A 127,749-nucleotide genomic window follows, 5' to 3' on the forward strand; every position below is an offset into this window, starting at 1 on the left:
AATATTTATAGGTAATAATAATATAGATAATAGTTAGGATTTTAGCTCACAAACAACACTGTATAAATAAATTGAACATTTTATCATCATGTCTATACAAATAGGTTTAAGTAAAAATTTGGTGAATATTTTAAGTCTCTATGGTTTTATTTATTTTTGAATTGGTCACAAGACGTTCAACAAAAAAACAAAACTAGTTTCGAGTAAATATTGTCGTTTTTAGTATAGGTATTATTTTATTTTTTTCGTTTCCTGATTAATTTGAAAAATACTGGGAAATTAATTTTTTTCCACTCACCTAGACAGTACCAGCTAAGTACAAACTAGATGTCAACATCTGTATAATTTGCTATCAGAAACCTCTCTCAATGGAGGATTTTTCTTGGCGGCTGTAAAAATGTCATCAGTTTTTAAACGCACATCATTTAAAATGATAACACCACATAATATTATTATAAATTCACTTTACTTGTATACACAAATAAATGTTCTTTTCCTTCTTGTACGTTCAATAAATAACAATCTCTTTAAATACTAAATATTTGTTGTACTTAATTTCGTTCGCGTAACACTGCAACCTCCACATTATCATTGATAACAATATAATATTATCACAGATTTGAGATTTTATAAAATTAATAATCTTGTGTTATTGTTATGAGATATGTCGAGTATTTTTTATAGTCGACAGACCACAATTATTCACGAAGGCGCTTAATAATTATTTTAAGTGTGAAATGAATTGTTTTGAATAAATAGTTCTTTATTCTTAAAGTAAGAAGCTCAGCCCATAGGTTACCACATCAATCATTACCGACTGTTATACATATTATTTTTTTCGCAGAATAATCTTTAGTTGGATATGTTTTTGTTAAGATAAATACCCTTTGACATAATTTGTGTCACTGGTTTCGGTTGAAGTAAACCACCTACAATACATAATAGGTAGGTAAGATAGAACATAATATTCTATATTGAATTCAATAATATTTTATCAACACAACTACTTAGCGTTTTATTGTATTGGAGAAATGAAAATAGAAATAATATTGGTACCACACCATCTCTAAATAGTACCTATCATAATTCATTACCGATGCAAAAAAAAATTCAATATCGATATTATGGTTTTAATGCCGAAACATGGCTAACCACCTTTTGGTGCATACATTAGAGTATATGAATACCAAAATTTAAATAAATAAGCATACTATTATAATCTAATATTTAATGCTCGTGTCACAGTCTTTGTGGTTGTAATTTTTTACAAGTAACAAAGTGCGTACTGATATAAAATCAATAAAAATAATTTTAAATCTTAATATTTTAAATATAAATCATAAGAACTCAATATAATGATTTTCTCTAAATAAATATAACATATGTAGTATTGTAAAAACATGATTTTGATCAAATTTTAACGTTAAATTTGATGAAAATAATTTTTGTGAATTACTGCTGGAACTAAACACAAAAATTGTTTATATTGTTAAGTAGCTTTCAATATGTATAATATATTGAATATTTGGTAAAACCACGTATATTTAATTATCATTTTCACAATTTTCAACATATTATTTAAAAATGTTTAATTTCTATTACAGAAATGGATGAAAATGATTTACAACATTTGCCGTGTGAAGGTGAACAAACAAGTGTTCTGAAATTTAAAAGATGTGAACCAAAAAAGTTTAAAAATAGCTCTCAAACGACAGAAGTATTTGGGGTCTTGCAATCATTAAGGATGTATATAATGACTGAATTTAGTAGCTAGAAAAATAAAAAGTTAACAAATGTTTGTTTTTAGAGATGAAGTGTTTTGCGATATTAAGTTGGAAACAGATGATGGTACAGTAATTTTTGGACATTAAGTTGTTTTAGTATCAGCTAGTCCATATTTCAGGGCCCTGTTCACTAGCTTTGAAGAAAGAAATAAAGATTGTATTATTATAAAAGAATTAAACCCAACCATTTTGCAACTCTTGATAAATTATATTTATACTGGAGAAATAATTTTAAATGACTAGCATGTAAAGGTATTATATATTTATAAGACTTATTCTAAAATGATTTCAATTTGTTATTGTTTATTTCTTAAGGATTTGTTAGCGGCTGCAGATCTCATGCAGTTAGACTATATAAAAGTCTCATGTGAAGAGTTTTTACAAACACAGCTAAATCCTTCAAATTGTCTTGGAATCAGAGCACTTGCTGACTTACATTACTGTACAGGATTGATGTCAAGTTCTGATGCCTATATTAAAAAACAGTTTTTGTATGATAAACATAACTTAATTTTCTTGTTCAGTAAGTAAATTCTATACATTACGATTATTATTTTCAGAGAAGTGGTAAAATATGATGAATTTCTATCTTTATCTCCTGAAGAAGTGATTCAACTTATCTCCACTTCTGACCTTGCTGTTCCATTTGAAGAAAATGTAAGCAAACCAAAATTATTGTTATTTTATTATTATGGGTTGAAACTTGAAGATGGCTCAATTTGCTTACCTATACTCTGTTGCATAGTCATGCAGCGACGATCAGTTCGTCAGGCCATAGTCTGGTAGCAACCGTTTGTCCCTCCACCCAGTAAATTATCTGTATACCCACAGTATAGTATTGCCAATCCTTTGCACTCAAGTCGGGACTACGTTTCTTAAGAGTATACATGCAAATATATGAATAACAGTTTAAGTATAATATATCTTATATATTGGCCGCTTGTTAGAAGAATATTTGAATTACGTTTTACAGAATAGAAATTATTATTTTGGTGGTTGTCCCATGTATAGATAGCTGATAGAACCAAATACCTATTTTAATACAATATATTATGCAGTACCTATTACACCTCTATACTTGTAATACATTTAAATGTTTAATGTTTCTTACAGTAAACTTGGTCTGTAGCTATTAAATGACAAATAATAAAACTATATATACCTATCTAATTCATCTCTTAACAATATTTATATTTCAAATATACTATTATAGTAAATAATTCATGGCTTGCAATAAAAAAAAGAAATCTAATAGCTGTTTAAGAGATCCCAAGAGGTAACCCAGAAGTATTTGTTATTAGAACTAGCTTCGCAAAATATTCTTTAACTTATGCAAATCAATTAAATTTGTTTGTGCTGATGGTATAACAAAAAAAGATATTGGCGACGATATTATATATTTACATTTTGTTATTTTATATTAATTAAATTGTGTTTATATATTATAGGTATTTGAAAGTGTTCTGAATTGGGTAAGACATGAATTATGTTGTAGAAAACAATTTTTGCCAGATTTGATGGAACATGTAAGATTGCCATTAACTTCAAAACAGTATCTAATAAAAAATGTATCTGAAGAGCCTCTCCTTAAAAATAATCCTAAATGTATGCCTTCCCATAAATTATAATTTTATTGTAATTTTTGTAGTATATAATTATAATATTTTTAGGTAAAGATTATGTATTAGAAGTGATACAATTTCATTTACTCAAGTCACAAAAAATAATGACTATACCAAAAACTATTTGGTGTAAACCTAGACAATCTGGTGGTTTACAAAAAGTATGTTTCTCTTTTGATAAATTTACCTTTGTAGTTATTTTATAAATTTATTTCTTCCAGGTTATCCTTACGTTAAGTTACTCTCCGCTTATGGATAAGAATTTTATAAGCTGGTATGACCCAGCAAATAACCTATGCCACATTGCACAAGAAATGAATGAGGATTGCCATCCAACTCATCTTGCCTTAATAGCAGACCAATTTCTGATTGCTGTTGGTCGTATTCAAAATCCATCAATGTTCTGTAGATTTGAACAGTTTATTCAAATGCTTGATTTATTTTCACAAAAATCCAGTTGGGTACCAATGGTCAACATGTTAGATGATCGAGATCGTTTAGGCGTTGGTGTATTAAATAATAGTATATATGCTGTAAGTTACCCTTTATATAACTCATTTGTTTTTTCAGTGATTGCTAAAATTATTTGTATTTATAAGCATTTTTCAAGCAGATAGGTAGCAATACTAAAAACCTTGTCAATAAGCCACTATTATGACTATCAAATACAAGTTCATACTTTTGAACATATTCTTTTTATGGATATTTACTGTCATAAAAATCATTAGAATCCAATGAAAAACGTGAAAGGAGTTGAGTCATTGGAGGGAGCCACACATTTGTGACATTTTCTATTTATGGAAACTTCAATTCAGAAAAATTACATACAATTTAATATGCCCAAAAAAAGGTAGATAAAAGGTTATTGGTCCTCAAAATATATTTTGATTATTATCTAATATCTACCAAATACCACCTGAGTAGTGGAAACTACAAATAGTTATAGAATTTTTTGTTTTCTTTACTTAAACTACCAATATGGAACCATACAGCCTACATTAATTTATAGTTTTATAGTGTGGGATAGCTATTATATAATTTATATAACATGATATAATATTAAAATCTAGGTTGGTGGAGAAAATGGTTCTATTTGTTTAAATAGTGTCGAAGTTTTCGATGTCAATTTTGAAGAATGGCGAATGGTTTCTTGTATGGCTAACAAGAGATGCGATGTTGGTGTTGGAATTCTAAACAATCTTTTATATGCGGTAAAAAATATTTTTTAGTAAAATTAAATTTTATTCAATTGTATTATTTGTATAGGTAGGAGGTTATGATAATTCTACAAATGAACATTTAAATTCAGTTGAATGTTATGATCCTAGTCTTGACACATGGAAACTAGTAGCACCAATGTCCAAACGTTGCTCTCATGTTGGTATTGGAGTCTTTAGACGGTGTTATGTATGCTGTCCTTGGTACACACGGTTCAGGATATTTTAAATCTGTTGAGGCCTATAGACCAAGTGTCGGAGTATGGACTCCAGTGGCTGACATGTTCTTTGACAACCATTCTAGTAACTATAGTATTTATATTTTCGAAGATTATATTTGTAAAAATGTATTATAAATTACATTTTTTGATATAGGTGTAGTAGTTGTTTTAGATGGTTTATTGTATGTTGTGGGTAATACACATTCTACTAATATGTTGACTATCCAAATATACAACTCCAACACCAATACATGGAAATTAATGGAAACCTGTATAAATGATGCTGGATTTATTTATGCTGCAGTAGCCATTGATAGACCCCCGCATTTTAACACCGATTAGCATAAATGCTCTCATGGTTGGTAGTTATAATACAATCATATTATGTGTAATTTTGAAACTATGTTAATGAGGGATATACCACATAATAATTCGGTGGATATACTTTTCCGTCTTATCTTCTGATAAGCTGTAATTGAAAAAGTATTTTATAGTATACAACTATTTTAACTTTTAAGTAATAAATAAAAATGTGTTTTTTTTCAATAACTGTTTTATGTTCTGCGCATAGGAAACTATTGCAAACTATACTTGGCCTTGTTATAACTTTGAGTTTGATATGTCTGTACTGGACATTAAAAATGTTCAATACATTTACTCTGTTAATTGTGCTATATAAGATTTTTGACTTTTGTTCAATTTTTGTTTATGAGTGTAAATGAGAAAAATGTAGCACAGGTTTTTCATAATTTCATGTAATAAGGTCAGTCCGAAATTAATGGGTATCGATAATACAGTCATAATTTTTATTTTACTAGTGTTAGAGAGTTGAGTTAAAATGTTTAGAAATTCATCAAAATCACAAAAATGTATCAATTATTATTATGCAGTTCAAAATCATTAACATTTTTACTTTTAACACCAATATACCTTGAAAAATATACAAGATTCCTTATAAGTTTATTTTATTGGAATTTGATGTATCAAGTAGCGTAAATGAGTGTGTGCTACATACTCATTTGAAGTTAAAATTTTTACCACATTAGAGAATATCTAATTTTTAAATTATTACAATTTCTCCATAAATGATTTTGATAAATTGTAAGAATTCAAAAATGTTTAACGTAGATATAAATACTTAAAACATTCCACTATTGGGTACTGTTTATGATATTAACCAGTAACCACAACTGAATTTGTCTTCGATCTTTATTTTGTATAACCCTGTAGTATAGGCAACCTAATGTACGGTCGTTGGACGAACCACAGAGTTTTTGGCAAAATCGATTTTAGTTCTCGGTGTAACTCTAAAACAAATAACCATAGATACATGCAATTTTTACTGGTTTTTTATATTAGCATTTTCTATACACGATACAATTTTCAAAATATTTTGATATGTTTTGAACTGTTTAGGGACATTTTCAGTTTCCAATTTTATTAGTTTTTTTTTTCTTTGAATGTTTATAATACATTAATTGTTGGGTAAAAAAGCTTGAAAATTTAATACAAAACCTCCTACTATATTGTTACAATGACGTTTGAAAAATATTAAAAATCCTTAGTCACAGTTTTTTTTATAAACATTTAAATTAGCAATCTAATTTTGAGGCAAATTATCTATATTATAGGGTAAATGGATATTTCCCGCCCGACTGTTTTCGGTCTATTAGGACCCCCCATTTTTTTAGTTAATATTATTATTAATAATATTAGTCTCCACGTCGCAAGCCAAAAGTCCTTTTTCATATATACCCCCCTATAACACTGTTAGCTGTCATGGCACAAACCGTGAGCCGCTGTTAAAAAATCCCCTTTTCACAGTATGTTTATGTCATAAGACGCGAGCCGTTCAGCCTTGACCATTAAAAGATGCTTAAGCGCACACGCGGTAACCCTGTGGCTGACGGTTGCGAGTTATGCAACACGCCGAACCCCGTGGGCCGTAAAAAATAATGTCTTGCGACGAAATTCAAATTATTATTTATTATTCATACAAAAAAAAACGTCTTACGATAAACTGTCTTCAGTAAAACGTTGACGGTTTGGGCTGAAGATATTTATGTAAGTACATAGAAAATGTAATCGGGGTGGACTGATGAACAATTTTGAATCTATATATACGCATTATGAACATATTTTAATCTATAGATACGTAGTATGGGTACTTTTTTAAACATTGTAGTACCAAATGACCGATAAAGTATTTAGCGATATCGGTAAATATCGCCGATAATAAAACTCATTAAAAATAATTAACTGCCGACAATGCACAGTCTTCAGAAAATCTTATCGATCTGTACCGTTTATACTACGTATGTCGTGTATTAAATCAATTCAAAATTTAACACAATTAATGGCATTTATAAGTAAAAAAGGCAAAAAAAAAAAATACGTTCATCATCTTACATATTGAATAACACGCATTTTTATACAAAATTTACTTCTCTATTATTATTATTAAAAAAAGGCTTTTGCCTTCAAATCCAAACCTTAGTAATCATGCTACAACTGCATCATGTGCGAATGGGTGCTGTCTTATCGCTGCACTTCAGTCTTGTATATGTAGGTAGATACCTATACCGAGACGCTATTGTTTTTATATTATTCTAGCTACTGCAATACCAAGCAGCTCGTATTTTTCAAAAAAAAATTCGTAAGTATAATACTGTGGTGTCTGTGTGTTTCATTTTATGAAGATAACACGATATATACTTAAATTCGAAAGTAGATTACTGTACTGAGGTTTAATTCTTTGCACGACATTCTCGGTGGCCACCTGTAGCAGCTTATCTTTACTACGGGCATATATTGTTGTGTGCCTACTATGGACCCACTATGGACCCACTATGGACCCCATCTGTCTCAGCAATATACAGTATCTTGACCAGGATCAGAAGAGGCCCAGCTGACCACCTCTGCTCCTGGGATCTAGCTGTTCGATCACTACTCCTGGGGCGAGCGACCCCCAATCACCGTCTCCTGGTTTTCCCACACGCTTAGAAAGGTAATTTTGTTGTATTTGTGTATAGTTCTTTTTGTCTTCAGGTTGGCTTGGCCTCCACCAACGACGCTAGCCTCGAGTCTTCTGTCTATCTTCCTGAAGTGAGATCTACCAGATCTAACCTAACCTAACCGGAGGTCGATCATTTCCCCGGCGGTGAGCTTGTTCGCGTCCGCTTATTCGTCCGTCCCAGAGGCTTATTTCGTGGGCATCAGTTTATATTTGTTTTTGTCGTTGCATTTTTCGTGATGTAGGTAATTGTCTTAAAACTATTCTAAATATATCAAAAATATTTCATTGGGCTTGTACACAAAAATAAATGCACGCCGTCGCTGGTTCGATCCTCGGCTTCGGGTGGAATTTTTCTCCGGGCAGGCAACAGTCTGGAGAAAGATTCTGCCATCCCCCGACCGGGGCAACACACACGTGTAAAAACCCTGCCGTTACAAACCCTACTACCTACAATCATAAAAACCCCACAGTCAGCTAATGGCCATAGGCGCCGGGCTTAAAGATCAATAAAAAATAAATAAATAATAAGAATTATATACTTATTGACAAAAAGACTCATGTCCAAACGTATAATGTTTTATGTAATACTGACATCATACCTAGTAACCTACCTACTTATTAAAGTCTAAAGATGGTTTTTTTGTTTGAGTGTCTAATTCAGTAAAAATTTTAACTTAATAGAAGCTTATACTTTTAGGTGCATGAAAAGAATTACTGCGTATTTTCAATATTTTTTATCTGTTGCGTAAACAAATCATTAGAACCTTGTAAGTATTGAGTTTTCAAACTGTTTTACTTACAAATAAAATGTTATTATATTATATAAATAGAAAAAAACTAAAAGAAGTCAAATTTTTAGAGCATGTGGTTAAAACAATGTGGTCTTATAGGTTTAAATTGTTTATCATAGAAATACCTACAGTTAATTGTATAATAAGACTGAATTTATAATAAAGTGCCTAGGACCTAAGTAATGGAGGGGTCTTTTTTTCTAGTTACACTTTATAAATAGGGCCCGGTTGTTAATGACTTTTGAATCTTTTTTTGGAACAATATAGACGATGCTTTCCAAGCTTAAAATGTGTTTCAGTGACGTACGATTCTACAGAGTACAACAGGAAGACTTGTCAAATAAAATAACTTGTTCTGATCAATATCTTTAATTTTAATTTTTTTTTATATAATTTACAGACGCTTGCGTTACACGTAAGTATAACATTTTTCATATTATATTAATGTTGAAATTAAAAATTTAAATCTGATGTAAATTTTTGTTGAAAATTCATAATAGCCAATTTGTAAATCTGTTTTTTTTTAGAATAATTTTAATTGTAAAAAAATGTATTTGAGTAATGTAGTTTTTTTCAAATATAATTATTTTTGATGAGTTAAGTATTTGGGTACCTACGGCGGGGTACGATGTGGTTTGGTTTGTGAGCCTACACATACTATCGGGGAATGATATTTTGACGAGCTAAAATGTAATCATTAAGGATAATATTGAAAACTGCAGTTATGTACCTATTTTGCATATACAATACGCCGGCACAACACTTTATGCTTGCACAAAATGCAGGTACTTATATACAATAATATAATATTATAATATTTTATAAATTATTTATTTATTTAAATCCTAATACTACAATATTGACTATGATATTAATAATACAAATAATAAACAATAATAATAATAATACAATTACATTAAAAACATAAAAATCTATTAACATAATTATTAAAAGATTCCAAGGAAGTAAAATTAAAAAAATCAATGTTGATATCGTTTGCTAATGACATAATTCTGTTGATAGGTGAAGATAAAGAATAATTTGTTCTTTGAGAACCTATTTAAAAAATATTAGTAGAGGAACGTTAAAATTGAGAAACCTTAATAGTTCTGGACAGTCAGTGTATCCATTTACAAGTTTAAATAAAAATTTTAAATCTATTTTACCACAAAATAAACCAGGAAGGTTATAATCACCTAATATAAGAATTTAAGAATTACAATAATAAGATAATAAGTTATTTAACAATATATTTATTGTATACCTACACCTTAATATTTTCAGTATTTCCAATGATAATCCTAGATTATATTTAGGTATTAAATATTTTACAATAATTATGATATATTTTATTTTATTTTTGATCATAATATAATAATAAACTTGAATCAAATAGGTTGTCAATTGTTATCAAGACTTACCTACTGTTAGATCTAGGAGGACTGTAAGAACTAAAAAGCCTAGAATGAAGATTCAAACTCCACTTCTAAAACCGTTCTCTATTCTGGACATTTTCAAAAGCGGATTATGATTAAACAACAATAGGTATTGCACATCAGTTGTTAAATCATCCCGCGTAGGTATAATATATTATTAAAGGATATGTTAATCTATACTATCACATTATATATAAGTATATATTTATATGAATAAATGTAAAACAAATGTAAACATTGCCTGCTTTATAAATGGCGGCCGGCTTCAACATTGGTCACAACTGTGGTATAAAGACGGTTATCTAGTTGTTGTATATATCTATGATAATAATATTTACCTACTGGGAATTAGATAATTTTTACTTTTTATTTTTTTCTGTGGTGATAAACAAAGCATTACTTTAAATCAGTTAGAAAATAATAACATGTGTACAAAATTTATGTTAAAATGGTTATGTATTTTCGATATTTTTTATCTGGTATAAAAACAAATTAAGGACCATGTATTTAATTTTTCAAGCTTTTTACTTACAAATAAAATGTAACTTCCTATATATAGATAAATGGAAAAAAACTAAAATAAGTAAACAATTAAAAGTATATTTTATAAATAAACCTAGTTCAAATAAGACCCAAAATATTGTAAAAATTGTATTTTGTCGTGAAAAATCAATAACAAGTATTAGGAAAAAAATTCTAGTCTGTACAATAAATAATTATTATTCGTTTTTAATTTAATTTCATGTATAAACTAATAAATATATTAAAAAAACACACATCATTTTAAAAATAATACATATTTAATCTCTCCACGGATGAGAATATAATATATTATTGATTTTTAACGATGGTAGGTACTAGCAGGTGCTATGTGATTGTGAGTTATTACCGGCGATCGTAAGTTTTCCAAAAGCACATTCATGATATCAGTATCTAGTTGTATTCGTCATTCCACATATTATAATACTACTGCTTCTTGTTACAGTTTTTTTAAATTTAAATTAATTTTAACTGGGTTAAAAATTAAAACTGTATTTTATAAAAAAAAATAAACACATCATTGCACTATTATTTATAACTGTTATAAAGTGACATAAAGTTATGTGTAATGTGATTTATAAATGCGTATAGGCAAGGTAAGCATGTGGATATGTCTAGGACTTTTTTTTTGGAACATTATAAACAATATAAACGATGCTTTCCAGGCTTAAAATCTGTTTCAATACCTAACATACGATTTTACAGATTGTTGTAGAAGAAGACTTGATAAATTAAATAACTTGTTCTAATCAATATTTTTTAATTTTAATTTTTTTATATATTGTTTACAGACGCTTGCGCTACATGTAATACAATTTTCATGTATTAATGCAGAAATTAAAAATTTAAATTTGATAAAATTATTTTTGACAAATTCAAAATAGCCAATTTTTAAATGTGTTTTTTAGAAAAAATTAAATTGTGAAAACATTTATTTAAGTATAAATGTAGTTAATTTTTTAAAATATTATTATCTTTGATAAGTAAAGTCTTCGGGTATCTACGGCGGGGTACGATGCGGACATGCGGTTTGGTTTGTGAACAAACAATTTCTATCAGCGAACGAAATTTTGACGAAGTGTAATGATTATGGATAATATTGAAAACTACCGTAATGTACCCATTTTGCCTACACAATACGCCGGTGCAAGATTTTATGTTTGCACAAAATGGAGGTAGGTACCTAATATTATACAATATACCTAATATTATAATATTATTTATATTTATATTTTGTATACCTTAGGGTAGTTCTTAAAAATAAAGATCAACATTTTAACAGCACCAACTTCGAATTTAAAACTAAACTATAAATAATAATATCTGTGTAATTTGATAACGATAGTATAACCCTAAGACGTGCTTCAAAAGGGTTGACATTTCTTTTAAGAGGGTTGTAACGTCACAGAATTTTCAACATTATTATAATAATACGATGATCCCCGAGCATACCTTTTCTAAGTTATTATCATGAGTATCAATATTATTATATAACAGTATAAATAAGTTATTACGCGTTTAATACAAAACCACCACAGCGTTATGCAATCCATACTCCCCGACCCCCACATCACACAGTGTTCGGCGTTGATGGGTCGCGGCTATTCGCCACCCGTTGCTGTAGGCGCTTTTGTCGCGTCCGCCGGCACGGACTGCAGGACAACATGTCTCCGAAAATTAATTAATTGTAAAATAACGATAAAAACGCCGACACTGACCTGCCCTACTTCCACAACAAACACGATGCTCCGTCACCGATTCAAAAACACTTTTCTCGCAACCACTGGTGACGCTACTTTTCCCACACCTGCCATGTGCCAAATTATTATATTATATTATTCAAATCAAACTTTATTATTCACATGTGTGAATGCCAAATTATTATTATTTATGATTGCCAATATTATTATAACTGTTATTTACTCTATATAAAATATAAAAACCTCATGATTACCTTAAACTTTACCCTTATTAGTTCACTTTTCTCAACTAATACAACTAATACTTTTTCCCCTTTATTATATAAATCTCTGGCATTCATTTGCCACTGCATGTTTAAGACCTACGAGTTCCACCAACTTGGCCTTAGATCCTACACGCGGTGCGGCTTGTAGGTCACGAGAGAGGTGTTCCCCCTCGCTCGTGGGTAGTTTCTGTGAGGACAAAAACTCCAGATCCTCACAGGGTGTATTTACATTTTTTCATATACCTAAAAAATTATTGTAATTAATAAAAAAGTGTACAATACATTATTTGTAGACAATGAATTTATTTAAAAAATACATATATTGGAGAAAAAGATCTCAGATCTTAAGTGGTATATTATTTAAATTAGAACTTATAATCTAAAATTTTAAACTGTATTCAACTATCAAATTTGTTTTGAAAGTGTACGTCGCGTCGGTTCGCATTAGTATACTTAGGCTGATAGTCATAAACTATTTGCATCAAAAATTGTTTTTGTTCCTCGTCTTTAGTAATTTTGTCATTGAAATCACCTATTAATTCACTCCCCTCTCAGCTGCATCATTTACAACTTTAACAAGACTAAGTAATGATATTCCTCTTTGATGGTTGACATTTTTGTACTATTCTTCTGGATTTTGATTAAGGAAATCTATAGCAATGTTAAACCTATCAAAAAATTTCATCGATGAACTGTTGATGAAATCAGAAATTTGTGAACTTTTTAGCAATGTTAAATATATAGTGTATAACGTTTAATAATATTTTAAACTGCAATTATGTACCTGTTTTTCCTATACAATACGGCCGGTGTAACACTTTAAGCTTGCATAAAAATGCAGGTTTGGTGGTAAAGGTACAGGTAATGTAGGTACCTATGTACGATAATATAATATTATAATATTATTTATATTTATATTTTGTATACCTACAACTCAATATTTTCAGTATTTACAACGATTTTCAGCGTAAAATATACACCTAGATTATATTTAGGTATTAAATATTTTACAATACCTAATTATGATATAATTTATTTTATTTTTGATTATAATTTAATAATAATTTGAATTAAATAGGTTGTCAATTGTTATTAAGACTCACTTACTGTTAGATTCAAGAGGTCCGTAATAATTAAAAAGTCTAGAACGAAGATTCAAACTCCACTTCTGAAAACGTACTCAATTCTGGACTTTTTCAAAAGCGGATAATAATAGATATTCCACATCAGTTGTTACATCATCTTGCGTAGGTATAATATATGATTAAAGAATATGTTCAACTATGCATCATTATAAATTGTACAGTTTATAATAAGCATTCATACATATGCATAGATAAATACATAGGTACTATGTGTTAACGGAAACAGGGATCATGTCTTTATCACTCTGTACCCTAAACATATTTTTGAATTTTGTTTATGGGACAATTAAGAAGAATATTGGGTCATAATTTCCTTTGACTTACAATTTTAATAACTCAAATATTTTGAACATGCGTAACACAACTTATCTTTTTTTAACGGGAATCCTTATTTTAAATAATATGTATCACGTAACGTAAAGTTTTTATTTATAGCTTAAAATTCTATGTAATAAATTGTATTGCCACTATTCATTATTTGGGTTAAGGTTTTAAATTTTAGACATTTTGGTTTAATATTTTGTTATTACTACTATGGCAGTATCACAAATATTTTTTTACTGCGGTCAAGTCTAACAATTTACATTCTAAAAATGTCTATATTTACTACTTTAGGTTGGTATATAAGTTAATCATACAATTTAATTATGTAAGTATATTATATATCTCAACCAACTACTATTATACATCATATATACACACATGAAACAAAGCCATATCAGTAGCATAGACATGATTTCTGAAGGGGGGATTAAAAAAAAACGACATAGCTAAATGGTAGGTGAAATCCCCCACTTTTTCAAACCTTTTTACTAAGGTAATAAAAAGCCAATGAGGGGATCTGACCCCCCCCCCCTCCCCCAATTGTCTACACCACTGAACCACATAGGTATACATTCATGCTACTGCCAAATTATTGAAGGGGAGAGGACGAATAATCTACTGATCCTGGGACCTTGTGCCACTGTATGGTAAGTAGGTACTTAAGTGGAACCATGACAAAGTATATTTTGCTCATTGGAACCAATTTTTTCATAAGCCAAATCACACATTATACCATACAGTAGAAGTGTTTCAATTTATCAACATTTTAACAGTAAGTAGGTATTATACTAATTAATTTTTTTTTTATTATTTTAAACTAAGACATTCCTAGCCTAAGGCTATCTATATCTAGGGATATTTGACAATATACTTATTACTTTTAACAGGTATTAACATGATAATTAAAAAAATTTTTAAGTACCTACTAAGGATAATTTACAATTGGTAATTTAAGATATACAGAAGTAACAATGTGATTACAATAATATTCTAATATTTACATATTTACAATAATTTAATAACTATAAGTAATCGAGAGGTCGTAGAGAGATCTAGAAGAAGCGCATGTGTAGAGTGAAGATTTGGGTTTTGAGTAGTGGCTTAGTGTACGAGTTCGTAGGGACGACCTCATTTTAATCGAAAATGAGTTGGATGAGTGAGAAGGTTATAGTGAATTGCATCTGATGAGTTTGGAAGAGAGCAGTGGACATTTTTTGCTAATGTTTTTATATGATCTTCGATTTCTTGGATTTGAAAGTCTTTGTGGAGATTTGCGTTTCTGACAAACCATGGGGCATTTGCAATTATTCTGAGGATTTTGTTTTGGACAATTTGCATTTTTTTGATGTGCGAGGATGCACAATTACCCTATATCGGGCAAGCGTAGGTAAGAATTGGGCGTATAATTTGTTTAAAAATTAGGAGAGAGCATTTTTTTTTATAGTTGAATTTTTGTTGAGGATGGGATAAATAAATTAATAATATGTTGTAATCAATAATAGTCAATAGATACCTATGTTACTATGAATGTGCGCAATTGGTGAGTGCTGACAATCACCTAGTGAATGTCGACATACACCTTCAAAATTCACCTTGTGAATGCTGAAAAATTTAAATAATATAAACATGTACTAGTCGATGTTGACATATACATTATATGTATTTTTAATATTTTTCAACTGCTATTAGAACGATATATCAGGAGCCTTATATTAAATTTTCACGCTTTTTTACCCAACAAATACAATTTTATTGATATTTATAGAAAAAAAAACCAAACAAATTTAAAACTGATAATTTGTATAAATAGCTCAAAAGAGTCAAATTATTTTCAAAATTTTATCGTGTATAGAAAATGCTAACACAAAAATTCAGTGAAATTTTCAAGTATCTACAGTCATACGTTTTTAGTTACAACAAAATAAGGAAATCGTTACATGAGATATCGAGTGAATATCAAATGTTGTAAAAATATGAATTTCAAACGCTCATAAAAATTTAATTTGACTTTCTTGTAGAAATTTTTTTTTTGATAAAGGTAGACTAACTTATAGATAATCTTGTATTATATTTTCAAATCTTAGATTTAAAAAGAAAAATTTTAATGAATTCTCAACTCAAAATAATTTGCTAATTTTCGTGATATTTCCGTATTTTGTCAAAATTTGAACTTTAAATGCTTATAAATAAAAATTGCGACTAAGGATTTTTAATTTTTTTCATTTGCCTTTGAAACAATAACCTAGGAGCCTTCTATTAAATTTTCAAGCTTTTTTACTCAACAGATAAAATTTTATTGATATTTATAGAAAAAAAACTAAAAAAAATGGAAATTGACAATGTCCGTAAACAACTCAAAATAAGTCAAAATATTTAGAAAATGTTATGGTGTATAGGAAATGCAATTATAAACATTCAGTAAAAATGTCATGTCCCTATAAGGTCATTTGTTTTAGAGTTACACCAAAAACCAAAATCGATTTTTTCAAAAACAGATTTTGCGTAAAAATTCCCGTTTTTTCCTTAATTTTTCTTTTGTTTTTCACGTCGATTTTTAAAACTACTGGGAAATTTTTACTTTTGACCCCCTCAAAGTACCAACTAGATTCACTTTCCTATCAGAAAAGTTACTGTTGAAGAAAATCCAAGCACTTTTACTGTCCTAAAAGGTGATGACAGACACAAAAATAAAAAAATTTTAAAAAATTTAAAAAAAAAAACACATTATTGTAAAATCAATACATTCAACGTTCCACTCAAAATCTAAAAAGACAATATTGACAAGTCAAAAAATAAAAACGTAAACCAGAAAAAATCAGGACCACTTAAAATTATACAAAAATGTGTCCCCAAAATTCACTTTTCGCAGCTTATGGTTCATAACGCAAGAATAAAATTGTATTGACATTTATATAAAAAAAAGTAGATGTGGAGATCATTACCTCAATTTTTTTTTACACTTCGTCGTGTAAACTCACAAAAACTATGTGTTGTAAACCTGTATTAATAGCATTCTTTTTTTAATAAACCACTATTTATGTAAACACTTCTTATAATATACCTACTTAAAAAAATAATTTAATCCTTTCGCGGAACCCTGAAGTGAACCCATGGAACACTGTTTAAGAAACACGCTGCAATAGAGCGTTAGGTTATAGATCCTCTGATATAATGAGAAGCTTTTAATTTATAAAACGGTATCTTTTTTTTCTATTTTTTGCCTTGACCTATTCATTCTCTAATATCTATGCACACCTACTTAATACCTTGTGTAATATCTATGACGTACACCTACCTTGAAAGTTGTTTGGACCGATATGTTGTATGTGAATATGTGATGATAATATGGATAGTCTATTTAACTCTATTAGTCCATCTTAATTTGTAGTATATCAATGTATTCATATAATCATATTGTCTTTATCCATCAGGTTCAGTTTTCATTTTCTATTTTTTTTATTTACTTAGTCGTATACTAGTATTACAGAATAGGTTATATTTTGAAAGTTAGGTATTACCTAAATTGTTAAATAAAGATTGTAGTTTGAAAAACCCAAACAGTGGCCAGCTGAGTATTGTAATTACTAACTTTGAATAATATGGAAATAAAAATAAAATATAAATAATACAAGACAATAACGAATGTAGGTATGTGTATGGAATGAACACTTCTTATAAAATGACAGAATAATGTAATAGGATATAAGGATTTCATCAAAAATATTATCTTATAACTGCTGGAAGTAGGCAAAATATTGATATAGTATGTACTAAATTAACTGATTACATAAAATAATGTACGTAATATAAAAAAATAATTTTAATATAATACAACTAATTGATGACGAATTTATTTTATATATTTTTTTTATTGTAACTCCCTCACGAAAATAAGTGCCGATGCCTCCTCGCTAACCCAAAATTATACCCAATACTAAGCATACTATCAGGCGTCAATTGCACTATAAATTTTAATTGAGTATCTATATTAACTATTATACAACATAACTACAAATATTTTAAACTGACAATAAATATTACCTATATTATGTTGTAACTTGTAGTACAAATTCAAATATACAACTCGCGCAATGAGCATTCTCTATTTTTCAAAAAACAATTTTAAACACCATATTTATCATATTATATAAAACAAATACTTATGTATCTATTTGTTAACTTTATAAATTATTTGATGAATCCATAGTATACATTTTTTCTCAAGCTTATGTCTTTAGGTTGGCCCCTGAAACAATCAGCTGATGAGCTAATGGGTCGGCAAAATATGTTTTCCAGGTCCAAAATTAGGTCCCACAGTGCCCCTTTAAATAAATAAAAACGTTCTACTTTGTAAACTGTACTACAATAAAATGATAAGAAAAACAATTAATTTATTATGATACATTATAAAAACATATTTATATAGCTGTTGTAACTACAAACAAAAAATCATCTATGTTAACAAATTTTAAAAATTAAGTGGTCTATCAATGGCTACTGCTCCCGCATGACACCGTGCTACATTCATTGGCGATCCTAGCATGGTCTAAGTATTTGTGATGTGATTGTAAAATTCAACAGAATCCAAAATAGATAATATATCACGTCCACCGACTGCATACAATAATCCTTCTAATACAACTACACCTATATTAACATTTTAATTTAAATGTAGTACATTTCAAATTCATTGTTTCATAAAATAATTATGAAATGTTATAAGAGTATTTACCTGCATATTTTCGAGGAAAATGCATGTCTGCCATTGTAGTCCAAACTCCAGTACTTGGTATGTATGCTTTTACACTTTTCAGAGTTCCTGATTCATCATCACACAATTTAACTTCGACTTTTAATGCTATTCAAGATCAGTTTTTACCTCCTAGTACTATGTCTGTATTACAACCATTAGACCAAAGCATAGTAAATAATTTTAAAATAATTACCGAAAAGAAATGGTAAAAAAAAATTATATCGGCTATAAATGATAACAATCAAATTGTAATAAACATATTGGATACTATACGGCTATGCAATAAAGCATAGCGACACGTAAAAAAAGAAACGATCGTAAACTGTTTTACAAAATCAGGTTTTATGTCAATGTCGATGTAAATTTGGAGATTTGTGGATATGGCGAAGAAGAACTTGAAGACCAACCAATACAATCCACTATTACAAATTACTACACTTGCATTAGAAACATTACGTAAATATATTGAAGACAGTGAAAGTATGGAAGATTTATTTAAACCACTAGGTATTTTAGAAAATAGAATTAAATAGACAAAAACAATAAACTTTACACCAATTCTTTAAAAATAATAACATGTAAGTAGGAATGTAAGTAATGAATGTAATGTATTTTTTTTATTTCTTTAATGTAAATTTTTTTTTAAAAATTAAAACATATTTTTTAAAAGTTTTTGATAACTCTAAATGTTTAGTAAGTTGAAAGTGCTCATTACAGATACACATAAACCCTATTAATATCTATATGTTGTGCATTGCAAAAAAAAGGCAGTTTCTGATGTAATGATTAAATCTTTTAACGCGTACCTATTTAAACAAATATTGATAATACTAGTATATTATCAAAATTGATTATTAAAGGATATTAAAGGAGCCCAAAACACAAATAATATATTTTTTTTATTAGAAAGAATAAAAATTCTAAGAATAATGGTATAAGTGTAACGTTTTTTACTCACATTGAGTTATAAGAAAATGAAAAATGACGCGTGTTGTCGTTGAGCCAGACTTGCGGTAATTGGTAATCTAATACTAAATGTGTATCAAAATAAACTGATGCGCAACACCATTGTAACTAAGTACAATATATGTACGTAACAAAAATATCTTTTAGTATTTTTAATGTTAAAAAAAAAACCAAACGTTATTATGAAGTTCTGATAGTACTATCTTCTTTAGAATAAAAAATTGCATATTTTTAAATTAAAACACAAAATGTTTACATTAGTAAATCATTTTGTAAAGTGTGTAATGTGTTACGCGGTTATTCTAGGTATTGGGATAACAATAGTAAATAATATTATTTTTTTTTAGATTAAAATTGACAAAATTGTTTTTTGTAGTTCCGACTCTAATGATTTAGCATTTAACAATAATTTGAAGACATTTTTTTATTGTGATGTGTGCTCCTTTAAAAGTTAAAAATCATAAAATATTAGTTATTATATATAATATATTTACCACATATATAACTTCATTCAGTACTCAGACTCCAAAATCAACTCTTTTAGTAGCCAGACTAGATACAATACGCCATTATTGAGTACTGAAGATAAAAACTTCTGCACTATTTAAAGTATTACCACCACAATGTCCGCTAACATTGAATTTATTACATAATTTATACTTAATATGTATCTGATTTATAAAAGAAATAACTAAATAAATGTAAATTATATTTTAACATAACTTACAGCATACAGATAATTATTTAGTACGCCAAATCCTAACTGTTTTCTTGTAACTAACATGTCAAAAAATGATTTCCAACAAGCTGATTCTGATGATATATCTAGAACATCAACAGATGTAAGAGGAGATCCCAAATTAATACCACCCAATGTAAACACAAAATTATCTTTTAATACAGCTACACCAGCTGCGGCAAAGGGTGTTATCATTTTTTGTCCAAACTTCCACTGGTTGATTTTTGAATCGTACCATTCTGTACTACCTGAAGCCATATTCCCTAATCCACCAACCACTAAAATAACCTGTTAAAATAAAATCAATTAAATATTTGAAAGAGAGATAAATTATAACAGCATTATACTTTAAGTAAACCACTAGGATGTCTAGGTTTATACCGGTTGCATTTAGGATTAGTTATAACTTGACCTGACTGTTTTTTCTTAAGAAAATGAAAATGTAAAGCCTTGAATACATAATCTTGCCCTTTAAAAATTATAAAAACATTAAATATTAATTCATTCAAAATAGAAGTATATTTACAGAAAAAACTTACATTTAGGGCAATCATTAAGAATAGGTTCCTCAAGTACTTTTTGAAATATAAAATGTTCCGATGTAAACGAACATGTTCCAATAATTGGGGTAAAATACATTTTCTAGAATCTAATTCATGCTTTACCCAACGAATAACACATTCAAATACCTACAAAAATAAATAAACTTACAAATAGGGCATTGATGTAAATGACTAGTGAATGTTCTTTTGAAGAATCGTGTAAGTAGCTAAGTCAGTTTGCAATTCTAAATTTATCGAATATGTCATGCTGTTAAGTGTAATAACAAGTCCTCATGGTAAAAACTTTAGTTAAGTTTGTTTTCACGGATTCAGAATTTATGTGTTTACTTTTTGCAATGAACTCTTAAAAAAATACAGGTTTGAATATTAACATAAATAAAGATTTAATTTAACCTGGCTATAACAAACTTTTTAAATACCTTACTTACCTAACCTAATCTAACCAGTTTTAAAATTTAAAATCAAATACGAATTTTAGAAGTGTTTTGTAAGTATTTAGATCATTAAAATATAATTTTTTAAGACATCCTTTGTGTCATAACATATTTTTTAGAGAAACAATACATCTGGGTCCTAATTAAAAAAAAAATTATATTATATATAAAAGTAGTTTAATATTTCATTCCCTAATACTAAATTACAACAATAATCAATTTTAGTTTGCTTAGTTTTTCTTCAGATGGCACCATAAGCTCATCACTGAAGATCAACTTAACAAACTGTTAAGATGATAAGGATAGGAATTCGTCAGCCTCAACCACTTCTCTAAGAATAAAAATATAACAATAATATATTATACAATTTCCATAAAGTATCATTATTACAAAGAATATTTCATACGTAAAATGTTGTTGAATATACAATTCTGAACTTGTTAATAATTTTAAACAGCTGTGTAAAACAGCAAAAGCTTTTATACCAAGACAATTTTCAGGGTGCAGTTGTTTCTGTAAAAATACACAGCATGTCTCGTTTACATCGTTCAACTGCAAAAGATTAGCTGCTGGTATCAAAACCTTGAGAAATAAATAATAAAAAGTTTAAATACATTTTTTGTCTACAATTAATTCAAGGTTTGTCTATTATAGTATTATTAACTGTACATTTTTTTCGGTGACTATGATTTTTCCTGAATAAATAGTCTACTTAAAGTTGTAAGGTGGTAGAATATAATTGTTTAATAACAACAAGATCTTTATTTTTTTCTGCAAAATTTGTGAACATTGCATGGAAATAAGGACTAGCCGATGCTAAAACCACTTTATGCGCACATATTATAGTTCCGTCATCTGTTTCCAGTTTAATATCACAAAAAGCCTCATGTCTAAAAACAAACATTTGTTACTAATGTTTATCTGGCAGTTAAAATCACTTCCTACCTACTGACGCGAGGATTCTAACACTAGAAACATTTCCCCATAAGAAGATCTTGTATACTCAAATTTTGCTGGTTCACAACTAGTGGATATTGGAATTTCTTGTAGATGTTGCATTTTAAATTGTATATTTATTAAGTCCAGTGCTTGGATGTCTTAGCACTATAACAATATTCAAATATACTCTTATAAAATACTAAAAAATATTAAAATGACATAGGTAAAATAATGCAATTAACACATTCATGGGCAATCATGAAAAAGTACTACTGCAGCAGTATTTTTGTTTAGTGATGCCAGCGGACACTTTTGAACGGTTAGTCGTTGCGACGGCAAAAGGGACGCACACTCGTATGGCCGTACAGGATGAATATCGCGTCGCGATAGTCTGAAGGGAACGTACTTGCAGTACTTGCACGACGGCAAACAAGACACGAATAAACACATACGAGGCGTTATAATAACATAAGGCGTATGTATAATATATATTGTAATATAGGTACCTACCTAGTAATAAGTATAAATGTATAATGATACGATACACAATTAATAGGTAGTGGTATAATGCGTAATGTAGTACTCTCGTGCTACACTTCTACACTTTAATTATTTAATGACGTGCTTCGATGTCCTGTTGTTGACAAATTGGTAGAGTCACAAAGGTATGTTTGGAAATAGTAAATAAATTCAAGATTGTATTATACGTTAAACAGTAAGTTTAATAAAATAATGTAAAATAAAATAGTCACAAAGTAAAATACATTTGCACTTAAAATTTGTAGGCAGAGTTTACGCTCGGTACCTGAGAACTACGTGCAGTAAGCTAGTGTAGTGATCCCTCACTAACGCTTATATTTTTGAGTTGTGACGACGTTGCTGTATGTGGTAGGATTTGTATTGACAGAGGTTCAAGTCACAGGTTTCAACAATTAGTTATAATAGTTTATTTAATAAGATAAAGTAATTTGTTACAATAAATGTTATAAAAAATTGTAGACAGCACGTTAAGTTACTGCCCGAGAACTAGTTAAATCTACGTAAGATTACTGGGAATGTACTTAGTCTGGCGGCGGTGTAGAGTGCGCGGACTCTACGACCAGGTAAGTACTACATGTAGAGGTATGGGACTAATTCTAATTCTGCTATGGACGGAGACTCGTATATATACCAAGTCTCCCTTAACTATTAGGTACACGGTATCGACTTAGGAGGTGGATCGGAAGAGCACCGGCGAAGGAGTAACGAGTACCGACGCAGGTGTGAATGTTGTTGCCAAATCCTTGAGTTGGATAGGTACCGAATTATTTGTGATTCTCAGAATCTGGAGACTTGCAACAACAACCAGGCGTGGTACGAGGTTTAATTTATAGTGAAGTGACAAATAGTTGAATAATAAAAATAATAGTAAACTGTCGTCGGTTTACTACACTCCTCCCCTCGAAAATGGAAGTCCCTGGCTTCCCAAAAAAAAACTTAAGCAAAGTTAAAATTTCTTGTAATTGGATAGCTTATTGTGCTATTCCTAGGCGTCAGAGGATATTCGATTATGTCGATTGCTCTAGGTGCGGTGGCTAAGCTTTGGTTTTCTTCATTTTGGTCGATGTCGTCCGTGTTTGTTTTTTTGTAGAATTGTAATTTTTTACATTTTGATAAGTATATTATTACAATTGCCATAAAAATAATACTCGTAATTACGTAAAGTACGTAATCATTTAGTTGTTGTGTATTTTTTAGTTCGTCGATCTTGTAGTCGACCTTGCGTTGTTTTTCAAGTTGTTTCTTTGAACCTGACACTGTATGTAGGTCGTCCATGTTGTTTGTTTTAACATGGTAATCTTCCATTAAGTTGTTATTGTCGGTGTACGGCATATCCATGACTCGTTCTATGGTTGACTTTGGGTTGAAATCCATGTAATCGGATTTGTAGTCAACTTTCCCAGGTATGAGTACGTCTCTGCTGGCGTATCCTTTGCAAGTTTCGTTGTGGCGTAAAATGCCTACTCCCTTTAGTGTGTGTTTGGTTGATTCTTTGTCTTCGTCACATGTAATAAATACTACGTCGTAGTTAGTAACGTATATCCATTCGTTCTTGAATCGTTTTTTATGGAAGATGGAGGTTCCGATTTGAACGTGCATGATCTCGCAGCTTGTTGGAACTTTCATTGGTTCTTGTAGAAGTTGTACTTCACATATTGGTCTACTCGTACGTGGATGTAAAGGATTACCTTCAGGACATAAAAGGAAGTCTCTAGCGTGCTTACAATGGGTATAGTAAAATTTATCATACATGGCGTAGTGCTCGTTATTTTTACTTATAGCTAAATACTTATTACTAGGTTTTGTATAAACACAATCGTTTTCGGTGCACACTGGCACAGGTATTAAATTATATAAGATAAAATTATTTTGATAAATTAACGGTAAAGAAATTATAAACACTAAGTTGTCATTTGCATAAAATATAGTAAGGTCTGAGAGCTTTACCTTTACTCAAGGTTTTACTACTGTGCTAGTAATTAACATAGGTTGTTTGGTTTTAACATGTGATTTGTTTTTCTGACATAATTCGCAATGTTTAATATAATGTTTGAAATCTTTTTTCATGTGGCGCCAATTATAATTAAGTTTTAATCTTTTTACCGTGCGCGATACACCTGCATGTCCCCCTAACGGTGAGTTATGGTGCTCGTAAATTATTAATTTCTTTTCGTCTTCGGTTAATTGCTGACCCGTGTAAATTTTTACTACAATGTCGGTTGCTTTAAAAATATGCCGAAACATTGTTCGAATACGTAAGTAACTGGTGAGTGAGGTAGGCCCGTCTAATTTATTTGTAGAAAACGAGTTAATTTTATTTGTTATGCAAAAGGTTTTTAAATTGTTTATGGCTTGGTAAATGACCTCGGCTTCGAGTGGTGTTGTATACGTAGGCTTAAAGCCATAAATTATTAATAAATTCGGGTCTCTTTGGATAGTATAAAACTTGTTTTCATCGGAAAACTGTATTTGACCTTCGTCAATGTTTTTTATTACTTCACGCACTGCCGGGTTAGTTATGATTTTGTCTTCCGAAACTAGTATTATAACGTTCTCTGTCTCTACGGCCCTGATTATATCATTGTCGATTTCGATAATTTTTGAATTGAAGATGGGTTTGCTTTCCGCGGCTTTGAATTCATTGAACCCGTTAATTGCGTTGGCCGGACCGGTTTGTATCATTCGAATTCGTGATAAACAGTCGGCGTTCGAGTGCTCGGGACCGGCCCGGTACGTAATGTCATAATCGTAATCGGCCAGTTGTAATCGCCAGCGCATTAACTGCGATGACGCGTCTTTAATGCCGATTAAATATGTTAAAGGTCGATGGTCGGTTATAATGTTGAAATGACGACCGTATAAATATGGTCTGAAATATTTCACGGCCCAGACGATGGCTAATAATTCCTTTTGAATAACGCTATAGTTACACTCTGCTTTATTTAATGTTCTACTGGAGTACGCGATAGGTTGGTCTTTAGGGACTTCCCCCTGAGATAAAACGGCTCCTATTGCATACTGACTTGCGTCTGTCATTAAATTGAATTTTCCCGCTTCCCAGTCGGGATAGACTAGTAACGGTGGGTTCATTAAAGCTTTTTTGAGTTCTTCAAAACTATGTTCGCAATTATCGGTCCAAACGAATGGTACGTCTTTTTTAAGTAAATAAGTTAATGGCTTTGCTATTTTTGCAAAATTATCGACGAAACGTCTATAGTAATTTAGTAGTCCTAAAAATGACTTAATATCCTTTGCATTTTTCGGTTTAGGATATTCCCGAATACATTTCAATTTGTTCGGGTCCGGGGAAACTCCGGTTTCGTTTATTACGTGCCCTAAATACAATACTTCTTTCCGTAAGAAAGAACATTTATTAGGTTGTAATTTAAGTTTGTGTACGCGCAGCCTATTGAATACTTGTTCTAATTTTTTCTGGTGGTCCATTAGACTAGATCCGTGTACTACAATATCATCTAGGTATGCAGTGCACATTTCTTCAAGTCCCATGAGTACAGATTTCATTGCGCGCGTAAAAGTGGCTGGAGCTGAGCTCAGTCCGAAAGGCATGCGTAAAAATTCGTAGTGACCGGATTTTATAGAGAAAGCTGTTTTATGTGTATCGGCAGGGTCTATATGCAGCTGATGATAACCTGCCGCCAAATCCAAAGTACTGAAGTATTTGGATGATCCTAGGGATTCTAATATCTCTAGTAAGTTTGGGAGGCCATAAGCTTCATTCTCGGTTACTTCGTTAAGTTTTCTGAAATCTACGCACACTCGCAGTTTGGGTTTCCCTGTCGGATCTAAATTTTTCTTTTTCACTACCACGAGTGGAAAATTGAAAGGTGATTTAGAATCACGTATAATATTGTTATGTTTCATTTCTTTAATTTGTTTTTCGATTTCTTCTTGGTATGCCCAAGGTAAACGATACGGGCGTATGTTAATTGGTTTTGTGCAACGCGGTGTGTTTATTGTGTGAGTTACGATTTCCGTGGCGCTAAGATAGTCACCTGGTAAATAAAACAGGTCCGCGTAATTACAACAGAGTTCTAAAATGTTTTCCCGTTCTTCTTTATTCAAATCGTCGATTTTAATTTCGCGTTTGATCTGTGTTATACGATCGGTTTGTTTGTCATCTATAAAAGATGCTGTTAATACGGTTTCATTATATGGCTCCCACTCGATATGTTGTGTGGTAAGCTCGTCTATCACGAAGGGTTCTTCTGAAATATTTATTATATTACTAATAATGTTATTTTTGTTAACCGGACTGATACTGTTCGCGATTATTACGTTTTCGTTCACGTCTTGTTTTTTTATAGTTATATTCTCGTGACCTATGTTTTCGTCGTTTTTTATGAGAAGAACGCAATTGCTACGCGGTGGTAATATAATTTCTTTAAAACCAGTTTCTTCTGGTATTGTTAATAGATTTTGGCTATAGTCCATGATAACCTTGTTTTGTTTTAAGAAGTTACGACCGATGATGCCCGACTCGTTTATTGGAAAATCGCCAAAAACGACGTCGAATTTGATGAGCACATCGACGTTGTTAATTTGCATAGTGGTTACCTAAGTGCCTACGGTAAATATCGGAATTTCGTTAATGCCTTTTATCGTACGTTTTTCGGATTCGTCTATGACAACTTGTCCTTCTAGCACGGTTATTTTAATGAGATTCATCTCCGCGCCGGAGTCGACTAATAATTTAATATTATGAGGTTGGAAATTATTTGATCCACACATTATGTGTTCCTCTTCGAAATTGGCTACAACTCTTACATGATTTTGGTTGATTTCGTTTACGGTACGGCTAGTGCTAGGACTTTCGGTTTCCTTACTAGTGGTTTTTTTACTTTCATTGTAAATGCGTTTCCTACAATCCTTTATATTGTGGTTTGTTTTCTTACAGTACGCGCAGAACCTGACCTGCCCTTGATACTCGTGTTTTACTATACTGGTTTTATCGTCGCGACCGTTAATGGGATTCCTAAAATTCGCGCTGTATGAAGTACCTGTATTACTACGGCACTCGTTTGCATAGTGGCCCATCTTACTGCATTTATTGCATTTAATATTCTTTTTATTCGCGTTATTTTTCCCGTAATTTTTGTTAGTGTTAAAACGGCGATTAATGTGTTGTAAATCCTGTTCTTCTTCGGTTGCTATAGAAACGGCTTTTTCGAAAGAGGATACGTCGCGTGCTTTTAATAATGCTCTGATTTCGGGTCGCGTCCCTTTAACAAATGCGGTAAGCGCTCCCGTTTTATAAGATGCAGCTACTGCTGTGGCTGATGCTGGCTCTAGTCCTACAGTTAGTGCTCCTACTAATTCATGAAAACATTTTTCCGTACGCCCGGCGAAGCTACGTATGTCTTCGTCGGAACGTTGTTTAATATTGCTCATTTGCGATTGTAAATAACTAATGGAATGCGGTGTTCCAAAAACAGCTCGAAGGTGGGCTTTAAGTTCGGCCCAGTCTGCAAAATTTCGGTATCGGGCAGACTGGAAAGCGGTCCCCTTTAATTTAGCTACTATATTGTTAAAAACTACCGTTTTAAGATTTTCGTGAATATTGTTCATTACATAGTCACATTCGATTATGTATGAGGCTAAATCTGCCTCAGTGCCCCCGCTAAAGTTAGGTATGCCGCGCAAGGCGGAGTCAATTCCTAATGTTACGCTCATAATTGTCGTGTGTAAAGTTTGCGGGTTATATTTAACTACTGACCAACACCTATTTGGACTCTCAGACATATACTATATAATTGCTTAAATAACAACTTACAGTGCGAAATTCATTGCTCTTTTGTCTGGTCCTAAATGGTTGCGTGCTGACGGTTCTGCTGACTCGTCGCTGATGCTCTACTTGGCTAGTTGAGTGCAGGTGAAATGTTGAATGCAGTTGAACTGTTGATTGCAGTTAAAAATATTGAATGTAGTTAAACTGTTGATTGCAGTTGCAAATGTTGAATGTAGTTGAACTGTTGATTGCAGTCGAAAATGTTGAATGTAGTTGATGGCTTGGCTCGGTCCTCCTATTGTCAGCAACGTGGTTGAACTCGAGGTCCGCTGATGTACTCGATTCTAGGTTGGATACTAGAATTCTTCCTTCAGGTGACCCCACACCTGACACCAAAAGACGTGTAGTGATCCCTCACTAACGCTTATATTTTTGAGTTGTGACGACGTTGCTGTATGTGGTAGGATTTGTATTGACAGAGGTTCAAGTCACAGGTTTCAACAATTAGTTATAATAGTTTATTTAATAAGATAAAGTAATTTGTTACAATAAATGTTATAAAAAATTGTAGACAGCACGTTAAGTTACTGCCCGAGAACTAGTTAAATCTACGTAAGATTACTGGGAATGTACTTAGTCTGGCGGCGGTGTAGAGTGCGCGGACTCTACGACCAGGTAAGTACTACATGTAGAGATATGGGACTAATTCTAATTCTGCTATGGACGGAGACTCGTATATATACCAAGTCTCCCTTAACGATTAGGTACACGGTATCGACTTAGGAGGTGGATCGGAAGAGCACCGGCGAAGGAGTAACGAGTACCGACGCAGGTGTGAATGTTGTTGCCAAATCCTTGAGTTGGATAGGTACCGGATTATTTGTGATTCTCAGAATCTGGAGACTTGCAACAACAACCAGGCGTGGTACGAGGTTTAATTTATAGTGAAGTGACACATAGTTGAATAATAAAAATAATAGTAAACTGTCGTCGGTTTACTACACTAGTAAAAAGTAATTCTAAATCTATGTACTAATTTAATACCCTTATATACACATGACCTCTTATCCGTGGCGTGACCCCGACAAAGCCACCGGATAGGCTCACTAAAATACATGCATAGAAGTTGTTTACGCCGAATATTCATGAATAAGCAATAGTTACAAAAACATTTATAATTAATGTAATATTTCATATTACGTTTTTCTCAGTATCCATGAATACGCATTTCCAAATCAAAAAGGCCAAAGGACAAAATAATATGTAAAAATACCTAATACCAGGAAACGTCAAACTATACGAGTAAACATGGTTTACTACAGTAATATAAATTAACAGTAACTGTATTCGCTATTAGGCAAGAATAAAAGAATATTTTTTAACACCTTTTTTCCTTTCGAGAAAGCCTCGTCACTCAGCTATAACTTATCATTTCTATCTAATCTTCTTTCCTCTAAAATTGACAGTCCTGAATCACTATCCCGTGTCTCATTAGATATCCCCTCCCACCGTACACGATCATATATTCCATTCCATATACCTTTCTCTTCCTAAAATTACCATCTTAACTCACCGATCATCCGTCTAACGCGCATTACCAATACTGACCCTTCATTCTCACTCTAAAATTGAACATCGTTTCCATAAAGCAAAACTATTACTATTATATTCATGTTATTATAGGGTTCGTCCCGTATTGTAAAATAGCTATCGGTATAACATGGGAACATCAATAATCATTAATATATTATTATTATTTATTATGCTGTTAGCGCCGCAAACAAGGCGTAGGGTGGTTTGTGTTCAGTGTTGTTCATATTCGTGTAATCGTATCGATAACGCTACGCATCGAGCAACAGGCGGCATCAAGCTAATGCGAGAGATAGCGTTATCATAATATTGTGTTATGATTGTGTATTTGTTTCCCCTTGTTCAAAATCTCAAATTCTAATGTCAATTTTTCTGTTTTCCCATTGTGTAACTAATATGTTTAATTTTATAAGTACCGAATGTACATGTTTTTCTGTGTTTGTGTTGTGTTACGCTGGCACACTCGTAAAAGCTGACACGGCCTTCTGTCATTTTTACACAGTTTATGTTGCATACTATTTATACCAATTGCATTTTATACCTCTAACCGAACCGGTGGTCGAGTGTCATATATCTAGTCAGTAGTCACGTAGAACTTATACAAATTATTAATTCTGAAGAACATGATGACTATTTAAATGGTAATAACTGTGTTGTAAATAGTAATGCAATCTTGATTGTTTCAATTTGCCATTAAAATAATTAAATAAAAATTCATATATTATTTTTAATTTATATCAAATAGTAGTTTATAAATGTATTTTTATAATACTACTTACTGGCTTAAATATATGAATTAAATTATTGTAAAATCTTAGTTTAAACATTCAATAATCTTAATTAAGAGGACGTGATACCCGACTTACAAGTGTCAGTTATAGCAAATTTTACGCTCAGCAGAACACATGAAGCTCCGTTAATTTAAAAATGAGAGTGAATTGACGTCTTATAAAATCTAAAGTTGAAATTATTATCTAGGCAACTGCTTGGGCTTTATATTATAATTTAATTTTAAAGCGTGTTATGAGTCTTTTAAAATTGTAAATTGTTTGTACATCTTAATACTCTTAACTCGCTTTAAAATTAAAATATAATAAAAAGCCCATGAGGTTGCCTAGATAATAATCTTAAGATTAGATAATTACCTTTATATTTATTGTGAGTTAGAAAATCATAAACAATTTTATTTTTATATCTAAGATTAGAAAATATAATACAAGATTCCTCGAAAAATAACAACCAAAAAGTAAAATTAATTTTTTATGAGCGTTTCAAGTTCAAATTTTTATGACATTGGATACTCACCCGTTTTTTCATGGAACCATTTTGTTACTTGCTTATTATTCAAAAACCAATATGTAACCATTTCAAATTTTCACCAAATGTTTATTTTATCACTCATGTTAATTGTCCTACATGTTAAAATTATAAATTTATAAGAAAAATAAAGATGACATTACCGTAAATTTAGTAAACTTAACTGTTCACCTTACTAATGACCTATTATATTTTTATGTATAGGCATATTATAATATCAATACAGAATAAAATTATATTACTATATCGTAAAAACTAATTTATAAATGCAACACTACCTTGCAGTGTTGTTTTTAGAGTACAACTGTCTCTGCGATCAACATTCTATGTTAAACTGTGTATTTTATGGCAGGTTATACATCAACAAACATAGTATAAAAACAAGAACATTTTTTATATTAAAAATTGACGAACTGTAATTCAATAATTGTATTTACTTGCATAGTTATATTGAGAACATGATATAATACTGTTGTCAATAACCTACCTGAATATAGCTACCAATTTAGTAATATTAGTACGCGTGTTGGATTACGTAATGTACTTTTAATATGAAAACTATTCACTTTTCTACTGCAAATTATTTAGCCGATATCTTTTGGAAAAATATTAATGTAGGTATCTACGTCTATTATCTAATCAAAATTCATATAATTAGTTTTTGAGCTTTTTAAATCTGTGTACTTAGGGCATCATTCAAGAATACATTTTGGATGTCAGTTTATTGTAGTTACCTACATGTGTAGACTTCTGAGATATTGAAGACCAATTTATTGTATGTTTACAATAGTAAAAGTTTCAAAACATTTCTGGGCATATTATTTCGTAGTTTTGTATTAGTTTTAATATCGTTCTCACAAAATGTACATGTGTCTGTTATCATAAACAGTTGGTTCATAATTCTCTAGATAAAATAACAAGTCCTTATGGTTTGATTTCAATTTAAACAACATTTGGATTGTATTAAAAATGTACGTACGTTGCGACAACCCGGCCCATTTCGAAATATTGGAAAATTTTTGCACCAATATTTAGCATGCAATTAACATGAATTTGCATGACAAAAATTAAAATTTGCATGGTATTGGTTTAACTGCAAAACTCAAAATTTAATGGGCCGGGCTGGAGCAATGTTGCGCCAGCCCGGCCCAATAGAAAAAATATACTTATCGACTTAATATATATGCCAATATTTAGCACGCCATTAGCATGAATTCACACGACAGTCACCGGAATTCGCACGACATTTTTTAATGGCTAAAAAACCGTTTTGGCGATTTTACCGTTGCGCCAGCCCGGCCCATTAGAGAAATTTTGCGATTTTTGCAAAAGTGATACCGCCAATATTTAGCACGCCATTAGCATGAATTCGCACGACAGTGTAAACAATAGTTAATTATTATACTGATCACTGATGAATAGTATAAATTAATATTATATTATTAAAATGCAAATATTTAGCATACCGTTAAATACATATCAACATTTTTAATTTTTATACATATATTTACTACTAACTTAATTAGGTAGGTATTTAGGATAATGTAGGTAAATGTGTACATGCTACGTATTAATTAAGGGTATACCCACCGTTTGTATCATTCATAATATATAAAAAATAAATATTATTAAATATTAAACTGTTGATTATATTAAGTAAATATTTATGTAATTTAAAACAACATTTAGTATATCTAATTCAGAATGTTTTAATAGGTGTAGCAAAATAGAAACTAGTTAAAGCGATAATAATATATAAGTTAGAAATTATTGTGTGTTCTTAATAGTGTAAATAGTGTTCTTCGGAAGTAATTGGTGTATATGACGATATATAAATATATTATATAAAAATAAAAAAAATCCTTCATTATGGTCTCCGTAAATAAGATCTTATTTGAAACCTAAAGTGTATAATTTCTTATAATTCCCACAAAAAAATGTATTTATTTTTTATTATTATACCGTAGTATTAGCATATTATTATTTATAGTTATATTTATAATTATAATAATGCCATAATTGGCAGTGGTGGAAAATGTTAGCACTTTCGGCACGCGGTGCCATCGTGATCACGCGTACAAGTCACCTGCCCTGTTGAGTCGCGTTGGTAAACGATTCAAAACATGTGTAAATAGATGTTATATTATATTATTCATTTCAAATTTGTAATTTATAAATAGCTATACAATATACATATATGAAATATCCCTATGGCCTATGCATAATCTAATAGTTGCGCCACTGCTTAAAATAATATTTTGGATTTGTGTACCTAACCCTAGACCCATAAACTAATGGACAGCGCATTTCACCCAACCCTGACATCAACGCTAGGGGATTATATATGTATGTAGGTATATAACATTATAACCATATAAATGAGAAAGAAAGAAAAGAGAAACAACATAAAGTAGCGAAAGTGCCAGCATAACGAACTGTATAATATATTTTTCTACATTTTTTTCTTTTTTTACTCGCTCTATATTGTACCCCTGCCCTCTCTCGAAGCTCTGTCCATTAGTATATAGGTCTATGGTTTATTCTATTAATACGCTTATCGATATTTGGATTATGTGGGCTGGGACGCTATTTCGATTGTGTACTAAATATAGTAACAGTTATTGTGGTAATAAAATTATATTTAGATATCCTAAAATATTATTTTTATAATTGACAAGAACTTGTTCTTAATTGAAATAATTGAATGGTCATTCGTAATTTGTCGATTAGGCCGAGTACATGTGATTTTTATAGCAAAATATTGTTTTTTTATCACTGTAATTTGAAATTATCTTTGACTTTAAATTATCTTTTTTTATTTGTTTTGATAATATTAATTGTTTTTTTTTACAATATCATCATTAAACATGGTCGGACGAAAATGTGGTGTTCCACCTTCAGTTGTGGTTGATGCTATTTTATCTTTTAAAGATAATGTGGTTAGCAAAGACGAAAAAGGTGACATGAGTAAGTATGCAAGTCAATAATAAAATGTTCTTTTGTAACTATAGTAACGTCGAGACTTTAAAAATGTTAGTTGATTTATCATCAAGCTTAACTAGGACCTATCTACCGATTATTTGTCATTTGTTTATTCAATTCATCGATATTTTTATCACTCGAATTTTCAAAGTAATCAAAAAAATGAAATGTTATAATTTGTATTATTTCCAGGTATTATACAGTATAATTATTACTTATTACCAAATAGGTATATATATTTCAATATTTTAATATACTTGTTTTAATTGTGTCTTAGATTTTAGCCCAGATAATAAAATAATTAGGTAAGCACATTATTAAAATAAAGACATGGTTTTAACATTTTAATGTCAAAATAACTGTCAATACAAAAATTAACACTCCACTTAAAATGAGTGTATAGACATCCGACAGTTGTTGTAGTTTGAAACTTAATAACTAATATTGAGCGTTTTTAATTTATAATATTTTATAAATGTCCCAAAACGATGATTTAAAATTAAAAACACTGTGAACTTGCTACTTCTTAATAAAATAAAATCCATTTCATGCTACTTCCCAGCTAATTTCAATTTAATGTTAATTAAATATTATTAAAATGTATTAATTAAATATCATACAAATGCAGTGCTGTATGGTTATAATGGGGGCACCGGCACACTTGGCTATTGCCTAGGAATAGCACACTTTGGGGAGCTGCAAAATTATCTCAGATAAAATGAAAAAAAAATATAATTTTTCTTTATAACTAGTGTATTAGTCTAAACAATCGTATGTGTGTCATGAGTGTGACCCATTGACTAAATTTAAGAAATTTGAGTTGAATGTAGTAATTAGTTATTTTATTGTCACTCTACGTAAGTGTATCGTTCTATTTCTGTTATATTATTTTGTATGTGTTTGACTATTTATTGGAAGATCATAATTTATAATTCATTATAAGGTAAGTTTATTTAGTTTATTATAATATAAGGATCAGAAGTTGTTACAAATTACAATTGCTAAACCTATTAAAAGCTTTCAAAATAATTATCTTTCGAAAAAAAATGTAGTTCTTAGTTGTATTGGTATTTAACCCCAGCTTACCACTGAGATTAAGAATATATAATTCAATAGTAAAAAATTTCCAACTTCTTTGAAATATACAATTTCAACTGAGATTAAGAATTGAAAATGTTTTTGACTTTTAACTAAAAAATTATCGTTTGTTTTATTAAAAAATTGAAACTTAAATAAATTTAAAACTTGTATTTAAAAATATTTTGAAAAATATGTAATGTTATCTTGCATTACACTTTTATATCATATACTGGGTGATTCTTTTATCAAACAACACTCATTATTTCAAAAAGTATAAATGTTTTTAAAAATATTTTTTTTACACAGTTTCAATCTGTTAAAAAAAACGTTTTTATTAAAAAAATTATATTTTTAAATATTCTTTATCCTTATATTTTTTTGTTTTTTACTTTTTTAAACGACGACATAGTGTTTTAATTTTATATTCCAATGCATAATATTCTTCTAAGTATTTTACATTGTAATACATAAAAATCGAATTTAGGGCGAATAGTTTAGGAGTTAGAAGAATTTAAAGTTTAGTTTAGCGGAGTGGAGTGGTACGGGGTTACCTGTAAAATATTTGTTCACTACTCCGGTCATCAAGACTTTAAATACGTATAACTCCTAAACTATTTGCCTTAAATTCGATTTTTATATATTAAAATACGTAGAAAAATATTAAAAAAAATATTTTTTAATAAAAACGTTATTTTTTAACAGATTGAAACTGTGTAAAAAATATTTTTAAAAACATATTTTATACTTTTTGAAATAATGAGTGTTGTTTGATAAAAGAAAATCACCCAGTATAGTCAAAATGTCCAATTCAACTAGCCATCAGTTGTTTATATTACAACTTATCACCGTTAGGAATTATTTTACCGAAAGAATTTATCTTTATAAATATTATTCTAAATCAACACGTTTTGATAAACTAGGTTAAAAGAAAAATTCATTTTCTTGTAAACTTAAATTTTTGAAAAATTAATTTTCTTAGACAATATTTACCAACACATTAATTTAAATGTTTAAATATAATTTAGGTAAATAAGTAGGTACTAATATTAAAAAAAAAATTTTTTTTATTTTTTCAGTTTTAATTTTTAGGTATGAAATAATATTTTTGCATTTAATATAAGTCCTTAGGTATTACCTACTAAAAATTCACAATTTATACTTAAAATTTATTTTAAGATGCGTTTTTATATTTTTTCTTTTTTAGAAATAGCTGTTGCCACTAACCCAATATGGGCTGAAATTAGCGCTTATTTAGAAAATAACATATCTAAAAGTGCTATACATACATTAGTATTTAAAAACCGGTATGATATTAAGGAAAAACTTGGATTTCCAATTTGTTCAAAAACTTTAACATCTAATGTTATTATTGATTCACCGAATGAAAATGGTTAGTAACATTTATTATAAAAAAATTTAAACATTTTTTGGTTAAGTATTTGTGGGAGTTGGTAAAGATCTTAAAAAATTAATGCAAAGTTCCTTATGAGTTGCTTTAATAGCAATACTTGAAACTTTCACCAAATATTACAATTAGCACTTATTATACATGGTAGGATTTTCAAAATATTTTGTCTCTTTTTGAGCTAAGCCATAAGCAAATTTTGAACTCAGTAATTTTTTTTTAAATTATTGTCAATAAAAACTTCTTCACTAAGTTAAAAAGCTAGACCATTTAATAAGGGAGTCAAACTATTTATACAATTATGGTAGGATAACGAATGATACACTATCTCCGCTCAGAATCGTTTTTCGTATGCAAAGATTTATAATTTAATTAAAATATAACACATCCATTATAATCACATACTCGATACCCAATGTACAGCGAAACAGTAGTACGGCAACCGCTTAAAGAATAATTAATCTCATGTACATTATATTTCACCATCTTGAAAGAAGATCATACATTATTTTTTTTTCTATTAATCTTTTCATCATATATACCTATACAAAATCCGATAGCCCAAAAATAGATCAACATATGATTTTTCAATTACATAAATTATTTTTATATTATAATTAATTTATTTATATTTTTGTTTAATATATTGGTATTTTATCATTTTTGGAACAATTTAATATTTTATTAAATTATTTTGGCTAGTAAAATCAAAATTGCTACATATATAGATTTAATTTTTTTTTTTAGATAGTTCAGACGATAGTAGCAATTTAGATGAAGATCTCCCAAAAAAAAAGTTTGTTTTTACTTTTTCTGTTAATGAGTGGAAGTTGATGAAGCCGCATGACATTGTGTATAGACTGAATGACAAAAATCGACCAAAACAAAATTTTAAAAGTCATCAAGTATTACAACAGAATCAATGGACACCCATACTAGCCGAACACTTTTGGATCCATACTCAATTGCCATGCTGTATATCGTTCCAAAGAGCTCATGTATATCGAAATGGAAATAATTTTGTTACTGTTGTCGGACGATGCTCTGTATGTAGCTCACATTTTAAGGGTGTTATTTTAAATCAACCATCCGATAACGCAAGGTATTTTTTTTATATTTTATAATTATGCATTTATACATTATTAGCTTTGAAATACCTATTACATAACATATTACATAAACTATTTTGAATTTCAATATTAAATATTTTCAAAAATTTAATCCGTGTATTATTTTATCTTATCCAATAGAGTTTTGATGGAATGTACGTTTATTGGGAACTTTGATGTGCATCATTTAAACAAAAAAAGACGTCTAATTGGACCAGCAAAAGAAAAGGCGATATCTTCTGTGGTTTTGAAAAGTGTATCAAGCGAAACTTTTAGAGAAAAAGAAGCAAATCGTCTTATGACAAATGGTAAGAATTATAATACGTTTTACACAAATATTACACAGTTAATACCTACGTTTAATTTAATTTTAGGAGGTTTCGAACCAGCTATTATTCCAACAGGAAATTGTTTGCGTTCTCTCAAATCTAAAACACTAGCCAATAATCGGAGGCATAAAGATGTTTTAATATCCTTGATGATAATGAAAATGGAAAATGAATATCAAAATGTTATACATGATATAGGATGTGACCCGGCTGTGCCGAATCCGTCGCGTTAGACCGCTCGGCCACCTCGTACCCCCATTTTTTATATTATAAATATCAATTACTTCAAAAATTGCAAACATAGGTACACGTTCGTGAACTTAGCGGCACTCATGTAACAGAACTCAACTAAACCAATCCAACAATTTTGTTGGACGTTTGTTGGACATTGTTGGAAAGGTTTTACAATTTGTTGGACCGCCATTAAAAAGTTAGGAGCAATTTTCCAAAACCGCCGCTAAGTTCACACCAACGGCCAACATTAAATCAAACACATAAAAAACTGTACAAAACTGTTCTTCACGGTTTGTTGGACGTTGTTGGAAAGATCCCACCATTTGTTGGAACTCCATTTATTTTTTACGAATTCTTAAAAAAGTGCCAAAAGGCCAACTTTTTAAAAAGTTCCAAAAGCCAACCAAAACGGTTCTATATGGTTTGTTGGACGTTGTTGGAATAGTTTTACAATTTGTTGGACCACCATTTAAAAGTTAGGAGCAAATTTCCAAAACCACCGCTAAGTTCACACCAACGGCCAACATTAAATCAAAAACAACAAAAACTGTACAAAACTATTCTCCACGGTTTGTTGGACGTTGTTGGAAAGATCCCACCATTTGTTGGAACTCCATTTATTTTTTACGAATTTTTAAAAAAGTGCCACTCGGCCAACTTTTTTAAAAGTTCCAAAAGCCAACCAAAACGGTTCTATATGGTTTGTTGGACGTTGTTGGAAAGGTTTTACAATTTGTTGGACCGCCATTTAAAAGTTAGGAGCAAATTTCCAAAACTACCGCTAAGTTCACACCAACGGCTAACATTAAATCAAAAACATCAAAAACTGTACAAAACTGTTCTCCACGGTTTGTTGGACATTGTTGGAAAGGTCCCAACATTTGTTGGAACTCCATTTTTTTTTACGAATTTTTGAAAAAGTGCCAGGAGATAGTATTATAGTATACTATATATTTTTATGTAACAACGTATTTTTAATTTTTTTGATAATTCTCATGTTTAAAAAATTTCAACAAAATATAAATTATAATATAGTTATATATTATTCAAAAAAATAAGGTATAAATTAAAAAATTTACTTGGTGATTCCAGAAATAGTTTTTCAACTAATATATTTGTGTTAGCTTTAGCATCAAATTGAACGACATGTGCAAGTTCCACATTGCTTTTTGTATACTGTTTTACAATTGAAATGCGTTTTTTATAAAAATCCATGTTAGTGCCATTCATAACCAAGTAGTATGCTAATTTCATCATTTCGCATTCAGATGCTCTTGCAACATTTGCATATGTTACGGAATTTATTATACTTGTAGCCAAAATTTGTAAAATTGAGTCTACTGGACATGTGTTTAGTACACGGATTTTACATTTATCGACAGTAATTGGGCGTAATAATGTTCCAAAAAAAAATATAACAATTATAATTTGTATAGACCTTTTAACAATAATTATTAATAATAATAATTGTGAAATAATATGCCGGTGGTAACGCGATGATGTATAGTGCAGGACAGACGTCATCACTACGACAGTGTTATTATAGGTAGGTACTTATATTATATTCCCGCAACTGGCACTACGGAGTACGGGGTACGAATCGTACGTACGATAGCATAATATCATGAACAGTATGAATAAATGTAGGTATACTTGGAATATTTTATGTAGGTATAACTAACAACTCACAAGAGTACAAACTTAAAGATACATTTAATACGTACGGTGATTATACGTGTGTTAAACCAGCTATTCCTATTATGTATATTGTATACGTATATATCGTGTTTGCCAGTGTGTAGACATTTTATAGGATGGGTAATTTGGATTGTATTTTACGAACTTCATCGGGAAGACGCCAGGTTATGGCAATAGCGGTCTTTCGGAATTCCCGGGTGATGTCGAATAATAAATTCAGTTGAACGCTTGTATACAATTTAATAAAATAATTATATTTATAAATGCAATATAATATCTATATAAATAGTTATTATTAGCTAATAATAAAATTATCATTCAATAGTTTATACTAAATACTAATATAAATTTATAATTGGACTGAGAAAGTTTCGTCATTTTACCATCATGTCCAGTACTGAATGGTTCTGTGTATACATTTTATTGTTTGACGAAATCAAAGGAATTATATTCACTGTCATATTATTTTAAACACAACTAAGGTAAGTAAAAAATGACATTTGTTTATTAATTTGATATTATTTGTTACTATACAATATTATTTACTGTCGATTATTTACTTACTTTTATATTTTATAAGAGATCAGACCACTTAAATTTGTAAATTAATAGTTTATATTTGTAATTTTTTTTTATTTAAAATTTACAATATTTTTTGTGTCATTTTGATAAAAATAAAACACACAATGTATACCACCTATCATAATAGTTGTTGTTGTGACGTTCACTAAACTAAGTGGCTAATCTGCAATGCTGGCAGTTGTTTTCATACTGATAAGATCAACCGCAGCGCCGGCGCAAGCAACTTTTTATGTGTAGGCAAAGAATAAATAATATGACATTTATCTATTTAAGTTATAATAAAATAAGAGGCGGCAATTTTGATCTTTGCCTACATATAAAAAATTGCTTGCGCCGGCGCTGCGGTTGATCTTATCAGTATGAAAACAACTGCCAGCATTGCAGATTAGCCACTTGGTTTAGTGAACGTCACAACAACTATTATGATAGGTGGTATATGTAGGTATTATGTAGAAGCAAAAAAATTAAAAAACGTTTTACACTTGTCAATTATTATATAGTAAAAAAGAAATTACTAAATTAATATTACATAGATTGTTTGTAAGGTATTACAATAGTTATTATAAAATACAATATTTAGTTATAATTTTTAAAATGTATTTTTCTTGCTTTTGATGACGCAAAATCTTGAATTAAATCGTCAATGTCAAGATCTTCGCAATTTGATTTTCAATTGAAATTGTTGCCAATCCAACTAAACAATCCTGTGAAATTTTTGATCTTAAATAGTTCTTTACAATTTTTAATTTTGAAAAGCTTCTTTCGGCTGAAGCTGCAGTTACTGGTAATGTTAATAAAATTCTTAGTGCTACGTATACATTAGGAAATAATTCTATTAATTTGTTTTCACATATAAATTGTAAAATTGCTTTTGGATCATTTTCATTTTTCAAATGTCTTAGTAATGTATTTATTTCTTCACAAAGTTCAACAGAATTTATATCAGAATTTAAACCGTCATTTGAAGAAAGTGCTAGCTGAAGATCTTTACAGCACTTCATTAAATGTTTATAATTAATGACATTAGAAATATTATAAAGAAATGAAAATAATTTACTATGGTCTTCAAGTTGAATAAATCGGTCATTTATTGATTAGAGCATATTGTCTAATATTTGATGAATAAAATTTATTTTGAAATTCTGTTTAGGATATTATGTTATAGGAGTTTCACGAGATTCGTAATCAAAATAAGTTTTTCTACGTCGAGTTCGAAATTGATTTCACGAAAAACTATCTTGTACACCAAGTTCATTTGCTAAGTTACTTACTTGTTTAAGAAGTATTTTTTCAAAATTTTCATCACTACGATATTTTTTTAAAAATATTTTGGTATTGTTTATCTGATTGATTGATTCGATAAAATTTAATGATATAGATTGTAATAATTTACTAGTTTTTTTTATATGCCGCCTCTATAAAGTTATAAATTTTGCCGCCGTAGGCTTGTGCCTACGTCGCCTACGCCTATAACCGGCCCTGGATCAACGTATATATGTATTGTTTATCATATATGCAAATGTCCAAATATTTGGATTTGGACTTTTACAAATGCATATTTAATTCCAATTTCGTGATTTTAAGTTTTTAAAATTAACAAAATAAAAAAAATTGTTAATTTTAAAAACGCAAGTGTATATACCTCACTAATTAGTTAAAAAAGGTAGTAAAAAAAATAAAAATAAAAAACAATTGTATATTTAAGTTAATATTGATATTCATTGATAATTTTTGCATATTTTTAAAATTTCTTAAATCATTTTCTGAATTCTGATGCTCCATATAAATACAAAAAAACATTTAACACAATTTTTTGCTTTTTCCTCATGAGATGAATTAGGATTATTAAAAATTGAAACGATTGAGTTTATATTCTTCTGTTTATCTAGTATTTGTAGCATTTTTTTTCCTTTTTGGAATAAGGCTGACGTTGTATCACATCCACTTAGCGCATGATAAAACAATATTTTATTTATAATGGGATTATCGTTTTTTTGTATAAATTCAGTTCTATACATTTTTTTTCTACTTTTCCTGACCTAGGTTTTAGAAAATAAATATTATTTTCTTTAGGAGTTAAAGCAATTAGAAGTACTAATAAATCAATGTCCTCGCCAACCAAGATAATTTTAGGATGATAACTTGATACATTAATGGCAGTGTTAACAATATTTATGTGTCGGCATCATCATTTGCTATTTTAACAAGTTTTTTTTTTTATTAGTTTTTTTGTTATTTCTAGATGGCTTCTAAACGAGTTGACGTAATAATTACTAAAATATTAGATCATCCTTCTTTTTTAAATAATGCCGGTGAACTACCGCCTTGGTCTTCTAAAATTTGGAAATCAGTCACAAATAGTATTAATAGCAGTGCAGTAGATGGTCAGAAATGTATAACTTCGCAATACTTATACATATTGGTCAAAGAAAATAGATACAATATTCTAACCAGTATCCGTACAAAATTAGGTTTCAACGAAGAGCCAAATATATTTGAACAGATATCAGATGATAATGTTTTTATTTCTTCATCGACATCAGATGGTGAAACAGAATTATTGAAGTATAAAAATGTTATTAATCGAATAGATAAACATACAAAATCGTTTAAAGTCGTAATTCCTTATGAAATATTTAAAAATATTGAACCGAAAGAAAAAAAGTTTCGTACCAAGAAAGGAAAAAAACTTGTTAGACGTCTACAAAATGGTTGGACTGATGTATTTTTCGATGCACTCTGGGACCAACATAAATTACCATGCTGCTATACGATTTCTTACCATAAAGTGACACATGACTATATATCGTTTAAAGGTAAATGTACAGAATGTCTTGCTATGATGTTTGGAAATATTGATCAGTTACCTAAATCAAATTCTGATGTTATTTTAAGTATCTTAACTATTAATACGAAAGACATTCCACATACAAAAAAAAGATTTTTAAAAGGCTCTAAAAGAAATGAAGTAGGCAAAAATTTAATTAGTATTAATCCATCACAATGGCGTCGTAATGCAGCTGATCAAACAATGGATTATGGTGATGTCGAACCGTCTAACTTATATTCCAGTTCAGTTTTACGCAAGGCGAAGCAGCAAGCTACAAATCTTGAACTAGGGATATCAAATGAAAATAATCCTATATTTAGCATAGGTAATTTGAAATATTCCAACGAACATCAGGGTGCAATACAAAATATCGGATTTGACCCATTTTTTGTTCATTATTGGACACCTACCCAAGAGCATATATACAAAACGTATATTAGAACAAAATGGACGACACAGTACATTGATGCAACCGGTTCATTGGTGTTACCAATAATACGTACCCAAAATAAAATATCGTCTTCACATATATTTCTTTATCAAATAGTAGTAGAAATGAATGGAAAAACTGTTCCTATTTCCCAGCAGTTATCAGAGAGACAAAATATAACTAGTATATATTCATGGCTCCGGTGTTTTATGGATTGTGGTATGCAAGTTCCAAATGAGATTGTGTGTGATTACTCTAAGGCTCTATTAGGAGCTATATCCAGAGCATACTGCAATCAACAAACAATAAGAGATTACATAAATAGCTGTTTCAGTTATCTGTGTAACCATGTAGCAATATTACCAAAAACTTTTATAAGAATAGATGTAGCTCACATTATACACATGATTTGTAGATGGAAATGTTTGAATGGTCGAAAAGAAGTGAAAGATTTTTATGTAAGATGTGTCGGACTTTTAATAAAATCTACTAATATGATAGAATTTGAAAGAAAACTCAATATGATACTAACAGTAGCATTGTCAGAAATGGACGGTTTTAATATTAGTAACAAACAGCCATCGCCATCTGAAATCGCTCGAATAACCTTATCGGAATGTATAGCAACTGGTGAAACTGCATTGGACGTGGTAATTGATGAGGATGTTTATAAAGGAATAAATGATAACGACGAGTTTTATATCTCAGAAAATAATATTTCATCAGATAATGATTCACAAATTTATACATGGATTGAATATATATACTTCAAATCAAAAGATGAATCATCAATTAGAGGGGATCGACTAAACGCTTTATATTGTCCAGGAATTTTTTTTTTTTTTTTTTATTGGGTAACCCGCGGCAACATAGGCCATTGGGTGTGGGGAGGGCACTGTAGGTTTTATATTGGGTAGGTTTTGGTAGGTTTTATATTGGGTAGGTTGGTACACGTGTGTGTTGTGTTTGGCAGAATTTCTAATGGGGCACCCGTAGGTTTCTGCCGTGCCCCGGGGTGGGGGGATGGCGGCACTTGTTCTACGGACACCGTGACTTGCACGGAGAAAAATGCCACCCAGTGGTCGAGGATCGAACTCGGACCGGCTGTGCTGAATCCGTCGCGTTAGACCACTCGGCCACCTCGTCCCCCCTGTCCAGGAATTGTAAGACCGCTATTAGGAATATGCCGTGAATTTCCTTTGTGGACAGGAGTCTTATTAGAGCATTTCAATTCTCCTAATAAAAGAGGATCATCTGCTCGAATAGAAAGTTACTTCGTCAATCTTAAAACATCAATTTTGTCAAAAAGAACATCAAAAATGAGAGCGGACAAATTTATAGTTACACATCTTCGAGCTCTCCGAGGGGACGTTAAGATGGCTCAAAGCAACCTTCAATGCATTGAGCTATATGGAGAGAATGCAAATAATGAAGACTGTCTGAATGAAAAACAATTATCAGTAAGTAATATCAAAGTGCTTGAAAATGAGTTACATAGTAAAAAAATGAAAATGAAGCATTTCTTATCTACAAGTAGTTCAGACACTAATATTTTAATAAATAAAAAAGGTTACAATTATGATATTGATAATAACAAAAATGAAATCTATGAATTGTATAAAAAAACACATAAGAATGACGCTTCTATAAATAAACAAACAGCAATGGAAATTTTAACGACTAGTTCAGAAAATAACGATGAAAATAGAACAAATTATGATTTACAAAATGATATAAAGGTATCACCAAAATATGCAGACAATTATGAGGATATAGATGGAGGAAATAAAAAAAATTTGAAAAAAAATCTTTTTACCATTTACAGTTCAGACAGTTGTATAAGTGGAGATGACATTACTACTGGTGATAAGGATGTCACAAAAACAACTTTGGTCAATTTAGAAGAACAAGAAGGTAACACTGTGGAAAATTGGAGAAATAAAGGAGATAAAAAAAATCGGAGATCAATTTATTTAGATAATCACCCAGAAATACGTATTAAAAGAAAAAAAATTAAAAATATGAAAGGGAAACGTCAGATCGATATAGCTCGGAATGGAACATTATTACGCCCAATAACTGTCGATAAATGTAAAATCCGTGTACTAAACACATGTCCAGTAGACTCAATTTTACAAATTTTGGCTACAAGTATAATCGATTCCGTAACATATGCAAATGTTGCAAGAGCATCTGAATGCGAAATGATGAAATTAGCATACTACTTGGTTATGAATGGCACTAACATGGATTTTTATAAAAATGCATTTCCATTGTAAAACAGTGTACAAAAAGCAATGTGGAACTTGCACATGTCGTTCAATTTGATGCTAAAGATAACACAAATATATTAGTTGAAAAACTATTTCTGGAATCACCAAGTATAAATCAATTCAATACATGTAGCAATCATAAATGTAATCAAACAGTGACAGGATTACCACTATTCCCGATTGATCTCATGAAATTAGTCCAAGGTAATTTTATTAAAATAAAAATATTTAGTGATGAAAGTAATCATATTATTCCTATTAAAATATTAATTTATTGTTATATTATATAGGTTCATTTAATAATATGCAGAACGCTGTAACTATGTATCCATCACAATTAGCATTTTACAAACGGCCATGTTTAAGAGATGGATGCAAAGGTACACAAACAATAACAAAAACATTGGGCCACCACGTAATTATAGAAACCGTGATGAATACATTTGATAGCAACAATACATTGATGTGTTATCTTAATGATGTTTCCGAGGAAATTTCCATAGAAAGCAATAAGTAAGAATATTAAAATACAAATAAAACAGGTAATAATATGGCATGCAAATTAAAATACTTTAAATATTATGTGAAATTAATTTAAATTTGAAAAAAACGAGGAAATATGATATGTAAAAAAAAGTTTAACTATTAATGTTTTTATAAAACAACTTATTTTTATTCTTGTATCTAAGTGTCATACTCAACAAATTATGAGTAAATTAAATTTCGTTCCAATTAAGTTAAATTGTCAATAAAAGTTTAATGAATTTGTATATCATAATACGACCAATATTGGCAATATTCAATTAAGCTAAACATAAATATACAAAGAAATATGAATGTTTAAAGTTGATTGTAAAATAAATACATAAATATGTATAGTTTTGCGTTTTACATTTTTTTAAATAAAATCTAATTATCTAATTTACTTTTAAAAAATACTGTGATAGATCATTTATTTTTCTAAATACATAATAAAATTTTTTTCAGGTACCGTCTCACAGGAATAACTACCTTCATACAACCAAGTGGCTTAAGCGGAATAGGTTATTATGTAGCATATGTAAGACGCCTAAGTGGACAGTGGGAACAGCACGACGATCTCACTCGCGCAGTTAAAAAAATTAAAGATACAATGCGTATAGTACCACATACAGTTTTTTATATAAAGATTTAAAAATAATAACTTTCAATTTCGTATTAATGCTTTATTTTATTTTATAATGTAATTGGTAAGTATTTTATTTTGATTCAGATTTCAAAGGTTTTGAATATATAAAAAATATTAATTTAAAAGTTATAGGTAAGTATTTTATTTATGCAAAGAGAAATTTTTTTATAATTTTTTAATATGCGTTAAAAGTAAATTTTTTAATTTATACCTTATTTTTTTGAATAATATATAACTATATTATAATTTATATTTTGTTGAAATTTTTTAAACATGAGAATTATCAAAAAAATTAAAAATACGTTGTTACATAAAAATATATAGTATACTATAATACTATCTCCTGGCACTTTTTCAAAAATTCGTAAAAAAAAATGGAGTTTCAACAAATGGCGGGACCTTTCCAACAATGTCCAACAAACCGTGAAGAACAGTTTCGTACAGTTTTTGATGTGTTTGATTTAATGTTGGCCGTTGGTGTGAACTTAGCGGTAGTTTTGGAAATTTGCTCCTAACTTTTAAATGGCGGTCCAACCAATTGTAAAACCTTTCCAACAACGTCCAACAAACCATATAGAACCGTTTTGGATGGCTTTTGGATTTTTTAAAAAGTTGGCCTTAAGGCACTTTTTTAAAAATTCGTAAAAAAAAAATGGAGTTCCAACAAATGTTGGGACCTTTCCAACAATGTCCAACAAACCGTGGAGAACAGTTTTGTACAGTTTTTGATGTTTTTGATTTAATGTTAGCCGTTGGTGTGAACTTAGCGGTAGTTTTGGAAATTTGCTCCTAACTTTTAAATGGCGGTCCAACAAATTGTAAAACCTTTCCAACAACGTCCAACAAACCATATAGAACCGTTTTGGTTGGCTTTTGGAACTTTTAAAAAAGTTGGCCGAGTGGCACTTTTTTAAAAATTCGTAAAAAATAAATGGAGTTCCAACAAATGGTGGGATCTTTCCAACAACGTCCAACAAACCGTGGAGAATAGTTTTGTACAGTTTTTGTTGTTTTTGATTTAATGTTGGCCGTTGGTGTGAACTTAGCGGTGGTTTTGGAAATTTGCTCCTAACTTTTAAATGGTGGTCCAACAAATTGTAAAACTATTCCAACAACGTCCAACAAACCATATAGAACCGTTTTGGTTGGCTTTTGGAACTTTTTAAAAAGTTGGCCTTTTGGCACTTTTTTAAGAATTCGTAAAAAATAAATGGAGTTCCAACAAATGGTGGGATCTTTCCAACAACGTCCAACAAACCGTGAAGAACAGTTTTGTACAGTTTTTTATGTGTTTGATTTAATGTTGGCCGTTGGTGTGAACTTAGCGGCGGTTTTGGAAAATTGCTCCTAACTTTTTAATGGCGGTCCAACAAATTGTAAAACCTTTCCAACAATGTCCAACAAACGTCCAACAAAATTGTTGGATTGGTTTAGTTGAGTTCTGTTACATGAGTGCCGCTAAGTTCACGAACGTGTACCTATGTTTGCAATTTTTGAAGTAATTGATATTTATAATATAAAAAATGGGGGTACGAGGTGGCCGAGCGGTCTAACGCGACGGATTCGGCACAGCCGGGTCACATCCTATATCATGTATAACATTTTGATATTCATTTTCCATTTTCATTATCATCAAGGATATTAAAACATCTTTATGCCTCCGATTATTGGCTAGTGTTTTAGATTTGAGAGAACGCAAACAATTTCCTGTTGGAATAATAGCTGGTTCGAAACCTCCTAAAATTAAATTAAACGTAGGTATTAACTGTGTAATATTTGTGTAAAACGTATTATAATTCTTACCATTTGTCATAAGACGATTTGCTTCTTTTTCTCTAAAAGTTTCGCTTGATACACTTTTCAAAACCACAGAAGATATCGCCTTTTCTTTTGCTGGTCCAATTAGACGTCTTTTTTTGTTTAAATGATGCACATCAAAGTTCCCAATAAACGTACATTCCATCAAAACTCTATTGGATAAGATAAAATAATACACGGATTAAATTTTTGAAAATATTTAATATTGAAATTCAAAATAGTTTATGTAATATGTTATGTAATAGGTATTTCAAAGCTAATAATGTATAAATGCATAATTATAAAATATAAAAAAAATACCTTGCGTTATCGGATGGTTGATTTAAAATAACACCCTTAAAATGTGAGCTACATACAGAGCATCGTCCGACAACAGTAACAAAATTATTTCCATTTCGATATACATGAGCTCTTTGGAACGATATACAGCATGGCAATTGAGTATGGATCCAAAAGTGTTCGGCTAGTATGGGTGTCCATTGATTCTGTTGTAATACTTGATGACTTTTAAAATTTTGTTTTGGTCGATTTTTGTCATTCAGTCTATACACAATGTCATGCGGCTTCATCAACTTCCACTCATTAACAGAAAAAGTAAAAACAAACTTTTTTTTTGGGAGATCTTCATCTAAATTGCTACTATCGTCTGAACTATCTAAAAAAAAAAATTAAATCTATATATGTAGCAATTTTGATTTTACTAGCCAAAATAATTTAATAAAATATTAAATTGTTCCAAAAATGATAAAATACCAATATATTAAACAAAAATATAAATAAATTAATTATAATATAAAAATAATTTATGTAATTGAAAAATCATATGTTGATCTATTTTTGGGCTATCGGATTTTGTATAGGTATATATGATGAAAAGATTAATAGAAAAAAAAATAATGTATGATCTTCTTTCAAGATGGTGAAATATAATGTACATGAGATTAATTATTCTTTAAGCGGTTGCCGTACTACTGTTTCGCTGTACATTGGGTATCGAGTATGTGATTATAATGGATGTGTTATATTTTAATTAAATTATAAATCTTTGCATACGAAAAACGATTCTGAGCGGAGATAGTGTATCATTCGTTATCCTACCATAATTGTATAAATAGTTTGACTCCCTTATTAAATGGTCTAGCTTTTTAACTTAGTGAAGAAGTTTTTATTGACAATAATTTAAAAAAAAATTACTGAGTTCAAAATTTGCTTATGGCTTAGCTCAAAAAGAGACAAAATATTTTGAAAATCCTACCATGTATAATAAGTGCTAATTGTAATATTTGGTGAAAGTTTCAAGTATTGCTATTAAAGCAACTCATAAGGAACTTTGCATTAATTTTTTAAGATCTTTACCAACTCCCACAAATACTTAACCAAAAAATGTTTAAATTTTTTTATAATAAATGTTACTAACCATTTTCATTCGGTGAATCAATAATAACATTAGATGTTAAAGTTTTTGAACAAATTGGAAATCCAAGTTTTTCCTTAATATCATACCGGTTTTTAAATACTAATGTATGTATAGCACTTTTAGATATGTTATTTTCTAAATAAGCGCTAATTTCAGCCCATATTGGGTTAGTGGCAACAGCTATTTCTAAAAAAGAAAAAATATAAAAACGCATCTTAAAATAAATTTTAAGTATAAATTGTGAATTTTTAGTAGGTAATACCTAAGGACTTATATTAAATGCAAAAATATTATTTCATACCTAAAAATTAAAACTGAAAAAATAAAAAAAATTTTTTTTTTAATATTAGTACCTACTTATTTACCTAAATTATATTTAAACATTTAAATTAATGTGTTGGTAAATATTGTCTAAGAAAATTAATTTTTCAAAAATTTAAGTTTACAAGAAAATGAATTTTTCTTTTAACCTAGTTTATCAAAACGTGTTGATTTAGAATAATATTTATAAAGATAAATTCTTTCGGTAAAATAATTCCTAACGGTGATAAGTTGTAATATAAACAACTGATGGCTAGTTGAATTGGACATTTTGACTATACTGGGTGATTTTCTTTTATCAAACAACACTCATTATTTCAAAAAGTATAAAATATGTTTTTAAAAATATTTTTTACACAGTTTCAATCAGTTAAAAAATAACGTTTTTATTAAAAAATATTTTTTTTAATATTTTTCTACGTATTTTAATATATAAAAATCGAATTTAAGGCAAATAGTTTAGGAGTTATACGTATTTAAAGTCTTGATGACCGGAGTAGTGAACAAATATTTTACAGGTAACCCCGTACCACTCCACTCCGCTAAACTAAACTTTAAATTCTTCTAACTCCTAAACTATTCGCCCTAAATTCGATTTTTATGTATTACAATGTAAAATACTTAGAAGAATATTATGCATTGGAATATAAAATTAAAACACTATGTCGTCGTTTAAAAAAGTAAAAAACAAAAAAATATAAGGATAAAGAATATTTAAAAATATAATTTTTTTAATAAAAACGTTTTTTTTAACAGATTGAAACTGTGTAAAAAAAATATTTTTAAAAACATTTATACTTTTTGAAATAATGAGTGTTGTTTGATAAAAGAATCACCCAGTATATGATATAAAAGTGTAATGCAAGATAACATTACATATTTTTCAAAATATTTTTAAATACAAGTTTTAAATTTATTTAAGTTTCAATTTTTTAATAAAACAAACGATAATTTTTTAGTTAAAAGTCAAAAACATTTTCAATTCTTAATCTCAGTTGAAATTGTATATTTCAAAGAAGTTGGAAATTTTTTACTATTGAATTATATATTCTTAATCTCAGTGGTAAGCTGGGGTTAAATACCAATACAACTAAGAACTACATTTTTTTTCGAAAGATAATTATTTTGAAAGCTTTTAATAGGTTTAGCAATTGTAATTTGTAACAACTTCTGATCCTTATATTATAATAAACTAAATAAACTTACCTTATAATGAATTATAAATTATGATCTTCCAATAAATAGTCAAACACATACAAAATAATATAACAGAAATAGAACGATACACTTACGTAGAGTGACAATAAAATAACTAATTACTACATTCAACTCAAATTTCTTAAATTTAGTCAATGGGTCACACTCATGACACACATACGATTGTTTAGACTAATACACTAGTTATAAAGAAAAATTATATTTTTTTTTCATTTTATCTGAGATAATTTTGCAGCTCCCCAAAGTGTGCTATTCCTAGGCAATAGCCAAGTGTGCCGGTGCCCCCATTATAACCATACAGCACTGCATTTGTATGATATTTAATTAATACATTTTAATAATATTTAATTAACATTAAATTGAAATTAGCTGGGAAGTAGCATGAAATGGATTTTATTTTATTAAGAAGTAGCAAGTTCACAGTGTTTTTAATTTTAAATCATCGTTTTGGGACATTTATAAAATATTATAAATTAAAAACGCTCAATATTAGTTATTAAGTTTCAAACTACAACAACTGTCGGATGTCTATACACTCATTTTAAGTGGAGTGTTAATTTTTGTATTGACAGTTATTTTGACATTAAAATGTTAAAACCATGTCTTTATTTTAATAATGTGCTTACCTAATTATTTTATTATCTGGGCTAAAATCTAAGACACAATTAAAACAAGTATATTAAAATATTGAAATATATATACCTATTTGGTAATAAGTAATAATTATACTGTATAATACCTGGAAATAATACAAATTATAACATTTCATTTTTTTGATTACTTTGAAAATTCGAGTGATAAAAATATCGATGAATTGAATAAACAAATGACAAATAATCGGTAGATAGGTCCTAGTTAAGCTTGATGATAAATCAACTAACATTTTTAAAGTCTCGACGTTACTATAGTTACAAAAGAACATTTTATTATTGACTTGCATACTTACTCATGTCACCTTTTTCGTCTTTGCTAACCACATTATCTTTAAAAGATAAAATAGCATCAACCACAACTGAAGGTGGAACACCACATTTTCGTCCGACCATGTTTAATGATGATATTGTAAAAAAAAACAATTAATATTATCAAAACAAATAAAAAAAGATAATTTAAAGTCAAAGATAATTTCAAATTACAGTGATAAAAAAACAATATTTTGCTATAAAAATCACATGTACTCGGCCTAATCGACAAATTACGAATGACCATTCAATTATTTCAATTAAGAACAAGTTCTTGTCAATTATAAAAATAATATTTTAGGATATCTAAATATAATTTTATTACCACAATAACTGTTACTATATTTAGTACACAATCGAAATAGCGTCCCAGCCCACATAATCCAAATATCGATAAGCGTATTAATAGAATAAACCATAGACCTATATACTAATGGACAGAGCTTCGAGAGAGGGCAGGGGTACAATATAGAGCGAGTAAAAAAAGAAAAAAATGTAGAAAAATATATTATACAGTTCGTTATGCTGGCACTTTCGCTACTTTATGTTGTTTCTCTTTTCTTTCTTTCTCATTTATATGGTTATAATGTTATATACCTACATACATATATAATCCCCTAGCGTTGATGTCAGGGTTGGGTGAAATGCGCTGTCCATTAGTTTATGGGTCTAGGGTTAGGTACACAAATCCAAAATATTATTTTAAGCAGTGGCGCAACTATTAGATTATGCATAGGCCATAGGGATATTTCATATATGTATATTGTATAGCTATTTATAAATTACAAATTTGAAATGAATAATATAATATAACATCTATTTACACATGTTTTGAATCGTTTACCAACGCGACTCAACAGGGCAGGTGACTTGTACGCGTGATCACGATGGCACCGCGTGCCGAAAGTGCTAACATTTTCCACCACTGCCAATTATGGCATTATTATAATTATAAATATAACTATAAATAATAATATGCTAATACTACGGTATAATAATAAAAAATAAATACATTTTTTTGTGGGAATTATAAGAAATTATACACTTTAGGTTTCAAATAAGATCTTATTTACGGAGACCATAATGAAGGATTTTTTTTATTTTTATATAATATATTTATATATCGTCATATACACCAATTACTTCCGAAGAACACTATTTACACTATTAAGAACACACAATAATTTCTAACTTATATATTATTATCGCTTTAACTAGTTTCTATTTTGCTACACCTATTAAAACATTCTGAATTAGATATACTAAATGTTGTTTTAAATTACATAAATATTTACTTAATATAATCAACAGTTTAATATTTAATAATATTTATTTTTTATATATTATGAATGATACAAACGGTGGGTATACCCTTAATTAATACGTAGCATGTACACATTTACCTACATTATCCTAAATACCTACCTAATTAAGTTAGTAGTAAATATATGTATAAAAATTAAAAATGTTGATATGTATTTAACGGTATGCTAAATATTTGCATTTTAATAATATAATATTAATTTATACTATTCATCAGTGATCAGTATAATAATTAACTATTGTTTACACTGTCGTGCGAATTCATGCTAATGGCGTGCTAAATATTGGCGGTATCACTTTTGCAAAAATCGCAAAATTTCTCTAATGGGCCGGGCTGGCGCAACGGTAAAATCGCCAAAACGGTTTTTTAGCCATTACAAAATGTCGTGCGAATTCATGCTAATGGCGTGCTAAATATTGGCGGTATCACTTTTGGAAAAATCGCAAAATTTCTCTAATGGGCCGGGCTGGCGCAACGGTAAAATCGCCAAAACGGTTTTTTAGCCATCAAAAAATGTCATGCGAATTCCGGCGACTGTCGTGCGAATTCATGCTAATGGCGTGCTAAATATTGGCGGTATCACTTTTGCAAAAATTGCAAAATTTCTCTAATGGGCCGGGCTGGCGCAACGGTAAAATCGCCAAAACGGTTTTTTAGCCATTAAAAAATGTCGTGCGAATTCCGGTGACTGTCGTGTGAATTCATGCTAATGGCGTGCTAAATATTGGCATATATATTAAGTCGATAAGTATATTTTTTCTATTGGGCCGGGCTGGCGCAACATTGCTCCAGCCCGGTCCATTAAATTTTAAGTTTTGCAGTTAAACCAATACCATGCAAATTTTAATTTTAGTCATGCAAATTCATGCTAATTGCATGCTAAATATTGGTGCAAAAATTGTCCAATATTTTGAAATGGGCCGGGCTGTCGCAACGTACGTTAAAAATGTGCTATACAGTCTAACCTTTTATTTTAAAGTTACCAGTTATCACACAAATTATTAATAAACGTGCGTCTGATGAAGATAATGTATCAAAGGAAAATAAACAACTGTCCATCATTAATGCGTTTTCTCAACCTCCAACTATTAATCAAGGTACTTACCTATGTTAATATAATATATTATTTATTACAAAATATGTACATACATACATTAAACTAACTACATCTTTTTGACATTTTAAAGTAGGTAGGTACCTACCTACCTATTTAATTCAATCAAAATTATTTACCCAGCACCCAGCACTCCCTATGTTTATTAAAATTTAAGGCATGTTATTTTAAATACAAATTATTTATAGTTTAAATATGATATGATATAAGAATGAGTTTATTAAATTTAAACTTGAAAATGTTTTATTAATTTAAGCTTATGCCCAGTGTTAGGCTTTGATGATAGATAATTTATAAAATAACAAATAAGGTAGGTATTATAATATTAAACAGTATTTTATTTAACATCATATTGTTTAAATTCAATATTTTGTATTCATAAAATAATCTGAAGATATCAAAATACTACATTTAGTAAGTTGATAATATTCCTTATTTCGATTTAGTGCAAATATCAATTTAAAAAAATCAATGAATCTTGACAGCTGATTATATCCAATGCATTTTCTATGATTTGGGCATCAGACATTGTTGTGATGTAAGAATTTGTAATAAATTATTGGATAATTTAAAATGGATTGTGCATTAGTATTTTTTTCAAAACTATTTAAAGTATAAAATATTGTATATGTTTGTTTTTATTAGTGGCCAAAAATGTGTTCAACTGGTTGTTATATGCTGTACAATTGCTGAAATTAATCCTATCTCAGACGATGCGTGCAGTACAGTGGAGAATTACATGACATCAACACCCCCATGTTTAAATTAATATGTTCGATCGGTTCGTGGCTACGCAAGCTTGGATTATTCATGAATTCTTGAACAACTGAAATTCCAATGGTCTCCATCATTTGAATTAATCAAATCTAAACCAAAAACAAAAGATATTTCTAACAAAAAACGCAAGAATGCAGGTAGGTTAACAGAGAAGAATAATGAATAACATAATATTATATATTTAAAATTCTTTTTAGCTTCCCAAAAGTTTAATGAATTGACAGATGCTGATCAGAACACTAAAAAAAACAATAAAACATGAAGCGAAGAAAGCAGCAAGGATCGCAAAGAGTGTAAAATAATTTTTGATCTTTTTAATTTTAAAATCTTGTGAATTATTATATTTTGTTTCGTATTTATAGTCAGTGTTTAATAACATATAAGCTGTTCAACTGTTGTATTTTCTTTCAAGCTTATAAACCAGTTGAATACTGTTAGTTCTATGGTTAGACATTATTTCTTTTTTTATGAAAATATAGTCCATTTTTTTTTGTATCTACAAAACTGTATACATTTTATAATTAAGTGACATTATAATATTAATTAAAAATCTATTTTCCCCTCCATGATTAATTATAAACATTTTAAGTATTGAAATTCATCTAGTTAAATGTATATACATTTGTCATGCAATGTATAAAAATTCAATTTAATGCATGCTTATACCTGATCTGCCCAATAACCATTGGCGACCAATAAAATAATAAATACTAATTTCTACTTATTATTTCTCCTTAACCAATAGCAACCATTTATAAACAAAAATTGCCAACGTAAATCTCAAAATTTCTGTTTGAGTACCTCCTCGGGTTGGACTTAACTGATCAAATTGTGAATATAAACCATCCAGAGAACCACTCGAACACTCACAAAAAATTTCATCAAAATCGGACCAGCTGTTCTCGATTGATGAGGTAACATACATTTTTCACACTCCATTTTTATATATAAAGATTATAATAATGTACCTAATGTTAGTGTAATACTTTGTAAAATTATTGTTTTTCAATATTACATACCTACTATAATATAATATATAGTGACAAAGTTGAATGTTACTAATTTGGTGCTATTCAAAAATACTGATAAATACTATAGTAACAACTAACAAGTACCAAGTGTAAAACTATAACCATCGTTATGGACAATAATGGTATATTTTTAACAAAATTCTTAAAATCAATAATATTTAGATCCAATATTGTACCTATGTAAATTTACAATTATATCTTATTTTGGTACATTTTACAGACGAGTTTCTAAAACGACCCTTTGTACACAAATAATTGCTATTACAATAATTATAAACTTTTAAGATACAATTTGGTAGAAAAATGTTGTAATATAACTACTACATAAAGAAATACCTGTACTACCTACCTAGCCATAACTATTAATATTTAAACCATCATCTTAAGTCGAAAGAAACATTATGAGATAAATTAACAATAGGTACATATTTTTATATTAGTTAATTCCACAGCGGCACAGCGTAATACAACAACATTGTATGTAACACTAGCTCAGGCTGATTAAAAATGTTTAACTATTTTGCTCATTACTAATACCTATATGACTATGTATATTTATAAACATTCAACTTATGTTATTATTACTAATACATTTTGTATGACTATGTATATAATATAATGTGATGAACACAGCAATAAAAACGTAAATATGTACGTCAAAAAGTAATTAAATATAATAATTTAACATTAATAATTGAGATACCAGTTTTGTGTAGTGTTGTAGACTCATTTTATGTTGATACAATATTTGTATCAAATTCTTTTGTTATAAACTTATTTTATTATTATCATTAAAATATAAATATATTTTTATACCCATTTCTGATGTAAAGGCAGTTGCCTTATTATTATTACATACATCAATTATGCTGTATACATTATTATTATGCACTAATGATTTATTCAATAGCCAGCTTTTAAATGTAAATGCATTTTTGTACCTACTTATTTTTAATAAAAGAAAACCTGTTCATTAGTTACTATATTATATTATGTATTAGTTATTTGTATTGAAATGCTATACTCGTATTATGTACCTAGCTACTTATGTAATAAATGAAAAAACTCAATTGTGAATTTTATATTTTGTACCTATTTGTATGTAAAGACAGCTGCTTCATTATTATTATACATATACATTATGCTGTATATATTATTATTATGTAGCTACTATTATGTTTTATTAAATACCTAACTTTTAAATGCAAATGCATTTGTATATGTATATGTAATATCTAATATTATTTACCTAATATGCCAATGCCTATACCTATGCCTATAGGTACTGTTATAGGTGTAGCTACTAATAACAGATAGATTTTAACGGATGCAATGCATTACAAATCTCCGTGTTTTTGTTCTTTTATAATAAAATAAGCACTTTTATTATGTGCTGTACTGTTGTAGTGAGGGCTTACGAGAAGAGCCAAGCCATCAATTATGTTATTTTGATGGGGAAATTATTATATGACAATATTATTATCGCTGTTGGAACTTGGAGGAAATGTTTTAAGCGCTTAAAATATTAGTATGTATAGACTGCATCCCTAATCCTTATATCAAAACTTAAGTCACAATGTGGATTCTTCTCTATAGCTTGTTCCTTATAGTGAAAAGTTCCTTACAGCACCCTGGAAAATTGAGTTTTATTCAAATTTTCACACACACACACACACACACACACACAAATTTGTAGCTTTGTTCAGTGGGAGGGCCAAGGCTCGAGGGTGTGTGCAGTGGCATAAGGCGTACCCAGAATTTTTCAATGGTAGACAGGGGAGGAACTAAACAAATTTAATTCAATCCAAATGTTGTTTAAATTGAATTTAAACTATAAAGACTGTAAGTGTGAAATAGGTAACAACCTTTTTCACACTTCACAATTTATAATAATGTGAATAAATATTATAATGACGCCTACAAAAAAAAATGTTAAAAGTTTAACCTACCTACTTAAAAGCAAAGGTCTGTTTGACTCCCTTCCATAATATAAACACCGACTACCATATCTTATTTAGAGTGGGTAAATACTTTTTTGAAAATAATATTTACGCCTTAAATTAAGATTTGCAAATCAGCTTTGCAATGTGTAGTTGCAGCACTGGCCATGTACAAATGTATTGTATACGAAACAACAGTACATATTACAAATCAAATATACACAAACATATTGTATTATTGGTTCTTTTTATGATTATTGAATATATTATGTATGCAGTGTCTTGTTAAAAGGCTGAGATAAATAATATATTTAAATAGGTATTTTACTTTGACCAAATGTATAATTTATAAAAATAGATTGATATCTAAAATGTTCGACTCATTGTTCTAAGTACACAGATTTAAACAGTTCAAAAACTAATTATCCAAATTTTGATTAGACAATAGACGTAGTTACCTACATCAATATTTTTCCAAAATATATCCGCTAAATAATTTGCAGTAGAAAAAAGAATAGTTTCCATATAAACAAATACATTATGTAAACCAGCACGCGTATACTAATATTACTAGATTAGTAGCTATATTCAGGTAGTTTATTGACAACAGTATTAGATTATGTTCTCTATGTAACTGTGCAAGTAAAAACAATTATTAAATTATCGTTCTTCAATTTTTAATATTAAAAACATTTTGTAATTTGTTATACTATGTTAATGTTTAACCCGCTATAATATACACAATTTAACATAAAATGTTGATCGCTGAGACAGTTGTATTTTTAAACCAACACTGCAATTAAAAATTAGTTTTCACGATGTAGTAATATAATTTTATTCCGTATTATTATTATAATATACATAAAAATATAATCGGTTATCTCATGTAATCTTTTCTTTCTTATAAATTGATAATTTTAACATGTAAGACGATTAACATTAGTGATAAAATTAAATAAGTTAATTTTGTGAAATATTTTGTTATTTTCAATGTTATGGCGCCCAGTGCCGATGCCATTTTGTCCTCAAAAATACTCTCTGTGGGAATAACAATACTGCCTTGTAGAATCAACCAAATTTCATAATTTTTTTTTTAATTGCTAGAGGGGAATATTTTGGAGCCTGCATCAATCTCTGTTTTTCAATATTTTATTCTCAAACCTTATGTGTCTAAAAAAATACAAGATAAAAATCATTTTTTTACAATTTTTTTAATACAACTATTTGAAATAATCAAAATCCGACAATTCTACAAAGCTTGAGAGTTATCCCCGTAGTCATTTTTTTCGATATAATATACCCTATCAACCCCTCCTAAATAGGTACCGGGTAGTAGATAAGGAAAAAAGTCTTATAATTGAGGGGACAACTAAAATATAAAATTTGATTTTAAAATTTTATTCAACTGTGGAAAACTTGAAAAACTGGCACCGGGACCCCTAAGTTATTTTGTGAAATATTCGCGCTTTTTGAACTTTTTGTGTTAAATGTATAATGTGATGTTTTTGTGTTTAATTTTGAAAATGAGTACAGAATAAGTGGTGTCTGGTGAAATACTAGACACCTCGCTTAATTGTTTTTTAAATAATACAAATTAAAAATCTATTCATTTTTCTGATGGCTCTATGTTAAATTATTATTTGTATCATTTTGTGATGTGTTTTTGCATTTTTTTTTTTTTTAATTGTAACTAACTATTTTGCATTTTTTTTTGAAATTTGTTTTTGTCAATATTTTTGTGTTAAATTAATTTTATAATGATTTTGTATTTATTTATGAAAAGGTATCGCTTTGAGATGTTCTTGTACTAAAATCAATTTTCTATTCTTTTTGTACATTGTTTTCTTTTATGATTTTTTCTGAGTGGAGAGAATTGCGCTAGGAAGGGTATACTACTAATAGGTCTATAATGTCATAGTCTCGTGGTTCAACTTGCAATAATTGATCGTGATTTCAAACTGGTTGACAAACAACAGGTGGAAAAACCAACTTTTTCTTAATAACTTAATTAAATTACCTTATTTTACTTTTTCAATTTATTTTACCAAAATTGATTGTCAAATCAAAAAATTTGATGCTGTACAACTGTTATTTTAGTATCTATTTTATTTGATCTCTAAGTTTTGTTTTATTTAAAGTTGAAATCTTTTTTAATCTGTTCTCATTTAATTTTAGTAAAAGTAATGAATATATCTTTTGTAATTTATAGTGATTATAATTTAGAAATATTATTAATAAAAAAAGTCTATAATTTGATACATGATTTATAATAAGTACATAATAATAATAATTGTCAATACTTTTATAAACATGATGATTAATGATGATTAAAACAAAAGGAACATTTATTTAGGAAAACCAAATTCTTTAGCGTCATCTTCTGTGATGTCACCATACTCCCACATATGTAACCGATTCTTCTTGGCCTTTTCTTGAGCCTCAATGTACTCAGACATCTAGATAGAAAAAAGTTGGAATGATTTAATACAAAGAAAATTGATCAATAAATATTATTTCTATTACCATATTGTTCAAATATCTTTCCTGACGTCTTTCAACCAACAAGAATCCTTCTTCAACCAATTTCTTGACGAGATCCTCTTTTTTGTCGGCATCTTTCACAGTAATGTGAGTAAGATTGTCGTAAATATACTCTTCATTGATGCTGATTCTCTTGTTAATGAACTCATCACGAACAACGGCAATGGAATCTTCTTGATATTCAGGCCACTTAGGTAGTTTCACAAGCGCAAATCCATATTCTTTGGCAAACGGTCGATCATTTTTAAAAGTTGGTGGCAAATTAGCACACTCTTCAGCAATCACGATGTCTCTGTTACCATAATCAATATAGAAGACATGAATACTCGAGCCAGCAACCTTTTCTACTTTGGCACGGTACCACTGTTGATCTTCCTTAAGCTTAGCTGCACACATTTCTCCTAAAATTATATAGAACAAACATGAATATTAATTAATCATCATATAAAAATTAATAAATTACAGATATTCAAAATATTACCTTGTTTTGGACAGTAAGAACCAGCAATAGGAGGGTTAGAGTTAAAGTGTTTCCCCAAGTTGTCAGTAAGACTTTCTAATTTGGGTCCTTCTGATACAGGTTGTACGTAGACATGCAACTCAGGACTGACCTCTGATACAAGCACTTCATCATAGTTGGTTTTTCGTTCCGATACCACTTCTTCATGAACAGGTTTGTTGCTGTTATTGTTTGTTTCCACTGATTCCTCAACATAATTCTTCCATAACTAAAATAAATTGTATAGAACAAGATTAATCAGTGTAAAAGAATAAAATATATTTATCGTTAAGTATTGTTATGTGTACGTTAATTTTCTTATCCTTTGCATATTTTTCTGCTTGTTGCAAAAGCTTGAAGTATTTTGAATGCTCAGCTGACCTGTGTAATCTATACAGTCCTTCTTTTACAAGTGCCACTGACAGATTAACATTTCCCACGAACAGCCATCCAATCATGTTTCCACGATTACTACAGGATTCTACAGTGATTTCAACTTCACGGTGCATTATCTTTTCTTTCGTAAACGCTAATGCTTTTTGATAATATACTTCAGCTGCTGAAGGTGCTTCACCGTGGATAGCTCGTTCGTCACTTAGGCTTGTAATACCTAAAAATTTAAGTTTTAATTAAATAACACATATCAAAATTCATATAAATGTTAATTCAAATAAATATGAGGAATTAATCAACATGAATTATAGATAATATTAAATCAATCAAACGTAAACAAAATGTATACTAATTACTAACCAGCCAAAAGGAAGGTAATAAATGAGTATTCTTTTCGAACGTGAAGACGCATTTTACAACCGCTTGCAACGTATTCAACCACAGCTTCAAACTTCGGAAAACGTTGGAGACTAGGCAAAAGTGCCTTGGCACGAGCAAACTCCTAAACATATAAATAATTATTACATTTATTTCTCCTCGAACAAAATCAATTTTATTTACCGCAGCACTAGAACAATCAGTGATATGTAGTTTAGGGGGAGGGGATTTTGAGTAAAGCCCTTTTTGAGATTGTTTGGCGATTTCTTCTGCCTTCTTTAATTTATAAAAGCACTGGGACATTTGGTCATCCCGTGGGTTGTTCATAACAGTTGCCAAACCTTCTTTTACTAATTCTTCACCAAGGTTTCTAAACAATACAATAAACAAGCATATTAAATAATAATAATATGCTAAAAAATTAAATTATCCGTTAATTATACTAAACAATACTTTAATTATTGATAAAAAAATAAAAAGAACCTTACATTTCATCAATTGTAACAGTGGCACAGATTTTTTCTTCAAGTTTATCAAATTTGGGTTGTATGTAATCTACAGAAGCATTTACTTTCTTTCCAATGCAACGTGTCCTTAAGAACTCACGAGCTTCATAAGCCCAAGGGATCTCGTAAAAATGTTTACTTAAAGTCCGCGGGGTTTGTGTAGCTGGTGGTTGACCGTTGCCAATTGGTTCACTGAAGAAAACAAATCAAAAATTGTTCACATTTGTGTTATGTATGTAGAGAATTATAAAATGTAGAAATAAATACCCTCTTGGTACTTCAACTCTTAGCCTGGCCGGCTTGATGTTAGAAAAGTATATTCTATGGAGTTTGTTGCTATGGGAAGGCTTAACTATCAGACCTTCTTCTCTTATAATTTCAATTACGGTTCCAATTATTTCCTTTTCAGCAATCTAAGCCAAAAGAACATTCTCAAGTAAACAAAAATTCTTAAACACCAACTCTTTAGCTAATCAATAATACCTCTGGCCCTGTGCATGTATACGATTGCCAATGCCTCAATTTATTTTCCTTGGCTTGTCTCTCAGCTGTCCAGAGCTTCTCAGAACTTTCGTGTAAGTACTTCATACTATGTTTTTGACAAGTAGCGAAACCTTGTTTAACCAATTCAACAGCAATTTCACCAGCCTTTTAAAATAAAAAAAGTATAATTTTATAAAAAATAGTTATTACACAAAAATAATTTTAAAATGTACCGGATGATGGATAGTTCCAAAGAATGATGGATCTTTCCTGTTAGAAAGAACTCCTTCCAAAGTAACCTCGACGTCCTTTTGCAGTAAACGAACTTCAACAAAGAACTTTGCTTCATCTCCCAATTCTACATCTTCTGGTAGACACTATATAAAATATATTAGTATTTATATTAGATATAAGTAAATAACAAATTCAACTATTTGTCACATATAATATAAATAATAAAATATTGTATAATTTAGAGAAATAATTATGTATACACTAAACAATATAATACTGTATTGGCAAGTATTTTATGAATAAAAAAAATCTTACCCTGATTCCCGAAAGGTAAAGACGGATCATGTTTCTTTCAGGCAACAACAACAGCTTCATCGTGGTTCCGTCAATAACAGATTCAACAACAGCCTTAATACGTCTTTTAGAATTTTCCTTAAAAAATGATTTAACGTCATCAATGGAACTATATTTCTTTGCAGTGTTCTATATCAGAGGAAAATATTTTAATAATTTGAAAACACATGCTTTATTAAAATAGTAGGTACAACAATACATTATTATAATACATTTTGTTAAACATAGGTGACAAATCATAATACAACAAAACATGGGCGGATCGAGGAAAAATTTCAGCTTAGGAAAATACAAAAGTACCGACCCATTTAATTTCACCAAATATTGAATTTTAACCGAAATATATAATTGTTATTTTAACATAAGTAAAATACATTTTATACATTATTTTTTGAAGATCTGACTATTTTAACAGTTTATGTAGGCACATATTTTACAAGTTTTAATTTATGTATTTGTCCTAAGTATCTATACGACATAAGAAAAGTGACTATAGTCGGGGATATGAAAACTGGCTGCTGATTTCAGCGTCCCCAGTGGTATTTTTTTATTAGAGCTATCTACTACTACAAGTGCTAACAAAAAACAGATAGATGGAGGTTACAAACGGCCGTTGTTGGTTGCGGCCCAAAAAAAATAGGTCGCCATCGATTATATTTCTTAAGAGGACGTTACACAAATATTTCTTGTCTTCAACTTACAAGTTCGTAACATAGAGAATTTACGCACAGCAGATCACCTTTAGCTCTGTTAATTTAAATTTTAGAGTGAATTGACCTAACCTAACCTAACCTATTATGAAAATGTAAGGTAATAACATTATTTGTGTGCATTTTTTAATTTACACTATATTATATACGCATAACGTTAAGCAATTGAACTATCATAAACACACATAATTTTCTTACCAACAAGTTTCATGATAGGTAGATTCACTCCAATTTTTAAATAAACAGAGATAAAACATGATCTGCTGAGCGTACATTTTCTATGTTACGCATTTGTAAGACGGAGAAAAAAATAGATGTGTAAGGTCCTCTTTACTTGAACAGAGTAAATATACTTCTATAGAAGAAAAAAAAATGTAAAATTTATCATAATTTTATGATATAAAATGGTTTTTTGAAGAAGCGGCCCACCGTCAAAACTTCCAAATTCCTGATGGCCCAGCAATGAAATAATTTTCATATTATATTGTAATGGAGAGTACATTAAAAAATGTTAATTTGATATTTGCTTTTACTGTAATTTAAGAACATAAAATAACATAATACCTTAGCATTGGGGTCCCATCTTCCTACCATAGCAGCTTTAGCCTTGTTCTGAAGGTCCACTAGGGTTTGAATATCAGGAGTTCGGTTATTTGACTTTACATTTTTTACAGTTACTAGACCATTTTCAACAAGCTCATTTACTATATTGTTGTCTAAAAGCATAAAATATTGGTTTAGTTATTCATTATACATATTATACACATTAAAAACTAAATTTGCTCACCCAATGTTGGGTAAAAGATGTCACCATAGTATCGAGTTGTCTTTCCAACACCACATACTTGACCAGCTGTTTTCAAAAATACCTTTTTTCCAATAAGCTTTTTACGAAGAAACTCACGAGTTTCCCATGAAAACGGCTCATCATCAGTACCTTTGGATGCTGTATCATTTTTTGCTCTAAAAATTATAAAACAGAATATATTATTTATCTCGAGTTTATTCCTTTGTATATTGACACAATATTTTATTTTATATATTGGAAACACCTTACAATTTTTAGCAACAAGCCATTAAGTACATCAATTTTTAGATTTTAAAAATCTAATGATTAAATTACTCAATTTTTTTTTATCACTATCATATCAGTTTTGAACCTTAGTTATACGAAACAATCCATATTGACAACAAATAACATATATTATAATGAATAGGTTATTTTTAGGTTTTTTAAGAGTTGATCAAAAATTACATCAGGAAGTTTCAGAATTTTCATATAAAAATAGTTAAATAATAGATGATAGGACTTAAAAAAATATATTAATACATTGGAGATGATCATAAAAATAAGTATATTCATCAAGTGAGTTAATTTAAGAGATCTTTGTAACATGTTTATAATTGATTTACAAAAACCATTAACTGTAAAAAAATATCCATCCATTTTGTTAAAAATATGTGTAGGTAATGTTGTTTTAGTCCAAATTATAAATATGAATTCAAATATACAGAATACTTCAGCTTAAGTATAGAAAAACATTTTGGCTAATAATTTTTAGGCACTTAAAAATAACCAAACGATTTTGGGTTAAATGGAAAATAGAGAACAATTAATAAATTAAATGTTAGTTTAAAATTCTATAAAATATAACTATAATCAAATACTCACGCATAACGGCCAAATTTGGGAGCAATGATGCTGTTTAAAACAATTGTTTTTGTTTTTGGATAACCATTAGACACTTCCTCGCGGATAGTGATAGAATCACTAGAGTTCACCTGTACAGATTAAAATTATAAATTATAAATGGATAGAAATTATTAGTACCTAATAAAAATTGAAATACTTTTAAAATGTATTTACCAATATTCTGTTATAAAAGAAAATATACCAGTTTTGAGCACTATTTTTACAAAGCCCGGCTAGGTGTCAGTTACAACTAACCGGCAGAATTCTATTTGTAACACAAAAAATATTCTGTCAGTAAGGGTTATTAGATACTTAACCGGACATTGTAAGAACGGCCCTAAATGTATTTAACATTCATCAAGAGTTAACACAGTTGGGCACTATTCATAACATTTTTAATAATTACATTTATAACAAGATTAATATAAAATAATTGCTTTCAAACATTGATATAATCTAGCTATCCTAACTGTTTGTCACCCATTGAAATAAAACTTAATAGATAATGTTAGTAGTATGTACCCTTTAAGTACTCAGTGCCTAACTGTAATATATCAAACACGTAGATGAAAACCTCCAGTACCTGGGAATATTTTATGTTAAATAAAACAGAGTAGGTAGGTTAGGTACCCAATTATATCTCAAAATACCAGCTAACACAAATATCAGAACTTAAGTCACAGACGAATCGGTTGGCCGAGAGCGGTCCGCGACACGGGTAAGTATGACACAAGACGTCGTCTTGGTCTTTCGATGACGTACCTGATGGACGATTCCCTCGAAGACCCTAACGGGTTCCTTTGAGGAGGACAAGGCATCGGCTGGCTTTTTTGTCATCGTGACTGGGCTCATGGCTGCGATAGACAATATTATTGTTGAGTGAAGATGGTTCGCAAAAGGGCGGCGGCCAGGATTCCGGTGCGTTACAGGTGTGCGCTGTCACGTGTTCGACAACGATGGCGGGCGTTGGCGAAAAGGTGCGAAAACGAGCGATCGGTTATTAGGTTGTCGTGTGAGCGGTTTTATTATCCGAACGTCTAGATCGGCGGCGTCGCTAACCTAACTCGTAATACGGTAGGGGGGAGGGGGGGTACTAGCCGGGCAAATCGACTCACACTAACTCACGCAGGCAACCACAGTCGGCGAGCGTCGCTGTTTTGAGACGTGTCCAAGGGTGCCAACGGTATTTTATACGGATACAGCGGCTTTATCCATCGGATTTATCGAACTATTTACACTTTTTTTGCCATTACATTGGCACTGGTTGGTAGTTACCATCAACCACTAATGGCGTTTTCCACCATACTGCACTGTTGCACCCAGGTTGCACTGATAATCGTCCTGGGTGCAGGCTAGTGCAAGTGTAGATGAACCTTGTTTTAAATATTCAATCCTTAGCTATAAAAGTTAAACGATTTATAAATTTTTAACTACAAAATTGTTTTTAAATTTTTAATTTGATCAATTTTGTCAAAAATCAAACTTAGGAATAAATGAACAAGTATTTCTGAACATTGAATTCACTCTTCTGATATAGTAAATATGAATTATGCCCTTATCACATCTATTCATGTGGATCGGTCTTTTAGACAATACAAGTGTATTTTCCGACCAAACCTTCACAATTTTTTATTTGTAAACATTCAACAATATTATGTTATTCTTGTTCCAGAATAATACTCATAGTACATACCTACATTGCTTGTACCACTTTTATTTATAAAAAATTTATTTTTTTGATATTTACATATTTTGGATTTTTTATTCCATATTTTAATAAAAATTGGTACATATATTGATTTTTTTATTACAATAAAATCTGTTCCCTAGTTATAAGCTTATAAATCATAATTTATACACAAAATGTACTTATTTCTAAATGAATAAGTAGTTATAGTATGTTTAATATTGATTGTAGGACTATGTAAAATATGCACATCCTTCTTTATAAAAACAAAAAATTAATAGGATAATACTTATTTTTAGATTATTCTCTCCAGATAGAGCCAGTAAAAACTTGTTAGCAAGCCAGATGTGGACTGCATATTTTGATATGATGTGTATAATATTATACACTCTATACTTGTTTGATTCTGTAATATTGGAAAAAATGATGTTGTGCATGAAAAAAAGACATAATTAGATAATGGTAACACAATTAGTGAAATTTGATTGTTTTAACTTTTCAGTTATGGTTTGGAACATAAATATCAAAGTTAAATAAATAATATTAAATAATTTAATTTATTTTAATTTTAAAAAAAATGTTGTTTATTATAATATTACACTTTAATACAACACACAAAACAAAAACATTAATTGTTATGGTTTAGAATAGATAATTATTTAAAATATATACTATATCAAGAAATAATAATATATAAAAGAAAAAAAATGGAATAAAAAAATGTAAATATAAAAATAATAATAATTATTCATCAATATCAAATTTCAATCTTCTGAATGGCACAATATGAGGTTCTGAAACAAAAATGATAAGATAATATAAACTATTATATTATATTACCTAATACTATTTGATGTTTGATAAATAATACATGCCAAAATTATTAATGTTTAACAAGTGTATGAAATATTTAAATATGAAAAAATAAGCTAACGTGTTAGATAAGAATTTTAATTCAATATTTGTTACTTAAATACGGATTTGCATGCATCTTAGCTTTTCAACACCAGGAAAAAATGAAAATAATATGCCCATTTCAGGGAGATGACCAGAATTAGTTTTTTTTTATAAAAAATCAAGCACACTTACACAGGATTGATCACACAAAGCATTTCGCAATATACTGGACCAATAAGTTATTTACCACAAATAATTTAAATGATTTTGACTTAAAAATGAAACATTTTATATTTTAAACTAATCAAATAATAGTTTTAGAAGCAATTCTTAATGGTGTATTTAAAGCTAAAATATGCGGTCAATTTTTCTAAGTTTCAGGTTTAGAATAAATAATATTGATAATAATAACATGTAAGAATTATTTATTAACAAATCTAAATTAGGTATCCATTGTTTACTTTTTATATAAAAAGCTTTACGTAAAGGAAAAATATTTAATTTACAACATAACAAAATTATATTAAACTAAATTTTTTAAATTTGTTACAATCAACACTTAATAATATATACCTAGGTATGGAAAAAATACAATGAAACAAAAACGTAATTATGTACTGAAAATTGTAACATATAACAATATATTTATAACATGATAAAGAAATTTACTTTATCTTGGATTAAATGTATATACTAAAATATCTACATTCGACATTTTATAAATGACCAAAATAATAAGAACTCGGTTGTTTAGTTGACATCTTGAACTATAAAAATTAATTAGATGAAAAAATCAGTTTATAATAAAAAAAAAACGTACCAAATAGAATATAAATTTTCTTTAAAATTATTTTTATATAATATTTAAACATAATATTCAATCTGACTTGGGCTAGGCATATCAATAGAGTAGTATTTTTGTTTTAATTATGTTGTACTTTTGTACTATCAAGTTTATCAAGAAAATTAATTTTTGTATTATACTTTTATTTAAAAATCAAACACAAATTATATTCCATTTATTTAGTGGCCATTGGTCATGGTGATATTAATAAAAAAGTTCAGTTTATTTTCATTTATTAAATATAAAGACTTTTATAAACCTATGAACATATAATTTAATAAACAATCTGAAAACAAATTAAATCAGTAGTAAGCAACATTTTATGTAGTACATAATTTAGTGTAGTACACATTTAAAAAAATATTATATTTTAATTGTTAATTTAAAATTACATAACAATGAATCACAATTAATAGTGCCATTTTTGAGATTAGGTTCTAAATAGCTATCTACATAATGTATAAAAAAAGCGAGTCAGTGGATGTCGCTCTGCTGTACAGTAGGTAACAAGTGGGTCTCTGTATAATGGAATGTATTAAATTTGAATTCAATGATATCATATCATTGTGTATGAAAAACGATTCTGAGCGGGGACAGTTCATCGGTCTGGATATTTTATATTGTAATTATATTTTATTATAGCCTATATGTTGATTTACTATTATAAATTACAACAAAATAACTAAAATCGTTATTTTTATTTTTATTCGGTTCTATGGTGGAAATTAAAATACCATTTTTAGCGGTTTTTTGTAATTTGTCGATGGTTTTTCCCGTGGCATTAAATAATTATTGAGAAAATCGAAAAATAACCTCTTTAAAGTACCATCTTGATCCAATTTGCTAAAAGAAAAGATACTATGTGTTGAAATCAAAGCACTACTTCTGGTAGAAATTGTGTATACAGGATATAAAAAAAAAAAAATAAAAAAATAATAACCATTGTAAAACCACTAGATCTCTCACTCCGCTCAGATCTAAAAATGTATATAATTTATTAATATGTATACATGTGTATAATATATATTATATGCAAGAAAACGATATCATTATTTACCATACTTTATTATATCACTAATCGGAGAATACATTAATCTATGATAGAATATAGACATGTACACTCCAGCTGACAGTTGCGGACGGGTATTTCCACGGCACTACGTACCTATTTCATATTTGTCCTTTTTAATTTTTAAATCAATGTTATTTTTTTATTTTTTTTCTTCTTCTTAACAACTTAGCGCACTATGTAGATCCATCGCTGCCACCCCTATTTCCTTAGGTCCCTATCATTCGCATCCTCCATTTTCAATGTTTTCATTCTTAAATCTTTTTCCATTACGTCCTTCCATCATGTTCAAGGTCTTCCTAAAGGTCTTTTCCCCACAATTTTTCCTTCTGTAACTCGTTTTATAGTCTTTTCCACTGCCCTCCAAACATGTTCAGCCCACTCCATCTTCTGCTATATGACAGGATATTAGGTCTTCAGTTATTACTAGGGAACGGATTTTATTGTAAACACATATTTGTATTGAAATGAGATATTTTTAATCTGATAAAAAATGTGTACAATTAAGATCATTCTAATTAAAATAAACCCTAATTTACTTTACATATTTTTACATATTTGGTAAATAAGTACATAATTTGTACATATTTTGGTAATTTTTGATTTTTTCTTTTATTTTTGATGACTAAACATTATCTGCTTCAACTAAATTAACAAGATTAGCAATTTTGGAATTTACCTAGGTACTTATTTCCTAGTATCCTATTTTCCTTATTGTTTTAATAATTAGAAAAGAGATAAGATTTCAATATTTTATATTTTTTGTTAAGCGGTTGTTACATAATTTGATTTTTTTTTACATATTTCAATAAAAATAAGTACATATTTTGATTTTTTTATTACAATAAAATCCGTTCCCTAGTTATTACTTATCTCGATTAAAAATAAAATTATTTTATTTTATTCATTTATTATTTTTATTTTTAAAGCCTCTAGGATAAATTATGATAGCTTATTATTTTATTCACATACTCAATATTACACATTTCCAGTAAAATATTATTTTGTGTTTAGATTTTTGTTTTAAAGTCCATTTTAAATTTTCAATTTTCAAATTTAAAACCTTAATATGCTCACGAAAATTATGCGCCTGAGGATAAATCCCCAAATTCCCCTCCACCAAGATCCAACCTTGATAATATTTGTTCCAACACATTGAGTGCTTCATAGTATTTGAAGCATATTTCCAAATGTATTTGTGTCAGATTGGCAATGCGACGTTTCAAAGTCTGGCTGACACGTATAAAAATGGAAGCATTGCCTTGATACACAAATTAATTAAATTATAACCTATTTTTATAGGTTTTTTTTTACCTATACAATTTGTCGACACAGTCATGAAGGACAATGTCACAGTCGACTGAGGTACTCAACGTATTTATTAGTTCATACTTCATACCATAACAAATTAGCTTGGTATCATCACAGTTTTTTCACATTGATTGATTTTGTTCTATGTTATAAGATGTGGAGAATTAGGCAATTTAATTAGGCAAATTAAAGAACGGAGGATGCATATAAAAAAATTGTCATGTTACCTACACAATTTGTCATGCTTCACACCAAACAATAAAAAAAAAAGAAGAAATTAAAATATATTGTAGGTACTATCATAATATGTAAGACTGTGCAAGTATATTTATAAACAAAATCAATAACAATAAAATGATACATACCTGGCCCATGTCTCATGTAATGCTTCCATCCGGTTGACATTTGAATGCCAATATTTCGCCACTCCGTTTCAGTCATTAAATGAGTCTCAGGCAAGGTTTTGGCCAAATCTACAGGTAAAATTACGTGCCTGTCAAGAACCAAAGTCAACGGTTTATTATTCAAATACAAATTTACAACAAGACTTTCAAAGATAATGATACATTAAACACACATACCTGTAAACATACGTGTCGTCTTCATACTTTGCTGAATATTTTATGTTTTCAATAGATGATGACGTCATGTTGGCTGAAAATTATTGAAAATTTGAAACACGGATAAGAAATTGCAAAATTAACTAGGTATCTCAATAATAATGGTTTACAATAGGTAGGTACACAATCATAGACATATTATTAATAAATTGTTTTAAATTATTAATATGTCTACTCAAGTTTACTCAAGACGTACACGAACATAACAAACTACGAACGTTTGGGCAGAAAAATCAGAAATGAATAAATAATGCTTTGATAATAGGCATTATACCGCGCTTAGATAATGCGTGATAAGAGATCACGGTTGAGTTTGATATCAATAAAGTAATGAAACATACAGAACTGATAACAACTGAACATAATTATTGCTGTGGCGAGTTAATAAGTAATTTATACTCGGAATTTTTCAACTCTTCCGGGCGGTCGGCACCCTAAATTTTAGAATTTTTTTTTTTCATCTCGTTATATTTTTCAATACTGAAGAAGGTGGTGCAAACCAAAATTGACGCAGATCAGTAGTTTAAAAGTTATAGCCATTGATTAGGATATCTTAGTCCGTGGCTACAGCCATTTGAAGTTTGTCGTTTTTACGGTTTTGGTTAAATTTTTGAAATTCGTTTTCATCTTAGTGATAATATGTTGTAGCCCACTGGCCCAATGGTTATTTTGACACATGAATTCGTGGTTCAGGATTTGAACTCTTGAAAACCAAATTAACTATTACGCTTTTTTTTTAACTGTAACAAATTTTGTCATAGCAAATTGATTGATTTTTTCGTTTTAAATTGTACGGGTGTGCGAATGACCTGGCCTAGACTCTAGGTACGAAAAACAATAAATTGAAGAATCTCGGATATTCAACCAAAACCGTAAAACGACAAACTTTAAATGACTATAGCTTCAAAACTAATTAGCTACTACAATTTTCATCAGCATCACCTGAAAACAGTGTAAAAAACACATAGGATGTCAAAAATTCAAAAATTTAGTGTGCACACTGCCCGACACCGACCTCCTCGCTCGACATGGCCCTACACCATCCTCTGTTAAAAATCGATTATTATAGAATATAATAAAACCATAGAATATAATATAAAAATGTACAATTAGGTATTAGGCATTAAAAATTAAACAATCAAAATATGATTATATTATTGTAACTGCTATAGTACCAGTTTTATTCCACTTCATTTAATAATAAAAAATTTAAACATATTTATATTATTTATATCTTTGCCCATACTCTATAATATATTTTCTAAAATCATAAAAAAAGATGTTCAAAAATAAATAAACAACAAAATAAATGATATAATAAGCTTAATAGCATTTAAAATGGTGAGTTATATTAAATCAATAGTACATATAATGTCTAATAATTAATATAATAAATGGTATTGTTGGTACATAAACATTTATTTACATTTAAAAAACAAATATTCTGACTGATTTTAATTTCAATAAATACTTAATCATATAGGTAATACGTATACAAAATTACAAAATTATATTCTGTATTAAGTAGTCTTTTTAAAAATGTTAATTTATACAATTATTGGAATTATAGAAGAAAAGTACTATATATATATATCAAATTTTGATCTTAATATTTAAATATATTTAGAACAATGTTCAATGTTGATAAACGATTATTGAATAAAATTAAGAATTGAAATAAAATATAATATACAATAGTTCTCATGTTATAAATTCTAATAATTTTTTTTAAGTACAAATTAACAATATTATATGAATTAGATAATATCTCTAATTATAATTAATAAATATTTATATTTTTGGTATAGCATAGATGATAAATATTATACTTATTAAAAATCTGTTAGGTATACATAGTTCCTATTTTAAACCAGGAAACCTTGAAAAATAAATACATATACTTATCAAGTAGTTTATTTGTTTGAAAATATTTTATATCATTTAAAAAAACATAAATATATATATATATTTAAGTAATGGTAAATATTAAATCAAATAACAATGTAATACAAAAAATGGAATTGCTACTTAAAATTAATTTTTTTTTGTAAAAAAATGTATTGTAGTTATAACTTCTCAGTCAATTGTTCAACAGACTCAAGTCAGTAGTTTTATATAAAAATAAAAAATACAAATTTGTTTGCATTTTCAAATATAAAATGTATTAATTTTATAAAAACATTCTTTATAATATTGCTCTATTTTTTACTGTGCACTAAATATGGAATTCTTTAACTATTTATTTATACCTGCAGGAGGCTATAATAATATATAATATTATTTATTTATATATTGTATGAATATTGGTTAAGAAAAAATGTTTAAACATATTTCAATATGTACCTTATTGTACGACTTCTATGCGTGTCATCCTCATACAAATAACAACTGATGTGTCTCGTAATTTAGATTTCTAGCATTATAAAGTTTTTCTTTCTGACCACCCCTGTATTTAGAAATGTCTTGTGGGAAGGGGGCACAAACGACAATTTCAAATTATACATAGATATAAGTAATAACTCATATTTTCCTTCTCAATATAATGTAATAAAAAGTAATAAATACGGTAAATGGTGGGGCACGGGCCCCATGGCCCCATTAAATACGCCCCTGCTTCTGACGCAAAATCAGTTCATTTGAGTATAATAAGTAGTCGTGACTGTCAATAACGATCTCAACATTCATCGCTCGTGGCCTCGCCAGATACATTTGCCACAAAACTTTAATAACTATTATATTTACATAAGTTTGAATGTTTAATCACGTTTGGCAACTGGGTACGTCAGTAAATATTTAGTAGGATTTAATCACATAAAAAATAAATCTATTTAAAGTGTTAAAATATATGAAAAATTGCTTATACAATTGATTAAAATTTTGTTTCAATCATTCGATCATATCAAACAATTTGCATGTATTCATTTATCACGTGAATTATACTTCAATTTAATTTATTTTGAATTTTCGAATCTTTTGAAGTAGTTTTTGGAAATAATAAGTTTAACCGTGTCTCAGTATCTATACAAATTACAAATCCAAACAGTTCGCCTAGCAGATTGATCTTTTTAATGTAATTTACTAATTTATGCAATCGTATATGATTATCTATATTTATTTATCTAGGTATATAATATATACATTATACGTCATGTTACTTTGGTCTTTCAAATTACAATCTTACAAGGTTGGCTATTAAATTACCTTAGAATTTCAAAAACCATACTGAAAACATTGATATTTTGAGGGCTCCAGTCGATCAAAAAAACTAAAAAGTGAGACAAAACTGGAGGAATTTGGTTAAACGGATTATAATTGATTAACAATAGTTTACTTGGTTTGACAAGAGGCAATTTTTAATATTTCAATTATTGTTAGTGTCATAATGAATAATATAAATACAAAAATATGATATTTTTATTCATCGATATCACAGCTGAAAAAATAGATATTCAAAATCACCTTGACCGAAACCTAGTACTTAAACTTGGTAATCAATGAAAATAAGTTTTAAAAATTTAAATCCGTCAAATCAAATTCCTTCAGTTTTGTTTGGCTTTTTGGTTTAAAAACCACTTTTTTAAATTGAAAAAAGTTTATCTAATTTAATATCATTGCCAATGTCTGCGAGTACGTAACTTAATTTGTTGACGGCGAATATAAAATATAACTACCGACCTACCGAGTGATGTTATGCGGTCCTACTGTTATGACTCAGGACATTTCTAGGAAATAATGACCGAAAACGATTACAGATTAAACTCAAATATACTTATGTTCGTTTACTTTGCACACATTTATACAAGTCATTATAATGTCATCATATTGATTTCCTTAAAACATGACCGATTGGAGCCCCTTAAACTTCTTTTAACAGCAAAAAATATAGAAATTGCCTATATGCTACTCCTAAAACTATTATTCATGAATACCTACTACTTTCCCGTGTAAATATTTTCATCAAATTTTGAGAAAATTATACTGTGGTTTAAAATTATAACTTTTGATCTAAATGTTAGTATACAAATAATCTTATCCTTAAGTATATTATGCTTTTAGAACTTCTAATAGAAAATAACAAATACTATTGTAGATAAGTATAAATAAAAAAATATAGAATCTTTTTATTGTAATAATTTTAATAACATTTTGAACACATAATTTAAAACCTTTTTCAGTTTAATAAGTTAAATAATATAGCCAGGTACCTATTCCAAAATAAGAATATAAATCAATTATTACTAACTTAATAAACTTAATATCTTATTTAATAAACTAATAGTGAATCATTCTTTGATTATAAAAAAAAATCATATTTCAATTATTGGAAATAATTAGTTGGTCTGTACTTTCTAAACTAATGTAACAGTGTTGTTATATATAACATTTTTCTTTAGTTTAAAATGTTATTACCATTTTACATAACGTTAAACTTTTTATAGATTTTGTTAATGAATTGTGTTTACAATACTCAATTGAATGTTAGGTAGGTACTTTTGTAAAGTTTTGTTTATATCTAATGTATAATATTAGTATATTATTACTGTACTGTTGGCTCCTCGGGGCGTTATTAATGTATAGTAACAGTAATGTTGTTTAATTCTATTTGTAGTATAACCTTAGCCTAATCGAATATAAACCTAACCTAGTAAAATACTAAAATTATTTTCAACTTTTGTAATTTGAAATGGATACTAAAATGACAAGCTGTAGATAAATCATGAATGATGAATAGTGAATTAAAAAGTCCTTGGTCTAACTGGTTTTTGTGGTCAAATTCATCAGGTCACATAGATAGTCCACACATCATATAACTTATTATTGTTTTAAATATTATACCATCATAAATTAAATTTAGGAGAGCTACTAAATAATAATATTTCAATTTTTTATATAAACTGGACTATGATACAATTTTAATTTTTCCAATGATAAGATAATACAATAAATTAACCATATGTTTTCTGATCAGTAAATCTTTTAAACATTCGATTTTATAATTTTATTGTGGTTCAGTTTAATTTTTTATATAACGATGAAAGCATAATATTGTACATTTCAATACAAATAAAATATGAATGTATTAATATGTTTAAAAAACAGTTTTTTAACAGAAATGGAAATTTATTACTGATAAATATTTATATTTGATCACAGACATTTTCGATTTTCAATTTTTTTAGTTTTTTCTATAAATGTCAATACAATTGTATTTGCTGGGTCAAAAAGCTTGAAAATTTAATAAAAGACTAGGTACTATCACATTGTTACAATATCAGTTTAAAAATACATAGGCATGCCTTTTTTTATAAGCATTGTTAAAATGTTGACAACATTTCTCAAATTGAAAATATTCAATTTTTGTAGATATGGATTGAGAATTTAACTAAGGTTTCAAGTAAGAAGGTATACATAGTAGTTTGTACTTTATTCTGTAACCAAAAATCTACAAACTTTATTAACACAGTATTTATTTTTTTAGTTATTTTAAGTTTAAATTTGGATAAAATTACAAATTATTACCAAGTATAAAGATTTTAGTTAGTTTGTTGTGATTTAAAAATATTATTCATGTTTACTTGAAACTTATAGAGTGCCTAGATAATAGGTATATTATTATAATTTATACATACAATCACATTTTCAAATGCAATTTTTTTAACAAGAATGAATTTAACCTACTGTAGTACTATTGCCTAATAGTAGAATAAATTAATTTAATCACATTAATATCATTAAAAATACCTACTTAGTAATATAATAGGCTGACAGACCATCTTAGCTCAGAGTCTTTTTTTGTGAACAATGATTTAATATCATTAAATTTTAATTAACACATACAGTGACTCTCTAGATGCCTAATGTACAGAAAGCGTTACCCACTTACACGCTTTTTAATTCATATATCCGGTATTCATTTTTATTTTTTTAGTAAGCTTATAGTACATCTAAATTGTGTTATTGACTATTGTTTATGAAGTATTAATATTAAGAGTTCGTTCATTATTCTTATTTTTTAGTTTAATTAAAATATTTTTTTAAGTTTTGTAGTTCAGTTTAAGTATTTTAGATTCTGACCGTCTCTGCCAAGAATCATTTTTCTTATACAACAATATTATATCATTGAATTAAAGTTTAATACAATCCATTGACCCACTTATAACCTACTGTACAGCAGTGCGACATCCTCTTACCCGCTTTTGTTTATTATTACTTTGTTTTTATAATACTTATTATTTCATATTTTGTAACTATGGACTACCTATGTTAGTCCTGATGCTTATCATATTCCTTTGCTAATTACTTTCCCACTCCACTATAAACTCAACAACTATAACTCTCGCGCCAACCTAGATTTTAAATCAGGTGACAACGTCTCAATGTCTCAGTATTTATCATCGTTTAACTTGCTGCTCACATTCTCAAAATACTCTATTGAGGATGCCGCTGTATTTAATGACGCTCTGCTTAAGGCTATTGGCAAGTTTGTTCCACTCAAGACATTTATTGAACCCAAATACCCTCACTGGGTATCTGGTGATCTTAAGAGCCTCATTTATATAAAACAAAAAAAGCTCACCTAAAATATAAACAGGTCTAAGCAACTTTCCGACTATCTATATTCTCAGAGTTAAGAGCAAAATGCAAATTCAATTCTAGATCCGACTACAGATCGCATTTTAAAGAGATAGAAAATTCTCTTTCAACTTCTCCAAGTAGTTTTTGGAAATATGTCCGAGATCTTAAACAGAATCCATCCATTCTTTCCTCTATCTATTTAGACAACTTAACCTCTAATTCTGTCATCCAGTCAGCAAACCTGTTTTCTACTAATTTTAGTATTTCTAAAATTCAAAGACTGTATATTAAATTTAACATAAACAACTATAATACCAAATTCGGAATAAGAGATCTTGGATTTTTAATAAAAAAAAAAGGATTTATATTTGTGAAGTCCTGTTTGTCTGTTATTTAAAATATTTATTGAATTAAATACAGTATACACATTATCATATAAAATTATCATAATTTTTAATGCAAATAATCCTTACATAAAATGATAATAGTGGCTCTAATATTCTGAATTGTAATAACTTATTGTTGAAAGCTAAAAAGAAAAATAAGGGGTTACACGATAAAAGTGGACATAAAAAAGAGTTCCACGGATAAAAAAGTTTAAAAAAACTGTCCTAGGGGATTTATATTAGTGGTTTAAACTTGGATGAGGGGCATACCATAGGCAACTCATCGTATGAATCTGCCATGGCTAATATTATGTGAAATAAATTATCAATGGCTGAGTCAATTGCTAACTTCACCCACATCCATTCTTAGCTGATGCGTTGTGTCTTGGATGGCTCACTCACAGATGCCAGATTGGTACCCCGGAATTGCTGGATGTCTACGTCTGACTTTTACACCAACATCCTTAACTGCGGCAACGCTTTAATGATGTCTTGCAGCATAGCTAACAGTGTGTCTTCCGGCAACATGAGGTGTCTGTTCTCCAGCAAAACGGCCATCTGTTCTCTGTAAAACAAATGACGGACAAAATGTAGGGATTAACTTCTTTTAATTACTTCTAGATAAGTGCATATAAGTAGTAGGAGGATGATCTAAGGAATGATGATGGTAATTAAAATGAGGAGGAGCGAAGACACTTACAAATTGCAACTGAATAGCGTCATTTTTAAGTATTTGTTCAAGATGAGAGCACATCTTGCAACGGTACACGAAGGCAACAACAGGATCAAGTCTTCCGAGGTCACCATCAAATTCAAGGTTTTCATTAATGCAGTCTTTTTGGATCTATGTTAAAAATATATATAAAATGTATTTATTTATTTATTAAATATAAACATACGTAAGTATTATAGTACACATATTATAATTTTCAAAAAAATTGTTCATAATTATATATAGCAAATAAGTCTAAATTGTAGTATTTTGTGTTAATACTACCTACTTTGAATTTAATTTAAAAACAAACAGCCACTCTCCTGGAAATATGTCACTGATTGAAACAATAAATATTGTAAGAAGTTAAAATATATTCCACAAATATTAAGTTCAAATACTAACTTTATTACTATAAGAATAAACACTGTACACATATTTAGTTTACAGACAAAAATTGAAATCATCAGTCTAGATAAAATAATTGTTTATTTATACAGACAGTTACATTTATAAATACAAATCATAGTCAATAAATTTATAATATTATTAATTTAAAGTTTAGCCTATATTAGTATCTTATGTTTATTTAATGAACATTATTTATCTATGCTATAGGTACACCTATATATTGTGTAGCAAAAATAAGTATATTATGGTACTAACATTGGCTAAAGTTGATACTATTACATATGCTATTGCACTAATTACAACTATTGATACACACAGAAATAATTAATAACAATTATCTGAGGATGTAAAAACTAAAAAAGGTAAGTAACCAGGAATTAATTAATTTTTTGAAAATTCCTATGAAGATACTTTATATATTATGTTCTTTTATACCAATTAAGAGTTGTGCCTCAAAATGCTTTTTTATATAAATTAATATTTGTTTATATGAAATTTTTTATTTTTATTAACAACTAATATATGAAACATATTTTATTATAACAAAGTCAGTGGGTAAAAACGTTAAAACTTGTGTATATTATTTAAGATCTTGTATTAATTTAATAATATAATATCTGGGAAGAAAATGTTAACTTAAATATAAAACATTAAACAATTTGTAACTTTTTGGATTGTTAAGAATTTTAAAATTTTTTTGGAAACTGCCAAAATGTTTGTAACAGCCATTAGAATACCTGCAGTTTGGTAATAAATAGGTACAAATTAGGATCTAAAGGGTCATATTAGGTTCCTATTGGGAAGGTCGTGTAGGTATTCTGAACTCGGACTTTTGGAAGTATATATATCATTTTGAAACCTTCCAGAACTGTTAATGACCAAATCCTTCCAATTAGGGTTAACATGCTATAAGAGATAATAGTGTCAGGAAATTGCAGATTGGTGTTAGGAACTCATTTAAAATTGACCGTATAAATACACCTAAAAGTAAAAATTGGAACATAAGTAAGGCATTTACTGGCAACATCATTATGCATTTTTCTCTGTCTTTTGTTTATATTTACACCCCTCCCCCCCCCCCCCAGACAATGACCTTCTTTTCTCAGTAACTCATTCATCAGAAACTGGCTGGCGTAATGAAGCTGGAGTCCAATTTTCCCAGTTTTTCTACTGGTACTGGGTGTTACCTCTAATTGCTCAACAGTGACAACCTTTTAAACATAACAAAACAAATACAATTCATTTAACTAATCTGATTTTTACCGATAGTAAAATAATTAATATATACTTACATTGAGTGTAGTTTGGTTGAAGAACTCACTATCATCAAACATATTTGGACTATTAGTTTTCTCTAATACAAATACTAAATCATCCACTTCATTGTTGTCAAGAGTTGTAGTAGTAGTTTGTCTCAAATTATTCAGGGATAAATCTAATAAATGTAGGTACAATTCAATTATAATAAAATCTTTACTAATATCAGAATACTTATCAAAAACTAGTAAGTACTTATATATTTTTTTAATTTTGTAAAAAGTTAACAAAAAATAAAATGATATGAAAAGTTAAAAAACATTAACTAGAGATAATTTTAAATTAATTACACTTACCAACAATATCGGAATCAAAATCACTAGCCAGCCCAGTTGATGAGACTCCAAGAAGTTCTAATATATTATCATAATAATCAATATTTTTAAATGTTTTGACAACACCCCTACCAGTTATATATATTTCTTTTTTTTCTTCAGATAAACGCTGTTTGACATTTTTTTTAATCTTCTCCCACTTGTTTTTTAATGCTTTTGATCGTCTTTGAATACCTATAATACATTATTATAGTTCAAAATAAATTAGAAAAGTAGCAATTAGAACCATTAAAAAAAAAAACTAGATAAGGAGTTTAAAAAAATAGAGAATAAATAAGATCATAAGCCAAAATAAACAACCAGCACCTTAGTAAATTAACTAAATGTCAAGTAGTCAAGACCACTATAGGAAAAGTTATAAAAGTTGTTGGCAAAATATAGGTTAGGTACATGTGTGTTCTTACAGATTAACAGAGAAAGAATCAAAATTAATTTCAAAAATATATAAATAGTATAATAATAATAAGCATAATTAATAACAAGCATATTGTATTATTACCAGCAAAACAAAATTGTAAATTAAACAGTTTGATGCAAAAATAAAGGATGATGGATGAAGAAAATATAAGTTGGATGATAATAGGAAATTGGGTAGTTAAAATAGGTATAAGCGTAGAATATTATAACGAATAATTTATTATTCAACTCTATACTTTCCTTGATATCAGTTCTGCATTATAGTCATTAGATAATAATTGAAATATAATAATTGAATATTAAATTAATAATTATAATCACCATTCATATTTGAATAGGTAACAATAATAAATTGGTAATATCACCTACCTTGAATAATTATTCACAATAAAAAATAAACAACAAATATTACGTAGGTACCAATCTTAAGTGAATATACCTAATAAACAATATTTATCATGGTATGATCAATTGATACAAAAAACATTTATAAAAAATCAATTCAATTTAAATAAAATATAGGTATTACTTACCTGAAGAAACAACCATTGCACCATCAATTAATTCCCAGGTTGCAGCCTTTTATTTCCATACTTTTGAATCTGTCTCATTATTTTCTATAATTGAACCATATTTTAAAACAAGTTCCACCAATAATTTTGTGCACCGACTGCACTGTTGGCGTCTGGTGCACATAATGTATGTTCCATCTGGAATACTGGTGCGCACTGGTTGAAATTTTTTATGTTTCACCTCACTACACTCGGCCATTTTTTTGCACTGAGTGCATTGATAGTTACACGAGCTCCAGTCGACGGTGGGCTTTATCATTTTCCTGATAAGTACCAAAGTACCCATCACGATTTAAGATATAAGGTATATCTTAAATCGTGGTACCCATCAAATACTTTATTATCTTTATATATCGGTGATAAGTATTGATTTTATGTTTCATCTATACTTGCGCCAGCCTGCACCCAGGACGATTATCAGTGAGCTATATCGGTGCAACCTAGGTGCAACAGTGCGGTATGGTGGAAAACGCTATTAAACTCGCCACCAAAGTCCCCGCTACGCTTAACTGCACGCTAGCCTTATTGACATGTAAATATAATTTGGCGGGACATTCTAATAACGGCCCTAATAGTCATAATAATGATAATTAATTGTATTATCTTTACCTCGCGTTTGCTTATCAGCGGAAAACGCCGTCGTACACCAGCTGCTGCACACGGCGGACGGTTCACCTCATACTATCTATATTCTATGGTTCACCCCCGGATAATACAGATAATATAGATAATATAGATAACATATAGATACCTATAATATGTAGATAATATCTTTATTATCTATGGTTCACCCGTATAACAAATCCGATCTAAGCGTATAACAATATTATAATGATAAGTACAACATAAAATATGCATAATGATATTATACGGTGCCGGTGCGTGACAGGTGTTCCGCGCTGATGAATGGGGATCGACGACTGCCGCACCACCACGACCGTTGCGCAGCAGGTGTCCGACGTGCATGCCGAAATCCACGAAGAAGTTTCACTTCGAAAACAAATAAGACGTGATATGATATAATCATATTATTTATATTTTTATTCACATAAATATTTGAGTGAGAGCTCATCCCAACATAATATGGTAGTAATAATAATAATAATAATAATAATAATAATAATAATAACATGATAGATAATATAATCGATATTAATCTTACCGAGATCGGTATTAGTCTCCATTATTATGTCAAACATGATAAAAAAAACTAATTAATTACGTTGCGTAGGTTGAGTTTAAGATCATATTAAATTTTTTTGTCCGAGTCCCGGGTAGAATATGCCATTTTTGAAGCGTTCGTCGCTGCAGGTCGCTCGACGATTCCTTTACGTGTCCCCTGCGAAATACGTTACTCGACCAAACTACAATGCTACGGTAATGGAAATTGAAAAAACAGAAAAAAAACGGCTGCGGTATCGACTGTCGAATAGGTATCGTATAATATTGTAAAAATTATGTTGATAATTATGTTGACGGCAGACAGGGTTGAGGGTGAGCTGCAGTGCTATCGGCGGCGGCGACATTTTGGGAACAACGGAAACCGAGGAGCAACAGTGACTTCCGGAATGGATTGATATCGTCGGTTCGGGTAAAAGTGATGTAATATCTGTTAACCAAAAAAAGGTAATTTGTGGTGATCATTTTGAGGACAGTTGTTCGAGTCCGGGCACAAAACATCTCAAAGCAAATGCCTATCCGACATTGAATCTACCAGGTATGACATATAGTTGATTACACTACCTTAAAATATATTTTTATTTGTTTTATAAAATACAGGTAAACATTTAGTACATCAAATGTCGAAAAATTAATAAAGTTGCTGATCTTAAAGTATCTTGCTCTGAAATTCAACATTTAGGTTTGTCTTTTTTAACGAAATCATTCTTATCGCACTTCGACCTGTTAAGAATTTGAATATTGTAATTGGTTTTGTATTTTTTTTATTAGAGATGATTATTAAAGACTGATAAAACTGAGTACATGTCTTCAATTGCTGCTGTGGTCCAAGTTAATGAACTAAATGTATCTAGCTCTGAACTTTTTGATAATAAATTTCAAAACACACCTTCCACTTGCAACAATTTAAATGTTTCTCCATACTTACTACGTTTAATGAGTAAGTTTCAGTATATTTTTCATCACTTTTAGCTTTTATGATTATATTAGATATTAGTTAGGTATGGCTTATGCTCAGTATGCTCGGTGTTGGGGAATTACTTTTTTTGGTAATTAAATTACATTACAAATTACCATTCAAAATTGTAATTAAATTATCTAATGATAGTCAAAAATATTAAATCATAGAAAATGTTATTTTCAGAAAATCTTAGTTAGGTGAAGCATTTACATAGTAATTGTTAATATTTATTATATTATTAATCAGTTCTTTAAATGTATTGAAAAAAAGAAAGTTACGAGTAATTTAGTAATTTTATTACAAAAAGTACCTACCTAACTTAAATTATAAAATACTTACAACTAAATGTAATTCAATTTTCATCAAATTACTTTAAAAATAGTTTCATTACAGTAACTCTTAAATTAAGTTAAATTTTTCCCCAACACTGCGTATGCTTAATATAAATGCAATGCTTTATGTAAATGATGGTGATGTAGTGCATGTTGGCAATAGTATTGGTGTTAAAAGTAGGTCGAACAAAAAGATAAATAATGACATAGATTAGTATTTTTAATACATTTTTTTTTAAGTTCATATTTAATAATACCTATATTGGTATTTAATTACTATTATTACATTATTTTGTTTTAATGACTTACAGGGTTGTTAGGAGACAACTTACTACTGTTTTAAACTACATAACGTGGCAAATATTCTTTTAAAAAAATGTAAACGTGCCAAAAACCGTAAAAGACAGACTTAAAACTGCAAAAAAACTGAATGATAATTATTAGGCTGATAAATGTTCAAATAAAATAAATGCAGCCACTTCATTGTTCATGAAACTACTGGTTAGAGAGACAAATAAGGCAAGCCGTTGGACGAAGATTCAGAATTGATGAAAAAAATGTTAAGTCTATCACTATACGAAAGAAGTCCTAAATGCTATGGGATGTTATCAAAACTTTTTACTTTGCCCAGTAAAAGAACACTCAACACAATTTTATTAATGGTATCCATTCTGCTTGGCATTTGTCCTCTTGTGATGAGTGTACTCAATTAAAATGTAAAGAAATTGAAGCCAATTGAGCGGTAAATATATAGACAAAAATAATTCAAATATTTTATGTGTATTATTTATTGTTTATTCATTATGTAGATATTGTTCAATTTTATTTGATATAGTGTGCTTTAATGGCGGACTGCAATTTAATTCAACCACTGATGTTATTGATGGTTTTGTTGATTCTGGAGATTTTAAGAGCTAACTACTTGTTGATCACGCTCTTGTATTTATGGTTCATGGGATTAAAAAAAATGTATGGAGTCAATTTCTTATACATTTTGTCAAGGACCTAACAAACAACACAAATTTCTACGGTAATTGAGAGAAGTAATGATAAAATCTTAATTTTCAAACGATATTATACAATATACACTATAATTATTTTCAATAGGTAATTTGTCAAGTCCAAGCAACTGGTTTGTGTGTGGTTGCCACTATATGTGATCAGGGATGTGCAAATGAAGGTGATATATATATATAGAAAAAAGAAACTAAATCATATTATATAGAACATCAAAAAGACAACTGGCATGACATTTATGAAATTGAAGTTAAATCTGATGATTAGAACGAATTCCTTTTGTGTATTTCTTTGATCTACCCCATCTTTTAAAATGTACAAGAAATAATCTAATGACCAAAGATTTCTTTTCTTCTGATGAGGTCAAACAAATTGCTAAATGGGATCATTTAATACAGTTGTACAATACTGACAGTACCTTAGCGGACTGTTAACTGCTTCCTCGTTTGACTGACAACCATGTAATACCTGAAAAGGTACCAAAAATGAAGGTATGATTTGCCACACAAGTGTTCAGTCAACGGGTATCTGCAGTTGTGAACTTTCTTGCTTGTAAGATTCCATCTTAACTATTATTCAAATATCAGAAATTAATTACATTTTTATTTCTAGCTAAAATAATCATTGACCTAAAAGCTTCAGATACAGCAGCTGCCTTTTTATTTTTTGATAAGCTGTTCAATTCCTTAAATGGCTCATTCGATAAACTTTAGTAGACGGCAAGATACATAGAATATCTGTGAGACAAAATTCCATTCATCATGGACTTTGGCAAGATAGTTTGAAATAATTATCAACGATGCAATTTGTTGGACAGAATGGAAAAGTAGGGGTACCAACGATTAAAAATTAGTCAACAACAATAAGAGGTAAATTAATTTAAAAACGCGTGAAATTTAAAATATTAGAAATGTAATTATTTAAAGCTATTTTTTAGGTTTTCAAACACTAAAAGTTCTTTGGAATAAAGGAATAAAATCATTACTCCACAGACATCTGAACCAAGATTCATTGGAATGTTTCTTTGGTGCTGTAAAAAGTATTGGGTGTTCAAAACCGACATGCAGTCTATTTATATTATTGTAAAAAACATTACTTCTGAACAATTTGGTGTCCTCACTTCTCCAGGAGCAAACTGTGAAGATTTTAATGACTGTCAGATGAGTTATAAAACTCAATTTTCGCTTCAACAAGAACATCCTAAATTAACTTTCACATCATTTAACTTCCCAGAAAAACAAGTAGCTGAATCTACTAATACTACTCAAGATTTAAGAGATACGCATACCTACATTGCTGAATATATAATCAGAAAATTAAAAGGTTTTTAAAAATTATGCAACTTGTTTACAACAACTATGTAGTGATAAAGCTCTTGATGAAAATTCATTAATTGACGCAAGAAAACATCATTAAGACCATCTTTGAAGTAACCAACTACTACATTCAAATATCTAGTTCAATACATAATTTCATACACCAGAAAAAAATATTGCCTTCAATATGCCATCACTCACAACTGAGACAATAACTAGTCACAGACATATTAAAAAAATTCAATATTGATATTCTTCAATGTTCCGAACATGAAACAGACTTCAATTAAAAAAATAGCTAAGTGTATTGTGGAGTTAGTAATTAATCATTGGTATACAAAAGTCAATAGGATTCTAAAGAGAAAACGCAAGATACAACTACATGAAAGTGACCCAATATATTTATTTGCAAATACATGGTATTGAAAGACTAAAAAAAAATTGTTCAAGGTAACTTATTACTATAAATTATATTATTTAAATTATTGACTGAGTAGGTACTTGGAAATTTTTGTTTTGATATTATAATTATAATTTTATACAAACAAATTATTAATTTTTTAGTTATATATTACATTAAAATTGTTCTTTCTTTTATTGCTTATTATTAATAATACATTTTTATCTACATATTTATACATTTATTGTTATTATTTAATTGTATTTTGTATTATACATATTTATAAATGTATTGTTATTATTTAATTGTATTTTGTATATTTTGTTCTGCAACTAACTGTACTTTTACCCTTTGCTGGTTGTTTTATATTATTATTATATTATTTTCATATTCTATTAATATTTTCAATTTATATTATACTAATATTAGTGTTTTTATAAATTATTATTTATTAAGTTTTGTTTAAATTATAATTTTTGTTTTTTGTTTATAATTTTTGTGTTGTTTTCTTAAATACAAATAGCGTGCGTGCCTGCGAGTTGTTGTTTGTGTGTGTGTGTCAAGTTCATAAATTGAATAGATAATTAAGAAACTAGTTAAGTTAAAAAGTTACACAAAATTAACTTTTAGGTTTTTATTTTGTTAATGTCCACCTTTGTAACCACCTAACTATAGTCGGCGAAACTTAAGTTGCCTGGTGACCGATGTGAACTTAGCAGCCATTAGTGGATATCAAAATCATAAATTCAATGGCCGCGTGCCTTATATACTGGGTGATCATATATTATATGGATGGAGGCGAGTCTCCAGAGATGCTTGATGTGCGCATGCGCGATGTAAACCGTAGCATGTTTTGATGTTAGTTTATATTTTTATAATATATTCAGTGACATAATTACCGTAGTGCACAATAGTGCACTTGCACACCCTGGTATTATGTAGCAGGTGCAAAGGGTTGTAGGTCATTTTCTACAGTCGAGCATTGAAAGTGCAATACGCCAAAACTTTGTACGATTGAGTAAAAATGATAATTTCTGAACACGGCTACTTTGTAGGTACCTACTATTACATATATTGCATATATTTTAAATATAAGTTATATACCTATAAGTAGTACCTAAGCATAAAGTATATATGATGCTAATTATTAAAATGTAAAAATTTAAATTTAAATAAAAAGTCAATAAAAAATGATTTAAAATAGATTAACAATTCAAAATTATCAAAGTTTTTTTAATTCACTGGTTAGATAACAGCCAAATATTATTTAGTGCTATAATATAATATTTTTTAATTAATTTAGGGCCCGGGACTTGATGACCTAAAAATATTGTAATTATAAAATTATCAAATAATGAAATATGATTAAAAATTATAATTGTATTATTTTGTTATTTTATCAAAAATTATGTTAAAAAGTAAATTAAAAATGTGTACAATATAAAAAAATATGTCAAAATTACGAATAAAATTATTATGGATAGGTTAATAAACCATAATTCCCTACTTGGAATGTATAACTCTATAAGATACCTAGATTTACCAAAGAATATTCAAACTTAATAGCATAGTCTGGTTATGACTTCAGACTTGTTTAAATTGTATATTAATATATTATATACTTAATGTATATAATAGTACAAAGAGTTCTCGGTAAAGTTATACCTGATCGTACAAAGTGTCAGCGTTACGCATTCTAAACAATAGACAGTACAAAGTGACCGTTTACCTACTGGTGCAAAGATATTATGCTTTTGTACCTGCTGAAGCTGAACTTTATACATACCTTTTATTGATTTGTCGTTTTTTTAAAAAATGATAACATAACTGATTACTGAACAAATAATAAAATAACGTTATAAGTAATTATAACTTAAATAATAATTTTGTTATAAATAATTCATTATTGCCGAAATATTTATTTATATGTAAAATGTATTATGTATAATATACAGACATACCACATATTACAGTGTTTAAAATATACAGATTTCGTTATTTGTATGGTAGTTAGGTATGTTATTTATCGTAATCAAATATAAAAAGATACATAGTGCCCAGGAGCAAAGCGTATTGCCTTCAAATATATGACTCAATATTTTGTCTTCACGATTATTAGAACGATATAAGTCTTGCACCTCCTTAATAATTTCATGTAATTACGCCAACGAATACATCAATTCACATAGACTAATAATATGCGATATTTCTCTACACGTAGGTATGTGCACCAGCCCCCTCGAGCATCTTCGTCAGAAACTCCCTGCTAATATGCTGTTCAAGTTATCGGGACATGGGTCTATTCATAGTATATGGGCTATAGTCAATTTTGCTTCCGTTTTTCCCAAAGGGTTCCCGTTTTACAAAAATGTATATTTCGGGTGGCGTGGCGTGGCGTGAGTTGTGAGTGAGTGTAAGTCCCTCTCATGGACCCACAACCCCACGCCAATACGCACAAGTTAAATTAGTTGTGAATTTTAGAATTTAATTTTTAAAAAAACACATAGTTTCTAAAAACAATTTATTGATATAACAAATCGATGATTATTATTGTTTTTTTAAAGTAAATAGTCAAACACATCACCATTATATTATATTGCTATTTTATCCATACAGTTTTAATAGTTATTTTTCAATAATACAATGATTATAATCGTTATTACTTATTACCCGAAGAGCCCATTATTTTATAATATGTTTTTTTAATATTAACGTAAAGCAATAATACAGACGCACGTCACACTTGCCTTCGATTGTTCTACCTATTATGAAATATACATTATTCAGTGTCGCGTATGCATTATGAAAAATGCTTACAAACTGTGTAATAATATGTGCCCCTTCCTATGGAGCTTTGCCTATATCGATTCAATAAGCAGTTTCAATTCTGCTTACACTGTGTATTTACACTAATTACAGTAAGTGGGCGCAAGTTTCTAAAATCCTCAAATATTTTTACCCCCGGGGGTAAGATTTTTTTTTTTTTTTTGTTATTAAAGTATTTTTATTCAATCTGTTTCAATACATGAACAATAAGAACAATTGATGAAAATAAAAAATAAAATAAAATAAAAATAAATGACAGATTATCCCGTATGTAGAGGCCTCCCAGCGGAGGTACTACGACATGAGTATGACTAAATTAGGCTAGTAGGTCACGACACCACTGTCTTTTGAGTCTTTTAACTGGGTTACCTGGGATAGAAGTAGATGATAGGTCGGAGATTAACGGATTCTTATGGTGAGCTAGGCGGCTATTGAAACGTTTGTAAGATAAATCTAGATAATTTATACCCCCGGTAAAATTTTAAAGGGGGGTAAAATTGTTCATGAAGAGGAAAAAATATTCTAGGATATTATTACTCCCCCACCCCCGGTAATATTGTTTATCAGGGGGTTAAAAATATACTAGGTTATTTTTACAACCCCCCGGTAAAATTGTTCATCAGGGGGGTAAAAATATACTAGCACATGCTTAACGATAAGTTTAAAATATTATAGGATATATTTATTTCTTATGTGAATTTTATACAAGATTATTTTTACCCCCCTGGTAAAAATGTGTTCTTAAAGGGGGGTAAAAATATCCTAGCATATAATAAACGAACTGCTTAAAATATACTAGGATATATTTACCTGATTACCTCCCATTGAATTTTTTTAGTAGATTATTTTTACCCCCCGGTAAGAATGTGTTTTTAAGGGGGGTAAAAATATCCTAGCATATAATTAACGATATGTTTAAAATATACTAGGATATATTTATCTTTTATGTGAATTTTTATAGAAAGTTATTTTTACCTCCCCTGTAATAATGTGTTTGTAAGGGGGAAAAATATATACTAGCATATAATTAACGATCTGTTTAAAATAAACTAGGATATATTTACCTCCCATTGAATTTTTACAGTAGATTATTTTTACCTCCCCGGTAAGAATGTGTTTTTAAGGGGGCTAAAAATATCCTAGCATATAACTAACGATATGTTTAAAATATACAAGGATATATTTACCTCCCATTGAATTTTTATAGTAGATTATGTGTTTTTAAGGGGGGTAAATATATCCTAGCATATTCAAATTTATACTTATATTTAGAATAACGTTGGTGGCGATGGCGTCTGGAAAATGATACCGATAAAAAGTTTTATAAGATACGTTGAATTATATTTTAAAACATGATAAATATTTTTGATAATTATTTGTATAAATAAAATATTAAATTGTATTTAGAATTAGATAGGTAAATTCAGGGGCGATCATAAAATTTATTTTTAGGGGGGATTGGAGTGAATTTTGCCTCCTTCCAAAAATAACATTTTACGACTGGTATTTTACTTTTTTTTAGTCGTCAGCTGTCGCAACTTAATGTAATCATAAGGACTCGGTTAGGTTAGATTAGGTTTAAATTACCTAAAAATATCAAAAAATTAACTTTAAAAAAATGCATTTATGGCCTAAAAACTCTAAAAAATTACTTAAAAATATCAAAAAAATGCATTTAACATGTAAAATTAAGTAGGTATGTATATGAATAACAAAAATTAGTAGAAAAAAAACTGGTTTATTAGTTGGTGTCACAGATCATTTTCAGCCTTGTATAATTTAAAACCTGCAGATTACCTGATATTATATAGTTCAAAATGAAAATGAAAATTATTTTTATAATACATTAGCATTAATATACGTAGTACTATGTTTATAGATTATATTTCAAAATGAAATATAAGTAATATAGTGAACTGTTTTAGACATATTACGAGATATAAGTATAAAATGTCTTAAAAAATTAAAAGATGCATTAAAAACGTCAATATTGTTCCAAATAAATCATGTGGTTATAACGTGAAGTACCTACTTGAATCACATATTTTGTAGCATCGTGTAAGATATTCCAAATAAAGATGTAATTGCATTGAAATCCGAGCCCTAGTACTAAAAATAACTGTATATCGATAGACTGAAAATAATAGTTACATAAGAATAAAAAAAAAGTTCGTTAAATTAATAATAAGTTGACATTAAAAGATAAAGCCATTTGTTGACTGAATGAATGAGTGTTTGTCATTTGCATATTTAATGTACACATGTACATTAAGTTAATGAATTTTACTTAATTATATCAACAACTTATTTTATAATTCGTACAATTTATAATTATTAGTATAACGTATGAGGTTAAAGATGCAATAATGTAAATCTTTTATCACAATAAATACATGTTATTTATTCAATGTTCACCCATTGTTAATTCTAAGACGTGGATTATTTGAATAATTAATATTTATTATGTGTTCAATGTATAGCAATAATTAATTCAATGATATATCATATAATATATACAATTATATCAATGAACTTATTTTATTTACTTAATGTTTACGGATTATCAATTCAAAGTATGGATTATATAAATCAATGAACCATTCTTATTTATTTGAATTAATTCATTTTGTTGTAGAAATGTATTAGAATTATTAGTTCAATTTATGTATTTTACTATATATAATAGAAACTAATAAAATATATTGTTACAGGCCATTAGGCCAAATACAACATTAATATAGGTAATTCTAAAACTAGCCAACATTAAGTACCCAGAATTTAATGTAATATTACTATAATGAAATTATATCCAAAGATATATTCCATTTTAAAGAAACTATGTATTGACATTTTTGAAAAATTTTGAAGTATAAAATTTCAACCAATCTTAAAAATAATTTAAAAATAGTCAAATGTTACTTCTATTATTTGTAAAAGTATTCAAAAAAACACAAACCAAATTAACTTGAGCAATATTGTTAGTAGATAAAATGACCTTATGGTAATTTTTACAATTTGAATTTATTTTGTTGACTGATAGAATAAAACTATAAATAAATAATACACATCTAAAAAACAAATGTATAAAATATATTAAAAGTTAAGTGTTATAGACATTTTAATTAATTATTATAACTATACGTTTAATTAAAAAATAAAAAATATTATAATATTATATAATATAATAATAATAATAATGACTTTATAAAAATATGCATAACATACTTGCTATAACATTAATAATATTATTTTATAGATATTGCAACATAATAATATGTACTTTAGCAAAACTTTTTGTTAAATTAAAACTGTAGTCTTATATACATTTTAATTAATTATTATTAGTTACTATATACTGATGCGGTCCTGTGAGGAGTCGCGAGGATGAGGTGGTTCGGGGTCTACTGACCACGTGAACAAAAAAAAACAAAAAAATAAATAACGAAACAACGAGTGTTGTTTATTTTGTAGCGTAAATACGAAAGAGAACTAAAAAAAAAACAATAGGCAACGGAGAACAAAACTCTACGCAAACTCAGTAAAAAAAAAGAACAACGGTGATGGGTGGTGCAACGATCTCAGGCAACAGGTTGAACGTGTCGTATCGGTCGTCGGAAAACTAGTGACATTACAATCCGGTTCACCCAACGGCCGGCCGACGGTTCACAGCGCGGGTGTCGCGCCCCGGCGTCGTCCGTCGTCGATTGGCGGTTTGTTTGAGAAGCGTTGCGCGGCTTTCCGCGTAAAAGGCTATTTGAATTCAAACAGCTATTACGCGGTACCGCGTCATACTCCCCCCCCCAAACCGCCAACGGCGGTGGTGTTCCGGCCGTTGCCGGTGTCGTCAAAGGGTGTGTGTGGAGGGTGGTTTTGGTAGACACCTGTCCGTGGGTACGCTTTTCCAGCTGTGTTCAGCGGGCGTGTCCCTGGTGGTGTCTAGGCATGTTGGGGGGACGTGGGGGGGACTGAAGTACATGAGGCTGACCTCCATGTCTTCAGTTCCAGCCATGCCTGCGTCCGTCTCACCTAACAGGTCCACCTCCTCTTCCGGGGATATTTCCATATCCGCGGTTTGAGGGGTCGTGGCTGTTAGTTTTTCCGTGGTTCTGGTTGCTCCGGAAGTGTTAGTCACTTCCTGTACCGTGATCACGGTGAGGTCTGGTGTCGCAGGCTCTGGCTGTGGCGGGACGGGGGCTGGTGTTGACGCCGGTTTTTCCAGGCGGTGTTGCTGGGACGTCTGCTTCGCCTTGTATTCCCGCATCCGCTGCTTGTTCCGGCGCTGGCGCGCGTTAAGTGAAGCCGGTGGTGTTGTGTCGGTGGTGGTGTCCCTTATTGGCAGCGGGTTGACGGGCGTTCCTGGAGGCGGGATGGTCGACGTCCTTGGCGCTGGTACCGGTCTCTCCATCAGTGGGTGGGGTGGCAGTCTCGCCGGTGCCCGACTTGTTGTCGTTGGTGGCGCCGGTCGAGTTCGGGTCGCCGGTCGTGCTGCGGCTGCCGGTCGTGCCGTGGCCGTCGGTCGAGTCACCCGTCTGGGGCTGCGCGACCTATTGAGCCGCATTGCGGTTGCGGGTTCGCCGCTCGTCGCCCTTTGGAAGACGACGGTCCGGTCTTCCCACCCACGCGTGTAGGCGGCCCACAGTACCGGGTCCTGCTGCAACTGCGCCGTGGTCATCTGGCGGACCCGTGCCGCCGTGGTGGTGTTGGTGCCCTCCTCCAAGCTGGCTGACCTCAGCAGCTGCTGGCTGCGTTCCAGCAGTTCCGCCGCTTGTTGGAGGGTGCTGGATGTCGTCGGTGGTTGACGCTCCATTGGTGCTATTCCGACTGAAATTATGTACACCAAATGCTATTGTGGATTTATGGTTGTGATGGGGGTTGGGTGGGGGGTGTTTTGGGCGCTGCGGTGTTCGCGCGTTTTAGGCAGGACACGTGAATTTTGCGTGCTTTACCGGTCCCCACCATTTCAGTGCGAAGCCGGCGTTAAATTTTTTGTGCGCGTTTGACAGGTGGTGTGCCTTGTAGTACACCATGTCACCTGTTTTGTACTTTGTGTCCGTCGGCCCACCTGTTACCGGTGGTGCGGTCAGTACATTGTTTTCGCGACTCACCCTAGCCATGTTTATTTGTTCGATTGGGTTGTCCGCTGTCCGCGACAGTATCCAGTCCCCCGGCCTTTTGCCCTCTCTCCCGAGGACGAGTACCGATGGTGGATATCCTGTCCGGTATTTACGCCTGTTCCTGATCGAAAAAAGAATGGGGGCTAGCTTGGTGTCCCAGGTGTTGTGGTTGCCGTCGATGAGTAGCGCGCGTAGACCTTTTTTTAATTCCTGGTTACGGCGTTCGACTGGGTTGGCCCTCGGGTGATATACCGGAGTTGTCCTGCCCTCGGCCCCCCACTGTTCGATCGTTTTACGCATATCGTTTGCTACGAACTGTGAGCCGTTATCGCTTAAGCACACACGGGGGTATCCGAAACGTGAAAAGAATTCTCGTTCAAGCGTTTCGGTTATTGTTTTTGTAGTGGCTGTTCCGAGGGGGTATGCCTCGGTCCATCTACTAAACAGATCCGTGGCGACCAGTATGTATTGTTTTCCCTTACTCGTACGCGGGTAGGGGCCCATGAGGTCTATGCTAACCACCTCCCAGGGGTGTCGAGGTATTCTGGTGGTCGCGCGGTCATCTGCGCGCGTGTTCAGTGGTTTGGTACACGCGTATATGTGACACGACTTGACGTACAGTCGGATGTCGTTTTTTTTGTCCTTTCCAAAAAAACCGTTGTTTTACCGCTCTGTACGTTTCTTTCCAGCCCGGGTGGTTTGCGAGTACGTGATCGTGGTATGTCCAGATCACGTTCTGCGTCTTGTCCTTTGGGATGACTACGGGTGTGTGTTCGCCCAAATTTATTCGCAGAAGACCGTCGGTAAAAAATTATTTATTTTTTTTTATCCGTGGTACTTCCGGTATTGTGCGCTGGGTCGTCCGTTGTCATGTTGCGCGCTGTGTCTCGTGTATTGGGGTCAATGGCCTGCCATGTCACGAGCATAGCGTGTGTGATTGTGGGACCACTAGTGGTGTTAGCCGGGTCCGTCGTGGCGAACAGATTGTCGGCCGGTGAGCTAGTAGCAGTGGTGAGTGGCGAGGTGGGTACTCCTACTAGTCGTTCCTCGAGGTGTTCCTCGTCTACCGGTGGCCCGGTGGTTGGGTTGCGGGATAGCATGTCCGGCGCCTCGTTCTGTACGCCGGGCACATGTGTGGTTTTGTAGTCCAGGTTAGCCAGCTGTAGTGTCCACCTGGTTAACTTGGAATTTGTGTTTTTGGCTCGGTGGAGCCATGTGAGTGCCGAGTTGTCGGTGAATAGGTCAAAGCGGCGGGCCTCTAGGTATGGTCTAAACTTGTCGGTTGCCCAGATTATCGCGAGGCACTCGCGTTCTACCGCGGCGTACCTTGTTTGCGTATCACTAAACTTTTTGCTTGCGTAGGCGATTATCCGCCTTTCGTCCGGGTTGTCACCCCGTTGGAAAAGGACGGCACCTGCTCCTATTTCGCTATCATCGGTTTGTAGGCAAAACAGTTTTCCGTAATCTGGCGTCGACAGTTTTGGCGAATCGTACAGGGCGCGTTTTATTTTGGTAAATGCGGCCTGTTCGGTTTCGGTCCACGACCATTTGGTCCCCTGTTTAAGTCTATTCGTTAGGGGTGCTATGGTGTCCGCGTAGTTGTCGACAAACTGGCTGTACCAGTTGCAAACGCCCAGGAACTTCCGTAGGTCCCTCAGTTTGGTTGGTGGGGGGTAGTTTATGATGCCCTCTAGTTTCTCCGGTTGTTTGTCTATTCCTTCGGAGGTGACTAGGTGTCCGAGAAATGAAATTTCGGTGGCTCCGAATTTGCACTTTTCGGGGTTGCATGTGAGCCCGTGTCTCTGTAGACGTTCTAGAACTTTGTCCAAGTGGCACTGGTGTTCGTCCACAGTGTTCGAAAACACCACTATATCGTCTAGATATACGCGGACGAACTCGTCCAGGTACCCCCTCAGGACTTCGTCCATTAATCGCACGAAGGTCATGGGGCTGTTTTTGAGGCCGAAGGGAAGGACTCGGAATTGGTATAGGCCCCGACGCGTCCGGAATGCCGTGTATTTTCGCGCGTTTTGATTAAGTGGGACCTGCCAGTAACCCGACTTAAGGTCCAGGACGCTGAATACTTTTGCGCCTCTCATCTGACGTATCAGCGTATTGAGGTCGGGCATTGGGTAAGCGTCAGACTCAGTGATATCATTGAGCCGCCTATAATCAATGCATAGTCGGGGTGAGCCGTCTTTCTTTTTTGCTAGAACGATGGGTGCGGCCCACGGGGATGTGTTCTGTTCTACCAGTCCCTGCTCTTCCATGTCCCGTATCATGGTGTCGATTGTGGCCTGTTTTACCGGTGGGTAGGGATATGGTTTGAGTGCTATGGGTGTTTGGTTTTTGAGGAGGATGTCGTGTTCAATTAACCTGGTGCGTCCTACCCTACCGTTGAATACGTCCGGATAGTTGCGTACTACTTCGGCGAGTTTCGCGCGTGTGTGGTGGTCACCGTTTATTGTTAATTTGTCGACATCTAGTGTTGGGGTTGGGGTGGGTGTCCGCCCTTTCCAGCACGCTGTTGTTCTCCTATCCGAACCTAAATGGATAGTGCTCGTTGTGTAGTCCCAGGTGACTTCGTTTTGTACGAGAAAGTCGTGACCTAGGAGCATGTCGCAGTACAAATTTTCCAGAATGGCTGCGTTGAAGGTGACCATGAGGTCTCCGATTCTGGCTACGAATGTGGAGGTACTACTTGTCATTGTGGTATGTCCTTCCGCCATTCGTACCTGAGTTGGTTGTCCGTGTGGGGGTGTGCCATATTTATGTGCTATGTTCGGGCTTACATACGATTTTTGTGCTTGTGAGTCGAGTAGAGCTGTTACGGGGCCTGACCTAAATTCGAGTTCGACCGCGGGGGTCGGAATTTTGTCGGGGCATACACGTTTAGCGTTATTCGACGGTGGTTGTGATGTATAGCTGGGTAACTGGTTCTTAACCGCGTTATCGGTACTATGGGGAGCGGTTTGCACCGCCATTACCAGAGCATCCGTTTCGGTTACCTCTGTGCTATGGGTGTGTACCGTATGAGTACGTGTTAATTCCGTAGTAGGGGTCGTTGTGTGTGGTGATGATGACCTGCTACTTAACGGAATTTTAATTTTTTTGATGGGTGATATATCTGATGACGCCGAGTTTATCGATGCGCGTTTGATAGTTATATCCCCGTCTGTATTGCCGAGCGTTGTGTGTGGTGGCGTGGTTGTGTGTGTGTGTGTTTGAGGCGGCGGCGTGGACAATTGTCCGTCGACTCATTTCCCGTTTCCCGAACGCGGCGTGTTCCCGGGGCAGTCACTGTTCCAGTGAGGACCTCCACAGTACCTGCACGGGTTGGGCGGTTGCGGTTTACCTGCAGTACCGTCCCGTGTACGCGGTTGCGGCTTCGGTGGGGGCGGGCGGGTTTGGGAATATGTTTTGTACGCCGGTTAGGTTGTTAAGTGGGCGTTTCGTCTGGTGTGTATTCCAGGATTCCAGCGACCCGGCGGAGGTCTCCGAAAGTCGCTGGTCTCTGCAATCGGATATGTGTGCGGTATTCGTTGCGCGTTAGACCGACTATCGTACCGACTAGCTGTGTTTCAGATAGCCCGGTATTGACGCGGCGCGCGAGTTGGTTTTTTTGTGTCACGAACTCCGTAAGCGATTGCGTTTGTGTTTGTCGGACGGATACTATCTCGGCCCGCAGTCGTGATTGTATTTCCACGTTGTCGAATTTTTCTAAAAATTCGGCGCGGAACTCATCCCAGGTGAGGTCCAGTAGTCTGATGGTGTTCCACCATGTACTGGCTGCACCCTTCAGCTGCTGCGTGACAATATTAGTCCAGGCCGACCTATCTATACGCGTTTGGTACAATATCGATTCCGCCTTGTGTATGAATCGTACCGGGTCCTCAGGCGTTGTTCCGAGGAACTCCGGCAGCGAATGTTTCGCTGCACATACGTCGTCGAATGGTATCAGCGTCGATTGTTGTGACGCATAGGTGTGTGTGGAGGAGGGGGCATGGTATAAATTAGGCGTGTCATCGAACCGTACCGAACGGTCGGCGTGCTGGTTACCCGCGGACGGCGGTTCGCGCGCCGCGGAGTACCTCGTACTGTATTCCGTGTGATCCGATGATACTGTGTGATGGGGTGGGTCGGTGCTGTCCCTTCCGGTTGGTGTTCCGGTGCTTGGCGTGCCATACCCATTTCCAGGCGTCGCATTGTCTCTGCAATGCGACGTTGGTCGTCGCCAAAGCGGGCCATGCAGTCCTCGAGCATGGTCAGTCGCGATTCCAGACTGTGCCCATGCGCCGAGTTTTCCGCCGCTTGCCGTACCTCCTTAATTATGGAACGACTCGCTTGAATCATATCCATAGCCTGTTGGTGTGTGGGTGTTGGTGGGTTATTGGTGGTGATGTTCGGTGGCTGGGCGGGTGATGATTCTCCCGGTTGGTTTTCCCTTTGTCCGGCGTCAAGCATCTGACCTGTTGGCAGGTTGTTTCCGGTATGTCCGGCGGGTTCCATAGGCGGAAACCGGACTTCGTTGGCCTGTAGGTTCAGGTCCGTGAAGTGTTGTATCAACCGGATTTCGAGATCATCTTTCACGCCCGTATCCGACAACTCGCGCTGCCTGCATTCGTAGCGCAACTCCGCGGCGGTCGACTCATTAATATATTTTCCCGACATGACGTCCGGTTGTTTTTCCGGTGTTGTTTACGGGAAAATATAAAATGTGGCAGTTGTCGGTGGAACGGTTGTCGCGTTCCTTCGATCAGCTGTGTTGACCGTTTATCGGTGTTTATTTGCGTACGGAATGTAGGTCAGTGAGTTGTTATTGTTTTGTTATTGCGCTTGCCGGGCGATCACAGTAACCGGTTTTCGCAGAGTGTTGTCACGGATGCGCGTGTGTGCGTTATCCGGCCCACTACTGCGATTAAGGAAGACGGCAGCTGTCGCTTTGAGCGGCGGCGGCGGCAGTCCGATTATGTGGTATTTCTGTCCCAGGTAATCGCGTGTTGACGTTATCGGTGGTGGTGCTGGGCGGTGGTGGTGTGGCCCTCTCGCGCTCTTACGTTCCTACCTACCTACGTCGTGTGTGTATGGACTTTGGAGCGTCGCGCGCGGTGTAGACGGTGCGTCCGTAAGTCGGGCGGCGCGGCTGGTCGTTACGTCCTTATGTAATATATTACGTAACGCCGGTTTTTCCGTTTTCGCCAGCTAACCACGTTTTTGTCGGATCACGTCGGGGACTTTTTTCCAAGTCGCGAAACGGGGAGGGTATATGATGGTGGTAGTAAGGGGTAAGTTAATAAGTTTTCACTTACCGGTGATTCCTGTACGGGGAGCCAGTTGATGCGGTCCTGTTAGGAGTCACGAGGATGAGGTGGTGCGGGGTCTACTGACCACGTGAACAAAAAAAAACAAAAAAATAAATAACGAAACAACGAGTGTTGTTTATTTTGTAGCGTAAATACGAAAGAGAACTAAAAAAAAAACAATAGGCAACGGAGAACAAAACTCTACGCAAACTCAGTAAAAAAAAAGAACAACGGTGATGGGTGGTGCCACGATCTCAGGCAACAGGTTGAACGTGTCGTATCGATCGTCGGAAAACTAGTGACATTACAATCCGGTTCACCCAACGGCCGGCCGACGGTTCACAGCGCGGGTGTCGCGCCACGGCGTCGTCCGTCGTCGATTGGCGGTTTGTTTGAGAAGCGTTGCGCGGCTTTCCGCGTAAAAGGCTATTTGAATTCAAACAGCTATTACGCGGGACCGCGTCAGTACATTTAATTTAAAAAAAATATATAATTAGAAATTCATAATGATTTTATCAAATGTATAGTGAACCTGCTGGTATTATTAATGAATAATATTATTGTTTTCTAAGTATTGTAAAATAATATGTACCTACTATAGAAAAAAATTTTGTTAAATTAAAACTGTAAAAATTACAATATGTAAAATAAATAGGTAAAAAACAAATGTATTAATATTAAAAGTATTGTCTTATTATAGACATTTTAATTAATTATTATTAGGTACTATACATTAAATTCAAATAAAATAAATCTTATAAGTAATTCATAATGATTTTATAAAATGTATAATTTACCTGCAGGTATTATTTATGAATAATATTGTTTTCTAAGTATTGTAACATAATATGTACCTTAGCAAAACTTTTTGTTAAATTAAAACTGTAAAAAAAACATTCTATAAATGAATAAAACATGATAGATTCTTCAGGAAACTTAAAATCAAATAAATATATACATTTAAAACATGTCCAATGCTTTTTAACACTATTAAACTTGAAGCGAATTCCTTCTATGTATAGGAAGATGTCTTTTATTGAAAAATATCTTTTCCCACACAGAAGACTGAAGGCTGGATTAAAACTTCAGTTTTTAATGTGTTCAATGTAATCTTCAACGACTTGTTGTGTTTCACCAATATAAAGCACAGATTCCTGAGAGTCTTTGATTGTAAATTTAACAGTAGTTTTTTTGCCTGTCACTGGGTCAACCCGAACAATTCTGTTGGTTGGCACTAAATAAGCGTGTAGGGCCCAAATCAGAGCGGCATCTCGTCCATCTAAAAATATAATAATTTCTTATAAGTAAAACTTAGTAAAAAAATGTTTTAAAAATTAAGACGTGATACTCGCATGTGTTGTCTCTGTCTTATAAATGTACAACATAGAAAAAACTGTTTTGCTTGAGAAAACTTTTATCTTTCTGTGTTTGTAGTAGTGGCTCCAAAATTTCTGAACATATAGGGTAGAAAATTATCCATGCAACATCGTGCCTATATTTTAGATTACATAAATACAATAAAAGTTATTTGCTTCTAAACATTTGGTTTTTTTGTTTTTTTTTTCATTTGCTTGTAAAAAATGATTGGATAGTGCTATTAAAAAAAAGCATGCTGTTGCACAGATAAAGTTCTTCTTTACGTGTTGTGAAAATTTGGTAGTTCTACAACAAATATGGTGTGAGAAAAGTCGTCCCGCGCAAAACAGTTTTTGCTATGTTGTACATTTGTAAGACGGAGACAACACATACGGGTGTGACATTCTCTTAAGGGGGCTTCAGTTGATCAGTCGATGAACAAATAGTGACTTTTATACCAAAAAGCCAGACAAAACTGGAGGAATTTAGTTTGACGTATTTAAATTTTGAAAACGGATTATGATCGATTAACAATTTTACTATAGGTCTGACCCGAGACAATTTTTAATATTCCAATTATTGTTAGTGTCATGATGAATAATACAAATACAAAAATTTAATATTTTTGAATATCACTGCTAAAAAATAGTAATTCAAAATCGTCTCAACCGAAACCTAGTTAACTTGGTAATCAATGAAAATCGGTTTTAAAAATTGAAATCCGTCAAACAAAATTTCTTCAGTTTTGTCTAGCTTTTTGGTTTAAAAATCACTTAGATTAAAAATAATAATAAAAAAAAAGATTAATAAGATTAATAATATATGTTAGATACTTACCTCGGTGTGTTTTAAACAATTTTGTCTTCTTGAGCAATTAATTAAACAATTAATTAAGTAAACATAATATCATCAAACACGTTTTCAGTGCTTATGCAACGGTAAACACGAGATTAGTGACGGTCAATGGTCATTATGTGTGAAATGTAAATAAAAATTGATAACCACTATTTTGTTTATAATAAAAAATATTGTTGTTGACATAAACTCAATCGTTATTTTTTAAATACATCTGTACAATGTACACAGTTATTCATTTTATCACCCAGATTATCATTTGTATAAATAAGTTCTAATTATCAATGAATAAGAAATTACAAATATCCACAAAAAGAATTTATCAATATAAAGAACCAGTGGCGGCGCAATCTTTTTCGACAGTGAGGCAAGAAAATGTTAGTTGCATCACACACGACCCACCTTTTTATTTTGCACAGAGCCGTGGGGGGCTACGCCCATCACACCCCCTATTATAATTCTATATCAAATTAGCCTTTCTAAAAAATCATGTTACGGGTACTACAATAAAAATAACTTTTATAAATTATATAAATACTGCTTTCCATTACGTTCTATAGGTTTAAAAACGTTTGAAATGGAACTTGAAGCACTTCTTTTAATAGACTTTTTTTTTACAAGATTCCTTGTGTCGAATACAGTTGGTATTGTTCAATAAATCACAATTTTTTCCTCAACTGGGACACAGAGAATTCATGTTTCAATAGTTAGTGATTAAACGGATGTGTTAACAAATTAACGTAATACGTAAATAAAATAATAATTATAAAAATGAATCCAAGTTTCTGCTTGAGAGTTGAGACTGCAATAATAACGTTAATAACAGCAAAACACTGTATTACTGACAGAATGTGAAAACAAGTTACTAACACACAGTTGCGATTCATATTTATTAATACTAATCAGTTATTGGTCGTTTCTGGTTAATAGTGGAAAATACGTCTGAATGTCACTCAATATTTTTCAGAACTGACTACCCACTATAGGTACCTACTCGGTACCCACCCACCACCCATTTTAGCTGTGAGACATTTGTCTCACAAAAACCCTCTCGCGCCGCCACTGTAAAGAACTATAGTTTATTATTTTTATTAACCTAATCATCATATTAATGAAAATTGATGTTTAATACAACAATAAGTAAATAGTCGTCTTTATAGGTTTAAAAACACTGTTATTACATTATAACAAAAAAAATTGTGGTTATTATAACAAATCTTTACGTTGGTGTAACAATTTAACTTGCTATAAGATTAAAAATAACTATTTTTTGTTCTAACAAAACAAATTATTATATAAAAAAAAAATTCGCAAGGGATTTATAAAGACCAGTTATTGAGTTAATTAACACAAGCTTATAATATTGACTAATAATATTATAAGTCGATGAACAATATTTTATTGAATTATAAAAAAAGTACGTTGTGTCAAAGATTATGGTCAATAACGACAAGTTCATTCATATTACGGACGACTTTTTTTTCAGAACGGATAACATATTAAGCCGACTGATAACTTTAGCCGTCGCCGCGTTATCACCGCTCCTTATCACTTTTGACGATTTTTTTCAAAATTTTCAAAATTTCTTCAGATTTTTCGTCTTTACTCCGTCTGAGGACTTTCCGCGTCCCCGCTCAGACCTTATTCGCGTTTCCCGCTAAATTTACAGGCCGCGCGTGGCCGTACTTTTTTCCCGGCGGGCCCACCGCGGCGGAGATGACGTGCAAACCAGCTAGGGTTTTTTTGCCGTTTTTTTCGAAAATTCTAGTTTTAGCACGTCTGCCCTCACCGCTAAATTTGTAGGCCGCGCGCGACTGCACTTCCTCCGGGGCGGAGAAGTCGATCGCGGAGAGAGCGTCGTCGTCACAATTTTAACGATTTTTCGAAAATTTTCGCCGCGGATCGCTTGAAACCCCCCGACTGGGACGAAGACGTATTCGCGTTCCCCGCTAAATTTATAGGCCACGCGCGGTCGTACTTTCTCCGGGACGGTTCCACGACAAAATATCCCGGTAAAAATATCCCGGTCAAAATATCCCCGACAAAATATCCCTAAACCAAAATATCCCCGACAAAATATTCCATGACAAAATATCCCGCGTAAAAATATCCCCGACAAAATATAATATAATAGCTGTTGCGATTAGAAGTAATAATCGCACTTTATCTAATCTAGTAATAGGTATTCGTTATTTTGATAATGGTATTATAGTGTCATTTTATATCATTACCTACGTCCTACAGTGCGTGTCGTGAGCATTTAACAGTCTTAAATCAAATTTTTTAAGTAACAATTTTTATTTAATTATAAAATGCTAGAATTTGTTAAAAGCCAAAAAGGCAATAATTTACTAATATTTGAAGGATATTTATTCAGTAGACACCGGAAGAGTGAAGAAAAAATAATTTGGCGTTGCACTGAGTATAAAAGAAAAAAATGTTTGACAAGATGTTACACAACCACAGACGACGAATCAGGTTTGTTGATTTATGATTAAATTTTAGGACGTGGATATAATAATATATATTATAATAAATATATAATAATAAAATATAAGAACTGTCGATACCATTGATCTTATAATATTATATGTGTAATCAACAAAAACCCTTCTTAAACCATGTGTAAAAATATATTACGGTTTTATCAGATTTTTAAGTAATATACAATTGATGACAATTGTAAAACGAATACTGCTCTTACGATTAATCTCAATAGGCCTGGATATAATAATATTTGTCATATATTGTCAAAATTTTTTCGTAGGGGAATTTCTTGGTAAGAGAGGAGATCATGAACACGCTCCAGATGCAGCCGGATTAGAATCAAAGAAGGTAATAGAACGAATAAAAAAAGCTAGTGATTCTAATCAGACAACAAGAAATATTATAAGCGAGGCATTTTCTCAGTCATCTATGCCAATTGCAGCTAGGTTACCTTCAATTGTTGCGCTTAGTCGAACAATTCAACGTTCTCGAAATCGAAATAATGTACCTCCACCCAACCCTGTAACTGTTGATTCTTTAGTAATACCTAGCGAATACACATTAACTCTAAGTAATTTACCTTTTTTGCTATATGACAGTAAAAATAATGAAAATTGGGATAATAATAACAGAATATTGATATTCACAACAAATGAAAATTTAAATATACTGAATGACTCCGAAATATGGTTCGCAGATGGAACGTTTAAATCTGTACCCAATATATTTAACCAACTGTATACTATTCACGGTAATATTGACTGCACTGTATATCCACTTATATATATATATTAATGTGTAGTAAAAACGAAAATAGTTATTCCGAAGTACTAAATCAAATTAATATACTCAAACCAAATTTACAACCAAAGGCTATTGTGATAGATTTCGAACAAGCATTTATAAAATCATTTAAAGAATTATACACTAATGTTAAAATACATGGATGTTTTTTTCATTTTACCCAGTGCTTATGGCGAAAATTGCAATCGTGTGGATTAAAGAATAGGTATTCTACAGACGCAATATTTTCCCACGAAATAAAAAAATTATCGGCTCTCGCTTTTGTACCCGTTGATAATGTTATTTTTGCATTTGAAGAACTAATTAACTGCGACTACTACGTAGATAATGAAGAAGAATTACGAACAGTTGTTGATTATTTTGAAGACACGTGGATTGGGAGACCAACACGTGGTGGTAGGCGAAGAACGCCTACTTTTCCAATTAAAATATGGAATATGTTTGATGCTGTAATGGAAGGCTCTCCCAGGACAAATAACTCAGTAGAAGGATGGCACAGAGCGTTTAATTCTGCACTGGCAGCTAACCATGTAACAGTGTGGAAGTTCATAAATATGTTAAAGCGAGAACAAGGTCTGCAGGAGGCCAAAATGGAGCAGCAAACAGCTGGTGCACCTCAACAAAAAAAAAGGCGAAAATATAAAAATTTGGACGAGCGGTTAATTGCTGTTGTAAAAGGATATGAGGAAACTAATAACAATAAATATTTAAAATCAATAGCACATAACTTAGTATTATAATAACTAAAAGTATAATAATTTTTGACGGAAAACATACCATTTTAATATATTTTTAAAAATGTTTTAATTAATTTTTTGTATTATATAAATGTATTAATATCTACATGTAACTTATATTATAATAATAAGTGTAATCATTTTTGACGGAAAACATACCATTTTAATATATTTTTAAAAATATCTTAATTTATTTTTTGTATTCAGTAAATGTTATTTTAATTAATAAGTAATAATAACGCGGGATATTTTGTCAAGGATATTTTTACGCGGGATATTTTGTCATGGAATATTTTGTCGGGGATATTTTGGTTTAGGGATATTTTGTCGGGGTTATTTTGACCGGGATATTTTGACGTGTCACCCTCCGGGACGAACGCCGAGAGCCGAGTGCCGATATCGCCGCCGTCGAGTAGGTATTACTATATACAGGCATAAATACGTGCGTCGTAGGGATCGATTTTTTTCGAAAATCTCGCCGTTTCGACGTCCGAGGGTGGCGGAGCCGGTTGTCCGCTGCCCAAAACGGTGAGGTCACCCGCTTAAAAGCCCTTACCGGACGTCAAAATCGCGTTTGTAATTCGCCGAGACGGTGAAACAGCTTAAGAGTCATAGATTTGACACTAGTTCCCAACTCAGTAGGTAGGTAGTTAGGTAGGTAGGTGACCCGGGGTCGTGATTTCGATGCCGGCCTTCGGGATCGAAGATAATTTGCGGCGGCCGTGTGAATTCGGAATTCTTTTTTTCGTTTTTTTTTTTATATTTTACAGACTTTTGCCTACTCGGTCTCGGTGACGCCGTGAGCTACTCATATCGGTATTTATATATTTGATACATGATATAGCCACCGAAGGTACTGTAGGTACATGCATATTATAATAAATAAATGTCTAAATATTAAGAGTTGATACGGTCGTTAGGTGGTTGGGTTAGTTAAATTATATAATAATAGCTGTCAATTATTTGTTATTTACCTTTTAATTATCTATTTATTAATTTGATTTTATGCTCAAGATTAAATATACAACACCTATACTATGTAATAGGTACATAATATATTATGGTATTATGATATCAAAAATAATTTACTTCACTCTCTCAGGCCTATTGAAAATACATACAAAATTTCATTAAAATCGGTCAAGCCGTTTTGGAGGTGTTTGGCGACATACATTTTTAATATTATGAAATGATAGATTTTTATATATTAGAAGAGATATAATATTGTAATAAATTAGTTACAACTAATTACCATCTTTAGTGTGTATATGGTGTTTTAGAATTATATAATTATAATATGTAGATGGGAGTTATTTATTTTTAGTATAATATAATGTACCAACAACCTACTTATAATAATAGTAGTAAATAACTTCTACAGAAATAATTATACTATGTAAAATGTATATAATATGTAGAATGCGTCAATAGGGAAGTTAGTAAGTGAAGGTGGTTTGATGTAGTGACATGTGCAAACCAGAAGTGAATAATATAAAATATTGTAAAATTGTAACTATATTATACAACTCATAATTATGAGTGTACCTAGGTATGTAAAATAATAAGATGATTTACGCATAATTTTATGAAATCATCTTGAATTGTTTACTATGTACCTACCTAATATAAGACAATATAATATATATATTAAAGATCGTCAAGATTCATAATACTAATTACTATGATATAATATGTATGTTACTTGCAAGCCCGGATTAAGGATCGATTGGGCCCCGGGACACCATACACTTAGTGGGGCCCCCTTCAACTTTAACTTGAAAATAATTGTATCATTACATATTAACGACTTTATATTATTGTATAATTTTTACTATATAAAAAAAATACAGGGTGTATCTTATGTCACTGTACAAGGATGTTTTTTTTAACAATTATGGATCGATGATATGGCATTTGATTAAAACAAAAAAGACGTGTTTCTTTATTTTTAACAGCCAATTTTTTTAAAACAATTTTAAATACGCAGTTGTACCTACCAATATAAAATCGACTTTTATTTTTCAAATGGTAACCAATATATTTTTTGATGGATTCTGGTAAAGTTTTTTTTCTGAACATTTTGACAGTCAAATGATCAATATTTTGGTTCGCTAGGTTATTAACTATGGTCCTTTAAAGTTTAGTATAATATGCATTAATACTTTTAACCAAAATACCTAATTTACAAGAGCTAAATAATTTTATCTTATATCTACTTTTTATATACTTAAATAGTTAAATCGGTAATGTAAAATGCTCAAAAAAAAAAAAAAACAAATAATATTGTTGGCAAACAGTTCATTATTTATATTATTTTTTCGTGATATAAAATTGGGAACTATATTGGACGCGTGAAAAAAATATATTTTGGAGATAAAGATGGGCCCCTCAAAACTTATGGGCCCCGAGACCGTGCTCCCCCTCCCCTTAAACCGGGCTTGGTAACTTGATATAAGTTTAAAACAAAAATTGTCCATGAAGTTGTTGATGTACCTACGAAACTAGCGAGGCCGCAATCCACCGCAGGTGGATTACATACCTGGCAATATAGGCTACGCATATTTTCCGCGATCCGACGCAGTCGGATTGCCTACCTATGTGATTTGATGATTGATAGCTAGACAATCGAATACACCTATGGTATCTACACTTTTTAACAAACAAAAGCACCATACGAACGATGGCAGTATCCTGGTATCCAATACGTCGTTTGGCTTTCGCAGTCGATTATAACCTTATACCGGTGATGAATGTTAGCCAGACACTTAGCAACAATAGTGACGGATTGCTAGACGCTAAAACTTTTTTACGTACTTGCCAAATCGCAGGCCTTATCCAATCCACACCACTTATCCTTAGCACAAATCTTCATGAAACTTTCAACTTTTAACCGATAGAAACTATCTATGTGGATTGCATACCTGGTGATATTATACGCTTCACATATTGTTCGCGATCCGACGGAGTCGGATTGTCTACCTATGTGATTTGATGACTGATAGCTAGAAAATCTAATACACCTATCAACTCTACACTTTTTAACAATTTTAACAATCGAAAGCAGTGGACAAACGCCTAGAGATCCTGAAGATCGTATCCATTTACAACGTTCGTGACGGTTTGCTAGACGATCAAATTTTTAAACATTCCCGCCAAAGCGCCAAGCCTTATCTGCAATCCATATCACTAATCCTCATCATCCTTATCACAAATCCTAAACTTTCGTCTTACAACCTTTGCGACTTTTATAATTCCAACGACATTATCTCCAAAATCGGTACCCACTCTCAGCGAGTCCAACAAGCCCCGAGTTTCACTTAAAGCTAGTCCTATACTATAAAATGAAGAACAGCTGATTTCGAGAACAGCTGTCTATAGTGGAACAGTGGAACGGAAAACGCCGGCTATAGTGAAACCATGGCGCTAAAAATTAAACACCACTCCGTTTCTACAGTTCACCCGACCCGTTCCCGTCGATTCCTTAGCGCATCCAATCGCGTACCTTCGCCGCGGCGGCGGTCGGTTGGTTTTCAAATGTTTCAAAAATAAAACCTTTTTCGAAAAATTGTACGCTTTTTACGCCGTTTTTCGCATTTTTGACATTTTCGCATAATTTGTTATTGTTTTAAAAGCCGCCGATGTGTCGGTCCATAGCCATCGCAATCGACGCCAGCGTCGGTCGTTATTATTGCTTTTTTCATTTTCCTCGATTCGTTTCGTTTTTTAAATTGCCGTTTGCGCTCTATTTGTTAAGTTTATTTCTTTTGAAACCCGTGAATATGCGGTTTGTACACTTTAAAATTCGCGTTCACGAAATGTCAGTCAGTCTTCGTTCCAACTCACAAGTGCACAATTTTGTTGTTTTGTTTTTGATTCAATAAATATTGCATTATATTATTGTAGACATATTGTTTGGGCCTTAATAACGTAGATAATTACTAGGTATATTGCTTAACGCAAATACAATTTTGTGGTTTGATTTAAATAAATGTATTATTCAAACATACATTTTAATAATGTAATAATAATAATAACAGTCAGATCATAACTACAATTAAAGTTTAATCAGTGTGTAGATACATCGAATTATAAACGATTACATCGATGTATATCCAATCATAGACCTATGATATCGAATATATCGGTTTACGTCGCTCCGTAGACACATAAGCTTAAGTGTTGAAGTTTTGTTGGTTGCTAGCAACACAACCTGTGGCTCGTTAGGTTAGGCGTAGGTTTCCCAGACGAAGGTTGTTAGGTAGGACCGAGTTTCGATTCCGCCACTGACGCTCTTCCGGCGGAGATTGACTGTGCCCTATGTATTACACAGCCGCCCGTAATTCGACTTTTTTTGCATTTTTTTTTTCGATTTTATTTTCACGTTATTTTTCATATACATAATATTATAATATACATGTTAATATTTATTGGTTAATATTACATTATATGGCTGTATATTATATATTATATACCTATATGTTATTTAAATAATTAGGAATTTAACACATATTGTTATTATATTATACCAAACAATAAATACATATTATAATTGTTTTTTTTTCGTAAATTATTTTGAATGTTGTTTAATTGGATTTTTGGGAAATACTATTTTTTCTCTTCACTTATAGCCGCTAGACGTCGGGTCTGCAATCCACCGCAGGTTAACCTAACCGCAGGTGGATTGCCTACCTGATTTGCTGCAGCACATTGTCCGCTTCCGACGAAGTTTTTGTTTTTTTAGGAATTATAATTAACGCGTTAAATAATAAAGTAATAAATTTAAACTAAATGTTTTAAATTAAAATGTGCAACTTCGGGCAGCTAGATTTAACGCAGTATTAATGTATAGAATGTGTGTTTTAATTTGGCATATAATTGGAAGGGGAGTCTTGTGGATAAATATACAAATTGCCTCATTATCTTGTTGATACGATTAGATAAGTAGGTACCTTAATAATGATACGTAATTAAGACCCTTAATATCGACTATTATTAAATTGATCTCCAAATTATTTTATAATAATAGATAACAATTCTAAATTTGGGGATTCAAGTCAAAATAGTAATTTCCATTAACAAAATGTTTTATAATACAAATTCAACAATTTATCAAATTTATACAAAGTTATGAAGTTATGAAGTTAAAAATGTATCACACATTCACCATTAAATATTCCAATGAATACATTTTTTTCTATTAATTTTTTGATACGATTGTATTGTTTGGGTAAGCATGTATCGTAATTATAATTATTAGGGGAAAAAAATATAGAAATATCTATATATTATGTACATACATATTAATTATAAATATCCCTTGGACGCTGCATTACGCGTGAACGGCTGCACCGATTTGGCTAATTCTTTTTTTTTATTGTGTTCGTAATATTGTCAGAAGAAAATCCACCAGAAAATCAGGAAATATGGATGTAGGAGCCATCTGTTCAGTAAGAACAGAAACTAAATAATAATATATTTTTGTTGATTGTCAGATTATTGCTATTGGTCATGATTGAATAATGAATATAATTTTAGACCTGTAGCTATAATATAGCTTAGTGAAAATGGTATTCCCAAGACTAAATTTTTGACACACGTACATCGTAATATCGTCGTATTAATAAAACGTTTGTAATTACGTACGCACTTTGAGGGGTCTGAAATCCTCCGCAGGTGGAATGCCTACCTGAAATCATATTGCGTGTCTCACGCTTACAATACATACTAACGTGTCTCTCGGGTAATTATATATTCAAGATGATCGATGAAAATTTTTAAGTTTTGAACATCATACTCCGAATATTAAATAAACGAATTGAACAAAGTTTAAATCATATAGAGTTGGTACATATTTTAACGAGCAAAGAAGTGAACGGGATCAGCTATAATTTATATACATTTAATGCGTTTTTGAGTCCTAGAACTTATACTTATAAGTTATAATTTTGCCAATGTATTTCACCTGAGATAACTTTTGCCCGGGAAAAGTTTGGTGGGACAGCTTGTTATAATATAATTATATATATAATTTGGACCACATTCGTTTGAGATCTGGCATTTGCGTCAGAAGGTCTACGCTAGGTTAGGACAAAACGAATATACACTTTTGACTTATATATAAATACAAAAAACAATGTTATTTCAATGATACATGTAAAATATAGTAACTATAGAAATGTTGTACTTAAATTAATTATTTAAATTATCACTATGTGGTTTTTCGGGTATTGAAATCCCAAATCAAACAATTGGTTTTTACAAACATACATTTGATACTCTTTACCTTTAATAAAATAAAGTAAATTAATAAGTCCCTATTATTATTATTATTTTATATGCAGAACATGGAATAAATAAACTTGAGAATAAGGGATTTAACGTTTGATTATTGTTAAACATGAAAATGTATATTATTAGTTTGGCTCAGCGGAGGATCCGGAGGGGGCGATTTGGGAGATCGTTCCATAGCAACTAGGGTTAAAATTCTGGGGGTGGGGGGGGAGGGCAAACAAGACTATTTATTTAAAATAACACATAGGAGACATATCTAAATCAATAAGTAATATTTTTGGGATAAGCTTCCCCCTCCCTAAGCCTCCCCAAGTTGCGCCAATGGATTGATCCCGTCTCAAACATGCGTCTAAATATCAATATATTCCAACTGAATTAGTAATTATTAACTAACAATATTTATTGTTGTGACAATAAATTCTTAGTACCTATACAATATATTATTTTCCTGTAAATATAAACATGTTTTTGCGGTAATATAATATAATAATGGTTAATCGAAAACCACTGGGATGCTTTTAAGACCTGATGTAGACAAAACCCACCTTATTGCCTCCCTTCCAATGACACCACTGTGTGTGTCTTTTAAAATTCACCCAACCCCCTGAAGTTTGACATAAAACTAATAACTTATTATTATTTACTAAATAATTATAATTACCTTCATCAACTACGTCACAAAGCATTTCTTCACCCATATAAACTGGCCTATTTTCAACCATGGCAAACTTTATGAGTAGGTAAGACATTTATATGTAATTATGAAAACACAACAGTGGACAACAAAGTAGCCATGGAGGTATAGGATGTAGAGCACTTAACCATAGAACTTTAGAAGTTAGAACAATGAAAACTGAAAGCAATTTTTGAACTCCCACCAACTAAATTCTTATCTATCTGTGGGAGAATGCATGTGCCCGGATTGTTGCAAGATAATGTTTTTTTGTGTTCCACGTCTAGTAATTTAATGTTGGCATTAGTGATAACACCGAGAAACTCTCATACTGCTAGTGAAAACTGTCACAGTGTGAAATGGGCAAGGTGGAAAACGCTATAAATATTAAAATAATTATCATATTATTATATAGTAATTTTTCATGACAACACGGCTGTCTGAAGTGAAAAAAACATGGTCAGAAATTATCGGATTTTCCAGAATGTGCGTCGGATCGTAGCGATGTCGTTTTATTGGAATATAGAATAATTTTAAATTATGATTAAATTGCTTTAATAGAAAACTACATACCTATAGGTAAGTATTATAATGTTGGCCTTTAAGTAGTTATAGTTACAATTAAGTTACAATTAAGTTATAATTAATATAATGTTAAATTAAAATTTCATCGAGTAATGTTTTTATTTTCATAATAATATGAAGAAAATGATTGTACTCTTTAGGGTAAAGCTATTCTGCACTCGTTCGCGTGTTCGACTATTACAATTTGTGTGAAAAAATATTGAGATCCTGTTTCAATAGTCGTGTTGGCGAACGTGTGTGGCGATCTCATGTCGTATTCGAAATTCAGTCGTAATTCCGTCTGCCATTGTTTGACTGATTACCTGGTACACCTGATAACATTTACACTTTTGCGGCATTAATGTTTACGTAAAAAACCGTAAGCTGTTTCTTATTTTTTTTTTATTTATTTCAAAATTGAAATTATAATTTATTAATAAATAATAAATAATAATTAACTATTAATAATTATATATAATATTAAATATTTAAATATTATCGTTTAAGAACACTAGTTTTTCAACCGTCTGTGGTGACAGCCTTTGTCTCCTAGCTGTAACCATTTGTCCTGCTTTAGAACACATCTGCTTGCTGCAAACTGATGTTCATGGAATACTCAGATACTTCATTGAAACAGGAACCAAACTTGAAATTTTTTCAGTATTAGTTTTCCACCATACAAGTAGGTTTGAAGTTGGTGAAAGAAGAAGAGGTTATTGCAAATATTCCTGTACCTAAAAAAAATATACATATATTATATATATTTTTAATTTTTAAATCTTTAAGCACCAATAAAATATTAAATAATTATTAATTTATAATTAACAACACATCTAACAATCATTATTAATTATTAATTATTATATAATAAATATTAAATATCTATATATATATATTTTTTTAGTGAACTCAAGTATATTTAATTTATAAATAAATAATAATAAGTAAACAAGAAATATGTTATCTTACCTCATTTTTAACACAGCTCGTCACTCCTTCATTTCCAGCACTGGAGATTGATCGCTCTTGAAGGATATCCCATAGTGTATTTGTTGTAACAGGGACTGTTATGAGAAGTATATTTTGTTCAGTTACTTCTAATTCTAATGTATCGCCTGTCAATCTAAGATTCTCAACTTCTGTAGTAAGCAAATCTTTTACCGTTTCTACTTCATACGATTCCATAAGTATAGTTTTAAATCTTGTATCAATAAGTAAGCTCGGTCATTTTTACATACTTGAAATCTGTTGGGTATTGATTTTCTTAAACTTCTAGCAAATGCTATTCCTACTGCTGTATTGCTTTTTTTCACAATAAAATTGTCCAATTTTGTTTCTATGGTATATATTATTGGGTTTACCATTGAAAATGTTGGTAAATATTCTCGGCTGAATTCTTTTGTTGCTTCAAAAGCAGGCTATAATATTTCAACATATCCATTAATAAGTTTCCACTCTCCTACAGTAATATCTTTCACCAAATCCAAAACAACTGCTTCTTATTGCTCTATAATGCACTCCAACATTAAAAACATACTGTTCCAACGAGATTCGACCATTTGTATGAGCTTGTATGGTTTGGAAGTTTTAATCGTATTTGGATTTGTTGTAAACGTTCCCAAGATTTGTTATTGTGGTTATAATGAGTTACAATTGAGCGACACTTTTTTAATAAACTTCCCATATTGTTTTCTTTTAAAGCATCTTCAATGGCCAATTGTAATGTGTGAGCTGCACAAAAATAGTAATGTAAGATATCATTGGAATTATAAATATTGAATGCACAACTTATATTTCTTGCATTGTCTGTGACCATATAAATAGGAATTTTTAAATTCAAAATATCAATGTTCCATTCATCAACCATAGCTTTAATTTTGAGAAAAATATTTTTTCCAGTATGTTCTCCAGGAATGTATGAGCATCTTAGTGTTTTGTTACAGAGCACAAATAAATTCCTTAGTTAAATAATGTGTTGTAAGTGATATATATAGTTGTTAACGCAACATAGACAAAACGCATTTGCCCAGAATCGTTTTTTCTATGTTTTTAAGTAATTTTAGAGTAAAATCACCCATTACAAAAAAGATGGAGAGTAATATTTTAGAGGAAACAACATGACGGTTTTATATTTTATTGTTATTTGCAAGGCTGGGCAAGTTAATGATTTTTTTTAACTCAGTTAAGTTAAGTTAATATGCACCAATAACAAAAAGATAAAGTCAAAAGTTAATTTAACTATAGATTAACTCAGTTAAGTTAAAAGTTAATATACAATTTTTGTTAACTTTTTATTAAGTTAAAAAAAGTTAATTTTTATTATACAACACTAGCGTACTCAGTTTTTTTCCAACCCAAAACTAAATATTATATGCTATAGTGTTTAAACTTTGTACAGTATTTCCATATAAGTGAGATTCAAATGATAAACATTTTTAACTTTAAAAAATATATGATACATATCTTTTGACATGATAAAGAAATATACTGAAATAGTGAAATATAATTAAATTAAAAACAAAATAAATTAACTTAACTTACTTCTTAAAATGAAAAATTAACTCGTTAATTTCACGTTAACTAAAATAAATTTAGTAAGTTAACAGTTAAGTTAATGAAAAGCCAAAAGTAACTAGTTAAGGTTAAAATGTTAAAACTTTTTAACTTAACTTTAACTTTTTAACTTGCTAATGCCCAGTCTTGGTTGTTTGATTTTGTATTCAACTTTCAAAATAAATATAAAAAAAAATTGTAAATTGAAATTATGTTTAAATCGTTTTGAAACAATATTTAGAGAAATCGATATGTCATTCCCTCAAAAATATTATTCTCTATCTTTTTTGTAATGAGTGATTTTACTCTAAGATTGCCCGCGCGGGCAATGTAAAATAATACAACCGATCACTTTCTGTTTGACTGAACCTTAAGTTCGATACCCATCATATTGAGGTTATATCAACCAACACATGACTAGTTGCAATAGTAAAACTTAACTTAGAACAACCTATTTGAATTATCATTTGAATAATTCAATTTGTTGATCAGGTTTTGTAAATGTGGTCTTAATAATTTATTTGTATTCATACAATTTACATTTATGAATAAAACAAAATAATTTGTATTTTAAATTTATATTGTGCTATAGTCGACACGATCAAAATGTGATTTTCAGTGTAATATACTCCAAAGCATTAATTTGTTGATAAATTTAATTTATAATTTGTTAGAATTGTTAAGAAGGTTTTAAATAGTTCTTTGTCCATTTTTTGATTAATAATAAAGGAGATATTGTAAATAAATTTGTTCAAGATTAAATTTCATAACAAAATTACACATAATTTACACTACGAAAATACAGTAATATTAGTAATTTGTGTTTTAATTAATCAAGGAATATTTACGACTCGTTTTATACCTTCTGCTCAAGAAATTTGACCAGTGATCAGAATGTTTTTCAAGTGTCAACAATTTCATTTTAATAACTCTATTTTCTAAATTGAACATAGTGACATTTGAGTTTCTTAAAAATAAATAAATTTATAAAGTCGTTCAATGTAATTAATTATTTGTATGAGTGTTCCACTCATTACTTACCATTATTTTTTTCATCATTATACTTGATGTTCAATAAAATGCTTTATTAGTTTTTTTTATGCTTATTTCTCGAAGTTAATATATTGACTATAACCCCATTTTGTTTATTTTTTAGGTCCAAAACAAATTTAATAAGGATATTAAATATTACTTCAAGGTGTCCCCCAAATCATTATTGGTTTAAAATCAAAACATGCCTTCTACGAATAACATTCTCACCGAAAAACTTAAAGATGCTTTGGCAATCAATAATAGTTTACGTAAACAAATTGAAGAGCTATCGGACCAAAATAAACAATTGTCAACCACTATAAATATCTTATCATTGGATAAATTGTCATTGCAAACTGAAATTAACTCTATTAGAAATTCTAATGCTCAACTGACGGCAATGCATAATATAATGAATAAAAAAATGAGTGCATTAGAACAAACTATTCAAAGCTGTATAGTACCTGCATTGGTGACTATATCACAACAGATCCCATCTATCTTAGAAAGTGTAGACCAAATGAGTAAGTTTGAGATCAAAAACTTTATAAAGGAAAATAAAGAAAAAAAGACAAATACTGTTAGACCAATGATTAAAGGTGTGACCATCTTCACTCAACCAGTTATTCAACTAATAAAATGTGATGATATGTTACCTTCCATTAAAAGTTCTATAACTGAACAACCACAGCGTAGTACTAAACAACCGCGGTGTAGTACTGAACAAACTCCAAAAAGACCAAGAAAACTAAGTTATAGAAGCTCAAGTCACAGCAAAATTAATATGGAACCACATGTAATAATAGAAGATGTTACAGTCATGTTAAAAAGCCTCAAAGCTGTTCCTAATGAAAAAGGTCCAAAACATCAACTAAATGAAAATTTAGGTGAAGGTCCTAGTTCCTTGTATGCTCCAGAAAATCAAACACAAAATTCTAATAATAGTACAAAAGCAATACAAAATGTTCAAAGTTCTCCTAGATCAACGACGGTCAATGAAGTTCAGTTTGATGTGACAACAATTGCCTCTACTTCAAGTGGTATTACATATAACACATTTGACGGAACTGAAGAACGTCGCAGTGGTTTTATATCTTCTATTTATCCAAGTATGATGAGAAAACGTACTAGACGATCAAGTGAATCAAGCAGTGTATCAGATATTGATGATCCAACTTCTTCATAAAGACCTAGTAGGGTTTCCGGTGAATTGGTCGCAAATAATTGATCGTGAATACAATTGGTCGCCAGGATAATTGATCGTCGAATGAACATTTTTAGTTTTTCAGTCATTTTATTACACTAGGTATATTTTCGAGTTACCTATAAGATTATTATTTTAGAATATTAAAATATTCTTATTTCTTTTTAAATAACAGACGGTTAATCCAGTTTATTATATTTATATTTATAATTACTTTTATACCTATTATATTATTACATTTATATTATATTTATAATTATAAATTACACATTACACAAATAGTATAATACACTCAATTATTGTAATGTTCGGTTGTCAAATAAAAATTTAAAATTAAATGAAATACAAATTACACCTTATATTGTTAGTTGTTAATAATTCATAAAATATGATAATAATTACAGTCACTAGGAACACAACTAACCTGGTGGTTATCTCTAGAAAAAATGTGTCTAAGGAAATATTAACCATACCTAAAAATAAAAAAATTTTTAATATATTTGAATTAACATATGTGTTTTCCGTTTTGAACTTGAAAATTTGTATATTAAATATTAATTATGTAATTAGTACGATAAATTATCCTGGCGACCAATATTGTATTCATGATCAATTGGCTGGCGATCAAATCACCGGCAACCAATTCACTGGCAATCAATTGTTCGCGACCATTTCACCGCGATCCACCTAGTAGATCTGCAACAAATAATTTCAATTACCTATAAAGAAAAATGCTATGGCGGTAGACTCAAAAGATAATTATTTTGAGCTTCATAAAACTTATAGAGAAATGTTTATGATATTTAATTGTGTGTATTATATACTATTATATGTATTTTTTTTTTTTGTTATAAACAGATATTTTAAAACTAATTATGTTATGGAATGTGTTTTAAATGTTTGCTTTATAATACGTATATTTTTACTAAAATAAGGCAATTTAATTTAAATCAGTTTTACAAATATTAAGTGATTTTAATAGTTTGAAATAAAAAATATCAACTTTAGGGGAAAAGGTTTTGATGGTAAACTCAGAAAATAATTTTGTATTCAGAGTATCATAAGGCCAATTAAGAAATTGTATATGGGAATTAATTGTGTGTACCTATTACACTATTATATTACGTAACTATTCATTGAAGTGTTCTATCATTGGATGGCAGCCCTTATCATGCTATTCTGTGATTTTATTATATTGTTTTGTTGTACATATTACCTCATTTACTTATTGTGTTTTTGTTAATACAGATTGTAAATTTTCTAAAATAACAAAAACTATTCATAATTAGTAAACAATAGTTTTTTTTTTACTTATGATTTATTGTACGTTTTAATGTTTTAATTGTACCTACCATATATAACCTATTATGTACATTTTATTTTTTTTAAATAAGATGATATTATTCAAAACAGTTTAATAAATATTTAGTGAATTATAATAGTCCTTTTTTATTGGAATTTCATTTTGTGGATAATATAGTAAATCATTTATATTAATATAATATGCAACAAGGGTTAAAGAATACCTCGTTACAATTCAATAAAGTGTAACATCCAATACAACTGTTGATTTAAATGGTTATCTATTTTTATATATATATTATATTAATATCATTATGTTCTTGATTACTATTTATTTCAGATAAATAACTTAAGCAAATAAACAAAAATTAGATAAGTATTAAGTTCTTAATAATTGTTATAATTAATGTAAAATTAAATTAAACACATTAATGTGATTATATAAATATTCATTAAATAGAGTTAAATATTAGTACATATTTATCATTATATTATGATTCTTTTTTTTGTAGTTTTGATTATTGTATTTTTTACTTTTCCATTTCAACATTTTTATTTTTATTTTATTTTTGAAAACTTATGGGCCTGAAGGTCCAATACAGATTTAAAACATAATATGTATTATAATGTGGTTTAAATCTATGAGTGCCTATCTCAATTTTTACCAATTTGATTTTTGGTCATTAAAATGGAGTTAATATATTATAAGATGTGATAGCTAATGTACAAGGCCTAATGTTGAAAACCATATCAATAAGTTATTTTTCTAAAATTCTAATCTGATAATTGAAATATATTATTCCTGAACGACATTAAAAATGAGATTGGCACTTTTAGACCCAAGCCATTCATCAAGTCCAGCTTTGTATTAATAATGTATTTGAGACAAATTATATGAACTATATAAACTTAAATTTCTTAATTGTAATAAATAGTAAATCTTTGTTTGAGGGTATTGATAATAAAATTATGTAAATTTAAATTATTTAAAAAATCATAGTTTAAAATATTTGTGAATTCTAGTACCTACTATCTGGAATTATAGAATTTTTTTTTTATACCTGCGTTATTATTTATTATATTTAATATTTATCAACTACCTAATTATATATATTATATTAAAATTTAATATAATTATTGACCTGTTTCATTGGCATTAACAATTAGAAAGTTATTTGAAAAATGCATTAAAAATAAGTACATATAAATTCTTGATAATAATCTTCTTTTTAGTTGTAATCAGTATGGTTTTAGAAAAAGACTTGCTAGTACCTAATTATGCCCTTGTGCTATTTTTAATAAAAAGTCACAGGTTATTTGATAGCAATTTTAAGAAAATATAATATACTGTATATTTTATATATCTTACTATAATATGATGATAAACGTATTTAAACTACTATAAATTATAATATTTATAATAATTTATAATATTTAATATCTTATACTTTGTTTATATAAATTGCTTTCTCATAGTATCTCGAGTTGTAAAGGACATTTTTTTAAAATAATATCAATTATATATCAGTATAATAAATATAACGAATGATTATACATAGAATACTATATTTACTATGTATGGTATAACTAATAGTATAATACCTTTCTCGTAATACATAATAAAATTAATAATTACAATTATTGTGAAAAAAGTAACTTGTAAAATACACATAACAAAATATTGATTTTTTAGTATTATGATTTTTTTATTGAAGCGGAATATTGATTTTATTATAATATGATTTCGATTTTAAATATAATTAAATTTTTTATTTTAGTTTCCGTTAAAAACTTAAATATCTATTATTATTTTGATATTAGTGAAATATTTTCAAGTTATGAATTATTGCTATATTATATTATTCTTTATTACTTTTACTTTTCAACCAATGTCTAGTTTAGTTTATATTTTAGATTCTGTTCATATCAGTTTAATTTTCTGTTGCAGCTATTCAAATAACAATTCCCAAGCCAAAAGAGTTAACCTTTAGCTATTGTTTAGACTTTTTAAATCACAAAATACTAAAAAGCCACCCAATAGATAACATAATAAGCCAATAAATTGTCATACTTTTGGACATTTTCAATTTCTACCAAAGAAAATAAAAAAAAAACAATAAAGATATACAGTAGAAACATCTCAATGTTTTATTTATTATTGTTAAATAATACTAATATAAATCCAAAAAAACATAGAACACATCTACTTACTTTCCTTCTATAAGCGCATTGAATGAGTAATTAATAAATGAATAATTACAAGAGTTGTTCCAAAAACCTTCCTGAACGTTATGACACGTTGATTTTAAAGGGTTGAAATCGGTAAAAATAAATTTTTACGTGTAATTTGAATATTTTTATTCATATAATAATAACAATAGCAGTCGGCCGATAACGGAAAATATGGTACGGCACGGCGCATAGTGTTTTAAAATCAAAAATAGTTATCAAAAATTAAAATATATGCAATTTTTATTTTTATTTTTTCAACAATTCGTTCAATTGAGTAATTTGATTTCATGTTGTATGGTATTGTACTTTTCCGCCATTTATTACATTTTTACCCATTATGTTTAATTTTTTTTATGTTTTCGATAAAAATAATATTAATCATTGTTTTCTTAAATATATACATATTTATTAAAAATAAAATTGTATAAATTAAGTAGGTAATTCATAATTAACTGTATGCATTTTAAATTAGGTATATTTTTAATTAATTGAGAATTGATAGGTAATCTAAATATATATAAAAATGAGTGTACATCTTGAATACATTTTATAACTCAAGATCCACCAAACCGATTTCGATAAAAATTTCAGAACATATTAAGATTGATATGTAGATGGTTTCTGTGAAGTTTGTACGCTGTGGAATAAGTGGTTCCGGAGTTATGGTCTCTTAAGTGCACACCTGGCGACATGGCCAAAAACAACAGCAACGTCTATACAACTATTTGTATCTATATATATTAACCCATAGCAACCATTAAAAAACAAAAATGTCTATAGTTAATCTCAAAATTCCTGTTTGAGCACCTACCGGGGGTGATCACTTCCCTTTTTAAATTAGCCTATGACACTCACAAATAATGTGGCTTTGTATTGGTGATAGAATTTTCGAAATCGGTTCAGTAGTTTCGGAGTTTATCCCGAACATACAAACAAACGCTATTATTTTATATATTAGTATAGATAAAAATGAATGTTTGTGTGTAGATTAGACCTCTGGGAAGAAGATAGGCTAATTTAAAAAGTGTTAAATTTGTTTTTTTTTTATTCATCGGATTTTAGTACGGTTGCGTTAGGCTTTTGTATTAATTGATTATATTAATCCTCCGTAGGTGGAATTATGTAAAAATGACAAACTGGGTACCTACAATTTTTATACTTTAGAGTTAAATCATACACTTACGTACAAACATCACGGGGTCCGCGATCTACCGCAGGTAAATTGCCTGCCTGATAATATACTGCTGCGAATCAGAATTTTTATTCCGGGCAACAGAAAAGTTAGGATAGATTTTAAACACCATACACCATACACCATACACCGAATATTAAATAACGAATTAAACAAAGTTTGAGTCATATAGAATTGGTAGATTTAACGGGCAACGAAGTGTCAGCGGGATCAGCTAGTTTTTGTATATTTTTAATCGTCTTCGTCCGTTCCTTCTTTACTTTCGTCCGCGTTTGAATTATTGTCGGAATCGTTCTCTTTTAATAATAGCCGTTTGGCTTCAACGGAGAAAAATCTTTTTTTTCGATTATCTTCTTGAAGTCTGCTTATTTTAGGGTCCGAGGATAGAAGTAGCTTGTTAAATAAGACCGTATTCGTACCAATTCGTGATGTTTTTCTTGTGTAGTGATCGCCGTGAAGGACACGTTGAACACTAATACAATAATTATTTAAACGACGTAGCACGTTCGTTGTCGTCTTGAGTCGAGGTTGAGAAAGATAGATAAATAATTAATAACACTTTTTAGACTTTTTAAATATGACAATTACATAACACTTTATTATTACAAGTTTGAATTACAAGATTACTATAAGCACTGTCGTAAGCTTGATAGACCTACGACGAGGGCTGACTATCTTCTAAGTAATAGTAGGTGATCTACCCGTATTTATGCGGGTTCTAACAATGACGTATTGGTGGCGTGATATCTATATTCTAATATTACTTCCCTAGTAATGTCAAATTGCATTATGATGGGAGTAGGTAAAACAACTTGATGTTTTCACCTCTGATCCACGCTTCCTGTTATTTAGGCCTATTTTACATTGCATATTACTACCTACATTACCCATTATAAATTATACTAAATATATAATATATTCTACGTGATATTGTTTAATATCGTATTATAGCTGTGGGTATTAATACATCCCTAATATTGTTGAATTGCACTATTTTGTGACTCGGTAAAACAACTTGTTGTTTTCACCTTTGCTCTATGTTTCCTGTTATTTAGGATTATATTAATACCTACGTTTATACTCATAAATTATACTATGTATAATTTATTATTTTACTTATTTTATTTAAAATAATATAATGGCTTTTGAGTTTACTACATCCCTCCCCTCTAAGATGAAAGTCTCTGACTTTCCAAAAAAAAAATAAATAAAATAAAATATAGTATAGAAATTTCCCCCCATTAATTCATGTTGAATTTTAATTTGAGATAGATTAGGTTGGAGACTATGCTCACTTCCTCTGGAACAACTTCTACTGTTTCTGGTGTTGTGTTGGTGACCTCCGCTGTTGATTCTGGTGTTGGAGTTTGTGTCCATTTATTT

General features: G+C 30.5%; 5 protein-coding genes, 1 long non-coding RNA gene and 3 pseudogenes across 7 annotated transcripts; 4 read left to right on the forward strand and 5 right to left on the reverse strand.

Moving 5' to 3' along the window:
* Positions 1 to 1,606: 1,606 nt before the first annotated feature.
* On the forward strand, positions 1,607 to 5,248 carry LOC132937024 (ring canal kelch homolog; annotated as a pseudogene).
* A 13,360-nt stretch (positions 5,249 to 18,608) lies between these two features.
* LOC132936362 (ring canal kelch homolog) lies at positions 18,609 to 22,576 on the reverse strand (annotated as a pseudogene).
* A 39,371-nt stretch (positions 22,577 to 61,947) lies between these two features.
* On the reverse strand, positions 61,948 to 68,468 carry LOC132936201 (staphylococcal nuclease domain-containing protein 1-like). Its single transcript, XM_061002894.1, has 15 exons — positions 68,245 to 68,468; positions 67,462 to 67,571; positions 66,577 to 66,752; positions 66,354 to 66,505; positions 65,041 to 65,208; positions 64,725 to 64,868; positions 64,492 to 64,656; positions 64,276 to 64,421; positions 63,991 to 64,200; positions 63,686 to 63,872; positions 63,485 to 63,626; positions 63,040 to 63,341; positions 62,714 to 62,960; positions 62,215 to 62,633; positions 61,948 to 62,147 (listed from the first exon to the last, which is right to left on the reverse strand). The coding sequence occupies exons 1-15, from the start codon at positions 68,332 to 68,334 to the stop codon at positions 62,037 to 62,039; spliced, it is 2,769 nt and encodes a 922-aa protein (XP_060858877.1). The 5' UTR covers positions 68,335 to 68,468; the 3' UTR covers positions 61,948 to 62,036.
* A 1,302-nt stretch (positions 68,469 to 69,770) lies between these two features.
* LOC132936247 (cyclin-dependent kinases regulatory subunit-like) lies at positions 69,771 to 74,173 on the reverse strand. Of its 2 annotated transcripts, XM_061002939.1 has the most exons (4): positions 74,107 to 74,173; positions 73,872 to 73,944; positions 73,656 to 73,783; positions 69,771 to 69,963 (listed from the first exon to the last, which is right to left on the reverse strand). In XM_061002939.1, exons 2-4 carry the CDS (start codon positions 73,937 to 73,939, stop codon positions 69,914 to 69,916), a joined length of 246 nt encoding a protein of 81 aa, XP_060858922.1. In that variant the 5' UTR covers positions 73,940 to 73,944; positions 74,107 to 74,173; the 3' UTR covers positions 69,771 to 69,913. The 2 variants fall into 2 exon arrangements, with proteins under 2 accessions (XP_060858922.1, XP_060858921.1); XM_061002938.1 differs by having other exon boundaries at positions 73,872 to 74,143.
* A 7,180-nt stretch (positions 74,174 to 81,353) lies between these two features.
* On the reverse strand, positions 81,354 to 84,811 carry LOC132936369 (uncharacterized). The gene is made up of 7 exons (XM_061003092.1): positions 84,598 to 84,811; positions 83,609 to 83,821; positions 83,288 to 83,430; positions 83,083 to 83,206; positions 82,251 to 82,297; positions 81,573 to 81,716; positions 81,354 to 81,437 (listed from the first exon to the last, which is right to left on the reverse strand). The coding sequence occupies exons 1-7, from the start codon at positions 84,611 to 84,613 to the stop codon at positions 81,354 to 81,356; spliced, it is 771 nt and encodes a 256-aa protein (XP_060859075.1). The 5' UTR covers positions 84,614 to 84,811.
* Positions 84,812 to 86,140: 1,329 nt separating this feature from the next.
* Positions 86,141 to 86,702, forward strand: LOC132933468 (uncharacterized). The gene is made up of 3 exons (XR_009662889.1): positions 86,141 to 86,353; positions 86,416 to 86,497; positions 86,587 to 86,702. It is a non-coding gene; the product is annotated as an uncharacterized LOC132933468 (long non-coding RNA).
* Positions 86,703 to 88,562: 1,860 nt separating this feature from the next.
* On the forward strand, positions 88,563 to 89,456 carry LOC132936380 (uncharacterized; annotated as a pseudogene).
* Positions 89,457 to 97,580: 8,124 nt separating this feature from the next.
* LOC132936388 (uncharacterized protein K02A2.6-like) lies at positions 97,581 to 98,285 on the reverse strand. Its single transcript, XM_061003112.1, has one exon. The coding sequence runs from the start codon at positions 98,283 to 98,285 to the stop codon at positions 97,581 to 97,583; it is 705 nt and encodes a 234-aa protein (XP_060859095.1).
* A 22,353-nt stretch (positions 98,286 to 120,638) lies between these two features.
* Positions 120,639 to 121,622, forward strand: LOC132933537 (uncharacterized). The gene has a single exon (XM_060999812.1). It carries the CDS (start codon positions 120,639 to 120,641, stop codon positions 121,620 to 121,622), a length of 984 nt encoding a protein of 327 aa, XP_060855795.1.
* Positions 121,623 to 127,749: the final 6,127 nt, after the last annotated feature.

Source organism: Metopolophium dirhodum, chromosome 1, assembly GCF_019925205.1.
Source record: "Metopolophium dirhodum isolate CAU chromosome 1, ASM1992520v1, whole genome shotgun sequence".
Taxonomy (NCBI): Eukaryota; Metazoa; Arthropoda; class Insecta; order Hemiptera; family Aphididae; genus Metopolophium; species Metopolophium dirhodum.

Coding starts and splice junctions, on each gene's coding strand:
- LOC132936247 (XM_061002939.1), bottom strand. CDS start 73,939: ATGACGTCATCATCTATTGAAAACATAAAATATTCAGCAAAGTATGAA. Junction 73,784..73,871: donor GACGACACGTATGTTTACAG/GTATGTGTGTTT, acceptor GGTTCTTGACAG/GCACGTAATTTTACCTGTAG. Junction 69,964..73,655: donor TTACATGAGACATGGGCCAG/GTATGTATCATT, acceptor TTTTTGTTTCAG/AACCTCATATTGTGCCATTC.
- LOC132936201 (XM_061002894.1), bottom strand. CDS start 68,334: ATGAGCCCAGTCACGATGACAAAAAAGCCAGCCGATGCCTTGTCCTCC. Junction 65,209..66,353: donor GATGGGACCCCAATGCTAAG/GTATTATGTTAT, acceptor CCTCTGATATAG/AACACTGCAAAGAAATATAG. Junction 64,422..64,491: donor ATACATGCACAGGGCCAGAG/GTATTATTGATT, acceptor CTTTTGGCTTAG/ATTGCTGAAAAGGAAATAAT.
- LOC132933537 (XM_060999812.1), top strand. CDS start 120,639: ATGCCTTCTACGAATAACATTCTCACCGAAAAACTTAAAGATGCTTTG.
- LOC132936369 (XM_061003092.1), bottom strand. Junction 83,431..83,608: donor TTTTGATTCCGATATTGTTG/GTAAGTGTAATT, acceptor TACATTTATTAG/ATTTATCCCTGAATAATTTG. Junction 83,207..83,287: donor TCAACCAAACTACACTCAAT/GTAAGTATATAT, acceptor TATGTTTAAAAG/GTTGTCACTGTTGAGCAATT.
- LOC132936388 (XM_061003112.1), bottom strand. CDS start 98,285: ATGGGCCCCTACCCGCGTACGAGTAAGGGAAAACAATACATACTGGTC.